At 41.2% G+C, this 144,179-nt stretch overlaps 2 protein-coding genes across 2 annotated transcripts; one reads left to right on the top strand and one right to left on the bottom strand.

Moving 5' to 3' along the window:
• Positions 1-65,442: 65,442 nt before the first annotated feature.
• LOC134288012 (uncharacterized) lies at positions 65,443-110,945 on the bottom strand (the record flags this gene model as incomplete). Its single annotated transcript, XM_062851551.1, has 4 exons — positions 65,443-65,606; positions 106,839-106,893; positions 108,397-108,477; positions 110,856-110,945. Coding segments are annotated over 4 exons (390 nt in total), but the record flags the coding sequence as incomplete, so codon positions are not given.
• Positions 110,946-119,332: 8,387 nt separating this feature from the next.
• Positions 119,333-124,272, top strand: LOC134288011 (putative uncharacterized protein DDB_G0271606). The gene is made up of 3 exons (XM_062851548.1): positions 119,333-119,341; positions 122,812-123,393; positions 123,879-124,272. The coding sequence occupies exons 1-3, from the start codon at positions 119,333-119,335 to the stop codon at positions 124,152-124,154; spliced, it is 867 nt and encodes a 288-aa protein (XP_062707532.1). The 3' UTR covers positions 124,155-124,272.
• Positions 124,273-144,179: the final 19,907 nt, after the last annotated feature.

The following is a 144,179-nucleotide window of genomic DNA, read 5'->3' as shown; positions in this document are numbered from 1 at the left end:
CTGGAGAAATCCCTGAAACAAATTTCTGGAGGAACCTTAGGAGAAACTCCTGGAGGAACTTCCGGACAAGTTCCAGGCGGAACCTCAGGAGGAATTTCTGGACAAATCTCTATAGGAAATCTTGGGGAATTTACATGGAACTATTCATGGAAGAATTCCACGAGGAATCCCTTAATCAATTCTTTGAGGAATCCTTCAATGAATTCCTGGAAGAATCTCTTGAGGAATTCTGGAAGGAATCCATGGAGAAATTTCTGAATAAATTCCTAAAGAAATTCCTAGAGAAATTCCTAGAGGAATTCTGAGAGGAATTTCCAATGGAGTCCCAGGAGAAATTTCCAGAGGAATTTATGGAGGAATAACAGGAGCAATTTCAGAAGGAATTTCTGGAAGAATTACTGGAGGAATCATCGGTGAAATTTCTGGAGGAATCCATGAAAAAAATCCTGGAGGAATGTGTAGAGGAAATCGTGGAGAAGAAATTCTTGGAATTATTCTTGGAGGAAACCCTGGAAGGTTTTCTGGAGAAATTCCTGGACGTATTCCTGAAGGAATCGCTGTACGAATTTCCGAAGAAATTGCTGGAGGAATTCCTGGATCCATTCCTGAATAAATTCCCGGAGGTATTCCTGAAGAAACACCTGGGCTAAGTTTTGGTGAAATTCGTGGTAGAACTCCTGGAGGAGTCCCTGGAGAAATGCCTGGATGAAATCCTGGAAGAATGCTAGGAGGAATAGCTGGAAAAATTCTTAAATAAATTCCGGAAAGAATTTCTGGGGAAAAAATCCCTTGAAAAATATTTGAAGGAATTCCTAGAGAAATCTCAGGAGGAATTCATTCAGGAATCCCAGAAAGAATTATTGGAATATTTCTTGGATAAACTCCGGGAGGAATTCTTGGGGTTATTTCTTAATGAATCCCTGGAGGATTTTCTAGTTAAATTCTTGGAGAAATTGTGGTAGTAATTTCTGAAGGAATCCTGGATGAATGCCTGGAGGAATCTCTATAGAAATCTCTGGAGGAACTTCTGGAGGAATGCCTGGAGGTATCCCTGGATAAATTCCTGGAGACATGCCTGTATCAATTCCTGGAGGAATCTCTCGAGAAATTCCTTAAGAAATCCCTGGAGAAATTCCTGGACTAATGCCTGGAGTAATCGCTAGACAAATTTCTAGATGAGTTCCTGGTGGAGTTTTTAAGAAGAATTCTGGGAGGGACCTTTAGAAGAACTTCCGGAGCAATCTCGAGATGAATTCCTGGAGAAATCCCAGGATGAGTCCACGGAGAAATTCCCAGGAGAAATTTCTGAAGAAACCTCTTGAAAAATTCCTAGAGGAATTCTTAGAGAAATTTCTAGAGAAATTCTTGGAAGAGTTCCTGGGAAAATTCTTGGAAAAATCCCTGGAGGAATCCCTGAATGAATTTCTGGAGAAACCTCAAGAGAAATGCCTGGAAAGATCTGGACAAATTTTGTGTAGCAAGTTCTGGACAAATTCCTAGCGAAATACCAGGAAGAATTCCTGGATTAAGTTTCTGAAGAATTCTCTGGGGAAATACTGAAGAAACCGCTGAAATTCCTGAGGAAATCCTGAAATCCTGGATTAATTCCAGCAGGAATCCCAACAAAAGTTCTTGCAAAAATGTTTAAAATAATCTCGGAATTCGTTTTTGAAAGAATAACAGAAGAAATTTGCGGTGAATCCCTGGAGGAACTCTTGAAGTAATTTCTGAAGAAACCCGATGAGGAATCCCGGAAGCAACCCCATGAGGAACTCTTTATGGAATCTCAGGCGAGCTTTCTTAGCGAATACCTGGAAGAATTTTTGCAGGAATATTCCTGGATAAAAAAAATTAAGAAATCAATGCCTTCAGTAATTGTTGAAGGAATACTAGGATCCCTTAAGGTTTTTTTGTACAACTTTTTCAAGCAAATCTTGGAGTATTTTTTAAGAATTTGTAAGTTAAATTTTCAAAAAGAATTTCTGGAATACATTCCTGCAGAAATACTTCGAATCATTCCAGATGTAATTATTGGAGCAATCTCTATTGGAATTCTGGAAGGCATATATGTAGAAATCTCTGAATTCCTGCAGAAATACCCTAAAGGATCTCTGGAGAAATTCCTGAAGGAAACTTCAAAAAAAAAATCACTGGAACAATTACTGGAGGAGCCTCTAAAGATATCCCAGGACAAATCCCCAAAAAAATGTCTAGTGGAATCCCTAGATGAATTCTTGATTGAATTTCTGGAAGAAGCCAAGATGGAATCACTAAAGCAAGCTATGGAAAAAAAATCTTGGAGGAATTGTTCGTACTCATATAGTTTACGAAACTACGAAACTATGAACAAATCTGAAACAGGCATTTTGATTACTCAAAACTACAATACCGATTTGCATATTCACATATCGGGCTCCCATCCCGCTTAAAATTCATCTCAAGTCAGGCCCCCCCTGGGCCCCCTCCAGGAAAAAATCCTAGTTACGCCAATGCGGACAGGAACACACCGTCATTGTTACTGCGTTGTTCATCCTGTAGTTTTGGGTCGGAAGGTCTGCGTGGGGATTATAAAACAGCGCGAGGGTCATCCGGATCAGAAAAACAAATCACATCCACGCTGGTGAATCCGGATGGAGCTATTGAAGTGCTAAATGGGGCGCGAAATTAATGCAGGATATTTGTTTATTGGAGTGACAACATAAAATTTGGTTTACACAACTTGTCTGAACCTGAAACCTGAGTGACCTTCCTTAGAAGCTCTGGCAGACTAATTTGATGATTTGATTCCAGAATGAAGAAACCAAACCACAATAATAGAAACCCTGATTATGCCGCAAATTGTACCAACCCACTGCATCAGCCATGAACTACGCGAAAAGCAGAAACAATACCCACTGATGAACAATTGGGAGCGCCTACTCCAAAGCTACCGACTTCCGTTTCCGCACAGTCAAAAAGCAATCCAAACCCAACAAAAGAATGTCCCGCGTTGGGAATTTTCCCTCTCGCTTAAAACTCAAAGAGCCAAATACTGGTGGGTGGCGGGCGTCGATTGAACGGCATTCAATTGTTTGCTGACACTGGGCCATGCGGTATGCGGATGATGATGGTTTAGGTAAATGTAGGTTCACTCGGAACAGAAACGACAAAAGGAACCCAACTAACAAACCAACCAGCCAGCCAGCCAGCGAACTGTAATTGTCGAGTCAAGTGTCGTTCCCTTTTCCATGTGTAATCGAAACAACAATCGAATCGAGTCGTCCTTGGAATAAAGGAACACAACAGAATAACCGACAAAAAAAAACTGTCAAAAGCAAGCTCAGCGCCATGGCATGGTGGAGGAGGTTGCACAGTTGGTCAAAAGTCACAACCAACAGTCAGTCGGTTCGGTAGACTACTGTATGCACAGCAGTCATTCTTTTGCCTCAGTCAGTCGCAGAGACGTATTGGTCCCTCGGGAGAGGGGCTCGCTCGCTCCGACCGGCTGATTCGGTGTAGCTCTTCCGTTGCGCGCGGGAGGGTTCTCGGTGTATTTGGGTAAACAGTCGTTCACAATACACACACGGAACGGAACCCCTTTTGAACGGTCGGTTCTTTTTGTCGCAGTAACCGTTTGTTATTGTTAGATATATGACTACTAGGATTGCGCTCCATCCATCTATGCGAGTAAGGTTTGTTTGCATACACACGCGAGGACAAGGATCGAAATCATGCTGTCAAAGGTAGCAGCAAGTGAGTGGCTGCTGCGCTGACGCTGGAGAAGGGATTAAAGAAACCCCGGAAGCTGTGAAGTGGAACGTGATCCATTATCAAGTGGTTTCGATGACAATTGAAAGACAGTAGCAGCAGCAGCGTCTTCCGACGAGGAGTGTTTGGGGTTTCAGACATGGTTTTGTATTTTCTTTCTTCTTGTACCTACGAGGGGGTGGCGTTGTCGATATTTGCACTGCTCTGGAAGAGACTGTCACGAGCTGTGATCAAAGCAATCACGAATACTGATAAGGACAAGGAGCGGTGGAGATATCAAGTTGTCGCGAGGTGACATTTGATGAGATGATAAAAGATCAGTCACGTGCCGGTGGATTCGGGGCGTTCGATTTCTTTGAAGGGAACTGTGGAGCTTGGAATTATTGTGGACAAGTGGGTGCCCCCAGGAAGCAACTTGTGTTTACACTTTTGCCGTTCGCGAAGTAGTGACACGACGACAGTCTGCGCGCCTACTAGATTGCTTGATGTGCATTTGGCAGACCATGTGCAATGGAAGTCTAGTCGAATAACAATGCAGATTCAGTGCCACACAAGAACCAAAGACGTAGCCAACTTTTCGGTAAGGGAGGGGGGGGGGTAGAAGTTGGGCGAGCAACAATCGTTAGAGGAATGAAATTCTGGAGCAATCCCTGGAAGAGTTCCTGGAGGAATCCCTGGAGGATTCTTTAGAGGAATTCTGGGAGAAATCTCTGGAAAAAAATCCCAGAACAATCCCTGGTGGAAATCCTGGAGAAACCCTTGGAGAAGTTCCTGGAATAATTCCAGAGGGAACTTCTGCTGGGAGAGAACCCTGGAGGAACCCTCAAAGAATTCCCGGAGATATTCCTGGAAGAATTTCTGAAACAATACCTAGAAAAATTCTGGATAGAATCCCAGTGGAGAGTTCTGGAGGAATCATTGAAGGAATTCCTGGAGGAACATTCGAAGGAATTGCTGGAGGACTCACTGAAGCAATTCATGGAAGAACCTTTGGAGGAATGCCTGGAGGAACTTCTAGAAAAAATCCTGGCGCAATCGTTGGAGGAATTTCTGGAAGAGCTCCTGGGGAAATCCTTGGAGCAATTTCTGGAGAAAACCTGGTGGGAATCCCTTAAGCAATTCATGGAAAAATCTGAGGAGGAATTCCTGGAAAAATGAATGAAGCATTTCTTGGAGGAATGCTGGAGGTATTCTTAGACGAATTTATGAGGAATCTCAGGGGAACCCCTAGAGGAGAAAGTCCTGAATAAGTTCCTTGAACAATCCTTTGCGGAATCCCTGGAAAAATGCCTGGAGAAACTCGTGAAGAAATTTATCGGAGAGTTTCTGACGGAATCCCCGAAGGATATCCTGGAGAAATTCCTGGAGGAATTACAGTAGGAATTTCAGAAGGAAGTCCTGGAGGAATTCCTGGATCAATTTCTGAGGTAATTCCTGATGGTATTCTTAGAGAAATTCTTGGAGGAGTCCCTGTAGAAATTCCCGGATGAAATGCTGGAAGAATGCTTGGAGAAATCTTTGGAGAAATCATTAGAGAAATCCTTTGAGGAATTTCTGAAGGAATCCTTGGAGGAATGCTTGGAGGAATTTCATGGGGAAAGCTTAGATAAATTCCTATAGGAATCCCAGGAGGATCCCTGCATGTATTCAAGTAGGAATTCCTCTGGAGGAATTCTTGGAAGAATCTCTGGAGGCAGAGTTCTCTGGCAGAGTTCAAAAATAAAATTCCAAAAGGAATTCCTGGAGGAATATCTGAAGGAATTCCTGGATGAATTCCTGGAGGACTTCCTGGTGAAATTTCTAGAGCAAATTTCTGAAAGAATTTGTGGAGGAATTTTTGGATCTATTCCTGGAGAAAATTCTGAAGGTATACCTGGGGCGATTCCTGGAGGAATTCTTGAATGAATTTCTGGAGGAGTTTCTGGATGAAATCCTGAAGGAATTCCGTAAGGGAATGCCTGGAGGAACGCCTAGTGGAATCCTTAGAGGAATCTCTATAGAAATGGAACTACTCCCGGAGGAACACTTCATGAAACCCCGGGGAGGAATGCTTGGAGGAATTCCTGGAGGTATGCCCGGAGCATGCCTTTAGGAATTCGTGGAGGATTCTTTAGAGAAATTCTATGCGGAAATCTTGGAGGAATTCTGGATGGCTGTCTTCAAGGATCACTGAAATACTTCATGGAGGAATTTCTGAAACAACCCCTGGAGAAATGTTTGGAGGAATAATCTCTGGAGCAATTCCTGCAGGAATCCGTGTAGGAGTTGGTGAAAGTATTTCTGAAATAATCTATGAAGGGAATCCAAGAGGAATTCTTGGAGGAATCCCTCCAGAAATTACCGGAGAAATCCTGGGATGATTTTTTAGAGCAAACCCCCGAAGAATTCCTGCATGAATCCATAGAATTGTTGAAAAAAAAACACTCAAAAAAACCCATGAGGAATCCGGGACGCAATCCCATGAGGGATTTTTTTGGGAAATTCCAGGAGAGCTTTCTTAACGAATTCATGTAAGAGTTTCTGTAGGAATCCATTTAAAAAAAAACCTGAAGGAATCCATGTCAGCAGTAATTTAAGAACGAATTATTGAAGGAATTCATGGATGGTCCCCTAAGTAATTTTTGTACAACATTTATAAGTAATTCCTGGATTAATTTTTCAATAATCTCTGGTTAAATTTCCTGAAAGAATTCCTGGAAGAAATTCCTGCAGAAATATTTCGAATAATTCCAGATAGAATTATTGGAATAATCTCTAGCGGAATTCTTAAAGAAATACATGGAGAAATTCCTGAAGAAACCTTTGAAATAATACCAGCAGAAATACCTAAAAGGAACTCTGATGAAATTCCTATGGGAGATAATCCTGAAGGAATGCAAGAAAAGAGCACTGGAACAATCAATGGGGGAATAGATACAACCTCTAAAGATATCCCAGAACCAATTCTCGGATGAATTTCTGGCGAAATCACTAGAGGAATTCTTGGTGAAATCTCTGGAGAAAGCTGTGGGGAAATTCCGCGAGCAATTCGTCGATGCATCCTTGCAGAAGTATCTGCAAAAAAAAATCTGAAGGAATCGTGGGAGAGTCCCAAGAGCAATTCTTGGGACAAGCTAAGAAACAATCACTTTCGGAACTCCGCAAGACTACCGTGGACGAATTCACGAAGGAGAAATCCCTAGAGATTCCTGAGAAGTTCCCGAAGAAATATCTGGAGATATTTCTGAAGGTGTCCCTGACGTAATTCATTAAGGGATCCCAGATTTTTGCTCTTAGTATAAAGTTTGTTTGAATTAAATACTCTTTTGCAGCATATGATTCTAGAAAGTCCTTCTCTTCTCCTACCAAGCTTGGTATTTGATAAAATTATATGAAAAGATTGAAGTGATGTACTTAGAGAAATATTTGACGAATTTTCTTGTAGTTTTTGATAGAAAAAAAAACCCTAATTAATCCACCTAGCGGTGATGGCGCCTTTCTCACGCCTTCGAGAACACATTTCAACACAACTCAAGTGACATGTTGATGAATATCGCACTTTCATACGTTTAACAGAAATCCATTTCATGGCATCAGAGATCATATCGTTTATCTGGTTTTTGATTTTTGAGCCTTAAACTATTAAAAAACAGCCGCAATCTTGAATTTTGAGCCGCCATCTAGGATTTAAGTCCATCAGCTTGAAAATTCTGGTCGCTATTTTTGGACTCCAGACTTCTTCCCCATACCAGATACACTCATATTGCATGTTTTAGAGCCTAAAACTTCATTAAACAGAAGTCATTTTGAGTTTTGAGTTGTCATCTTAGATTTTAGACCACCATCTTGGATACTGTCATTTTTGGAGTCCAGATTTTTTTTCCGCATATCAAATATACCCATATGAGTGTGATTTTGGCGGCCAAGTGAAGAGACCGCTTTTTTTCATTCGGGCCGGCCGCGTCGTCGTCGTCGCCGATTTGACTGTGCTTATCTTCGTACGGGACGGTTTAGTGTGATTTTGGCGGCAAAGTGAAGAGACCGCTTTTTTCATTCGGGCCGGCCGCGTCGTCGTCGTCGTCGTCAATTTGAATGTGCACATCGTCGTACCCGTGTATAGTTGTAGCGATTCAGTGTGATTTCGAAGAAGAGGCCAGTTAGTGGAAGATGCTGCAGCACATACGCACTGGACACTTCGAAGGATGTTTATTGGTGAGCTCGTTCCATTTTATCATAATAATTAATGCTAAAGAATTTATACAATTCTGCTCTGGTTTTTGTGTATTTATCTAACAAATATTGAAAAGTTCGTCACGTCATGTGTCGGCGCTAGTTTTCAATGCACATTCAGTTGATAATAAATATTTTTCATTCATTTTTTGCATTTACACAAAAATTTGAATGGTTCGTCATCTTCGGTGTCGACATCTATATATATATAAAAATGAGTTTGATGAACCTTTGAGGCAACAAAACTCACGAACGGGTGAACCGATCAGCATGATTCTTGCACTGTTCGATTCGTATTCATGGTGGCTGTGTTTATATGTATAAAAAGTTATGAAAATAAACTAGAAAAGTAAGAAAATTGATAAAAATCTGATTTTTTTATGAACTGGGAAGAAAATCATCACGATCGCAATAAAAACCGATCTAGAGTGCCGTGCTGCAGTGAATCCAACAGCTGTCAAACCACCACAGCTTGGCAAGACAAAGTTTGCCGGGACAGCTAGTTTGTAATATTTTAGTCAAAATGAATAAATGTTTTGACTCAAGTAAAAGTTGCATGACTTCTAGACTTCTTTCCCATATCAAATATACCCATAGTGCATGGTATCAGGTCCTTAAACTCCATTAAACATTCGCCTTCTTGAATTTGGAGGCATCATCTTGGATATTAGACCGCCATCTTGGATATTGTGGTCGCCATTTTTAAACTCCGGATATCTTCCTCATACCAAATATATCGATTTTGCATAGTTTTAGAGCCTGAGACTCCATTAAACAGCCGCCATCTTGAATATGGAGCTGCCATCTTGAATTTTGGACCGAAATCGTGAAGTTTCTGGTCTCCAGTGTTCAATCTGCATAAAATTCGTAAACCATGCTAAAGGTTACAAAAATCGCCGCAGTTTTATGTGTCGCATGATGCGTTGGTTCAGTTTTATATCCCTTTCGTGACAGCACAATTGTGCTGTTGAGCGGTAACAGGTTTGCAGCTGCGATAAGTTTGACTATTTTCAAGTTATAGCCAGTTTGAGGCAAGCAAAGTCAAAAATATGCAAAGTGCAATTACTACGTAACGGTTGAGATTGGATCATATGCCTACACATTTTTTTTCACCATTTATGATCCTCCAACTCTCCTTTAAAAGTTTGCATTCATCCGTTTGCGTTTGCGGGACATCCGGAACCGGTTGCGGAACACTACCGGTTCTGATATGGTCTGAGACTATTTTCCTGCTTACCGTTCATCAGGTTATCGGAAATGCCGCTGTTTGATGTGTCGCATGCATGGGTTTGGTTCTCTTTTATAATTGGCCACTTCCGACGGGACATCCGGAACCGGTTCCGGAACACTACTGGTTCAGATATGATCTGATATCATTTTCCTGCTAACCGTTCATCAGGTTACCGAAAATGCCGCTGTTTGATGTGTCGCATGCATGGTTTTAATTCTCTTTTATATTTGGAAACTTCCGGCGGGACATCCGGAACCGGTTCCGGAACACTACCGGTTCTGATATGGTCTGAGACTATTTTCCTGCTTACCGTTCATCAGATTATCGAAAATGCCGTGGTTTGATATGCCGCATGCATGGGTTTGTTGCATTTCCATGTCTTGCCCCTTCCAGGGGTACCGATCCGGAACACCTAAATGGTCGTAACTCCGGAACGGCTGGACCGATCCGAACCATTTTCAATAGGAAACAATGGGACTATATGCCGCGTCGAATGAACCGTCGGTCATTAAAATCGGTTGAGGTTTACTGCCAAAAAGTGATGTGAGTTTTTTGTACACACACATACACACATACACACACACGCACACACATACACACACACACACACATACACACACACAGACATCACCTCAATTCGTCGAGCTGAGTCGATAGGTATATGTGACTCGACCCTCCGGGCCTTCTATCAAAAAGTCATTTTTGGAGTGAACATATAGCCTTTCCAGTACACTTATTGTACGAGAAAGGCAAAAACATGATAATAATGAATATAGTCCTTAATTATTAAAAATCAAAGTATTCCAGATATTTTTTTCTGGAATTCTGCAATATTGATAAGTTTGAGTTGGTTCGATTTTAAAGAAATAATATGACAGCCAGGAGGGAGACGGTTCCACTTCCCCCTTCTGGCTACACCCATGAAGAGAATAGATTATTGTTTGTAATTCATTGTAAGCTTACGTCTTTTGCTTGTTGGCTGATAAAATTGCGCTTATAAATCCTACTCGCCATAAAGATGCTGAATTGATTTACGTCCACTTTTTTACATCCAAAACTTATATAAACGTCCATTTCAATCATTGCTGTAAACCTTTAAAAGTTTTCTTAATATACACATGTAATGTTCGAAAGGACAACGAAGGCCAACCAGTAATAGCTTCTGATGTCATTATTTCTTATGATAGATGGCAACACTGTTCAATTTGAATCATATATTGCTGAATACATATATACATATGAATGTATTCAATATGGAAGACTCTTCTGCATAACTTAAGTAGACGTCAAAAGCTGTTCATATTGCGTAGAAAAAAAAAACGAAGTTTTTTTAAGCTGGCAACGCTGCTGAACTGTAAATAAAAATGTGATTACAATATAATTCACTACAATTGGGATGGTGTTCATGTTCATTGTAGTTTGAAGTAACGTAAAACAATATCAGGTAGTCATCTAGATTAACCTTCAGCAAGCTCTATTGTCAATATTGCCATGCGTGCGGTACCGTTGACTGAAAACATTGTTGATGATACTATTTTGACGTTGTTTTTTTGACCATGTTTATCCAAGACGCACAGCATTCAAGTCGACTTGGTCGAAATTTCAATGCCAAAAAGTAGCTTCAAGAATATGATCAGTCAACGGTACCGCACGCATGGAAATATTGACAATGTTTCAGTACAATTAACAGAATTTTGCATTCGGTTGGAAATTGCTGGTGCAGTTCTTAACTTTGCCATGTTTTCGGTAGGAACTACAACAACATTTATTTCAGTGTATGCTATTGAGCTATATGTAAATCCACATGACGAGTGTTGTCAGCTACTATGAGCATGAGCATGAGCATGAGCATAGATGACCGTACTATTCGTAGTTGCTACTCCGTGATTGACCAGAACAATCGAAGTTGCACAAGGAACCAACAGACGGAGCTTGGGAGTAGCTTACCGTCCTCAATGTGCATCTTCGAGAATTCCAAACTTTATTAGGTCAATAACGGCGCCGGCCACGTCCTTACGGTCATCGAGGAAGGAAAGGAATGTTATTATGACGTGCGTTGCTTACTAAAGACCGAGATCACCTCTGCGTCTCCACGTCTGTCATGGGAAGGACTTTTTGTTAGTGGGGAGGGGAAAGGGCGCATGATATGAGTTCACTTTGGTAAGTGGAGTGATTCATGCAACCCTATTAATATCAAACCACTTATTTTCATTTGGACTAAAACAAAACACATGCCGACATCGAAGATGACGAACCATTCAGATAGTTTTCGAAGTGCGAAAATTAACGAAAGAGAAAATAAAGTGATTTGAACCAACGTGGCTTTGGCACTTGGGCCGACACTTGACGTGACGAACATTTCAATGTTTGTTGACTAAAATCGCAAAAAATGTTGTTTGTTGCATTTATCGTATCATAAATCGCCCCGTACGATGAGCAGTCAAATAGACGACGACGACGACCGAATGAAAACGCGGCCTGTACACTTTGCCACCAAAAACTCACTAAATCACCCCGTACGAAGATGAGCAGTCAAATAGACGACGACGACCGAATGAAAACGCGGCCTGTACACTTTGCCACCAAAAACTCACTAAATCACCCCGTACGAAGATGAGCAGTCAAATAGACGACGACGACCGAATGAAAACGCGGCCTGTACACTTTGCCACCAAAAACTCACTAAATCACCCCGTACGAAGATGAGCAGTCAAATAGACGACGACGACCGAATGAAAACGCGGCCTGTACACTTTGCCTCCAAAAACTCACTCTGACGAGTGTTGTCAGCTACTATGGCAAAAAAAATGTTATAGTGCACCTCAAGTGCAGTACATTGTTCCACGTTGGGACACAAAAAAATATATTGTTGCTGGCAACACTGGTCATATAAATTAAAATTTAGCTCAATATCTCTGATATGGTGTGAGGAAGGTGATTCGAATGCTCGACAATGTTATAGTGCACCTCAAGTGCAGTTCAATATTACACATTGCGACATAAAAAATATATTATTGATGGCAACACTGGCCATACCAATTCAAATTTAGCTCAATATCTCTGATATGGTGTAAGAAAGGTGATCCGAATGTTCGACAATGCACCCCATGAACAGTACATTGTTACACATTACTTTCTAGGTTTAATCACCGCATGACTTTATGATAATTGAATTTTATTGGCTTTTCTCGGTGAACGTAATACTACTCAAAGAAGGAGGGAGTAACGAAAGTAATGAAAGAAAAGGTGGATAGAATCGCAAGTGTGCGACGAGAGAAATTGAATAGAAGTTGAAAATTAACAGAGGGCCATTATTGAACAACACAATCACAACGACGACCCCTTTGCCTAACGTCCTGGGTTTGAACGGCTAGGTACTAGTAGTTCAAATATAGACCAGAATATTCTTGTCTTTCTGAACAAATTGTCGAAGACTACACATTTCTACCTGCTTTGGATCTCAAGATAGAGAAGTCTAGAACTTTACTTTATAACAAGCGCCACCTAGTGGCAAAAACACCAAATAATTGGCGAATCACCAGAATAGTCTTGTCTATCTGAACAAATTTGTCGAAGACGACACATTTCTATCTGCTTTCGATCCCGTGATAGAGAAGCTGAAACTTTACTTGTGAACTGGCAACACCCCCAGTTAATGGACGGTCTTATGTAGATCGATCGGTGTTGCCATCTGCGGTCATAATTCTAAATAGTGAATGGCCGCACGTGATAGCCCTTGGTAAGTACTCAAACTTTGCCAAACACATGGTGAAAATAAACTAGTATCTAGTATGTGCATTTCAATGGAAATTGGTAAGTGCTCTGATTTTTTTACGTCCAATTTGGTTTACGCCCCTCCCTCGATAGTGGACGTAAAATAAGGACGTATAATAACATTGTTTATTTAATTTCAACAGCAGTAACATCTCGCGGAATTTTTTTCATGTCAATAATCATAACAAAATTATATTATTTAAGTAATAAAATTATAACAAAGCTTGTTTTATGTATTCAAACAGATGTACAACAACATTTGTTATATTATGCATTATCATATAAATGCATCTTACATTTTTCTCGTAACGCGTTTATTGCCATCTTTGTTATATTTTTTGTAACAAAACTGTCAGTATTTCCAAGATTTTTTGTGTTGTCGCGAAAAAAGATTGATTATTTTCGTTTTTTTGGTCAGTCGAGCCAAGAGATTTATAACAAAACTTGTAATAAATTTTGATCTGAAATATATAGCAGAACTTGTTAAAATTTTGTTATGATTTCGCATGTTTAGTCTACCAAAATTTGATATAATCTTATTATGATTATATCTCAACTTGATATGTTTTTGTTTAAATTGGAACGAGTTTTGTTAGAATATTTGTTATTTTACTACTAACGGTACATGTTTTTTAACAGCCGTTGTTACAAAAATCATTGTAACAAAATAACACAACCTGTAATTATTTTGTTTTTCCCCATCTAGTCGGGTAGAAGATATTCGTATATGGTTTAAAACTTGGAACGGAAATGTGGCTTAGTGTCGAAAGAGAAATATAGAAATAGACGACATTATTGTTCGATTTGTTGTTATGAAGAGTTTAACAAAAAATATTTATAATGTTTATATTTTTAGCAGTAGGTTACACCGTAAACCAATGAGATTGATAAAAATAACAAAAAAGCATAAACATTAGATGTTTGAGGTGAAAGATGTCAAATTTGTATATAAGTATACTCACACTAAAAGACCGTTTAAGCTAACAGCTGTTCGGCTTCCTCGAATCGGCTTTTCCATCGATAAATCTATTAGAGCAATTAGACGAGGAAACAGTTCTTCAAATTAGAAGCTTATGGCAGCGTCAGTGCTTTCTTCCACTAGGTACCAAAGCAACCCAACCAGCTCGCAGAGCCAGCCAAGAAAATTTATACGTTGCCATGTGTCGTGTCGTGCGGTGCGGTGCGGTGCGGTGCAGAGATCTAGCGTATCGGAGGCAACTTTTCCCAAATGGCCTGCTTCGATGAGCGAGGAATCCCCATGGGGATGGGATGCGGGGCACAGATTTTATCGAAAGATTAATTACTCGAGAATAAATTTCCAGATAGAGACCACTCTCATTTACTGCTTAAGTTTTCGGTTAATTTATGGCAGTAGTTTGTATCGAGGATATTATAAGAGGATTATAGCTTCCAACTGTTCTCTGGGATAACCCAGAATCCCCGTTCCGTCGCCGCCGGTCGTGCACTCCTATTTGGAGGAAGTTGTCTACGATTGCAATTATTAAACATCATGCAGGCCAAAATGCTACGTACGCATAGCAGTAATTTGCTTCACGATCCAGTGGGGTACAATTACGAACCGACCGACACACACATGTCAGAGTCACGCTGCCAAATGCTAACTCGGAAGGAATGCGGAAATGCGGTCGCATCATGGGTAAAATTCAAAATTAAATTTCATATTCATGTGGGAGTGAACGAGTGAGTGAGTGAGTGAGCAGTGAGGTCATGCAGTTTGGAAATTGCTGCACGGTTTTGCCTATGGTGTGCAGCTAGATGCACGCAAGCTACCAGAAATGACCGTGTATTTCAAAATTAATGAACTTTACCATGGAGAACGTGCTTTTCTCTTGCATTTGCACAGAACGATGGCTCGTTCTGTGTGCACCGCCAGTGAGGGACCACTAATAGTGCAAAATTATGAATAACATAGAGGCATTTGCTTTATGTGATTTGGTCTTATTCCAAACAATGCAGTTGTGGCTTACGTATCAGTACATAAAAAGATAATTTAAGACTTTCATCTCGAACATTCAAGCGTTATTCGCAATGGCTGCAACAGCCAGGGATCATACGGGCAACGTTCTTTACGTAGCCTTTGATGTAGCCAGTAATGAAGCGATGTAGCAAAAATCAGGAATCCAAAGTGCTGAGAATGGTAGACAATTTAGAACCCATGTGTTTAAGCCACAGAAATGATGTCTCCATGCCAACCAACACAATGTTGTCATTGTCAGCCACTGAAGTCGCGTTTGTACGGATGAACACTGTCATCCGATAGCAACAGACACTGTTTTTATGCTGCACCATTTCACTGTCGTTTACGAAATGTACATTTACTCGTTAGGTTTTAACACTTTTATCCAAGTTATGCTAGCTATTGAAATATTGCATTGGTTACCATGGGGAGTTTTGCCCTGTTACTACATCGCCTATCCATCAATCTTATTCGTAAAATTGTTTAATTACAGATGGCATACTCATTACTTATCATTGGTGCTCATCATTATGAATCATGCACACATAAGCTTATTCACTAATTCACTCATTGACTCCCTCATTTACTCATACATTCACTCACTTTTTCACTTATGGGCTCGTTCACTTACCAGCTCACTCACTCTTTAGCTTGTTTACTCACTGCATCAATCACTAACTAACTCAAGAACTTAATAACTTACTTTATCACCCATTAAGTCATTCAATTACTCACTCATTTACTCACACATTCATTGACTAACATGGTCACTTACTCACTAATTCACTCTATCATTCGTTCACTCGCTCACTTACTCACTTGCTTATAAACTCACTCACCATTCAAAATATCAACCTACTACATCACTCACTCATTAACTCACCACATTACTTACTAACCAGCTCAATCACTCTCTTACTAACGCAGTGACCACATTACTCACTCATTAAATCATTTACTCGCTTCATCACATGGTAACTTTTGTAAATGATACCTTGTGAACCCACTTTCGCTTCTCTCATTATACATACATGAAATGGTTAACTTTTCCTTATAAATGCTTTCAAGCAAGTTGTTGCATGTTGTTTTCAGTATCTTTCTGCTGATTTCTGGCAGTGTTGCCAGAATTAGTTTGAGACGCTTCATTTTTATGAAATACTTAGATATTACAGTTCATACGAAGGGAAGTCTCCATTTGATCTTCTTGGCATATTTGAGTGTTCCTTCGCAAACTATGCGTATTCCGGAATCTCCGCTCAAACAGACTAGGAAATCTGCACTTATTTGGTTGAGCCTAGTTTTCATGTATAACACACTTCCATTAGTACTTCAAGAGGGTTTCGTTGTGGTTCTTCATTGTGGTATATCATGACTATGGCTTTAAAAGAATCTTGTTCTTTGTGGCATGTGAGGACCGCAAGAGGTATTCTTGAATGAATCTTTGATCTGGTGAAGTTCAAATTATATGTAATTCAGTGTTATTCCTTTCAATACGAAGCCCCGTTTCTCTGCTGCGTGCAAAGTACAGTACAGTGCTTCGCTTAAATTACTTGTGTTCATTGCCGAGCACCTGTTAATTTAACCACACCCCCACCAACCCCCCCCCCCCCCCCCCCAATTAGATGATGAATAGGCTCGTGTTCATAGTTTTTTTTTTATTATTCGTTTATTTGGAAGGCTCGGGTGCCACATGGGCATAACTAAGCCGAAATCATTTGTTTTTATATTGATTTTACATTTTTTAATTTATTACTGTCTTAATACTATGTTCGTTTGGGAAGCCGACGTACTCGCGGCTGTTTTGAGGTTAAGGATTAATAAAAAAAATAATAATAATAATTGTGCTCATAGTTATGGCAAACGTTTCCATAATGGAGGAAAACGTGCCTCTGGAGCCGACCTAATGATACCTCATACCTGATATGAGATCACTACGTCACTCATCAATTCACTAAATCATTCACGGTGTGTTTATAGAGGAACTTTAAAACAAAAAAAATAAGAAAGTCTGAAATTTTGCCCAATGATACTTTGGGCCATTCCCTTCAATTTGCGGGTTCGGTGGAAATCATCCATCGGGGGGTCTAGAACAAAAATTTTTTTTGAAGGTTTTTTATGCAAAAACTGTTAATAGCGCATATTGTAAATTTTTGCATCTCCTACAAATAGTCACAACTTTTTTGTCTTTGAAGATAGAACCATAAAAATTTCAGGCGTTTCGAAGTAGTATGCGTAGATGACTGTGTGAAAATTTCATTGAAATATGTTGAATGGTTTTCAAATAATACCAAAACTATTAAACGCATTCTAAAATACTAAGCTTATTAGCAAAAGTCCAACAAAATATCTATATATTTTTTATATAATAACTAGCTGTCCCGGCAAACTTTGTCTTGCCAAGCTGTGGTGGTTTGACAACTGTTGAGGTCATAACGTCACCGCACTCTAGATTGGTTTCATTTCAATCTTGTTGATTTCCTTCCCAGCTCACGAAAATCAGTACTTTATCAATTTTCCAACTTTTTGAGTTGATTTTCGTAACTTTTTATACATATAAACACAGCCACCATGAATACGAATCGAACCGTGCAAGAGCCATCCTGATCGGTTCAGCCGTTTGTGTGTTTTGTTGCCTCAAAGAAGCTAGAAACTCATTTTTATATATATAGATACAAGAAAAATATTTAATTCTAAGCACCTTGAGTCATTATGATGGCAGTATTGTGAAAACTTGTTTTTCGAATGATGAACAGATACATAGTCAAATACATGAAAGGAAAACACACACACTGCCATTATGTAGCTTTCCACTAAAGTATCAATTATTTATTTCAAGAACGTGGTTTTGCGTATACATGTTTATTTTTTCCAATTTTTAATGAATCAGGTCTTATCTAAATATCAAATTGCAAGCGAAAGGCTTTAGAGGAGAGTGGCCCAATAATTTGGATTTGAAAAAACAAATGTTTGTTATTTTTTCGAAACATATAGTTTTATGTAGAAAATATCCTACTAGTAAACAACGCCATAACAATGATCAATCACTCTTCCTCATGCTTGGAGGTTTTGAATTACACAGAAAATATTTTTTAAACATCATATACAAATCGATAAGAATATTTAAGTCATTGTTATCAAATTGTTTTTCCTAGGCTTTATGCTGAACAGCCAATTTTCATGCTTAATGTAGAAACATTTTCAATAAGTACTCCGTTCTTTCAACTATTCTTTCCGTGCTTATTATCAGTTATTTGTTAATAAATGGTGGTATAAGCAATAAACAACATATTGCTATTAAATTCAAAGACAAACTTAAGTTTAGGTCTAACAGCTATGTCAAATATCGTGGAATAATCCGGAAACTATGTTTAGTATCGTAAAGTTGCCCTTATTACCCAACTGAATTTTGTTTTGAATTCAGTTCTCTTTATTGTTTTCTTCAATCAAGAGAGTGTTTTAATATAGACTCATACCCACAACTTCAATGTTATTATGAGGTATTTAACAGAGTTAACTTGTTTTTATTGTTTGATTAAGGTGAAATACTATTTAATTTTAAGCTTGTAAACATTAGTTTCAAAATAATTTAGTTTCTGTACTTTTTCCTCAAAACAGATATGTTTCCCAATCCTCGAGCGCTTTTCTTGGCTTACCAATAAACATTTAAATATTTTTTCGGGGAAGGCCGACATGCTCAGCAATCATAATAATTGAGTTTATTATAGGATTCGTAATACAGGCATACTTGTACTTGTGAACATGTATACGCAAAACCACGTTCTTGAAATAAATAATTAATACTTATTGAAAAGCTTCATAATGGCAGTGTGTGTGTTTTCCTTTCATGTATTTGACTATGTATCTGTTCATCATTTGAAAAACAAGTTTTCACAGTACTGCCATCATAATGACTCAAGGTGCTTAGAATTAAATATTTTTCTTGTATTGTTATATAAAAAATATATAGATATTTCGTTGGACTTTTGCTACTAAGCTTAGTATTTTAGAATGCGTTTGATAGTTTTGGTATTATTTGAAAACCATTCAACATATTTCAATGAAATTTTCACACAGTCATCTACGCATACTACTTTGAAACGCCTGAAATTTTTATGGTTCTATCTTCAAAGACAAAAAAGTTGTGACTATTTGTAGGAAATGCAAAAATTTACAATATGCGCTTTTAACAGTTTTTGCATAAAAAACCTTCAAAAAAAATTGTTGTTCTAGACCCCCCGATGGATGATTTCCACCGACCCAGCAAATCGAAGGGAATGGCCCAAAGCATCATTGGGCAAAATTTCAGACTTACTTATTTTTTTATTATGATGTCGTTCTACACAACACACCGTGCATTCACAACTAACTATACTACTCACTAACTCACTCTATTCCTCACTTACTCTCTAACACTTATTTACTCACTAACAGGTTCACTTACTCTCATTTATAAATTTACTGACTTATTCACAAACTCTCTCATTTACTTCCCCAATAACTTACTTACTAACTCACTAATTCACTCACTAGTACACTTATACTTACGGAACAGATATATAACACCCCAAGTCACTTACTCACTGCCCCACACACTGACTCACTATCCCATTTACTCACTAATTCTTAAACACCTACTCACCACTTCACTAATTCTGTTACTAATACACTAAAATTCACGGGAAGCTCTCTGCCCTAAGCTTCAATTTTGATTGAGTTATCTGCTCTAAACTCTAAACTGACTCACGAACTCACTCAATCTTGGGATCAAGCATGGGAAAACTCATTCGCTCACCCGAATGCCGGCGATGTAAAATAGCAAAAAGAACGCCCACAACCCAATACTGAGTGAGAGCACGGCGCACTAAGAACGAACGCAACACGAACAGCTCGCAACCGACGCCACCGAAGCGAATCCGGAGAGAAAAAAAATAGAGTGCGAAACGAATCAGCTTGCATCGGTGTACAACGGAAAGAACGTTCGCTCTCTCAACTACCGAGTGGCATTCAGCTGATTGAATCAAAACGCGCTCACTGATTCAATTTCCAGTACTGAATGCTTCCACTGAACGCTAAATGAACGTTCCAACATGAATGCTGTCGCACCCGACTCAGAACGCAAACATTCGTTTAATCTTGGTTCGTTCGCCTTCGGCACTCAGATTCGGTAGTGATTCATTCGGCCGTCGTTGCTTGCGTCGCCCAGTGCTCGGCGATTAGAAAGAATGGGCAATGAAAGTGGAAAGATTTTGCTTGGCTGGGGGAGAAGCACACTCGCATCAGATTGTGCGTGGATGTGAGTGAGGGATACGCAATAAATCAATGATTTTTTCCCATCCTTGCTTGGGATAGCTCACACTCACCTACTCACCAATTCACTCATGTCGTTTCTACTCATCCGATTATGTGATAATGTGTTAAAATATGAATCCACTCTTATGTTGTCTTTCGGCCCCTTTTAGCCTCAAGATGTTTGAGTCTTATGCATGAAAATCTTACAATATTATGAGAGAGGCTAGGAAACGTATAAAGTCTATACACAGCTACAGTACGCTTTTTCACGGGGAATGTCATTGTCACAAGCCCCAAATATTTCAAAATACACATACTCTTCAACAACTTCAAACACAACTACTACTTCTGCTAGGTCTGCCAACAGTGCCAGTGGCGTCATAGTAGCGAATTTTTTGGCAGTCAAGTTCACAAATTATCTCTATTAGAACAATTACTGCCATGCTTACCGTGCTTAGGAATTAATGGTAAGAGCAACCTCCAGAGCAATTTCCCCTTACTGTGCTAACCGGAGCAATAGCGCAGTGTACCTTGTGTTTTTTCCGAGGCCATCAGCTGCTCTGCTTTAGTCTCAATCTTGAGGCTGAATAAGGGCGGGATTATACAGATGTCATTGAAATTTTCACCTATATGTTTCCGCATTAGCCGACTTACACAGTCTTAGAAACCTTGGGAACCCGGTGCTTGCTATTTTCAGCAAAAATGAAATTGCAAACTCGCGTGTCATGCCTCGAGCATATGTGCTAGCCAATAATGCCGTCGGTAGTACACTCATATCTGAACTAATCACTAATCAGATGTATGTGCTGGGTATTTTTTTTTATTATCGTACAAATTGGGCTGAAGGGTCTCAGATTTTGAAACTTTTTGAGAAGGTGATTTCATAAGCTTTGATCGCAGATTTTTTTGGAATACCCTTCTGTTTATTTCCTGAATTATGACCAAATTTGTGAAAAATGACCATTTACGCCTATATTATATGGTAATTTTTCACAAAATTGGCCATATCACAGGAACTAAAAAAAGTGCATTCCAAAAATTTCAGCAATCAAAGCTTCTTCTCAAAACTATTTTTTAGAAAGTTTTTCCGGATTTCTTTTTAAAAATTTTCTCAACGGTGTAGCATTTTGTGGAAAACTTTTTCCACTTCATATTTTTTTTTGTATTCCTGAGAAAATTTGCTTTCATTTTCATTTAACAACTTTGTTTCTACAAAAATTCGTTCTTGAGTTATGATTTTTAAAAAAAAAACCCAAATTAATCCACCTAGCGGTGATAGTGCCTTTCTCGTCATGCTCTCATGATCTTTCCGTCGATGTAAGCCAAAGTGTTCTGAATCCTGCTAAATATTTTATAAGAAAAGCAAGCATTTTATCAAAGCCATCCATGAATTGACTTAAAACTTATTGATGGCACATAGTCCAACGTTATGTTCAACGTATAAGCAGAGCTGAAAAATATCAGACTTCTCACTTGACTGTTTGAGCATCTTCACTAACACTGGAGGCCGATCAATATCAAGACGATTTTTACAAGCCAAGATATAGCTTTTTACACAATCACAGATCACTTTGCGATCGTCGCCAATGTTTTTCTGCACACTTTAGGCTATATTTTATTATCATATCATAGGTTACAAAATTCATGTAAAATTTGACAAAAAATGCAATTATGTGAAATTTTTCATGTAAATTTCAACCACTTACAGAGCGCGAGGGCGCAACCAGTCCATTAAAATTTTACCCAGTAATTTTATACGCAAAAGGGGATTAAAAAACCTTTGTTCGGGGTTGATACGATTAAATTCAAATTTTCCCATACGACGTTGACTCATCCTACTGTATATTACCGTCGCATCACCAAACCGAAGTCGCGACTCGCGTGACATGCGAAGTTGCAGATGCGAAATTAATTTGAACCGATTATTGGCATTGCGCATCATTGAGCTAATTAAGAGCTACAATATGCACTCATTCGAATCGAGTTGCGACACTTAAAAGTAAGTAAAAACTCAATTTCGCGAATTTCAACAAAAAGCATAATGTTTACACCTCAGAAATCTGAAATTGTGTGATTTGATGAGCACAGCACAGATAAACAGACATATCACTTGCAACAAATTGCGATCCGCTAGCTAGACGGCGGTAGTGAATAAACGTCAAACAGGAGCACAAACGATGCGTGCGCTGTAAGCGTTCAATTAGCGAACTGATAAATATTTGAATCAACCGTTGAAAACAACAACGATTTGTAGTGAGTATAATCTGTTTGTATGCGTGTTTAATTTGTCAAATTTTGTTTCTCTTACACATATTTATCGTTTGTATTGATTTTGCTCACCGGTAGTCTCTAATGTGGTGTGAGCCTATTTTATAGCTAATCGATCCTCAGGTTATTAAAAAAGCCGTGGTTTGATGTGTCGCACGGTACATTTGGTCAATTTCGGTGGGAAACCCGGAACTGGTTCCGGGGCACTACCGAGTCTCCCAAGTACCGTAATCCGGGGTCAAATTGATCAATTTAAAACAACTTTTGCAGATAACATCAGTGGCAATTCAAATATTGCCAAAAGAATTTCTGTAAAACCAGTACCTAGTGGATCTCCATGAAACCATGTTACAGAGTTTTGTTCAACAAATTTAAACTTTAGGTTAAACAACTCCAAAAATCAAATAGTTGGAAATTAGGCCTGTCCAGCTTTTCAAAAATGTTCTCTGATTCTCAAGTCCACCCCCATATTTTGATTGGCATCCTAAAAGAAGTGACTGGTCAAAATTTCAGCCAAATCCATTGAAATTAAGAGGTGCATCAAATCAATTTAGTGTTTTTCGACTATTTTTGAACTTCAAAAAATCATAACTACGCTAAAACATGTCAAAACTTAATTCTTTCGACAGAAATTGAAAGCTATACTTGTTTGCTACAACTTTTCCGAACAACGTGTGCCAATAAAATTGAAGGAAACATGTGTAATTATCACATTTCTGATCAGAAAAACCTTAAAAAGTTGATTTTTTGATAGATTTTGTTTTGGAACACCCTAATATACGTAATAAGTTTCTTATTTTAAAACGGGATCATATTCTCTCATGTTTTTTGGTTATTTGCTTCTTTGACACCAATGCTGTAGGAGTTGAGCAAAAAATATTAAAATTCGGGAAAGCCAAATGTGGCCTAAAAACTAGCTTTTTGGGGGCAATCACGCTGTGGCGCGAAATTGTACTGAACGTAGTAGCTTTGCTTCCTTGTAGTTTGCCTTGGCTACCCCCTACCACGGGTGGTAACAAACAAGCGTGATGACAGGTGTTGGCTATCATATCAGTGCTGACGCGATGCCACTTTTTGCGCGCCAAAGCGTGATTGCACCCGAAAAGCTAGTTTTTAGGCCACATTTGGCTTTCACGAATTTTAGTAATTTTTTCTCAACTCCTACTGCTTTGGTGTTAAAGAAGCAAATAACCAAAAAACATTGGAGAATTTGATGCCGTTTTCAAAAATCCAACTTATTACGTATATTAGGGTGTTCCAAAACAAAATCTATGAAAAAATCAACTTTTTAAGGTTTTTCTGATTACAAATGTAATAATTACACATGTTTCCTTCAATTTTATTGGCACACGTTGTTTGGAGAAGTTGTAGCAAACAAGTATAGCTTTCAATTTCTGCCAAAAGAATAAGGTTTTGACAAGTTTTAGCGTAGTTATGATTTTTTTGAAGTCAAAAAATAGTCGAAAAACACAAAATTGATTGATGCACCTCTTAATTTCAATGGATTTGGCTGAAATTTTGACCAGTTACTTCTTTTAGGATGCCAATCAAAATATGGGGGTGGACTTGAGAATCAGAGAACATTTTTGAAAAGCTGGACAGGCCTATTGGAAATGCTTCTTTGGGGCGAAGTTGATCTGTATACAATTAAGCATCGGTTGGAAAGGAAAATTTCCTTATCCGCTTAATTTTGCTCTTCTAAAACCGAATAACGCGTTCAAAATCTCACAACTAGCGAATTTAATACTTTAAATGCAAAATTAAATTTTGAAATTTGCCCTTAAACGCCTAAAGGTAGGCAATTTCATTTGTAATTAGTGATGCCTATCACAATAAATGACTATTTCACCATAAAATGAACTTTTTCCTAACTATTTCATGTTCTGATTAGCTACATAACTTCCCAACCTAGGCTCCACAAAAATGTTAAAACAGAGAATTTATGGGAAGTCCTATTAGCAATCGATTGTTTAGTAGCAATGATGTCAGCTAAATGAGAAATACATTGCAAATTCCTAAAAAAATAAGGCAAAACTAACTTTTTTCTAAAAAAATAAAGGCCTAGACATATACAAAACAGATGTTGTAAAAAGTTTAAAATCATTACAACGCTTAAGAGTTCCTACTATGGAATTACAATGTAGTACCCGAATGATCAATTTCACCCCACTGATCAATTTAACCCCGGTTTACGGTATAGTATAAGACCATTTCATTGGTAATGTTCATTAGATTTCTTAGGAAATCCCGATTTCATGTATCGCGTGCATGGAATGGATCACTGTTACGTTTGACCACTTCCAGTGGGACACCCAGAACCGGTTTCGGGACACTACCGGTTGTCTTAAATATGGTCTTATAAATCGATCATCGTGTTATCGAAAAAGCTGCTATTTGATGTACTGTCAAACCCCCCGTATTAATCACTTTTTAATACGACTCTTTTTAATTCGTACCTCGCTCATTCGACATTTGTCGAATTAAAAAATAATCAAATGTCACAGTGATATACAGCGGTCTTCGAAGAAATAGTTCACAAATTATGTTTATACAAGAAGCGTTGATCGATTAGAATTAAGAGCTCTGGGATTTTTTTGTCCGGAAGTGTAATTTTTCCTATTGTAAATCCTATGCAAACTTCGAATCGCTTGCGCTAAATTATAGTTTCACCGATTGCTCTGAAATTTTGTACAGTTCATATGGGACCAAAATAGAATCCAAAAAGTCGACTGGAGCGAGGATTTATTTTTTCCATACAAGCGTGTCCCATGCACGAATGATCCGATACTGTGCTGTTACTCATACCCGAAGCGGCTCCTCGTGTAGCTGATACTGATACCCACCGTCTCCGGATTAGCGATCCATAACTTTAACCACTAGGCTAACCGGAGACCCCAGTTGTGAATCAGTTTTCCTAAAAAGTCGCGAATTGTTGAACCGTATGCATGAGTGTGGTTCATTTTTTCATTTCGTCGGTTCCGGCGAGACACTCAAAACAAATACCGGAACACTACTGGTAGTCTTAAATGTGACCTATTTTCTTGCTGACCGTTCTTCGCGTTATTGAAGAAGCCGTTATTTAATGTGATGCGTGCATGCGTTTGGTTTCGTTCTACATTTGACCACTTCTGGCGGGCCACCTGGAACCGGTTTCGGCACACTAATGGTATTAAAAGTAATTTTATGTCTCGCATTTATGGGTTTGGTTCTCCTTTACATTTAACCACTTCCGGCGGAACACCCGTAATCAGTTGCGGAACAGTATCGGTTGTCCCAAATATTGTCGGTAACTTTTTTTGCTAAATCAAGACACCTAAAAAGCCAGGATTTGATGTGTCGCATGCATGGGTTTGGTTCACTTTAATATTTGGTTACTTTTGGCGGGGCACCCGGAATCGATTCCGGTACAGTACCAGTAGTTTCTGATGTTGCCTGAGCAAATTTTCTTGCTAACCGTTCATCATGTTATCAAAAAAGCCGCGATTTGATGTGTTGCATGCACGGGTTTGGTTCAGTTTCTTATTTGGCCATTTCCGGCGGGACACCCGGAACTGGTTTTGGATTCCTTCTGGTTCAGATATGTTCTGAGAATATTTTCCTGCTTACTGTTCACAAGGATATCGAAAAAGACGCGGTTTGATATGTCGCATGCATGGATTTAGTTCATTTTTATATTTGGCCACTTCCGGCGGAACACCTGGAACCGGTTCCGGATCACTACTGGTCCCGATATGTTTTGAGAATATTTTCCTGCTCACTGTTCATCTAGATATCAAAAAAAGACACTATTTGATATGTCGCATGCATAGGTTTGGTTAACTTTTATACTTGGCCACATCCGACGGGACACTGGAACCGGTTCCGAAACAGAACCGGTTCAGATATTGTCTGAGACTATTGTCTTGCTTACCGTTCATCTGGTTTTCAATAAAGCCGCGGTTCGATATGTCACATGCATGGGTATAGTTCGCTTTTATGTTTGGCCACTTCCAGCGGGACACCCGGAACCGGCTCCGGGACACTACCGGTTCAGATATGGTCTGAGACCATTTTCCTGCTTACCATTCATCAAGTTATCGAAAATGCCGTAGTTTGATGTGTCGCATGCATGGGTTTGGAGCGTTTTCATATCTGGCCCCTTCCTGGGGTACCAGTCCAGATCACCTAAATGGCCATAACTCCGGAACGGCTGGACCGATCCGAACCATTTTCAATAGGAAACAATGGGACCAGATTCCACGTCGAATGAACCGTCGGTAATTAAAATCGGTTGAGGTTTACTGCCAAAAAGTGATGTGAGTTTTTTTGTACACATACACACATACATACACACATACACTCACACATACACACACACAGACATCACCTCGATTCGTCGAACTGAGTTGATTGGTATATGTGACTCGAACCTCCGGGCCTCCTATCAAAAAGTCATTTTTGGAGTGAACATATAGCCTTTCCAGTACACTTGGTGTACGAGAAAGGCAAAAAGGCTTATATGGCACGTTTGGACATTTTTTAAACAAAATTGGCCAGAACTCAAAAACGAAAAAAAAGTGCATTCCAAAAATGTCAGCGAATAAAGCTTATGAAATAACCTTCTCACAAATATATTATTTTGAAAATTTTCCACGAGTTCGGGCATAGTTTTTCCGTTTTTGCCTTTCTCGTACAACCAAGGTGTACCGAAAGGCTATATGTTCACTCCAAAAATGACTTTTTGATAGAACCCCCGGAGGGCCAAGTCTTATATACCAATCGACTCAGCTCGACGAGTTGAGATGATGTCTGTGTGTATGTATGTGTGTGTATGTATGTGTGTGCGTGTGTATGTGTGTATGTGTACAAAAATGTCACCTCACTTTTGGATAGTAAATATCATCCGATTTCAACGCTTTTGTTTTCAATCGACGCGGAATATTGTCCCATTGTTTCCTATTGAATATGGTTTGAATCGGTCCAGCCGTTCCGGAGTTATGGCCATTTAGGTGTTCCGGACCGGTACCCCAGGAAGGGGCCAGATATGAAATTGCAACAAACCCATGCATGCGACCCATCTAACCACGGCATTTTCGATTATCTGACGTTACCGTTCGGAAAATAGTCGCAGATTATATCTGAACCGGTAGTGTTCCGGAACCGGTTCTGGGTGTCCTGCCGGAAGTGGCCAAATATAAAAGTAAACCAAATCCATGCATGCGACACATCAAATTGCAGCTTTTTGTATAACCTGATGAACGGTAGACAGGAAAATAGTCTCGGACCATATCTAAACCGGTAGAATACCGGAACCGGTTCCAGGTGTCCCACTGTAAGTGGCCAAATATAAAAGTGAAACAAACCCATGCATACGACACATCAAATCACCAATTTTTATGTAACCTGATGAATGGTTAACAGGAAAATAATCTCAGACCATATCTGATCCGGTAGTGTTCCGGAACCGGTTCCGGGTATCCCGCCGGAAGTGACCAAATATAAAAGTGAACCAAACCCATGCATGCGACACATAAAATCGCAGCTTTTTCTATAACCTGATGAACGATAAATAGGAAAATAGTCTCGGACCATATCTAAACCGGTAGAATACCGGAACCGGTTCCAGGTGTCCCACTGTAAGTGGCCAAATATAAAAGTGAAACAAACCCATGCATGCGACACATCAAAACACCGCTTTTTCTGTAACCTGATGAATGGTAAACAGGAAAATAGTCGCAGACCATATCTGATCCGGTAGTGTTCCGGAACCGGTTCCGGGTATCCCGCCGGAAGTGGCCAAATATAAAAGTGAACCAAACCCATGCATGCGACACATCAAATCGCCGCTTTTTCTATAACCTGAGGAACGGTAAGCAGGAAAATAGTCTCAGATCATATCTGAACTGGTAACATCCCGGAACCGGTTCCTGGTGTCCCGCCGGAAGTGGCCTAATTCATACATGCGACACATCAAATCATGGCCTTTTCGATAACTTGTACGATCACCAAGAAAATAAGCCATGCCCACATTTGAAACAACTGATAGTGTTCCGGAATCGATTTGAGGTATCTCGCTGAAAGTAGCCGAATGTAAAAGAGAACCAAAAAAATATTCGCGACACATCAAATGGCTTTTAAGGTATCCTGATGAACGGTTACCAAGAAAAACTATCTCAGATCATGCTTAAGAAAACTAGTAGTGTCCCGGAATCGGTTCCCGGTGTCCCTCTGGATGTGGTCAAATGTAGAAGGGAACCCAACTCCATGCATGCGCTTCATCAAACCGCGGTTTTTTTCGATGAGCTGGTTAAAGGTTTTCAAGAAAACCAGCTCAGATTACGTTGGAGACCATTGATAGTATTCCAAAACCGGTTTCAGGTGTTCCGCCGGAATTGGTCAAATGTAAAAATGAATCATGTAAATTTTCCGGAACCGGTTAAGGGTGTCCCACTGGAAGTGGACATACATAAAAGTGAATCAAACCCATGCTTGCGGTACATCAAATCGCTTTTTTGTCAGTAACCTGATGCATGGATGATAAGAAAATAGGCACAGTCCACATAAGTTACTACCGATAGTGTTTTTAGTTCCGGGTAACCTAACAGTTTTCATAAACTCAGATCACATTTGAATATACCGGTAGTGTTACGGAATCTTTTCCGGGGGTCTCGTAAGCAATACAAAATATACTCAGATTACATAAGAGGCTACCGGTGGTATTGCAGAAGCAGCGTTGGGTGCTTTAGCGAAATTACGAAAGTGAACTAAATAAATGCAAGCGATAGATATGTGTAAGAGAACCAAAAACCTAAAAAAACTAAAGCGATCTCATCAAATCACACCATCCTGAGACGTAAATTTACAGTAGGATGGATCAACGTTGTATGGAAAAAATAAAACCTAAGCGCATCAGCCCGGAACATTGTTTTAAATCTTTATTTGCATCTAAAATTACTACGCGAAATTTGCTCTGTAATGCGGATGATATTTGAATATGATATAGCATTGGCAATTCAAATTACTACATTACAAATTCTACATGAATTTTGCAACCAATGATAATAAAATATAGCATAAAATTAAGCATTAGCATTAGCATTAGCATTAGCATTAAGCGAGTCGCACAAATTCGTAGGTGGTACAGTCCTAGACCGCTGTTATGAGGGTTGCCTCCTTCCCGTCCGGACCAAAGCACAAAGATTTGGAACTAATCTCTGACTCTTAGACAAGACTGACGCAATCCTCCAATGGTCGAGCACTGTCCTGGCCACGTCCTTGCGACTGCTGTGGAATGGGAAAGGATGGTTAGTTTTGGACACCTATGAAAAATGTAGACAACTCTACGATCTCTCAGGCCTAGGTGTCACGGGAATTTGGGTGTTGTTAGTGGAAGGGTAAACTCCAAAGGAGACGCTTGGTTAACGTTCAGGCACACAATTGTTAGACTGCTTCGAATCAGTTGTCTGCCCAATTCATCCTGTGGTTTCCTGGTCATCTTGTTGGCATTTGGTTGAATTACTAGATTCTTCGGTTGATAATCTGAAATATAAAATAATATTAACATCGCACGTCAAATAAGCTACATATTAGTGATACGTTCGCCACAGTTACATATTTTTAAAATATTATTTATATCGTAAGATACATTTAATAAAATATAGCATAAAATGTGCAGATAAAACTTTGTCACAGTGTTCTGTGGAAAAAGTTTAATCCTGGCTAGTAATTATCATCTTGGTATGAATCAGCCTCCTGTGAAGGTGGTCAAGCAGTCAACTGAAAGGACTGATACTTACAGCTCTGCCCATACGTTGAATATAACGTCGGAATAAGTGCCCCAATTCGATGATGACCTTGATAAAATTCTTGATTTTCAGAAATTCAGAAATTCGTAGGTGGTACAGTCCCAGATCGCTGTTATGAGCATTTCCCCCTTCTCGTCCATTACCAAAGCACAGAGATTTGGGGCTGATCACTGACTCTAAGGCAAGATTGATTGCGTCGACGGAAAAATCATGAGTACATATTTGACGAGAAAGGCACTATCACCAATAGGTGGATAAATCTGTTTTTTTTATGATTTTTCTCTACTGTGGAAAATTTTGTGGAAAACTTTGTCTAGTTTGTATTTTTTTAGATTTCTGAGAAAGTTTGTTTTTATTTCTCAAAAAAAAACTTTGTCTCTACGATGCTTCGTTCTTAAGTTATGATTTTTTAAAGTAAGTAGTATCAGGGGGAAACAAAAAATTTCCACCTGAGTTTTCCGGGAAAATAGGCGACTCCGAACTTTTCTCAATTTGTTTTTGTTCATATATCCATGAGCCCTGCCTGTGGAAAATGTTTCATGAAAATCTGAGACCCTTCGGCCGAAACCCGTACGATAATAAAAAAAATCCCCTGCTATCACAATTTCAACGATACTTACCATCCATTGCCACTCCAAGTGCTGTTGATACTACTACAAACATCATGAAGCTTTCGAAGCGGTCTGTGAAGACCACAAGGAGAACCCCCTGGTTGTACTCTGATGTAACGAATCTCAGGAAACAATGAAGAAAGGGTTGTAACATATGTACGACGTTCGGCTGGATCAGAGGCTTTCAGGTCGGTTCGGAAGGCCAACCAGAAAGCTCTTCGGTCTGCTCTGCGAAATTTAAGGATATCCGAGTAGTTCATTCGTTACTTCGTTTGCCAAATGGGTATTTCACTTTCTCTGATGAGGAAGGTTTGGAATGTCTATTTAGTACGCACTTCTGTGGATGTGTGGATAAAGCTATGTTCATTTAGAATCCGGAATGACAAAATCACGTATATCTTAGGGATGGAATAACAAACATAAAAGATGAAGCCCTCAAAACAAAGGTTATTTATTGTACTTTCATAGAAAAATATCATTGAAATGAAAATATTTATTTTTATTTTTCACACATTTTCTCACTTTTTCAGTGTTGACCTCTCTAAAAATCTGCACAACGGTGGTAAATTTTAGCAACAACCCCTTCCGCACGTTTGTTCAACAATCAGGTCATCTATGCAGTGTCCTGAGTGCCTTGACTAGTCTGACTAGGATTCCGGAGAAAAATTGCCAAACTTTTTTTTTATTGCGAAATGAGGAGCAATTCAGTGAATTGAGAAAACGCGAAATTTGAGTGTTTTTTTCGTTGATAAACACTATCCATCTGTGACGATACCACTGAACGTCTCCGGCTGTCATGGCAGCTCATCAAAATAGGTAAAACCTCTACATATCCCTTGTGTGCGTTTTTGAAAAGCAGAACGCGATTCTTGAGGCTGTCATCCTTGCATGAATTGGGTCTCATCATCTTGTTGCGAAAAAACCATGCCCAGATTTCGAACTTCTTGCCAAATCTTCAAATTCAAAGCAGATTTATCAATGAACCCAAGCTTTTTTCTTCCGCGGACACTTCCAAATCTTCACCATTTAAAGAGGATTAGTGTATTATCAGAGTGCTGCAAAAGAATGATGATTATGTTCATTGAGAGCGCCACTAGGAAATGTGACATGATTCCGGATTCTAAGTGAACATAGTTTTATTACATCTTTGGATGAATCTAATGTCTATTATTATAGCTATGACTCTCTGGCTGGGATACATCATATTTAGCTTCAGAATGGATTTCATTATTTCAAACATGTTTTGAAAAAAAAAACTTGTTTGTGGTTTTGCTACAGAGTATTTTCCCAAATCTTGACGGGATATTACTGTGATACTTATTCCGGAAGTGGGTCGTGCGTCGTATGAAGAAGTAAAGAGTTTCAGACCTATCAACGCATTGTGGATCATCACATCCGTGTTGTTCATCTGGTCAATGTGCCTCTTCATGTGAACCAACATGAATACCAATCTGGAAAGCCCACTGTGACTCTTTTACACAAAGTTTTTTACGATATCTCTCTTCAACACCCACGGCAGCGCTTAAAATTCTCTTCGACTTTGCCCCACTACCTACACATTCATCTTAAACAAGAAGCACTTTCTTACATTTACCGTCTACGGGTACTCGGTTTACTAGAAGAAACTACGAAATTCCCATCTCTGGAAGAGTTGGCGTCTGGCTATCTGGAGAGGAGTATTTCAGACGGCATCGTATGTTACACTCAGTCTTACTCATTTGGTAGACACTGTACCGTTTTATAGTGCGAAATCTTTGCTCTTTTGTGCACTTCAGCAACACGTTATGATCAATGTCATATACTTCTGTTTCGATAGCCAGGCTGCTATTAAAGCACTTGCTTCGGCCAACTCTGGGTCAAAGATTGTTATCGCTTGTCGAGCTCAAATGAAGGAGCTAATTTTGCAAATGATGTTCATCTTGTATGGGTACCTGGCCATACTTCCATCGCTGGAAATGAATTGGCTGATGAGTTAACGCGCACTGGATCATCACATGACTTCATTGGCTCTGAGCCAGCTATTCCGATATCGAAGTGTTGGGTAAAGCTTCAGATTCACACCTGGGCTGCCACTCAACACAAACAATACTGGAATAGTTTGGAGTTATGTCGTCAAACCAAATTGTATTGTACTGAGCCATCTCCAAGGGTGGCGAAGTATCTAACAAATCTGCCAAAGCAGAATTGCAGCATTCTGGTCAAAGCATTGACTGGTCACTGGCGACTCAGCTATCACATGACGAATATTAAGCAAGCTGATTTATTTGTATGTGACAGCTGTGAATCCGATTATAAAACTTCGTATCATTTGATATGTAACTGTCCAGTTTTTGCGCTTCCGAGTGCTTGATAAACACTTGTTAAATTAATATGACTTCAGAAACCTGAATAATCAGGACGTACTTTTATTCTTGACCCGCTGTAGTGAAGAGCTACAGGCTCTCTTAACGCTTCATGCGTAATTACAGTACTCTTTTCAGGGCGCGCACTGTTTGAACCAAAAGTGGTGCGCTTATACGTTTCCCCCTCCTTCAGGTAAATGATGAATAGGCCCGTGTTCATAGCGAAGACACAAATTACACAAATGGAGGAGAATGTGCTCTGGAGTCGACTTACTGTTGCCTAGTATCGCCTACCTTTGAAAGATTCATAAACCCTCCACATATCGTTTAGATTCATGCTTTCTTTTACTTCTGCAACAATACTCTCTTTTCGTACTGCCGGTTCTTGCTGTGATGCATTCGATTCTTTTCTGCATTCGCGATCTTGTACCATTCTTCATTTATTCTGTAGATGAAACGTATAAAATATTTTTTTTGCTTAATAATAACACGTTTGATTTCCAGTCTGCGATTGAGTATTTATAATTAGTTTAGTTGTGAAACAAGTCAACCATTGCAATGGTTTACCTGAATTTATCATCTGAATAACTAGGCGAATTTTTCCTAATCGTCGCAAAAGTATCGAATTAACCGTTCAAATATTGCTACCATGTCTTTCCCACCGTGGGGCAATTCCCAAAACTCCGTTTCAACTTTATTTTCAAAGGCGACCAACCCATGCGCAAAGCCATGATAAAACTTCTCAATTTCGCACTCAAAGTGACAATCCCCAGCCAACTTTTGCTTGAAAAGATAATTCCTATTTTATCGCTTGCAAAGAAAAATTCTATACATACCATCACTGCCTGCCTGGTGTCTTGGAAACTTTGAAAAGTGAATTAATTCACACCAGACAACCAACCGTATGCCAATACAACAGGCACACACATACATAAAGAAGAAGAAAAAAACAAGTTGGTTTATTCATCTTCAGCGAAAAACTTTTCCACAACGAACGGGTTCGCCGCGCCACGCCGCCGTTTGGGATTCTTCTGCTGCAGGTTACACTGGAGACTGACAACGCTGGAAATGTTCCCGGGTCGGGGGTATTGTGCTTCTGGGGTCTTCGGTGTTAAATTTCGTCTGTGTCTGATTGAACCCCACACCACGCCACGCAGAGCGAAAACTTTCTGCGCGAAACTCTGGTGTTGATGGATTGGGGATTTTCTGGTCCCGCGCCAGAAACATGCATGTGTAGGTTGGACGTGGCGTGGGTGGGAAGGTACAAACCCTTTTCCACAATTTGCATCGCCGCGCTGCCGCGCCGTCGGATGGATGGATCAGCATAGCAGATCGGTTCCAGAGGAGACATCGCATCCGCACCCGCACGGACTGCGCGGAGGAGAAAAGTGCTTATGAATTATTTATGCATTCTTCATATCGTAAATCCGGGCAACCAACCGTCTTGCCGTGCATCCCAAGCTCCGTTTTTTTTGGTAGCATGGAATCGTGAGTGGGGGTAAAAGTTTCCACTCATCAAAGAGCAATAGCGCATCAGGGATCGTTGGTGTTCCAAAGTCTTTTGACATTGGGGAATTGGATTCATCCAAGCAGGCACCGATGCGGCCTTGTTGCCGTGATACTGCTGCTCATATCGTTAAGGGTTACTTGGATGGTTGATGCCTGCGGGGATGATAATTTGCTGAATTGTAAACATTTTTTATATTGTTTGGTTAGCATGAAGCGAGTCGCTCATTGGCTTGAATTCGTACATACTTTTCCGGTGCACAGTGGGAAAAATTGAACCCGAAACACGACTAAATTCATTTTCTCAGCTGGGTAACGGGTTCTGCCAACGGCAGAGACCATTTTCGCTTGGAAAAAGTGTGCTGAATCGATTGGTGGGGGTCTCATTGTCCGGAGGCCTCACCCTGGCCAGCTAGAGAGCCGGAATCAACCCAAGTTCCCTACGGAAAGCAAAATCATTGTCATCCAAGAATACTTTCGCACCCGCTATTAATTCTGAAGCCGCAAATCAGAAGTCAACCGCACTCCGGATAATATCAGTTGCATATTATGGTCCAATTGTGGTTCCGGAACAATCCGGGACAACCCGGAACATTAGGGTGGGGCTAATTTTTAAAAAATCTCTCTGGGATATGATTTCCCAAGTGGAAATTGATCTACTAGTGACTAGTCGAAGCAGTACAAAAATGAGCGATTTTGGTTGATCTTTAGGGGTGGCACAAAGGGTTTGTGATTTTTTTTTTAAGAGCAAACCTTTAAAAAACATTTGAAATTAAATTTTCAAACATAATTTTTCTAGGCTAAATCGGTGATTTTAGAACCCAATTGGGCCAAATTTGTCCTCAAAATTGCGATATCTCTACTGGTTTCAGAGATATTTGAAAAAAAATGTAGTATTTTGGTATTTTTTGGGTTAGATACCAAAATATGACATTTTTTTTCAAACATCTGGGAAAATAATATAACGCAATTTTGGCTGAACTGGGTTCTAGAATCACCGATTTACTCTAGAAAAATTATGATTGAATATTAAATTTGAAACGTTTTTTGTAGGTTTGCTCTAGCAAAAATTTACTTTACCTTCTGAGATGATTCCAGAATCCCTTCTGGGATGCTTGCAGAATTCTTTTGGAATGCTTCTTGATTTTTTATAGAATGCTTCCAGAATCCTTCGGGTGTGCTTTCAAAATCCAACATGGATGCTTTTAGATTCCTTTATAAATAAGCTGCTTCCAGAATCCATCAGGGATGCTTTCAGAATTCTGTGGAAATGCTTCAAGATTCATTTTTGAATGCTTTCCTAATTCTTCTGGGATGCTTCCAGAATAATTGTGGGATGCTCCAGAGTCCCTATGAAATCAGGTTGTCTACTACTTGGAAAACACCTGAAAACCGGGAATCTTCAGGTAATTATATTTAACAGGGAAAACCTGGAATACTTGGAGAACTTCTGGGTACATTTCGTAGCGAATAAAACAAATACTAGAAATCCGTTTTGAATTTTGAAATCAATTTTTATAATTTAATCAAACATTTTCAGTTTTTGAAAATAACCTGAATCTATCTCTGAAATACACTTTTCGGGGATGAAATTATAGGGAACCATTCTGAATAAATTTCTTAACAAATCCTTAGAGAAATCGGGAAAAAAAATGGATCGCAGGATGATTTGGATTATTAAGTTGCATTGATCAGGAAAATACTGAGTACATAAAGCGTTTCAATCGCATTTTCAAGCGCTTCTCAAAGTAATACTGGAAAAAAATATTATACCATTACCAAAAATATTTCTGGCCAATCTTGGAGAAAAATAATTGTTTTTTTTTAACCCTTCAGCGCGCGTAAAAAGTACAACACTACCAAAAAACCTCGCTCTTCGTATACAGCGCGAGCGCGGTGCAGTTTCGGTTGCTTGATGGCGCGCGTCCTGGAAGGTTAAAACAATTCGACTGAATTGTGGTACGCATCTTAAAGGTGTAACAGATGGAATTTGAGATCGTTTTGTAAAAAAATCTGATCTAAATCTGGAATGATTTGCTGCAGATTCGGCATTAGAATTTATTGACAATTCCTCAATATGTTCCTGATACAAATAAAAATTATTTTTTTTAAATTGATTTAAGAATATAGTAGCCTTGTGTTAGAAGTTCTTACACATTACACATTTTTAAAAACTTTTCAGTTAAAGTTCCTGTTGCAATTCATGTATCAGAAAAAATCTAGGAGCCATTCTGATGGAGTTCGTAATAGAATATTTAACGAATATACCAGTCATAATATAGTAATTTTGTTTATAAAAATTACTTATTGAATTTCTGAATAACTTTTATCTGATTTCTTCGAGGATTTAAATATTTTTCCTCTTTTTATGAAAAAAAAAAATGCCAAATGCTACATTTCAAATGTCTAGCCATTATTTTTAAAGGATTCTGAAAATCATATTCCCTTATCAACTTCTTTATGTTTGTTTACGAGCTTTCATACAAATCTCCCGTTTAATTTTATCCTAATTAATGAAAATTTGTTTGAATATTTCAAAAAAAGACGAATTTCTTACATTCATTGCTTCCAAGTGTTTACATTTCATAAAATATAAACTGATTTACAAATTGGAAATATTACAAAACTTAAGTTTAAGTAACCCTGTTAAAACCTGGAAAACTTACAGAATTTCATTTTGTCTTATGAGTATGAGTAGATACCCTGGAGATGGTTTCCCAATTCTCCTGGGTTACTTCCATAATCTTTCTGCGATGCTTTCAAATTCCTTATGGATTTCTTCCAGATTCGTTTTGGGATGCTTCCTGTTTCTTCCTGTGATGCTTTCAGATTTCTAAATGAATGCTTCCAGTATCCTTGAAATCTTGAAGGGGCCCTTTCAGATTCCTTTTAGGATGCTTCCAGAATTCTTTTGGGATGATTCAAGACGAATGGCAAGAATGTTTCTAGAATTCCAGAAAGATTTTGGAAGCATACTGGATGGAATCTCGAAGCAACCCAGACCGTTTCTGGAAACATCTCATAAGGAATTTGTAGGCATCCTTGAAGCAACTTGAAAGCATCCTAGAAGATTTCTGGAAGAATACTTGAATGATTTTTGAAGCATTGAAAACGAAATTTGAAGAAGGCATTTTAATGGATTTTGAAAAATCCCTGTCGAATTTTAGAAGCATCCCAGAAGGAATCTAGAAGTATACTAGGAAAAGTTCGGGTGCATCCCAGAAGAACTCTGGAAGCATCCCAGAATATGAAAGTATCACAAAAAAATCTGTAAGCAATTCTGAAGGCATCCCAGAATAGTTCTGGAAGCTTTCCATTAGGAATTCGAAAACATCCCAGAAAGATTCCGAAAGCAATCCAGAGGACCTCTTGAAGCATTCATAAAAGAGTCAGAAGAATCCTGGAAGCATGATTCTGGAAGTATCCCTGATATTATGTAATAGTAGGATTCTGGCACCTGAATGACTTTAGAAGCATCCGAGAAAGATTTTGGAAGCTTCCAATAAGGAGTTTGAAAGCAACCCAGAAAAATTTTGGAAGCAGCCAAGAACAATTCTGAAAGCACCTCATTAGAAATCTGGTGGAATCAAAGGAAGAATCTGCAAGAATCCCGTATAAGCATTCTGAAAGTACCCCAGAAGGATTCTGGAAGAATACCTAATGTATTCTGGAAGCATTCCAGAAAGATTTTGGAAGCATCTTAGGACGAATCTGCATACATCCTATAAGGAATCTAGAAGTATTCCAAAAGAAATCTGGAAGCATCCCAGAAGAATTTGGAAAGCATCCTAGAAGGAATCTGTAAAAATCGCAGAAAAACTCAGGAAGCATTCTTAAAAAAACTGGAAGCATCCCAGAAAGATTCTAGAAGATTCTGGAAGTATCCCAGAAGGATTCTGGAATCTGGAAGCATCCCAGAAGAAATATGAAATAATTCCAGAAAAATTTTGGAAACAACCCAGACAGAATCTGAGAGTATCTCTGAAGAACTTGGGAAGCATCTTTAAAAAAAAATCTGGAAGCATCGTAGAAGTTTTCTGGAAGTATCCCAGAAGGATGTTAGAAACATCCTTGATGGATTATTAAAGCATGCCAGAAGAAATCTAGCGTCCTAGAAGAATTTTGGAAGCATCCCAGAAAGACTCTGGTAACATTTTAGAAGAATTCGAGAACCATCTCGAAAGAAATCTGAAAGCATCCCTGAAAGATTCTGCGAGCAACCTCGAAGAATAAGAAAGCAACCCAGAAGGAATCTGGAAGCATTCCAGATTGTTTCAGGAAATATCCCTGAAGGATTATGTAAGTATCCCTGGTAGATTCTAGAACCATATCTGAAGAAATCTGCAAGCATCCCTGAAGGAAGCTGGTAACATCCAAGAAAAACTCGAGAAGTGTCTCAAAAGAAATCTTGAAGCATCCCATAGCGATTCTGGGAGCAACCTAGAAGAATTCTGAAAGCAACTCAGAAGAATTCTAGAAGCATCCCAGATAAAATCTGAAAGTGTCATGGAACAATTCTGGAAGTATCCCTGATGGATTCTGGAAGCATCTCAGAAGGATTCTTGTAATATTCCCGAAAATCTAGGAAATGTTTCAAAAGGAATCTGGAATCTTGGAAGTAACCCAGAAGGATTCTTGATCAAACCTAGAAGAATTCTGGAAGCATGCCTGAGGGATTCCGGATTGCCGTTCAGTGGCCACCAATATAGTTTTGTTCAACCTGAATTAATTGTGAATTCTGTATTATTTATTAAGCTGCAGTATTATTTATATATACATAGTATAGGTATTCAGAGGAACTCAGAATTATCAGTGGCCACATCTTACCTTCTAACTGGCTAGCATTATCCAGAGAGTAAAAAATTCGAAGATTCAAAATGAAAATTGACGTTCTTGTTTTTTCATTCGTACTTCGCCACATTCATTGTCAGCTGAATGCCTCTTTATTTTCATTCATTCATGGTTTCCGAGATATTAAAAAAAATTGTAATATTTTGGTATCAAATTTTTGGGTTACGACATTTTTTTCAAATATCTCTGAAACCAGTAGAGATATCGAAATTATGAGCACAAATTTGGCCCAATTGGGTTCTAAAATCACCGATTTAATCTAGAAAAAATATGTTTGAAAATTTAATTTGAAATGTTTTTTAAAGGTTTGCTCTAGAAAAAAAAAATTACAAACCCTTTGTGCCACCCCTAAAGATCAACCAAAATCGCTCATTTTTGTACTGCTTCGACTAGTCACTAGTAGATCAATTTCCACTTGGGAAATCATATCCCAGAGAGATTTTTTAAAAATTAGCCCCACCCTAATGTTCCGGGTTGTCCCGGATTGTTCCGGAACCACAATTGGACCATAATATGCAACTGATATTATCCGGAGTGCGGTTGACTTCTGATTTGCGGCTTCAGAATTAATATCGGGTGCGAAAGTATTCTTGGATGACAATGATTTTGCTTTCCCTAGGGAACTTGGGTTGATTCCGGCCCTCTAGCTGGCCAGGGTGAGGCCTCCGGCCAATGAGACCCCCACCAATCGATTCAGCACACTTTTTCCAAGCGAAAATGGTCTCTGCCATTGGCAGAACCCGTTACCCAGCTGAGAAAATGAATTTAGTCGTGTTTCGGGTTAAATTTTTCCCACTGTGCGGTGCTTCACTTTACAAAATTAATTTTATTTGAAAATTTTGCTACCAGACATGATTAATATGGAAATTTTATTGATTGATTTCAATTTTGTATGGATCAAGATACGTTCAAGTTTTTTTTTCAAACCTTGAACATCATCATAAATAAATTTTTGAAAATTTCTGTGAAGACCAGGATCCACTGGCGTAATGTACATTTAAATAACTCTCGGTGCTTCTCCTTCTTCTTCTTCTTAATGCAAAATCCTTACTATGAAAACGTATGCTCCTTAGATGCCCAAGAAATTGAAATATATTTCTATAACAAAATAAAGCGTGATCGTGAATAAAATCCATTATTATATCAGCATGGTCTTAGTGATTACCGGCGATCAAGTGGGTCTCAGGATCGCTTCAGGGTGCTTCAGGAAGGTACCTGGAGACGAGGAAGCCATACATACAGATTAATCTGTGGTCTACAGATTTTTAAGCATCCGTACAGATTTCGTTTTATATGAAAAACAGATTTTTGAACTATGAGGATTTTTTTTTGTATGGGACACAAAATTTTCACCCAAATTTTATATGGGATTCAGATTTTTGAAAAGAATGAAACAGATTTTTCAAAAAATCATCTGGCATCCCTGCCTGAAGGTCTTATGAGCGTTTTAGAGGGTTACAAAGGAAAAAGAAACGAAATTGTGAAAAGGAGGCGTTTATGGAGTGGCTTTCTTTTCCGCAAAATTTTAACTTGTTCGGTTATGCGCCGGTCAAGCGAATCGTGGGTTTGAACCCCACCAGCATGCGATATTTTCCACAAATTAGTTTCCCAATTTGTCAATTGGGTTCTTTAGGGGTATCCGGATTATTTCAGATTCGGATTCTCCGCCCAAAAATTAGTCGAAATTCAAAATTTCATAATTTTTTGAGTCCGGGAGCTATTTTTAAAATAAATTTAAAGTTTGTATGGGGAAAATTTTTTGTTCGGGTCGAACTGTCATTTTATCAATTGAACTGTCATTCTATCCACGGAAATTAAAACTGTTTTGTTAATTTAACCATCAACACAAAAGTATTTGAATCCAATACAACCACGTTATACTCAGAAAAATTAGCGCTTTCGATCAGGCTACAGAAAATAGCAATATTTTATTAACTAAACAACCCAATTGAAAACATTCTGCACCATGTTCAATGCCTTCTAATTAAAAGTTTTGAGAATGTTTTAGAGATATCAGCACCTTTTGCAATGTTTTGCCTTTCTCGTACACTAAGTGTACTGGAAAGGCTATATGTTCACTCCAAAAATGACTTTTTGATAGAAGGCCCGAAGGGTCGAGTCACATATACTAATCGACTCAGCTCGACGAATCAAGGTGATGTCTGTGTGTGTATGTGTGAGTGTGTACAAAAAAACTCACATCACTTTTTGGCAGTAAACCTCAACCGATTTTAATGACCGACGGTTCATTCGACGGGTAATCTGGTCCCATTGTTTCCTATTGAAAATGGATCGGATCGGTCCAGCCGTTCCGGAGTTATGGCCATTTAGGTGTTCCGGACCGGTGCCCCTGGAAGGGGCCAGACATGAAAATGCAACAAACCCATGCATGCGACCCATCAAACCACGGCATTTACGATTATCTGATGAACGAAAGCAAGAAAATAGTCTCAGACCATTTCTGAACCGATAGTGTTCCGGAACCGGTTCCGGATGTTCCGCCGGAAGTGGCCAAATATAAAAGAGTACCAAACCCATGCATGCGACATATCAAACAGCGGCATTTTCGATAACCTGATGAAGGGTTAGCAAGAAAACTGTATCAGAAACCTTATCGCAGCCCTCATTGGAAAGATTATTATATTTTCTAGCAAAAAAGATCTTGGGATCTATTGGTTTAGTTAGATAGCTTAGTTTTCCAACTCACATCACTTTTTGGCAATTAACCTCAACCAATTTTAATGACCGACGGTTCATGATCAAAAAAGCTATAATTTCACTCAAAAAACGATTTTTCGATAAAAAAGGCTCGGAGGATCAAGTCGCATATACCAATCGACAAATTGAGATGAAGCCTGTATGTATGTGTGTACGTATGTATGTCTGTGCGCAAAGTAAGTTCACTCACTTTTAAGGCGCTTCCCATTGGTCGATGTTTCGGATTATAGCTTGAATCGAACCAGAATTGTTTGCTATTTAAAATGGTCCGGATCGGCCAAAGCGTTCCGGAGTTATGACCATTTCAGTGATCCGGACCAGCACCGGTAGAACTAACCGTATATAAAACTGAATCTAGCCCCATCATGCGATACATCTAAAATTTAGAATGGCGGCTCCAATTTCTAGATGGCAACTTTTTAATTGAGTTTTAGGCTCTAAAACCATGCAATATTGATATATTTGGTATGGGGAAGATGTCCAGAGTTCAAAATGGTGATCAGGATATCCAAGATGGTGATCTAAAATTTAATATGGCGGCTCAAAATTCAAGATCGCGGCTGTTAAATGGAGTTTTAGGGCCTTAAACAATGTATTGTTGATATATTTGGTATGAGGAAGATGTCTGAAATCCAAAAATGGCGACTATAATATTCAAGATGGCGGCTCTAAATTCAAAATGGTGGCTGTTTAATGAAGTTTGAGGCTCTAAAACCATTTAGTATGAGTATATTTTTCGTAGGGAAAATGCATGGACTCCAAAAATGGCGACCAGAACATCCAAGATCGCAATCTTAAATCCTAAATGGCGGCTTCAAATTCAAGATAGCGGCTTTTTCTTAAGAGCTTGAGGCTCAAACATTAAAAGTGGAGCCTCGTAGCCGTGCGGTTAGTGTCACCAAGCTTCTAATCGCACCATGCTGTGGGGTGAGGGTTCGATTCCCGCTCCGGGCGATGAAACTTTTCGTGAGAATAGTTTCTTCTCCGTATCCACTGGTGTGTGCTCCGTGTATCCTTTGTCTAGTGTTAAGTTTCATATTCAGTCTGTGCAGCCTGAAGGCGTCTTTTTTTTTCAAACATTAAAATCCAGATAAACGATATGATTTCTGGTACTTATCATGAAATGGATTTCTGTTAATAGTATGCAAGTGCGATGTTCATCAACATTTCACATAAATTTTATTGTAATTGGGTTTCGAAGGCACGAGAAAGGCGCCATCACTGCTAAGTGGATAAATTAGGTTTTTTTTTTACTAATGAAAGTATGTACACAAAAACCACTGTTACCGTTGAGAAATGCAAACTTTGTTTATTAGTTCTTAAGAATATATTTGTTAGTAGAATTTAGATAAAAATGTTAGAAAATTGTTTAATTGTTAATGGTATTTTGTTATTTGTTATAAGTTAGTAAATTGTTAGAGATAATTAAAAAAAAATCAGAACAAAATTTGTTAACACACATGCATCTAACACTGAACAGATCTAAGACAACATATACACAAAATGAGCCAAAAAGGGGAGAAGTGGATGCCATGACACACCCACGTCAGAAAGGGAAAGAAAAAGGGAAATTGGGAAAAGGCAAAGGGGACAGGCTACTGGGTCGAAGATAGTCAAGAGCAAAGTCTTTCGATTCTGACCTCTCGAGGCAACTAGTGCGTTATCGAAGAAGTTAAAGTTAGAAACGAAAGTTAGTTTGTGAATCGTGAATTATAGAATCAGGTATGGTTCTTCAGACAAAAAATCACTTTTTACGCAAATTGTTTTTATGCATATACAATTGTTATTTATGTAACGAGTTGCAAGTTGATTTTTTCAGCACGAGTCGTACATTTATCCAACGAAGCTTGCCGAGTTGGATAAATACGAAGAGTGTTGAAAAAATTGAGTTTTGCAACGAGTTCCATACAAAATTTTATGCAATGATTTTTTCATAATGCAACTCATTTGAGGTGCATAATGTTCATAATGCAACTCAAATGAGTTGCATTATGAACATTATTCAACTATTTTTTATTATGCAACTCATTTCAGTTGCATAATGAACCAATTCGGAAAAATTGGCCATTATGATACTAAAATGAGTTAGATAAAATATAAATTATGATACTGAATGGCATAAAGGATTTTTATGCATTTGTGTATAAGAAAATGAAATAATAACGGTAACTACGGCAACGACGGCCAGAGGGCATTTGGAGGGGAGAGAAAAAGTAGGTAGCATGGGCGTTTCAGGGGGTTCCTAGGAATTTCAACGGGGTACAGGAGATTTAGGGGACATTTCAAGGCAGTTTTAAGGTATACTCAGTGGCGGTTTCAGAGGAGCAGGAGGTCCCAGGGGCGTTTAAGGGGACCTCAATGGTGTGTCCGGAAGTCTCCAGGGGCTTCAGCTGGTCTTAGTGACGCTTCAAGTGGTCTCGAGGGATCTCAGGGGCGTTTCAGAAAATCCAAAGGGGTTTCAGGGGGGTACCTTGAGGTCTCAGAAGCATTATGGGGGGAGTTCCAGGGATTCTCTTTGACGCTATAGGTCTCAAGGGCATTCCAGGGGATCTCTGGGGCGTTTCAGGGGGTTTTGCGGGCGCTTAAGGAGATCTCAAGGGGTCACAGGTGCGACGGGTGGTTGATTTCCGAAGGTCTCAGGTGCGTTACATGGGATACGGGTTTCAAAAACGTTTCATGGTGCGATGCAGGGGAGGAGGAGGGAACTCAAGAGTATTTAAAGGCCATTTCAAGACATTCCAGAAGCATTTTAGAGACTTTCAGTGGGAATGGTTAACCCTCTCGCAGTCGCATCTTCGGCCACCTTCAGTGACACCATGCTCACTAGCGTGGTTCAAAAAATCGTTTTTGCTCCACACCGCTTTTTCGATTCGTAACCAGATTCTAAGCATTCTCCCAAAAATTAAGCTGATTTGGTCGAAAATTGAGAGTGCACAAGCCCTTTAAAGTTTGTATGGGAATTACTATGGGAAAAGGACGTTTTTCAATCAATTGACCGTAGCATTTCTCCAAGTGCCATAGAGTGTTAGTTGACCCTTGGTACTCCTAGGCTACTTTATCAGCTACAACTTTGCCGATGCTTACATTCAAATCGGACGCCTCATTAATTTTTTATCGATTTTTATCCAGAATGAAAATCTTTAATCATGATGATTTACACTACATATTCATCACTGCAATTTGCCTTGAAACATAGTAGCCATGATTTATGCGTGCTATCTTTGGCGCCATGTGCAGCAATGTTGCCTGCTGGGAAGTTGAACGATCACTGTTAATGTTTCGCCAGTTGGATGAAAATCGATAATTAATTAATGAGACGTCCGATTTGAATGTGGTCTTCGGCAAAGTTGTAGGTGATAGAGTAGCCTAGGAGTCCCAAGGGTCAACTAACACTCTAAGGCACCTGGGGAAATGCTACAGTCAATTAAATGAAAAACATCCTTTTCCCATAGTAATTCCCATACAAACTTTGAAAGGCTTGTGCACTCCTGATTTTCAACCAAATTAGCTCAATTTTTGGGAGAAGGCTTAGATTCTGGTTACGAATCGAAAAAGCGGTGTGGAGCAAAAACGATTTTTTGAACCACGCTAATGCTCACGCTGTGTACCACTAGCTCTCTCTCTGGGTTTTGGTGGTAGTTTATAGGCTTGGGGGTTTTGAAATTTAAATAGAGGCTTCCAGTTCCCTTGAAACCCCTTGGGAACCCCTGAAACGTCTGTGGTGCATGCCCTTCACTGAATACGTCAGGGTCAAAACACGACATGTCACCCGATGGTGCAGTTACTGTTTATGCTATGCAAGCATTGGCAAACTGTACCATCGATGGACTTGAACTGTTTACTGACTTAGCGTTCTAGTGAATGGCTCACACCGAATGCGAGGCTAGCTGTAAGAATAAAAATGGAATAAAGTGGGTTCAACTTCATACCGTGGTCGCGTACAGTCCTCTCAAACTTAGGAAAAAACACCGACTTCGGTAATATTTCACCGAAATCTCAACCGTTAAGTTTTTTTTACCGGAGACGACAAAAAACGAAAACATTTTACCGAAATTTAGTAATTTTTACAGGATTGCGGTAAAAAAAAACATTAGAGAGAGAGAGAGAGAGAGAGAGAGAGAGAGAGAGAGAGAGAGAGAGAGAGAGAGAGAGAGAGAGAGAGAGAGAGAGAGAGAGAGAGAGAGAGATGAACCAACTCTCCACAGTATCACTGATCATCGACGAGGAGGATTAAACGTCGCGATTACCAAAGCAATCTTTGATTATTTCATTCGCAAAATCAAGAAACATTTCAAATAAGCAGAAAATCATGGCTTACGCAGCAATTAAGGTTGAAGGATTCGTCATTGATACAATCGTCATCATTGAAAATTAAAAAGCAGTTTTCTCGTTCAAAACTGATAGTTTCGCTTTGAAAATGTATTCACTGTACTCCATACTCCACCGAAAATACAGTGAATACATTTTCAAAGCGAAATTTTCAGTTTTGAATGAGACAACTGCTTTTGAATTTTCAATGATGACGATTATATCAATGACGACATCTTCAACCTTAAATCTGTTAAGTGAGTACTCCTAATATTTTAATGATATGATCTTAGCTTTTCTCCTCTCATCAGTATGGATTGGGTGTAATCTTATGCAAGCCATATCAACTTTTCTTCTTTGCTTCATAATCTATTCAATGCTTTTTAAAATATTTTAAGTGATGTTGTTTGAAAAGTAACCATGAAATTTATGTTCTGTGGCAGAGGTCTTGAAGCAGTTCAACCAAATCGAAACTATTCCAATTGCCAAGCAGACGAAAAATCCGGAAACGGGATTATCACCCAATTGTGAGAATTTCCACCACTTCAACCCGAAGGGAACCGTTAAAATCAATCGCAATCGGTAAAAAGTGGCACCGATTTCAATAAACCGGAAATCAACCCTCTGTGCGCGAGAGAAAGATACAACAGAGCTGAGCTGAACAGTGTTGATCTGAACGGGGAGTGCCGTTGGCTGGCTGGCTGGCTGGTTGTGCAGACATACATTTCGCGTTGTGTTGGGTCAGGCAAATAAATCTTCCGGCGTGCGTGCGTGAGTGTGCTGCTACTGTTGTTGTTGCTGTTGGGTCTCGGGCTGATTACGGGCGGCGGGGTGAGTGTGAGGAACAACATGGAAAAAAATGCGGAAGCTGGGGCGTAAATATGTCGGACCATTTGCCAATGGCCATAAATTGTTTCGGGTCGAGTTGGGTTGGGCCGCCGTGTGTGTGCGAGCTATCATACGGACGAGTAAATATTAAGCTGAAATGTTTGTCTGATTTTTTTGCTACGTATGGAAGATTTCATATATGGTTTCAAAACTGAAATAAAAAGTGGATTGAAGCTTGGGATAATGTGCAATTAAAGCTGATTGATGCAGTTGATCGAAGTGGTGTTAGCTGTGGGTTAAATTTTCCATGTATTGATTTTCAATTGCCCTTTCTTTAGATTTTCTCAATTCTCTTTTAGCTATCTCTTTTATCTCATCTCTGTCATCTTGTACATCAATCTTTAATTATCTTTCATTTCATTTGTCTTAGTATCTCTGTTATGTCTTATATACATACTTTCTACCTTTTTACCTTTTCGTCTTTCTGTACTTCCTCATTACCTTTATAATTTCTTCCACCTGTTCTTTATTTTCTTTATCTCTCTCTTTAATCATGTTTCAATTCCATCTATCGTTTTATATTCTTCAATATTTTTTTTTTCTTTTAAACCTTTTTCCATCCATTTTATAACTCATATAATTTTTTCTTCTTCTTTCTCATATCTTGCCGTCTTCTCAATAGAAAGAAATAATTAGTTAACCCTCTAATACCCAAATTTTTGATTTTGATCTAAATATCATTTTCCGTCATCTAAAATCTATTTAAACATGTTTTGGAAGATGATTCTTCTTAATTCTCGCTTTCGTGAATTTCAGTTTTCGATTTTTCTAATTTTTATTTTTGAACATCCCCACAGTTTTATATTTTTCCTGGAAGCCTATTTGGGGTAAAAAATTTTTATTTTTATTTTTTTTCTTAGAAAATTTTATTTTCCTTGTAATTTTAAGGAAAATAATTTTAGAGTGTATTCGATTCCCTTAAACTATAAAACTAAGATAGAATGATTTGGGAAAAATCAAAAATTTGTTATTTGTAGCGATTCAATACAAAATAAACAATGACTTCTAGAAGGTGACTAAAACATCAATTTTTCAATGATTTTCAAAAAATTGTAAATACGCTTTAAAATACACCAAAAACTATTTTGAGATATACAAAACAGTCCTAAATATCAGCCAAAAATATAAAAATTTTGGATTTCCACGAAACAAAAATTACAAAAATGCTCAAACTATACCCCGTCTAAAGGCGGGGTTGGGTATTAGAGGGTGCTTTTCCCATGAAATCCTTTGCTTTGGTTTTTTTATTGTGGTTCGCCGACCACCGTTAAAAGTTTAAAAGTAACCGAGAAATACCTGGAGTTACGGCCATCTGATCTACAAGCGTAATCAGTGATCTATTGGAGCATTATAAATGAAATTTAAGCTTAAACAGCTTCATGTTGCTATGTGTTGTCAAGTGGTGAGTTCGTTGTCAGTTCGAGGATCTCCAAAAACTTCCTTGCGTCTAGGTCATCGAATCTAAAATAGATTCTTTAAAATTCTACAAGAATTCCCTTGAGTATAGGTCATCGAATCTTCGAGGGCTATTAGTTGTATCTAAGAGCACTAAGAATGAGTTTCATACTCACCCAGCTCCAGGCATCTATGTTCTATCAAGTGGTGGGGTCTATGATTGTATAGCATATCCGAGAATTCCCTAGAGAGTTAAGGCCATCAGCTGATCTACAAGCGTAATCAGTGATCAATTGGAGTATTATGAATGAAACTTATGCTTACATAGCCTCATGCAACTATGTGCTGTCAAGTGGTCAGTTCGTTGTCAGTTTGAGGATCTCCAAGAACTTCCTTAAGTATAGGTCATCGGATCTACTAACGTATTTGGTTGTCTCTAAGAGATTTACACAATAGAGAAAAAGTCAAATGGGATCTTATATTCCCCTGAAACCGCTCTGAAGATCATTGAGATGCCTTAAAACGCTTTGAAACCCCCTAGAACCCCCATGAAATCTTCATGAAATTCACCTGCGGTCCTATGAAGCCCTCATAAGCCTCCCTGAAGCGCCCTGAAACGCATTAAAACGCCCTGAAATGCCTTGAAACGTTTTGGAACCTTCGTCACATTCACCGGCGACCCTCTGGGTGCCCCTTCAACCTCCTGAAACCTCCTGAAAGGTCATGAAATGCCCTGAAACACATTGAAACACCTTGAAACGCTTTGCAACGCCTCTAAAACCCCCATGAAACATCCATGAAACTCATCTGAGAGTTTCTGAAACCACATAAAACCTCTCTGAAACCTCCTGAAACGCCTTGGAACACCTCTGAAACACATATGAAACGCACCTGAAAGCTTCTGAAGCCCCCTAAAATCTGAAACCTCCTGAAACGCCCTGAAACGCCTTGAAACGCTTTGGAACGCCTCTGAAACGCCCGTGAAGTTCACCTGAGAACATATGAAGCCCCCTAAAAGCCTTCTGAATCCTCCTGAAACGCCCTAAAACGGCTGGAAACGCCTCTGACTCCCCCCTCCATGAACCTTCCTTAAAACTTCTCTGACCATTTACATCTGAAAGCCTTGATCTCCTCCTCTTTGCATCTGGTTGCCACTTGCCCATCTCAAACTTCTTTGCAACCTTGAAAACCATTTAGGTAAAAAATCTATTTAGGCAGTCCTGACTCGTTACCTAAATGGAGGTCCGAGTGTACAGGATCGACTGATGGACCTCGTCATCCTGGCATTGGACTTCGTTATCCAGGTGGATAACAGGGCACAATCAATGTTAAATGTTGCATGTTGTGTTTTGTGCATTTGTAATGTTCCATTTTAGTTTTTGTATCCAAGTGGCCAAACTTGGAGCCCGATACGGAAACTAAAAATGAACATTTGTAAGGTTCTGCTAATAGTTCCCCGTATGTGTCGCCCAACGTGCGATACGATGCATTTGTAGCGCTCTGCAAAACTTTTTTTTGTTACATTTGTATGAGGAAAAGTGCCGTACTTCGTCCAAAACCGGAAACTAGAAAATCCTAGACGGTATGCTAAATTCAATACAGCGACTGTTTTAAGATACAAGATGTCTCAACGTTCAAGATGGCGATTGTTTTCTAGAGCTTTTGCTCTGAAACCATGCAATATGGAACTCTTTAGTAGTTGGGGAAAATATCCAAAAATGATGACCTGAAAATCCTAAATGACTTGAGTGTTCTTTTTTCTCTTCTAGAGCTTCAATGTCTTCAACGTCTTTTATGTATAATATATTCTTGCTCTTATATTTGTTACCTCCTATCTCTTGCATCACTTCTATAATCCACTAAATAATTAGTTCGGGACATTGCCATATCATCTATCTCTTCTATACCGTTTTAATGTCTTATGTTTGGTATATCTTTTTAACACTCCGAATACCGGGATAAAAAAAAACTTTACGCGGAATACCGTGATCAGAAAAAAGTTTGAACATTTACTTTGAGGAGTTCTTTCTCAACCGCCTGTGAACTGATTTTCAATATTCTTTCAGGGATCTTCTACCCAACTTTTCTACTTTTATTTTATACAAAAATTCATGTGTATAGGGATGCTCATTTTTCCTCCAGAATAGCGTAAGGAACGTTTTTTTTTAAAATATGACATATTTTTGTTTCCATGCCAAATTTAAGTCGTGACAACTTAAAATAACTTCAAAACGTGTTTTCTGCTAAAAAGGCATAGAGCAGAGGTAATTCAAAATGTTCGCAACTATCTTGAACATCCCTAAGTACGATAAATTGCAGCTCTCGATGAACAAGCGCTCCAATGCTCTTGCCAAGCATAAAAAGGGTTAGGATCTTCGGAAAAGTTGTCAAGAATGATTGGTGCTACACTTTTGTATCTTCGATTTTGATCTAGATCTGCTGAAACTGATCTAAATAAGTTTTATCTTTCATTATAACGCTTTATCTTACAATTTGTTCTCGATATGCATCCTAGAGGGTTGAAGTCTTCGGTAAAATGTTTCGAATTGACTGGCACTACATTTTAACGTCTTCGGTTTTGATCTAGAGTTGCTTAAACTGATCTAGTTAAGTTTTGTCTTCCAATACTATGCTCTAGTTTTCTCGATATGTATCCTAGAGGGTTGGAGTCTTCGGCAAAGCGTTACGAATTGACTGGTACTACATTTTTACGTCTTCGGTTTTGATCTAGATTTGGTAAAACTGATCTAGATAAATTTTATCTTTTGATACGACGCTTTAGTGTTCTTGGTGTGCACCCTAGAGGGTTGGAGTCTTCAGAAAAGTGCTTTGGATCGGTTGGTACTACATTCTTACGTCCTCGCTTTTGATCTAGATTTGCTAAAACTGATTTAGATAAGTTTTATCTCTCAGTACGACGCTCTAGTGTTCTTGGTATGTACCCTAGAGGGTTGAAGTTTTCGACAAAGTATTTGGAATTGATTGGTACTACATTTTAATGTATTTGGTTTTGATCTAGATCTGCTAGAACTAGTCTAGGTAAGTTTTTTTTCTTTTAATACGATGCTCTAGCGTTCTCGATATGCATCAAAGAGTATTAGATTGCATAGCACTACATTCTGACGAACTCGGTTTTGATCTAGATCTGCTGAAACTGATCTAGATAAGTTTTGTCTTGCAATATAACGCTTCATCTTACGATATGTTCTCGATATGCATCCTAGACAGTTGAAGTCTTCGGCATAGTGTTTCGAATTGATTGAAACTACATTTTCACGCCGTCGGTTTTGATCTAGATTTTCTAAAACTGATCTAGATAAATTTCGTCTTTTAATACGATGCTCTAATGTTCTCGATATGCATCTTAGAGGGTTGGAGTCTTCAGTAAAGTGTTTTTGGATTGATTGGGACTACATGCTTACGTCTTCGGTTTTACTCTAGATCTACTTAAACTGATCTAGATCAGTTGCATCTTTTGATATGAAAATTTAGTGTTCTAGATGTGCATCGTGAAGGGTTGGAGTTTTTGATGGCGTGTCTTGGATTTATTGATAAAATGAAAAAATGAGCATCCCTAAAAGCATGAATTGTGTAAAAAAAAGAAGTCGAAAAGTTGGATAAAAGATCCCTGAATGAAAACTGAAAATTGGTTCACAGGCGGCTGAGAACGAGCTGCTCTAACTTTTATTTCCCACTATATCCCTACCATGGTATTCTAAGTGTTAATATTTTCTATCTCATCTCATTTTGTTGTCTGTTTAAAATTATTTTGAAAATATCTTCTATCTCTTCATCCTCTTATCTGTTTTTGATCTCCTTTATGTCTTTTATCTCATTTGTTTATTATATCTTCATTATTTTTTATATTTTTCTTAGAATCTACCATCTTCAATAATTTTTTAATCGCCAAGTTTAAAAAAATAACGAGTTAAAGCGTTGTGTTGTGCTTTTCCCATGAAATCCTTTGCCGCACGCCTGTTTGTATATTTTTCTTGGTTTTATTGCGGTTCACCGACCACCGACCAGAAAACAACAACAAAAAAAGCCAAGCTTCATAAAAATAATCCGCCTGGCAATCTGTTGGACACCAAGCAGCCAAACTTTTGATTTATGGCTTAATTCGAAACGGTGTACACGTGCCACGCCCCTGCTGGTCCCCAACCATTGCTGCAGCTACACCTCGTAGGTACGTACAGATTTACTTTTTGTCCCACCCATCCATTATGAGGCGGAAGGGGGGCTGGGCTACGTGTTTATTTTTTCCCACCGTGATGCCTTTTTTCTCGCTAGAATAATCAACTTTTCCCAACCATGATCCCCGCAAGTTGGTACACCACAGAGGGCGCATGGTATGTGGTGGAGGGAGGATCGAATCATAAGCGTAATAATTTTATCGCAGCAACCCGGGGTAATCTCCTCGCCGGCAAAGCCACAGCCTGCCTAGATCGGAATCCACTTGTGGAGTGACGATGACGCCGCCGCCACCGCCACCGGTGAAAGCGTGTCGAAAAGAGAACCGAACCATGCGTTCAGAACTCGTCGAGACAAATTGTGACGCTGGGTTTGTGCTTTTCTTCCTAGGCTGCGTTGCTGGATTACGTGTGGACCAACCGGCAGAGAGCCTTGATTAATATCAGCTTGTCAAGCTTTCACTCCCCCTGCATGGGCTCAGGTTTTCAGACAATTCCCTCCGGGCCTCCGGGTGTGGAAGAGAATCGGTGCGTTTGGCTGTTCCACCTCCATCAATCACCACCGACGTGGAAGAACGGATTTTCGGGGTGGATTTGCGGGGAGCGATTTACCTAAGTAGAAGCGATATGATCATTACCAGCACATTATGGGTAACTAATTTAAATTTCATCCGCATAATGGTTTCGACATAATTAACTTTCGGGACTTTGTGGAGATCCCTTGAGGGGTTGGTGGATCAAATTGATTGAATAAAGTTTTGAAGGATTGGAGGGAGGTTGGGTCGAACTTCGATAAGTTCGAGCCATGGACACGCAGCAATCACTATCGGTAGTTGAAGGGTTGTTCCATACAAAACCGTTAGATAAACTTGCTTGGATACGTATTGCACTTCTTCGGCGACAGACAGACAGACAGACAGACAGACAGACAGACAGACAGACAGACAGACAGACAGACAGACAGACAGACAGACAGACAGACAGACAGACAGACAGACAGACAGACAGACAGACAGACAGACAGACAGACAGACAGACAGACAGACAGACAGACAGACAGACAGACAGACAGACAGACAGACAGACAGACAGACAGACAGACAGACAGACAGACAGACAGACAGACAGACAGACAGACAGACAGACAGACAGACAGACAGACAGACAGACAGACAGACAGACAGACAGACAGACAGACAGACAGACAGACAGACAGACAGACAGACAGACAGACAGACAGACAGACAGACAGACAGACAGACAGACAGACAGACAGACAGACAGACAGACAGACAGACAGACAGACAGACAGACAGACAGACAGACAGACAGACAGACAGACAGACAGACAGACAGACAGACAGACAGACAGACAGACAGACAGACAGACAGACAGACAGACAGACAGACAGACAGACAGACAGACAGACAGACAGACAGACAGACAGACAGACAGACAGACAGACAGACAGACAGACAGACAGACAGACAGACAGACAGACAGACAGACAGACAGACAGACAGACAGACAGACAGACAGACAGACAGACAGACAGACAGACAGACAGACAGACAGACAGACAGACAGACAGACAGACAGACAGACAGACAGACAGACAGACAGACAGACAGACAGACAGACAGACAGACAGACAGACAGACAGACAGACAGACAGACAGACAGACAGACAGACAGACAGACAGACAGACAGACAGACAGACAGACAGACAGACAGACAGACAGACAGACAGACAGACAGACAGACAGACAGACAGACAGACAGACAGACAGACAGACAGACAGACAGACAGACAGACAGACAGACAGACAGACAGACAGACAGACAGACAGACAGACAGACAGACAGACAGACAGACAGACAGACAGACAGACAGACAGACAGACAGACAGACAGACAGACAGACAGACAGACAGACAGACAGACAGACAGACAGACAGACAGACAGACAGACAGACAGACAGACAGACAGACAGACAGACAGACAGACAGACAGACAGACAGACAGACAGACAGACAGACAGACAGACAGACAGACAGACAGACAGACAGACAGACAGACAGACAGACAGACAGACAGACAGACAGACAGACAGACAGACAGACAGACAGACAGACAGACAGACAGACAGACAGACAGACAGACAGACAGACAGACAGACAGACAGACAGACAGACAGACAGACAGACAGACAGAAATTCATTGTAATAAATGTAGATTCGATAAAGATCGGGTTTTCCGTGACTTTCTTGCAGAACTGGTCTAGCCGGACAAGTTTTTTTATACCATATTCTCAGGTGGAGCTACTAAAAGGCATGGTACACAAATTACGTAACGCTAAAATCAGCGATTTCAGACTCCAACCCCTCCCTCCCCCTTGTAACGCTTTTTGTATGAAAACCAAAAATATTTTGTATGGCTCGTAACGCTAAGCTAGACTCCCCCCCTCCCCCTATAGCGTTACGTAATTTGTGTACGATGCCAAATTAGCTGGATGTTGTTGAATTTAGATATATTGAAATGACATTTCCAGCACTGCTCCGGACATATTCTCCATACTACTTATACTCATATCGCACGATTTGTGACACAATGACACAAAATGTGAAAATGACGGTAACTTTGGCAACGTGGGTCAGTATGGGTTGATAGGGAAGATCAAAGGGAAGTTGCAAAAGCTTTTCAGGTGGTGTCACTGAGTTTCAAGGGGTACCAATACTCAGTAAGTCACAGTGGCGTTGAATGTGGCCTCGAAGATTTTCAGAGGGCCTCAGTTGTAATTCAAGGAGTTTCAAGGGGCACCAGAAGATTTCAGGGACGTTTCAAGGTAATCTCATTGGCGTTTCAGGGTTTCTCAGGGGCGCTTCAGAGGGCCTTAGAGTGGGAGCTCTAGGTGTTTCCAGGAAGTCTAGGAGGCTTTAATATATTTGTGACCAAGCAAGTTAATGGTCACGTTCAGAACGTTACGTCTGATGAGGGCGCAAGAATAGTATACCGAAACGCGTAACACGTTTTGTTTATTCATGTACCCGGAAAAAGCCAACCCACTAAAACTAGACTTCAGGAAGATTCGGAGGGTTCCAGGTGAGTTCCACAGGGTCTCAGAAGTGTTTTGTGGAGATTAGGGGGTTTCAATGGTGCTCTAGGGGGACTCAGGAACGTCTCATGGCGTTTCAAAAGGATTCAGGGGTTTTCCAGGAAGGTTTCGGGTATCGCCCGGATGTTCCATGAATACAGCCTAACAATGGGTTTCAGGGGCGTTTCAAGGCATTACAAGGGCAATTCACGGAGTTTCAGGAGGTTTCAAAAAACGGTAAAAAGTTATTGCAACCATAGCAAATTGAATTTAAATTAGACTGCCTTTCAAAAACCTCTTTAAAAGGCGTTTCGAGAGATTTTAGTGGCGTTTAGAAGCATTTCAGGGTCGTTTCAAGGGGTTTTCAGGTTGTTTCAGGGGTTCAGAACCTTTAAAGGCGTTCCAAGGGATTTCAGGAGCATTTTAAATTTATTACGGGGATTTCAGGGGCGTTTCAATGGGATCCTGAAGGTTTCAGGGACGTTTTTAGGCATTTCAGATACGCTTCAAGAGTTTTCTTTGTTTTCTGAAGCATCTCAGGAGTTTAAGAACTATCAGGGGGTTTTCAAAGCTCCCGAAGTACTCGTACAGGAGCTTTTTATAGTAGGAAGAGTCCCAGAGACCCATTGAAACCCCTTTGAAACCTTGTGAGACTCCTTGAAATTACCTGATACCTCCTGAAACACACCTAAGGCCTCCAGGTATCCCTATAGACCCTCTGAATCGTTCCTAAGTCTTCTGGATACCTCCTGAAACCCCTTGGGCCCTTGGAAACGCCTCTTAGACCACCTGGAACATCCCTTCGAACTGCTGGGATCCCCCAGAGATCCCTGGGACCCTCAGCAATCCCTGAAACGCTTCTTAGACCTCCAGATACCCCTTCAGACCCACTGAAGCATTCATGAGACTTCCAGGTGTCCCCTGAAATCTCCTAGGACACCCGTTAGAGCTCCTGAGACCCCATGGAATCCCCCAAAAATCTTTTGGGACCTTCCTGTAATGCCTCTTAAACCTTCTGAAGCGCCCCCGGGGACTTTCTAGAGATCCTCTGGGATCCCCTAAAATGCCCCTGAAATCCCAGATGCTCCTCTCCCAAGTATGGCTTTTAAGTCTTGTAGTTGGTTCTTTCAAATTGGTTTAGTAACACAGCGTAACAAAAATTAACTTGGTCTGTCTCAAGAGCAAGCTTATGTGTCTCTGACAGATTTTGGGTCGCTGAATCCGAATCCGGGCTCAGATTTGCTCCAGCACGTCACAATTTTGAGCTATATCTCAATTTATAGGGCAACATGTTCGATTTTGGGCTTTTTTGACTGCAAGCCATTAAGCATGGAAGTATGTTTTAAGCAATCAAAATGTAAATTGGGCAATTACATCAAAATCAACAACATTTTATGTCATTATTTAAACTTGCATGCAACTTTCGGAGGGTCACTTGTATGGGAAATATCGTACCTAACATAAATCGCTTAAAACTATCAAATACGATTTGGTAAAACGAAATATTTTACATGAGTCGATAATTTGGATGTTAATTGACCAATTAATCTTTTGATTGCTTAAAAAAATACTTCCATGCTTAATGGCTTGCAGTCAAAAATCCCAAAATCGAATATTTTGCCCTATAAATTGAGGTATAGCACAAAATTGTGGCGTGGTGGAACAAATCTGAGCCCGGATTCGTATTCCGCGGGCCAAAATGTGTCAGAGACACATAAGTTTGCTCTTGAGACAAAAAAATGTTGTTCTGTGTAATGGTTCTAAGAACCTTTTCTAGTCTATTTGACTAAAAAAATATTTAGCTGAAACCCGCTGGAACCCTCTTGTACCACCTATTACTCTTGGCCTCCAGGTATCCCACTGAAACCTCTGGTAACTCCTGAAATATTCCGGAGATGCCCCTGAGACCCCTTGGAACGCCCCTGAAACTGTGCAGAGACCTGCAGGTAGCGAAACACCTCTGAGGCCCCCTGCTACGTCTTGGAAACCCCCTGAAGTGCCCCTGAGATCCCCGGGAACTCCCAGAAACCCTCTAAACCGCCCACAAGCCCCCTTGAAATGCTCCTGGGACTCCTGGATTTCCCCTGAGACTCCCTGAGGCCTCTTTAAGCGCCTCTTAAGCGCCTCTTAAGATCCTCTGGAGCCGCTTTGAACCTCCTGAAACCTCCGGAGGCGCCTCTGGAGACCATTCTCGAGACCATCTGGAACGATCCTGAAAGTCTCCCCATTGGAACTCTATTTCGCACATTAGAGCGCTATATATTTAAGGCCGATATTGCTAATACAGTAAGGTCCCGATTTTGTCAGCCCCTTTTTTCGACAAACTTTCTGCTCCCATCTTACGGTCAAATTTTAACCAATTTATTATGATTTATCATCAAACTGCAGCTGAAGATGCAGAGCATAGACGGATAAAATGTTTGAAAAACTGTTTGAGTTTCTTAAGAGAACCAAAAATGTGTTCCGAAAAGGGGCTGACAAAATCGGGTCACTTATGTAGAACATTAAAAACTGAGGAGAAGGTTTATCCCAGTTAGGGCGTTACTCCAAAAAGAAGAGTAAGAGAGAGAGATGAGAGGAAGCATTGGACGAAATGACCCGGAACAAAAAAAAATGCTGTTTTGTAGAAGAAAATCAGGGAAATCTGTATAAAAAAAAACAATCGAAATCACTCAATTTAACAATTCTATTAAGGTGATACGGGACGCCGTGTTAATTTTCCTATCTTCCCTCTCTTTCCAACAATTTACCTCACAATTTTGAAGATGATTATCTCGATTTCTGTCGCACAGAAGAGTCTGAAAATCAATCGACATATGCATTGCAAGTGAGCATACGCAATGATAAGTTTTTGTTCCATAATATGAAGAATATGAGCTTACCATCTTGGTAGCAACAGAGCAATGGTGGATATTTCCTCAACTGTCCCGTTTGCCCTTAACAACATCATCTAAAAGCTTTCAATGACGTACATGAATATGCTTTATTTTTCAGACCAGCATGAGGTTCGTTCCTGGATGACGAGATGAATCATGTTTTATTCAAATGACAATATCCTAAGTTGGCAGTCAGTTGTTCCACCAAAACAAAACTAAAGTCCTAAAAGGAACCAACACGCCAACTCAATCAACCAACACCGTCGCCATCGTCACGATTCGCCCGTGGTTCATGTTTAAATAATTGACGTTCGCCGAATTGATCCCTTGGTGCCAAGAGAATATGGAGGTGGCCGAAAGGAAGAAAAAACCACCATCATCAACACGTTCCCTTATATTGGAAAAGTTGTTCGGCGCTAAATTAGTGATACATTTTGCCGTCGGTGGAAATATTCAATAAATCGTGACGATGGAAAATTAACTTTGTGGCGGAGTTTTGATTGTATGCTCGCGAGTTTCTCGTTGGATGATGGGTGTTAGTAAATTAACTGGTTTATTTTTGAATAGCTTTGTTGGAAGTTGTTTGGCTTGTTTTTTATGAATTGATCATGTTGCGGGATTGTTGTTTAATGCCTAGTGAGATTATTGATCACTTTTTGCCTTTCTAGAACACCAAAGTGCACTGAAAGCCTATTTGTTCACTCAAAAAACCAATTTTCGACAGATAGCTCGGAGGATCGAGTCACATATACTAATAAACTCCGTTCAACGCATTGAGATGAGGTCTGTATGTGTGTATGTATGTGTGTATGTATGTATGTCTGTGCGCAAAATAAGTTCACTCAATTTCGATTCGAACCGGAATTTTACCGCATTGTTTGCTATTAAAAATGGTCCGGATCGAATAAGGCGTTCCGGAGTAATGGTCATTTCAGTGATCCGGACCAGCACCGGTAGAATTGGCCGTATATAAAACTGAACCAAGCCCCATCATGGCACACATCAAACTGCGGAGATTTTTGTATTCTTGAGCATGGTTGACAAATTTTGTTTGGAAATCAACACTGGAGAACTAAAATGCCTCGATGTCGGCCCAAAATTCAAGATGGCAGCCTAATACTCAAATTTAAAATGGCGGCTGTTTAACGGTGTTAAAGGCTCCAAAACCATGCAATATGTGTATATTTGGTATAGATATAGATGTCCGGAGTCCAAAAACGGCGACCAGAATATCCAAGATGGCAATCTAAAATCCAAGATGACTGCTCCAACTTCAAGATGGCAGCTGTTTATTGGTGTGTTTGGCCCTAAAATCATGTAATATGGGTATATTTGGCATGAGAAAGATGTCTGGAGTTCAAAAACGGCGAGCAGAAAATCCAATATGGTCTTAAATTCAATATGGCTACTCAAAATTGAAGACGGTGGCTGTTTCATGAAGTTTTAGGTGTGTGCGTGGAGTTCAAAAGACCTCAAGTCGACAGAAACATGTTTGTTTACAAATTATTGATGCGGCCTTTTCAATTGTTGGTCTTGAAATATCAGTATCGGATAGACGGAACAACTGCTGCCAGAGGAAGGAAATGAAGGAGTAAAATAAGGAAAAGTGACAAGTGACAATTGGCGAGTATTTGACGCTGCAACTACTGTTCCAAGAGATTTCTCCAAGTTCCTATACTCAGCACATTTTGTTCTACCGGATACTATTGCACGTTCCGTCGTTGCTCATTAAAAGGAACAAGAGAGATTTAAAAGTGAAACATTTCAATTCCAGCTCAATGAACACCATCTGTTCAATAAAAATTCACTTACTATTGCGATGTTCCTTCAACCGAAGAAAAGCGACCCGGTAATTAAAAGTGCTATAAGCTGATTGATGATATCTAAGATAGATCTTCTGGTCCGCTCCTTCAAAGCAAGAAGCCCGCATTTTCCCTACTTGAAGAGGATGGTACAAAATGAGCGGTACACATTGTTTTCCGTTTTGTTATACTATGATTCAAAAGCCGGCACATCCGTACAACGTTAACTTCTCAACTCAAAGCTTCAAGACTAATCAAATTTTAACATTGTTCTCGATGGATGCTTTCATTCCATGTTCTTCACAATGATATCCTGCTGGGAAGTTTTTGTTCCCCATTATCGTCTCAATCTAGAATCATTCATCTGTTATGCAACCATCATCGCCGGTGCTTTCATACTGGTGCAGAACAAAGCGCTGCTGGTGGTGGTGCCGCTGCTCCATTCCATTCCGCACCATTCGATGAGTCGATATCCATCATCAATTGGCTTTGTTTGCTCAATCGCAAAAGCGAGAATCTTGGGTGGCAGCAATTGAATGTGGGGGAGGCAAGGATCGTGCAACTGCCACACGGTCATGAATCATAAGAAGCGAACGCCATCAATGGGAAATTCTTCAACTCCCCTCCGGGGAGAGGAAGCAAAATCATCTCTTTGTGCTAATTATCCGGATGTATGCTTCTCCATTGTGCTTCGTGCATCGTGCACCACTTGTGCCAATCTGTGGGGTTTATGTTACAGTTTTGGGTTCTTGAAATCGGGAGCGCTTTTGTTTTTGGCAGTGGAGTTTTTAGCTGCGGGACATACCACGTCAAATCCACGAAGCTGTGTGAAGAAAATGAGTCCACCTTTTTTCCTAAACTTTCTTTCATGTCTTTTTTTCATCTGTTCAATTTATTTCGGAAGGAGAAAACAAAACTCTGAAGTCAGACTACCGCGCATTGAAAAAATGTATATTTTGAAGAATATTGAAAAGTGACACATGTAATTTTCTATTGAATAAGAGAGTCAACGAGCGATAGTTCAGATAATTTGAATTCAGTTGTTAGATGGCAACACTGTTTAAGAAAGATTAGATATTGTACAGTTTGATGAAATGACCACAATAAAGCTTATAGGAATAAAAATTTATTAAAAACTCGATACTCCAATCAACTGAGCAGAAGAATATTACGTAGGATATAGGAATATCACCCAGACAATTAGGAACCGCATAAGAATGTACGCATAACATGGTATGAAATGCTGTTTTATATTACTATCGCATATATGAACGGCGGAAGGACACTTTTCATCGCATATGAAAAACAATATTTAAAACTTTTGCGGTTTATCTGGTAATCCCGTATAATCTAATCTAATCTAATCTAATACAAACGCAGCCAGTACTAGAAAGCATCCTGGAAAGTAATCAGGTTAGATTAGGCCCAATTACTTTTTTTGTCTATATTGAGGCTTGTAGCATGTCAGGGATATGATGCAAGCGTCAAAGCGGCCAGGCCTACTGCGTTGTATTTGACGCAAAGATGATTCTTGGAATTGTCTCGAGTTTAAAACGATAGTTTTCCGTCGAAACAATTCCAGAATCTACAGGGGAGGAAGGATGCGTGGACATACCGTACCAAACGCTCCACTGGGGTGAATATGGTTAAATGAATATATAAATGTGTAAATAATGTAACAGATATGTTGATATGATGAATATTGGAAAGCTCTCACCCATCTGGTTTGTGCGGTCCGAAAGTAATAATCCAATCTTGAAACCAAGCTCCAGGCGAGACCGGGAGCCAGGACACTAATTTTCGTCAAAGTATGCTCGTTCAGTCAGCGTTTTTCTTGAACGCGAGACAACGACGAGCTCCGGTACTACCAACTTTCAGTAATCTAACGCGAACCATTTTCCGGATACTTTTCAAAAAGCGTATTCTTTCGGCTCCAACTAATTTTACGACGCGAAACTGTCGCACTTTCTGGATGGCGTAGTACGAGCGGAATCACAAAATGCACACAATTTTGCAGAATCCTCCACAGTACACTGGAAAATGGTGCAACATCTTTTTTCAATAAATATGTATCTTTAATTGCCACTTTTCACTTTAAAACATTCACTCGAAGTTGAAAATTTGTAAACGGAAGTATCGGAACGTAAAAAACGTGACAAGCAGAGAAAAAACGTCCGATCGCGGTGAAGCCTACTTCGATTGTTTATCTGGTAATCCCGTATAAGAATACAAACAAACTTTTATAAGGTATGACTACATAGGCGCCAACTTAGGTGGGAGGAGTGGGTCAAGCATGGTTTTGCCTCCCCCCAAAATTTAACAAATTTTTAATTTTCCCATACTTAAATTCAGATAAAGCGGGTTTTGACACCCCCCCCCCCCCGTCGCCAAAAATTAAACCAAGTTGGCGTCTCTTATGACTACATCGTAATAAACAATATTCTTATGTTTTAAAGCGATGAACTTACCATAAGCATGCGACCGACCTCGTCAAGTGTCATATGAATACGCATAGTTGCGTATTACAATGATTATTACGACTTTATTCGGTACTTTTTATGGCACGAATTTTCCAAATGGAGGAAAACGTGTGTCTGGAGCCGACCTACTGCTACCTGATACTAACTCGCACAAGCTACACTCGTTTATGTTGTCATCAGGCTTGTAAACATTCGACACTTTTCACAACCTTCATTTCGCTGCCGCGGTCGGGTGTCAGCTTGTTGTGTTACACTCGTGCGCTACCGTTACCTCTTACATACAACACGAGCGGTAGAACGGAGATAAATAAACAAAAACAAGGGTCAAATCGATGTCGTCTGACACGATTACATTTGTCTAATTCTGGCTTATCGCATAGATTTCAACCAATTCCGATTATGAAAGTTAATATTAGTTTATTCTTGTTTGCTAGATTGAATCCAATACACATATGGCCAAATGGCAGACAATGCTGTAAAATATCATAAACATGTCACTTGGTCGATCAAATGTTAATCAACAATATCGTTATTTTACCATAACTTACCAGCGATATTAACCTTCACATACCCGACCCCCAACATCTCATTTTCAAAATGCTGGCATTTCGTCAATTTTCATCCAATTTTTTTGAAGATGTCCTCAATCGATCATAAATTGGTGCAAGTTTATTACATCCAAGTGGCAATGCAATATCCGGAACCATTTCGGAGATATTCCGAATTGTACTGGGGTCAGGGAGGCTGCCGAAGTGGCTAAAAATGATTATTTCGTGTGTTATTGTGTTTGAAACATCGATTTTCAGTCGAATTTTCATTGCGAACAATAAAACACAACTTCGATAATCAGTTTTGAATAAGATGACCCATCCGGATCACCGTGACAGGTTTGCGGGGGCCTCATTGGAGACACATCTGGTTTACATCCAAAACATGTCGTGCGACATATCAAACTTCATGATTTCGAATGACTGAGTCAAAAACGATACCCTGAAGTCTGTATCAACTAATATGGCCACTCCGGAACATCTAGCATAGGTTCCACGGAGGTGACATTGGGGACATTTCTGGTTTGGAACCAAAACATGCCATGCGACGTATCAAACTTCATGATTTCAAGAGATTCGGGCAGAAAAAAAATTACTGAAGTATGTAGCAACCGCTCCGGAACACCTGAAACTGGTTTCGCGGGAGCCTTTCAAACACAATAACACACGAAATAATCACCTTCAGCCATTTGGCAAAACAAAACCCCTGCCCCACTCCCTGACCCCAGTACAATCCGTAATATCTCCGGAATGGTTCCGGATAATACATGACCACTTGAGTGTAATAAACTTGCACCCATTTATGATCGATTAAGGGCAACTTCAAAAAAATCGGATATAAATTGCCGAAATGCCAGCATTTTCATAATGAGTTGTCGAGGGGCGGGTATGTGAAGGTTAAAGGTTTACGTTCACGGACGGAAATTTGCACTGGATATGGTGGAACTAGTGAATGTCATGACATTTTTTTTTCATGACATTTCCGTGACATTTTACTACCCTGGTGGCAGACGATAGGAAAAACAAAAGTCAAACCGTCTACTTAGGACGATGTTGTGGTAAAGCGCATTCGTTTGACAATTTTGTTCCGTACAGTAATTTGATTGCGAATATCGACAAAAAGGTGTCATTGACCGTGATCTCTAACAAGACTGATTGCCATAATGCAATCAGACATGTGATAACAATGAAAAAGGTATTGTTGGACTGCGGAAAAGCTACAAGAAAGTGATCAGCCTTCATTACGATAAAAAAGTCATCTTTTTTGTTCTGTGGCCCTGATAATCAACAATGGGCGGTACCAGCCAGAAAAAGGAAGGTGAAAATTGTGCGCGACATCACGCTTCGTCGGTTTTAACTTCAGATAGTCTGCTAAACACGCTCAGCGCAGGTGAACGAAGTGCATAAACACTGAGGTGAGATACAATGTCATTTTTTACTATTTCTTTATTTGACAGGCCCAGACGCCCGAAGGCTTTACGGGGCCAATAGAACCTTTTTTTATTTTGAATTGGATAAACTAACAGAATCACAGTCACTCTATGACTGTTTCAGGGGAGGATGGGGTCGATTGACTGCTGCATCGGCATCGGAGAAAATTTGTTCGTTTGATTGAGGGGAAGCTGCCGCTGTTGTTGCTGCTGCTGTTGTTCTTGTTTCGGGTACGGTCTCTTCCAAGCACCTCTGCTTGGGATGAACCGGCCTGGAGCACTGCCTACAAGTTCGAATTTGGTTCAAGTGCTTACCTTACCTTACCGGTCAGGCTAAGGCCTGGGTGGCCTCTGCTGTACATAGTAGCCGCCTCCATTCCACTCGGTCCATGGCTGTTTGCCTCCCGTTCCGCACTCTGCGTAGGGTCCGCAGATCGTCCTCCACTTGGTCGACCCACCTAGCTCGCTGCGCTCCACGTCTTCTTGTACCGGTCGGATGACTCTCGAGAACCATTTTAGTCGGGTTGCTATCCGACATCCTGATGACGTGACCCGCCCACCGTAGCCTTCCGATTTTCGCGGTATGGACGATGGTTGGTTCTCCCAGCAGCTGATGCAGCTCGTGGTTCATTCGCCTTCTCCAAGTCCCGTCTTCCATCTGCACTCCGCCGTAGATGGTACGCAACACCTTCCGTTCGAAAACTCCAAGGGCGCGTTGGTCCTCTGCACGTAGGGTCCATGTTTCGTGCCCATAGAGGACGACCGGTCTAATCAGCGTTTTGTAGATAGTTAACTACGTGTTACGGCGAACTTTATTCGATCGTAGAGTTCTGCGGAGTCCAAAGTAAGAACGATTTCCTACCACAATGCGCCTCTGAATTTCTCTGCTGGTGTCGTTGTCGGCGGTCACCAGTGAGCCCAAGTACACGAATTCTTCAACCGCCTCGATTTCATCACCGTCGATATAAATTCAGGGTGGCGGGCGCGGTGATTCCTCTCTGGAGCCCTTTTCCATCATGTACTTTGTCTTCGACACATTAATGACTAATCCGATTCGCTTGGCTTCACTCTTTAGTCGGATGTACGTTTCCGCCATCGTCTCAAATTTACGAGCAATAATATCAATATCATCAGCGAAACCAAGCAGCTGAACGGACTTCGTGAAAATCGTACCACTCGTGTTAATCCCCGCTCTCCTTATTAGGGGCTGTCCATAAACCACGTGGTCATTTTTTTGGGACTTTCCAAATCCCCCCCCCCCCCCCCCGCGTGGTCATTAGTCCATACAAAAATTTTTATTTGTCCATACAAAATGGTCATTGGCCGAATCCCCCCCCTCATGACCACGTGGTTTATGGACAGCCCCTTACACCCTCTAACGCAATGTTGAACAGCAAGCACAAAAGACCATCACCTTGCCGTAACCCTCTGCGAGATTCGAAGGGACTCGAGAGTGTCCCTGATACTCGAACTACGCACATCACTCGATCCATCGTCGCCTTGATCAATCGTATCAGTTTATCCGGGAATCCGTATTCGTGCATAATCTGCCATGGCTGTTCTCGATCGATTGTATCGTACGCCGATTTGAAATCGATGAACAAGTGATGTGTGGGCACGTTGTATTCACGGCATTTCTGCAACACCTGGCGGATGGCGAGCATCTGGTCCGATGTAGCGCGTTCACCCATGAATCCAGCCTGATATTGCCCCACGAACTCTCTTGCAACTCTGCTGCAATCCCAATATTGATGAAATTGAATGCACATAAACCACAGAACATAGAATCATTCCTAAAATATTACTTTGTAATTATCGCTTCCTTCTTGCGTATAACATTTCATACCATTCAGGAAACTTCCCTGTGCCATTGGATTCGATAAGGATTGAAAAAATAATAAAAACAAATGGGCATCATCGAGGGTGGAAAATTTTTCGACATAGTTTTAAAACAGTTTTATTGGTACTCTTAATACGGTCTGAAAAAACTTTTCGAGAGCGGTCCATTAAGCCTAGAGATGTTCTCAAAGAGGTGATCAAGAGGTTTTGATGTATGATTCATTTTTTTTTAAAGTTAGTTTACGAGAATCTCTTATAGAGCATAATAAAACTTTAAATGTTACTTGGCCATATTGGCAGCTAGAATGTTATCCGGAGTTGCACTCCATTCATTTGATCATAATTCGGTCAAACGGCATTCAGCCAAACGATCTCTTCGGCCAGACGGCATGCGGCCAAATGGCGGGACACCGTCCGACGGGGTTTCAAGGGCATATCTGGGGGTTCCAGGGGATTCCACGTGGCCTCTGAGGTGCATCAAGGGCTACACGAGAGAAGACATAATACGCATTGTTCATAAAACCGTCAATATAAAATTGAAAAATAACTTTACGTCGACCTGTTCCGGGCGTGATCTAGCCCTTCTATAGGACATTGTCCGAGTGACTGCGATGTTAAGAGAGGGTTACTCTATCGCCAGGTCTGCTAGGTTGGACATTGTCCCGTAGATGGGCTAGATCATGCCCGAAGCCGGTCGACGTAAAGGTAATTTTTAATCTTTTCTTGGAACGATTAGTGTTATGTCTGGTCTCGCGTCGCGTGTTGTGTTTGTCTTGTAGTTCTTACGTTAGTGCAACTGTAAGAAGTAAATTGTGCTTCAAGGAGTACCAGGGGTTTCCAGTGGAGTTCCATAGGATCTCAGGGGATTTTGTGGGGCATTTCTGGAGGTAGTTGGAGATGGCAGGGGTGTTTCAAGGGGGTCCCAGGAGTTTTTAGTGGCACAGAGAGGTCTCAGGGGCATTTAAAGTGGTCTATGAGTCATGTTAGAGGGTTTCAGGAAGTTCCAGGGGAGCACTTCAGAGCGTTTCACAGGGGTACCTTGGGACTTAAAGGGCCTCAAGGGGTCACTTCGGGGTGTTTCAAGGGGGCCTAGTTATGAGTGGATAACTGACACTGAGGATGATTACAAGTGGTAGTCGAAATACGCATATCTGTCAAAGGATAAGCCAAAGAGGGTGGATTTAAATGGTACAATAACCGATTACATTCATCCGAAGAAGGGATTCTGCTGAGAGGGTTCGAAAAGTCGGTTCAAGATGATTCCATGATGTTTAAGATAAGCATAAGAAGGCTCAATGAGTTACAGGTGGTTTCAGATGCGTTTCAGGAGGTTTTAGGGCGCTTCTGGGAGTTTAAGTATGTTTCAGGAGAGCTTTAAAGTTACTGAACGTTTAAGGGTGGTTCAGAGAGATTTCAGAAGGTTTCATGGATGCCCGGTAATTTCAGATGGGTTTTTGGGGGCGTTTCAAGGCGAAATCTTCTGAAAATCGTCCCGAACTCCCTGACATCTCGTCGGACCCCATACGTGAGACCCTCCGGAACCCCTGAAACGTCTCTGTAACACTTTTGGAACACGCCAGAAATCATCTGAAACTTTGAAATGCCTCCGAACTTTCCCTAGTCCCACTCGAAGACGCACCTGAAACCCTAAAAAAATCCCAGGAACGCCTCATTAACGTCTGTGAAACCCATCAAAAATCCTCTGAAATTTTCTGAAATGCCTCAGAAATCCCCCTAAAACTCCCCGGACCCCATGCAACACACCTGAATTCCTTCGGAACCCCCGAAAACACTCATTTAACGCTTCTATAATACCTCTGAGACCCGCCGAAATTCCTCTGAAATTTTACGAATGTCTCCTTAGACTCCATGTTACGTCCCTGAAACTCTATGAAACCCCCAAAAACGCCCTTGAAACCTGCTCCAAAAATCAATGTTATCCGTTGTCTCTTTCGCAGTTTTCGGATTCACTGGTAGTCCCGGTCTAAGGTGCATAAAACCTCTGCATATCGTTACGATCCATGATTATTCTTTAAAAAAAGATTCGAAATCCGCTGAGCTTTCTATTCAATTTATTGGTATAAGTATCATGTTTTTTTCGCGTTACACTTTCCCTGTGTGGAAAGAAAATCGAGTGTACCAAAAAAGCGTCGAGAAGGTCGAAAAGATTTTAATTATGCGAAATAAATGAAAGAAGCCCGTGTTGTCGGTCTGTGTTCAATTGAAAAGCATGGAAGGGGAAAAAAGTTCTCCGTTCACACCACATCCAAAAAAAAACTCCGTTCGTTCTCTAGCAACTGAAAGAAGGAGCTCCTCGTGAGAAGAAAGCGACCCTCCACTCCAATAGCAGTCGCAGCAGCAGCAGTCGGAAGTAGCAACATAATCCTCCGAAATGTAATTAAAAAGTTGAGCTCTCGAGCCGTGGCGGAGGCGAACGAAAAAAAAGTCCTCTTTCAAAACTGATGAATGAGTAGCAGTGCCTGTCAGCGAGTGAATGAAAACAAAAACCTGACCGGGCTCTTACGGGTGCTTGGGAGACCAGAGCCGAATTTGAGTTTTTTGTGTGCTGCAAGAAGTTCTGAGCTTCCAGAGTCTAGATTGAGCATTCCCTTCTATCATAATCAATTCCATCAAAAACAGGCAAGAAAATCATCGTAATCAGCCAAATTGCTCCCAAATCCGGACCTGTTATCCTCAAGAAACGTCTTTCACCGTCCATAGAATCGCAACGAAGAAATCATGACGGCGACTGATTTTTATTTGATGACTTACAAAGTACCCAGGTCCTAGGCCATGGAACGTCCGCGTCGTTAAGCTCAGTTGCAACTGCTGGAGTTGGAGTTTGGAGTAGGAGCAACCGTCAAATGAATGGCAATAATTTAGACAAGCTCTGCTATCGCAACTATTTCTTTCACCTGAAGTGGCCGGCTTGGAGCTAGGCGACACCGAGTTTAACGAGTGTTACAAATTCTTACCGGTCGGTCCAACCGAGGAAAATGTGAACTTTTCTGAGGGAAGAAAAAATCGGTTGCCTGAAGGCCTGGAGGATTCGGTAACGATCCTAGGGGAAACTTTTCCATAGTTCTTGTGAAACGGCGCCACGAACGAACACGGCAGATAGTTTGAGAAGCGGGTGGAATAAAACTTGTGTCCTAGATGCCCAGAAGCCATTCACTAGAGGCGATGGACGGACGAATCGCTTAAAAGTTAATCCTAAAGTTCTGAGAAGAGAAGGAGAAAAAACTTTAAGGCAAATATGCGCGAGTTCTATTATGCATTCAGCAAATGCTGGGTGGGGTTGGGAATCAAATGCTAGCACCAGGCAAGGGATTGGAATGAATCTTTGAAACCAAGCTGACCGCATAGTTTTAGAAGGGAAGAGAAATAAAAGTTCGGAGGGTGGTAGTAGTGGTAGTTTGGTAGTTGCTCTGAGGGGAATATGGTGTTCTAAAGAAAAAAACCCTAATTAATCCACCTAGCGGTGATGGCACCTTTCTCGTGCCTTCGAAAACACATTTCAACAAAACTCAAGTGACATGTTGATGAAAATCGCACTTTCATACTTTAAACAAAAATTCATTACATGGCACCAGAAATCATATTATTTAGCATTGATGTTTGAGCCTGAAACTCTTAAGAAAAAGCCACTATCTTGAATTTTGAGCCGCAATTTTTGATTTAAGTCCGCCATCTTGAACAATCTGGTCTTCATGTTTGGACTCCACACTTCTTTCTCATACCAGATATACCCATATTGCATGGTTTCAAAGCCCAGAACTCCATTGAACAGCTACCATCTTGAATTTGGAGCCGCCATCTTGGATTTTTAATCGCTCCCTTGGATATTCCGGTCACCATATTTTGGAGCCCAGAATTCGACCCTTTATCAAATAAACCCATATGACATAGATTTATAGCTTAAAACGCCATTAAACAGCCACCATCTTGAATTTGGAACCGCCACCTTGGTATTTGGGCCACCATTTTGCATATTGCGGTCGCCATTTTTGGACTCCAGACATCTTCCCTATACCAAATATACCCATATTACATGCATTTAGGATCTAAAACTGATTCGAACAACCTCTATCTTGAATTCACAGCTGCCATATTGAATTTTAGACCGCCATATTGGATATTCAGATCGTCATTTTTGGACTACAGACATGTTCCCCATACAAACTATACCCTTATTGCATTGTTTTAGGGCCATAAACTCCACTAAACAACCGTCATCTTGATTTTGGAGCTATAATTTTGGATCTTAGACCGCCATCTTGGATATTCTGGTCTCCATTTTTGGACTCCAGACATCTTCCTCATACCAAATGTTCCCATATTGTATGGTTTTCGAGCCTAAAACTCCTTTAAACAGCCTCCATCTTGAATTTGGAGCATCCATCTTGAATTTTAGAACACCATCTTGAATGTTCAGGTCGCCATTTTTGGACTCCGGTCATCTTCCCCATACAAATATACCCTTGCATGGTTTAGGGCCTAAAACTCCGTTATACAGCCGCCATATTAAACTTGGAGCCGCCATTTTGGATTTTAGACCGCCATCTTGGATATTCAGATCGCCATTTTTGGACTCCAGACATCTTCCATATACAAAATATACCCTTATTGCATAGTTTTAGGGCCTAAAACTTCGTTACACATCCGCCATTTTGAATTTGGAATCGCCATCTCGGATTTTAGACCGCCATATTGGATATTCAGGTCGCCATTTTTGGACTCCGGACATCTTTCCCATACAAAATATACCCATATTACATGGTTTTTGTGTCTAAAACTCCATTAAACAGCCGACATCTTGAAATTGGAGGCGCCATCTTGAATTTGTAGCCACTATTTTGAATTTCATACCACCATCTTGGATATTTTGATCGCCATTTATGGACTCCAGGCATCTTCCCCATACTAAATATACCCATATTGCATGGTTTTAGGGCATAAAACTCCATTAAACAGCCGCCATCTTGAATTTGGAGCCGCCATTTTGTATTTTAGACCGCCATCTTAAATTTTGGACCGACATCGTAGAAATTTCAGTCTCCTGTGTTGATATCCGCACAAAATTTGTCAATCATGATGAAGGTTACAAAAATCACCGCAGTTTGGTGTGTCGCATGATGGGGCTTGGTTCAGTTTTATATGTGGCCAGTTCTTTAATAGCAAACAATGCGGTATAATTCCAATTCGATTCGATAATCCGAAAAAATCAGCCAATGGGAAGTGCCTTAAAAGTGAGTGGCCTTTTTGTACACAGACATACATACACACACATACATACACACATACAGACATCACGTCAATTAGTCGAACTGAGTTGATTTGTATATGTGACTTGACCCTCCGAGCCTTCTATCGAAAATTCGGTTTTTGAGTGAATATATAGCCTTTCAGTACTGTTTGGTGTACGAGAAAGGCAAAAACCTAAAAAGTTTATTGCGAAAAAAACTAAACCGAGCTCAACTCAAAAGAAATACTAAAGCATTTTTTTTTTCAAATCAGTTATGGTGTACCTCTCCATTTAAAAGAATTGGAACATATAAATAAGAACTTCTGAAACAACTATCAACTTAGTAAATAAAAAAAATACCAAAGAACGTTGGCATTTCCTTAAAATGTTTTGAGGAATACATAAATGTAGATCTTTCTAACATTCATATGTAAGTTTTGACGCAGGACTACGTCTTCAAATTGATTACGGGGTATTAACGGTAACCATAGGGGACGTTTACAGGGGAGAGCAAAGGGTTTCAGGGGGTGTCCCGGGAGATCTCAGTAGTGTTTCAATGAAGTTCCAGAGGATATCAGGGGCGTTTCCGGGGGTTTTAGGAGGTACCAGGAAGCCTCAAGGTAATCTCAGCGGGTTTAAGGGGTTTTCAGAGGCCTCTTAAGATATCTTAAGGAGTTTCAAGGGCGATTTTCCATGTCTCAGGGGGTACCAAGGGGCATCAGGGACGCTTCAATGGGCCTCAGGTGTTTCCGTAGATGTTCCAGAGGTTTCAGGGGCATTTCAGGGGGTCTCAGGTGATGCTATGATTCCTGAGGCGTTTAAAGAGGTCTCAGGGTCGACTTATGGGGTTTGAGTCAGTTCCAGAATGCTTCAGGTGGTCTCAGGTGCTTCATGGGGCCTCAGGGTCTCTCAAGGAATCTCAGAAAGTTGCTATGAGTGCTCAGGGACCTTTCAGTTTCAGAGGGTTCCATGCAAGTTACAGAAGATCTCAGGGGCGTTCTGGGGATTTCCGGGGCTACCAGGAGGTCTCAAGGGCATTTCAAAGGGTTCAGGGTTCCCAGGAGGTTTCAAGGGATATTCATGGTGATTCATGCATTCTTTGTCCAGTAGTAAATCGTTATTAAAATTAAACTGAATCAATAAATCCTCGCCACAACACTTGGTTCGTGGCTACAGTCCTCCATCCACGGCCGCGTCCCACATTTGCCAGATCGTTTTGCACCTGGCCCGCTCATCTTGCACGCTGCCCTCCAGGACTTCTTGTACCATTCTGATCTCTTGCTAACACCAGCTTTGTAGGGTTGTTGTCTGGAATAATCACGACATGAACTGCCCATCGCATTCTACCAGCTTTCGCGACCTTCCGGATACGAAGAGTGCAGTGAACTCCTTCTTCATTCTTCGATGGGATCTCCGGTTGCTTTAGGGAGTCTCAGGTGTATTTCAGGGTATATCAGGTGATGTCAAGAGCGTTTCGAGGGGTCCCATATGGGGTTTCAGTGAGTACCATGTGGTCTCGAATGAGTCTAAAGGGGCTCCAGGGTCGTCTCATGGGGTTTTAGGGGGTCCCAGGGAGCTCTAGGGGGTTTCAGGGGCTTGAGGGGATCTCATGTGGTCTAGGATACCTGAATCGAAGGACAGCTTGGTGGAACTCGATGGGCTGGATCAACACTGGGGCTCTTCGACGGTAATTGAAAACGCGCGGCATTTCATTTAAACACGCAATTTAATTGGAAACACGATTCTAACACTCTACATTTATTGACACTTAACACTAACAAAACATCTTAAACTAGCAAATTGGTCACGCAGGACCGTCTTCGACCGACTTCTATACTTAACTAACTAAAATTATTCCTACTCTCAACAAACAACCGTATTCTGATCCCAATAGCCCTGTGGTGAAATTAATCAGCTATCTGCAGTTCGGGTGATCCAGTTCTCCCGCTCAGTTTCTCCAAATCGCCTCTCTTATCAACATCGATGACGTCACCGCTAGCGTGGTCGAAAGCGAAAGTGATATCCACTTGACCTGGCCTGTAGCCAGCAGTAGAGCGATCGGCAGAACAATGGGATACGCAGATAGCAGTACTGCTGCTGACCAAATGATACGATGAGTAGTTTAGGGTGGTCCTCACAGACAGGGGATATCAGGGAGTTGCGTTTCAAAGAGTCTCAGGGGGTTCCATGGAAGTTCCAGAGGTTCTCAGAGGCGAGTAGATCCTCCCGCCTCTTACATCTTCTGGCATGGCCCTTATACCCCTTGGGTCCCCTGTAACGCCCGTAAGACTACCTGGTATCTCCGGAAACTCCCTGAAACATCCCTAAGATTCTCTGAAACACACATGAGAAGACCCTGAGACCCTCTTGAATGCCCCTGAACCTCCCTGAACACCCCTGTTTCTGTCTGGAACGCCTCTGAAATCTCTTAGTATACCCTGAAACAAGGGCCCATATAGCCGAGGCGGTAAACGCACGGGTATTCAGCATGACCATGCTGAGGGTGACGGGTTCGATTCCCGGTCGGTCCAGGATATTTTCGTAAAGGAAATTTCCTTGACTTCCTTGGGCATAGAGTATCTTCGTGCCTGCCACACGATATACGCATGCAAAATGGTCATTGGCAGAGGAAGCTCTCAGTTAATAACTGTGGAAGTGCTCATAGAACACTAAGCTGAGAAGCAGGCTTTGTCCCAATGAGGACGTTACGCCAAGAAGAGAGAGAGAGAGAGAGACCCTGAAACTTCCCAGGCCCCCTTGAAACCCCATGAAGCGCTCCTCGAGGCCCCTGAAGTCCCAGGAACCCTTTGAATTTGAAAGTGTTCCTGAGGCCCTTTAAATCCCCCTAGATCGTGGTGCACGATCTTAAATCCCCTACTTTAGGAGCTTTCAATTGGACCGTGCAAGAAAAAATGTCTGTTTCAAATTATGGACATATTCATTTACTTCATTTTAAGAAAATCGGTTTTTCCCCTCCTTATTTTTTTCACAATTGATTCCTAAAACAGCGTAAGTTGCCTATGTGATTATGCGTAATCATGCATTGATTGCTTCAGAAATTCGACTTAGAAATTTTTTTTGGTTATCCAATAGACATTATTTCAGAAGTTCTTTCGGAGGTTTTTCGAAATTCCTTTTGTTCCGAATTGTTTAGACAATCCTAGGTTTAATAGGATGGCTTTGCTTTAGACATTCATCCAGGAGTTTCTTCTGGAGTTTTCCCGCTAGACTACAAGATCCAGGAAACATACCACTGGAGATTCTGTCTAAAGTCTTTTTCAATGCAAAGATTTCTTCAAAAAAAAACGTGGAATTTTTTTATGTTTCATATGGGATTCTCCAGAAGTTTCATCAAGATATTTTTTGCAATAATGCATGCATTACTTCAGCATTTTTTCACGAATTGTTTAAATGAATTTTTGAGAATTTTATGCGTGAATTATTTTAGAAATTTCTCTAAATGTTTATTTAGAAATTTAGCTAGGAATTCTTTAAGAAAATGCTTCGGAAATTGTTGCGGTGTTTTCTTATCTTCCAAATTATTCTATAAAATTTTAAACAAGGATTTTCCAGATTTATTTCCAGAAAACCCTCCACGAGTTCTTTTAATATATGTTGCAGGGATATTGAGATTTCTATTTCCATGAATACTTTTAGAAATTCCTCAAGTGTTTCCTTCAGAAATTATACAAGATGTGTTTCCAGAAATTTACAAAACAAAATCGTTTAGAAATTTGGATGGAAAATGAAAACGTTCTTCGTATTTTTGTGAAAATTCCTCAATGGATTGCTTCAGAATTCATCTAGTGATTTTTCAATATTTTTCTAAAGGTTTTCATCAGAAAATCTTACAAGGTTTCTTGAAAAAAAAAATCCAGATCGTTCTTATTTTTTTTTTTGAGATTGATTCGGACATTTCTATCCAAAGATTCAGGGGTTTCTTCAGAAGTTTTTTGAATGTTTCTTTTAGAAAACTTCCATGGGTAGCTACTCATATAATTTTTGACATTCTTAAGAAATTCTTTCAAAAAATCTTTTAAAAGTTCGTTTGGAATTTCTTCCAGGGAATCCTTGCAACTTTAGAATGTCCGCCATAAATTTCTACTAGAGCTCCGTTTTGTCAACTTGCTGTCTTCCATAGGTTGCTACTGGAATTCAATCATAGAAACTTTCAAAAAAATCCACCGAAAAAAAAAACAAAAAATCTTCCACGTGGTCCTTTAAAACATGTCTCCATGGATTGTTCAAGTAAACTTTGCATAGATTACTCCATAAATTCCTGAATGAATTTCTTCAACAATTTCTGAGGTCCCTTCTGAAATTCTTCTGGAGATTCCTAAACAAACTTGACCATGAATTTCTCTAGACAACTTTAATTGCGACTGCCGGAAGGTTAACTCAATTTTACTCAAAATGTAGATGGGACTGACTTGCGATTCACGGCAATACATTTTTTTTAAATATTTTTAATATTAAAAATCTTCATTTTTCTTTTTCTAATTCTCAAAGGAATGTTTCTAAAATTTCCTATAATTCGAATATTCTAAAATCTTCTTTTCTTCGTGACATTTCATTGCTTGGAGAAAGTTCTGGAATACCTACTGTTGAATTGTTGTGCGAACACTCCTCATGTCTTCGAAGTATGTCCTAGAATGCCTTTTTAATTTTTCGTCAACTTCGGAAGAATTGCAAGAAAACGATAAGAACTAGAAGTTTGGTGTCAAAGAACGAATTGTAGAGTGTAATAGGGGCCACAATTTTTCCAAAGAAAGAATTTTAATTTGTTACGCATGTTTCAAAGATAATAGACAAAAACCAATAAAAACACACTACTTTTGAGCTATTTGCTCTAGAAAACTTAGTTGTTCAACTTAACCAATCGATTCAAAGATGCCATTTGATAGGAAATTCAATAATCTTTCGAATAAGGGTCAAAAAATTGCGATAAGTTTGACCATTTTAAGTTATAGCCAGTTAAGGCAATAAGAGTCCAAAAGATGGGAAGTTCAATAACTACGTAACGGTTGAGATTTGACCATATGTGTAGAACAATTTTTTCAACATTTACGGTCCTCTATCACCCTTTAAAAAGTTTGCACTCAGGAACCTTACACCCTGTATTTAGAATTAACACACATTTTTCTGCGTGTGTCAATCTACCAAGGCACTTCGTTCAAATGATATTCTATTTTCCAAATGAGAGAACCTTAAGTGGTCCATCTGATAAACCCACTAGAAAAAGCAGCAGCAGCAGCGAGTCCTTCAGTAGTGTAGCCAGCCAGTCATAAAAATGTCATCAAGCACGAACGATAGAGCTGCCAGTATCTACACACTAACTACACACAGTTGACGAAGAATGTGGGTTGGTACCTAGTAGTACTGATGTATACGGTTCGTTAAGATGGGCGCAAATGCACTCCCAGATGCAGTCGTATGCGACACACTCTCCGGCGGAGCATAAATACCAACAGAGATTCATCATCCTTCTGATAGTGGAACAGAGGTTAGGGAAGATTGGGGTTAAATAGGTTCATAAGCAAATGCTTGATTTCTTAATGTGGTACGGTAAAACCTCCATGAGTCGATATTGAAGGGACCATCGACTCATAGAAATATCGAGTAGTAGAACAGAAATCCTTTTGGAGGCATTTCGGAGGGACCATCATACACAGATAAAAATAATGAGATTTACACGTCATGTAAACTTCATTTTACTCATGTAAACTTAATGTTATGATGGTTTACATGATATATAATGTAAATTTGTGTTATATGTCATGCAACCTCTCAGAGTCATGCTGAATTACATGACATATAATGGAAGTTTACATGATATTTCATGAACTTTACATGATATGTCATGTAAACTTCTATGATATCCCACGCTCTAATTATGTGCATCATATGTCACAGAATTTTACACTCTTTTTTCGATCTGTGTAGTAATTCAGAAATTTTTTTTCAGTATGGAAAAATTTACCTCCTTGAGTCGATATCGAGTCAAGGAACATCGACTCATGGAGGATCGACTGTATCTCATTTTCAAGTCAATTATTGTTTATTCTCACAATTGGCATTTTGAATTACAATTTTTCAACGTGTTGTACAAAACACCACTGCGCGTCTATTGAAAGGTTAGGGGTTTATTAAATTCATACATAAATTATGCCAGATTGCTTTAGTTCGGAAGCTTATCAAACACCAATTCCCCAAACAGCACAGCTGACGACTTTGTATGTTGTTGATGATGACGAGTTTCAAGTGGGGAAAAAATCCTCTTCCAACCATATCGCCATAAGTGATGACCCCATATGCGAGCACCTCTTTGCATCATACATATCTCTGGCGCACAGGCAAAAGAATCATAAACTGCATACATATTTCACAACCCGTGGAATTCACTTCAGGCAGGACGACGCAGCCAGAGAAGCTTGTTGCTGTTGTAGGTACTATCATTTCACGTCTTTTTTACACAGGCTGCACCTCTAGTACTGCACTGAATAGCAACATCTGTAATTTGGGTCATGGACGCTACAAACTGTTTGATACTACAAATGTGGCGCCTACTTGGTTGAAAGGGCAGTCCTTTGGCAGTGAATGTGAAAAGTTCGCTACTAGGAGAAGTCAAGGTCAAACTAGCGACACGTGCAACTGTTTGGTGTGAGTTGGCGATTGGCGTTACAGATGTTAGTTATTAATCGTCATTTTTTTTTAGTAAAGCACATATCATTAAAAAGCTCACTCCCCCAGCGTAGACGAACATTCAAATTTTCCATGCCCAAATTCATTGTACTATCTACAGATCAGTACTGCGCAATGTTGTTATGGTTAAATCAGGGTTGGTTACTAAAGGTTCCCAAATTCAAGCGCCTTTATGATGGTACTTCTCCATGAAAATAAGTAAAATATTGCCCCTTAGAAAATTATTTGGATGTTTTTTTTTCTTTTCTGCACAATAATGTGTTAGTTCTAAACAGATAAAAATAATGAGATTTACACGTCATGTAAACTTAATGTTATGATAGTTTACATGATATATCATGTAAATTTGTGTTATATGTCATGTATACTCTCAGAGTCATGCTGAATTACATGACATATAATGGAAGTTTACATGATATTTCATGAACTTTACATGATATGTCATGTAAACTTCTGTGATATCCCACGCTCCAATTATGTGCATCATATGTCAAAGAATTTTACACTCTTTTTTTGATCTGTGTAGGTATACTGAAAGAATCTATAAAGATATTTCCGAAAGAATCTTTTGATCAATTTCAGTAGGAATCACAACGGTGAAATTTCTATCAATTAATAAAATAATTATAAACAAATATAAAAGGATATCTAGATTTTCTAAATAAATTCCCGATGAAATCTTTGTAAAAAGGATTGAAAGAATTCTTGGTGGAGTCTCTGAAGAAATACAAGAAAAATTCCAAACGAAATCAAAGGAGGATTTTATGAAGAAATTCCAGAAAGAATACACACAGAAACTCCTTGTGAAAGCCCTGGTGGAACGCCTAATAGAATCTCTTGAGGCATTATTAGACGAATTCGTGAAGAAATTTCTAGAGGGTCATTAGGGGAAATCCTGGAAGAATTTTGGAGAAAATACACAGAGGAATACCTGAAGAAATCACTGCTTGATTTTCAGAAAAAAATATGATGGTGCAATTCCCAAAACAATCTTTGGAAGAATCTCTGAGGGAATCCCTGGAGAGTTTTTTTTTTGGGAATCTTTATAGCAATTTCGGGAGGAGAAAGTTTTTCAAGAATTATCTTATCATTTTCTTTAAGAATCCTTCGAAGAAATTTTGAAGAAACCGCTAGAGAAATTTCTGAATTTTGGAAATGAAGAAAATCCCAGAGTAATTCACAAAGGAATTCAAGGAAGATTTTCTAACAGAATCCCTCGAGGAGTTCAAGTGTCCATGCATTAATTTATGGCGAAACTGGAAGCATTTCTTCATTTTTTGGTTTTTAATTTTTTATTAAATAACGAAGCTATGTTTTCAAAACTGGTTTTCGTACACATGTAGAGTATGGATCAAGGTATCTCCTGTTTTTTTCCTGGTGGAAAATGTTTTTCGTTTTTGCAGAAACCATTTTTAAACAAAATTTCACACAAAACTTTTACAAAAAAAATTTGATTGTATGAATTTTTTGAGAAAAACCCAAATTAATCCACCTAGCGGTGATGTTGCCTTTCTCGTGGATAAATTTTACAGTAGCATAACATCCAATATTCAGAAAATATTAGACAACGATCTAAAATTCAAACCAAACAAGTGTCATGAAGCTGCAAAATTTTGAACCGTCATTTCAGATTTTCAGGTCATCCTTTTTTGGATCCGGATACATACCCTAACGAAACTAACCGACATCTTGAGCATTTAAGCACCATCTTGGATGATCTGGTACTCATTTTTGGACTCTGCACCTAAAATTAATTAAAATAGTCACCGTATTGAATTTTGACACATGTCGTTTAGGATATTCTAATTACCAGTTTTGGACCAAGACCGGCATTCTTCCCCATTTAAATTATAGTCATAAAGCCTGCGCACTTTAGAATCGGTACACTTTCAACCGGCTGCCGCTCAAAAAAGATGTCACTTGGAAAAAAGTGTGGTTAGAAGCAATTGAAGCTTATCTATTGTAGTTTGTAGGAAAAATATAAAATTTGCTGTTTTTATATTTTTAGATGAATTATTGATCTGAATTCGTAAATAGTGCCAGTTTTTTCTGCACACATTGAGCAAAAACCAATCATTGTCAGATTCAAGATTTGAGTAGGAATATAGAATTACCAAACCCACCAATTACGCAGTATTGAATAGTTGTTGGTATTATGATTGTTGATTAAGGGAGGTTAAATATACCATGAGTGTTTTAAAATTTCCAATATAGCTATGGTAAGCCTTTGAAGGGTTTTATGGAAAATCAAAGGCTTGCATAGGTATTTAAGGTAAAAAAAGTTGTTTTCGCTTAAACTTTAGTTCGGCAAATACGCATACGGGAAGGATACCATACGAATAGTATTTTTTTTTTTACTTATTCGTTTATTTGGAAGGCTCGGGCGCCACTTGGGCATAACAGAGCCGAAATCATCTTTACATTTTTTTTTATGTTGATTTTACATGTTGTTTTTTAAATTTATACTGACTTAATACTAGGTTAGTTTTGGGAGCCGAAGTACTCGCGGCTGTTTCGAGGTTAGGGATAACAAATATATAAAGTTGGAAAGGAGGGAATTAAGGGACTTATACTAAATTACTTGCTATCTTATACTAAAAACCTTGATGGGACCGACTGTCCTGATCTGTAACGGGACTAAACAGAAAGGGCTTTATCGGAAGACAACGACAAGAAGAGGACAAACGGAAAGGGGGGCAACGAAAGACAGGGAGCGAACAACAAAACCAAATTTCGGGCAACGAAAACAAGGAACGTACGAGATCAAATTCTGACATCAACACGTTTCAAAAACTGGTAAATAAGATCCATGTACTCCAAATCAAGGCCTGCCAACACTTCTCTAACGGGTTTCTGTTGTTTTCCTCGGACCCGGAGAGTTTCATACAGCTCAGATCTGACTTCACGATGCTCATCGCATCCCCACACGACATGTTCGATATCCTGGTAAGCCACGCCGCAGACACAGAGATTGCTTTCCGAGAGCCCAATACGGAAGGTATGTGCGTTTAACAAATAGTGGTTGGACATCAGCCGACACATTACACGAATGAAATCGCGGCCTAAATCCAACCCTTTGAACCATGGCTTCTTCGATACCTGCGGAATGATGGAGTGCAACCATCTACCCATCTCTCCATCTCTCCATTTGTGTTGCCAGCTGATCAAGGTCTCCTGACGGGCTAATGCAAAAAATTCGTCGAAGGCAATTTGACGCTCGTAAATATCGCCTTCGCTAGCGCCCACCTTAGCCAGAGAGTCCGCTTTCTCATTACCCGGAATTGAGCAATGTGAAGGGACCCAAGCTATGGTGATGGTGTATGAGCGTTTGGACAAAGCACTCAAGACTTGGCGAATTCCATTCAGGAAGTACGTTGAGTGCTTCATCAGTTTCATTGACCGAACAGCCTCCAGAGAACTTAGACTGTCGGTAAAAATGAAGTAGTGCTCAGGTGGGAGAGTGCGAATGTACTCTAAGGTGTAGTATATAGCCGCTAGCTCAGCAATGTATACCGAGCATGGCTTTTGAAGCATGAAGGTGGCGCTATGAAATTCGTTGTAGACACCGAAACCAGTCGAATCATCGGTTTTCGAACCATCTGTGAAGAACTGTCTGTCCCCGCTAACATGCCCGAACTTACTTGCAAAAATTTGTGGAATACACACGGAACGAAAAGATTCTGGTATTCCGGTGATCTCATCCTTCATGGACAGATCAAAATCCACAGAGGAACTGTCGAAGTCTGAGAAGTTATCACGATTGGTGTTAACCGGAGATGGGCTTACCTCCAACGTCATGTACCAGTAGTACACACTCATAAAACGAGTTTGAGGGTTCTGTGCAAGCAGCTTTTCGAAGTTTTCAATGACCAATGGATTCACAACCTCGCATCGGATGAGGAACCGGAACGATAACTCCGCAAAGCGGTCTGTCAGAGGCTGTACACCAGCAAGTACCTCTAAGCTCATAGTGTGAGTTGAGTTCATGCAACCTAACGCGATCCGAAGGCAACGGTACTGAACCCGTTGAATCTTCAGTAAGTGTGTTTTCGCCGCGGATTGAAAACAGAAGCTACCGTATTCTAAAACCGACAGAATGGTTGTTTGGTACAGCCTGATCAGATCTTCCGGGTGTGCTCCCCACCATGTTCCGGTAATAGTTCGCATAAAATTGATTCGCTTTTGGCATTTTTGTATCAGATACACAATGTGCTTCCCCCAGGTGCATTTAGAGTCAAACCAGAGACCAAGATATTGAGAAGACATGCTATGAGTGATTGTCTTACCCATCAGAACGAGCGGAAACTTAGCCGGTTTGTGTTTTTTAGAAAAGACAACCATCTCAGTTTTCTCCGGAGAGAGCTCGATACCCAGCTTGAGAGCCCAAGTGGACAAATTGTCCAAAGTATCCTGTAATGGTCCTTGCAGATCAACTGCTATTGATCCCGTCACAGAAACAACACAGTCATCCGCAAGCTGTCTTAACGTGCAATTTTCCATGAGACAATCATCTATGTCTCTGACATAAAAATTGTAAAGAAGGGGGCTTAGACATGAACCCTGGGGGAGACCCATGTAACTAATTCGTGAAACTGTCAAGTCACCATGAGCAAATCTCATCTGCTTCTCAAACAGCAAATTATACAAAAAGTTGTTTAAAATTGGTGAAAGGCCACTTTCGTGGAGTTTGTCGGAAAGAACATCGACACAAACTGAATCAAAAGCCCCCTTAATATCCAAAAACACTGAGCCCATTTGCTGTTTTTGAGCAAAGGCAAGCTGAATTTCTGTAGAAAGTAACGCAAGACAGTCGTTCGTTCCTTTGCCTCTGCGGAAACCAAATTGTGTATCTGACAACATGCCCTTCGATTCAACCCATTTGTCCAGTCGAAAGAGAATCATCTTCTCCAACAACTTCCGTAGGCAAGACAACATCGCGATTGGACGGTACGAGTTATGATCCGACGCGGGCTTCCCTGGTTTTTGAATAGCTATCACTCTCACTTGCCTCCAATCATCCGGAACGATGTTGTTATCCAGGAACTGATTGAACAAGTTCAACAAGCGCCTCTTAGCGACGTCGGGGAGGTTTTTAAGCAAGTTGAACTTGATGCGATCCATCCCTGGAGCAGAATTGTTACATGAAAGGAGAGCAAGTGAGAATTCCACCATCGAAAACGGTCTATCCATGTCATCCCTATCTTCGGAAACGTTACGAATTATTCGCTCCACGGGTACGGAATCTGGACAAACTTTTTTTGCGAACTTGAGAATCCACCGGGGAGAGCTTTCCCTATCCTCGTTAACCGACGACGCGTTACGCATTCTTCTCCCGACGTTCCAAAGAGTTTTCATCGAAGTCTCGCGCGACAAGCCCTCGACGAAGCGACGCCAATAACCGCTTTTCTTCGCCTTGATCAAGTTCTTAAACTTGCGTTCAAGGGAAGCGTACCGCTCAAAGTTTTCGACCGTACCGCGTTTACGAAACTCTTTAAACGCCGCGGATTTCTCGCGATAGATTTCTGTACACTCACTGTCCCACCATGGATTGGGGGGTTTCCTACGAACCGACGGACCTGGTACTGGCCGACGTTGTGCCTGAAGCGCGCTACCGATGATCAGTTCTGAGAGAAACTGATACTCTTCCCGCGGTGGAAGGACTTCTACAGATTGCACACCGTCGATGATTGCTTCCGCGTACTTCCCCCAGTCAATGTGTTTCGTGAGGTCATAGGTGATGTCAATAGATGGAGGCTGCTGTGGGCCATTGGAAATAGAAACAACGATCGGCAGATGATCACTACCATGGGGATCCTGGATAACCCTCCATGTGCACTCCAGCGATAGTGAGCTCGAACAGATTGAGAGGTCTAATCGGCTGTCTCTAGGACTGCCATCTTTAGCTGGAGGTGCCACTCGCGTAACTTCTCCAGTGTTCAAAATTGTCATGTTGAAGTCGTCGCAGAGGTCATATATCAAAGATGAACGGCTATCATCGTACAGTTCCCCCCAGCCTGTACCATGGGAGTTAAAATCTCCCATCAGCAGCCGTGGCTCAGGCATAACCGAGCAGATGTGAGCGAGATCTCTGCGAGATAGCGCAGTTCTCGGTGGAAGATAAATGGAGGCGAAACTTAGGCTTCTCCCCCGGATAGTCACTGCACATGCGACGGCTTCAATGCCTGTCATCGGCTGTAAATCGACTCTATAAAATGAGTGCTGCTTTTTGATCCCTAAAAGCACCCCTCCATACGAGTCGGATCGATCAAGGCGGATGATATTGAAATCGGTAAAAGGTAGGGTCACATCAGGTGTCAGCCATGTTTCGGAGAGTGCAAAAACATCGCATTGTAAATTGCTAAGTAAAAATTTAAAAACGTCTAATTTCGGTACTATACTACGACAGTTCCAGTGTAGCACAGAAATCATATCTTCGACCTCGGGGGTTAAATTAGCCATCGAAAGATACGATTGTCGCAAGAAGAGGCATTTTAGAAGCCAGCTGCTTCAAAAGAGGGGACACACAAGGAAGAAGTCCTTTAATAATGTTCTTCACTGAGTCGGGAGCATTGAAGAAGTTCAGAATGATGTCTACGATGCCAGACAGCGTAAACATCGGAGCACCAAGGGGTTGTTCCTGGTTCTCTGAATGCTGTCCCTCTGGCTGAGAAGTCGAAAAAATTGGAACATCTGGGATTTTTGATGTTCCTGGGAGCGAAGGAAAGTCCCGTTCATCTTGGATTTTGAATCCAGGAGGTGAACGTTTGGTGCCTTTCTTAACACTCCTAGAATTTGTCACGGTGGGTTGGGGGTCACTGCTAGGCAGATTCCGAGGTTTTTTGGTTGGTCTCTGGAGCCTCATCCGTTTCCTCGTTTCACCTTTGAAAACAAAGGGAACCCCGTCTCCAACCTCAGAGTCAGAGCCCTGATCATCGAGAGACAAAGACGAGTAGATGTTGCGTGATTCAACGACCGGAGCAGCTTTCTTCAGCATCTCGGCGTAGCTTCGCCTTGAACGCTGCTGCAACGACCGTTTTTGATGTTGTTTTTGCTGTATGTACTTCGGGCAGACATTGAGATCATGTGGACGGTCACTGCCACAATAAACACACTTGGGCGGCGTTTTACACGCACCGTCCGCATGTCTCTCCCCGCATGTTGCACAGCGAGGTTTGTTGCCGCAGTACTGGGCAGTGTGGCCCAGCTGCTTGCAATTGGTGCAGTTCATAACCTTTGGTACATACAGCCGCACAGGTAGCCGAAGTTTGCCAATCACCAGCAGGTCTGGTAATGCTGATCCGGAGAAGGTCACACAAAACTCATCCGATGGTGTGTAAACCTTTTTCTCGCCCTCCTGGCAGACCGAATGCAGTTGCCGGCAGTCCAGTATCTGGACAGGAGGAAGAGAAGGGTTCTTGAAGCGACCACAGCCTTGCATGATCGTTTCGCAGGTCAAAGATCCTTCGGCGACCTTCCCCGAGATCTCGACCTGATGGCTTGGAATGTAAACGAAATATTCAAGTGTGAAGAGCTCATAGGCCACAATCTCATTAGCCTGCTTTCGGTCACCAACCGAAACCCGAAGCTTTCCTGTACCAACCATGTCAATGGCGATAACAGAAGAAAACCGCTTTGTCAAGTCCTTGCTAATCTGAACGGTGTTCAAACGTTTGCCTTTGGGTCGGAAGAAAACAACATATGGCCCGCCAAAGTCGGGAGGGTAGGCCTTGAGGCGGGGGGACGTCGAAACAGATTTACTGTTGGTGTCCATTGCAGAAGCGTCAGGGTGAAGGGAGACAAAGGGATTAGCATTTACATCGCCATGTTGGCTCGAGCAATCCGATGCCAATAATGTAGCTTCGTTAATGCGGTACGACGTACCCCCGCCATCTTCATCATCGCTAACTACCACCACGGGGCACTCAAAAATTAACACTATCACGGGGACGAGGAATAATCGAAAAACAAGGGACCAAAATAACGCTACAGGAAAAGTGAGAAAAAAATGCTTATATACCAAATTAAATCTAATCAAAGAGTCAGTGGAGAGGGGGAACAACGAAGGGTAACTTTATGTACTTATCTTTGTGCACTCTGTATAGCCACAGGCTCGACGACGACAGCGATCGGATCGCCTGCACTGGGAAGAGGCGAGCTGCTGCTGAGCGCCCGTCACGCTCTCTGCTCTTCTCTCGGTGGGCTGCTGCTGTCGACGACGATGAGCTTGGGTACTCACTGGAAGAACCCGATCACGGCCGCGCGAGCGGCGTGGTATGCGGGGGGTGCTGCACTGCTGTGCTCGATAATCGGTCAATCCGCCACGTGATACAATAAAAACGTGAAATTTTCTCAAACTAACTGAACTTTTGCGGCAAAAATAGTGGCCTAGCCAACCGCACTCGTCCCACTAGGGATAACCACTTAAACACTTGATCACTCGGAAAACTAGCGCTTTGGAAATTAGCTACCGAACTGGGAATATCTGGAGACAAACCGGACGAACGAAAAGTTGCGACTGTCTCACACGAACGCTCGCCAAAGAGTGACCCGTACGAATAGTATTGGCATACCAGAAACCAATGATTTGATGCAGAACAATATAAATAATCGTGGCTCGAAAGCTGTATGGACTTTTGCTGACGAAATTCATTTGATGGCGTGAAATCTCCAACATTTTTTTTTTTAATAAAACTGAATCTACTCAAAAGCTTTTTATTTGTGATCATAGAGTCACATCTATAGTTTCATAATCTAAAAGGTTTTCAGTGTTTTATCCATGAAAACTATCTTATTTTAGGCTTATTATGAGGAGTTAGTCTTATGACTACTGTGAGGGAAAACTGCTAATAATTTCAAAAATAAGCCATGTTTCGATATGAATTAAGTTGGGCCACTTGAATTGGGGAATTGTAGTTCCAAAAAACGATCCCAGGAAATATTTTATAGCATATCTTTGATGAATATAATTTTGTTTCTTATGGAAATATCAGCCCGTAAGCTGTAAAATTTGCAAATCTTGACGATCATTGGTTTGTGCAGAATAAAATGGCATGAATTTCACAATCAGGTCAAAATTTTATCATGAATAAACAGAAACTGATTTTTTCATATTTTTCCTACAAAATACAATAAATAAGCTTCATTTGCCTCTTACAACATTTTTTTTTCTAGGTTAAACCGTCTATGATCTGCAGCCGGTTGAAAGTGTACCGATTCTAAAGTGCGCAGGCTTTATTGCAGACCTTGTGAAACAGCGCACAGCTTGGGTTTTCTGATTACAAATTTTGAATTCTGGACATGTTTCCGTTCTAAATATGCCCATAATGCAAGAATTGAAAATCCTATAAAATAGGTGCTAACTTGAATACTGGGCCATTATCTTGGATTTTGGACCGCTATCTTGGATACTCTGGTGGACTCTGAACATATTTCCCATACCAAATACACTTATTTTACACAGTTTTAGAGCTCAAAATTCCATAAAACAGCCTCCATCTTCTGTTCAGGGTTGACGAGATCAAATTCTCATTTTTCCATTCAACGTTGACCCATCCTGCTATAAATTTACACCTCAGGAATCTAAAATGAGGAAATGGTACGATTTGATGAGGTCGCTTTAGTTTTGTCCATATTTTGTTCTCTTTCATATATGAGAACTTAGACCCATTCGTTACTGTTGTTCATACCTAACGTTTATCAGGCCATTGAACAAAGCCACGATTTGATTTTCACTTGAACAACAAGTCAACAACAGCTAGTCTCTAATTTGCTCTATATATAAGGCTGTTTTCTTACTAACCGTTCATTAGGTTATCAAAAAATCTACGATCTGATGTGTCGTATGTATGCACAGTTAAAATTGTTACATCATATCACCTGTAACTAAAGGACCCCGTCATATCTCACACATTTTTCCATCAGTTTTTAAATTTACAGCTTTGTCTCAGTATGAAGCTTGCGTGCAACATTCCATACAAGCAATTGTTTAATGTAAAATTTAGCGATATTTAATAGAATATGTTAAATTTGTTTAAGGCAGGTATGATTTTCAGAAATGTTTGCTGTGTGGGTTAGATTCATTTTTATATTTGTTAACTTTTACATTTTACTACCAGGATCTGATACCGGGTAACTACTGGCTGAACCAAATATGGTCTGACACTATTTTCTTGTTAACTGTTCATCGGTTAACCAAAAACGCTGTAAATTGAAGGTGTCACATGCAGGGTTTGATAATTTCGACGGGACTCACGGAACCGATTTCGGAACACTACCAGTTGTCTCTAGTGTGATCTAAGGCTATTTTCTTGCAAACTGTTCATCAGGTTATCGAAAAAGCCACGATTTGATGTGTCACATGCCTGGATTTGGTTCACTTTTACATTTGGCCTCTTCCGGCCACTCAAAACTGATTCCGAAACACTAGCCGACCGTTCATTAGAAAAAGCCGCTATTTGATGTGACGCATGTACGGGTTTGTGTCTCTTTCAGATTTGACCACTTCGGTGGGATACCCGGAACCGGTTCCCGAACACTACCGGTTCAGACATGGTCTGAGATTATTTTCCTGCTCATTGTCCATCAGGTCATCGAAAATGCCATGGTTTGCTGTGTCGCATGCATGGGGTTGGTTCAATTGTATATTTGGCCACATCCAGCGGGACCCCTAGAACCGGTTCCGGAACACTACCGGTACAGATATGGTCTGAGACTATTTTCCTGCTTACCGCTCATCAGGTTATCAAAAATTTCGTGGTTTGATGTGTCGCAAGCATGGGTTTGGTTCACTTGTATATTTGGCCACTTCCAGCGGGACGCCTAGAACCGGTTCCGGAACACTACCGATTCAGATAAGGCCAGAGACTATTTTCCTGCTTACCGCTCATCAGGTTATCTAAAATTCCGTGGTTTGATGTGTCGCATGCATGGGTTTGGTTCACTTTGATATCTGGCCACTTCCGGCGGAACACCCGGAACCGGTTCTAGAACACTACCGGTTCAGATATGGTCTGAGACTATTTTGCTGCTTGTCGCTCATCAGATTATCAAAATTGCCGTGGTTTGATGTGTCGCATGCATATGCTTGTTGCATTTTCATATCTGGCCCCTTCCTGGGATACCGTTCCGGAACACCTAAATGGCCATATCTCCGGAACGGCTGGACCAATCCGACCCATTTTCAATAGGAAACAATGGGACCAGATTCCGCGTCGAATGAACCGTCGGTCATTGAAATCGGTTGAGGTTTACTGCCAAAAAGTGATGTGAGTTTTTTTGTCCACACACATACACACATACACACATACACAATCCAGGAATATTTTTTTGAAATCTCCATTGAAGTTTTTCAAGAGAAAAATATGTTTCTGAGAAATTTTCGAAGAAGTTCATCCAGTTATTTCTGAAGCAATCTATGCAAGGTTTCAAGAGTCCATCGGTAATTTTTTTGATGGATTCCGCCAATGATTTTTGGAATATTATTTCTAGAAGGTTTTTGCCTTTCTCGTACACCAAGGTGTACCGAAAGGCTATATGTTCACTCCAAAAACGAAAATTCGATAGAGCCTCCGGAGGGGTCAAGTGTTATATACCAATCGACTCAGCTCGACGAGTTGAGATGATGTCTGTGTGTGTGTATGTGTGTGTGTGTATGTATGTGTGTGCGTATGTGTGTGTGTGTGTACAAAAAAGGTCACCTAACTTTTAGATAGTAAACATCAACCGATTTTAACGACCGACGGTTCATTCGACGCGGAATCTGGTCCCATTGTTTCCTATTGAAAATGGTTCGGATCGGTCCAGCCGTTCCGGAGTTATGGCCATTTAGGTGTTCCGGATCGGTACCCCAGGAAGGGGCCAGATATGAAAATGCAACAAACCCATGCAAGCGACCCATCAAACCACGGCATTTTCGATAATCTGATGAACGGGAAGTAGGTAAATAGTCTAAGACTATATCTGAACCGGTAGTGTTCCGGAACCGGTTCCGGGTGTCCTGCCGGAAGTGGCCAAATATAAAAGTGAACATAACCCATGCATGTGATACATCAAAGAGCGGCTTTTACGATAACCAGTTGAATGGTAAGCAGGAAAATAGTTTCATACCGTATCTGAACCGGTTGTGTTCCGAAACCGGTTCCGGGTGTCTCGCCGGAAGTGGCCAATTAATAAAAAGATCCAAACCCATGCATGCGACGCATCAAAGAGCGGCTTTTCCGATAACCAGATGAACGGTAAGCAGGAAAATACCTTATCTGAACCGGTTGTGTTCCGGAACCGGTTCCAGGTGTCCCGCCGGAAGTGGCCAATTAAAAAAGTGAACCAAACCCATGCATGCGACACATCAAAGAGCGGCTTTTTCGATAACCAGATGAACGGTTAGCAGGAAAATAGTTTCATACCGTATTTGAGCCGGTTGTGTTCCGGAACCGGTTCCAGGTATCCCGTCGGAAGTGACCAATTAAAAAACTGAACCAAACCTATGCATGTGACACACCAAATGGCGGCTTTATCGATAACCAGATGAACGATAAGCAGGAAAATAGTTTCAGACCACATCGGAACCGCTTATATATTAAACTGACGAAGTTGAAGGGGTGAATCCAACCGAATGCGTCTGACGATGACCGAAGAATAGTAGGTCGAAACGCGTAACGCTTAACAAGCTGTTTCCGATATTTGTCATTGATAATTATCAATCAATCCACAAAAAAACATACCTGAACCGGTTGTGTTCCGATACCGGTTCCAGGTGTCCCGCCGGAAGTGGCCAGTTAAAAAAGTGAACCAAACCCATGCATATGAAACATCAAATCATCAAAAATGTTGGATAACCAGATAAACGGGTAGCAAGAAAATAGTCTCTGACCAGTGATCACACCTAAGATTACCAGCAGTGTTGCAGAATCAGAATTGGATACATCGCTGAAATTACGAACGTGAACAAAATCAATGAAAGCGATAAATATGCGTAAAAGAACAAAAATCTTAATAAAAATTAAAGCGATCTTGTCAAATCACACCATTCTAGATTCCTGAGACGTAAATATACAGTAGAATGAATCAACGTTGTATGAGGTAATTTTAATTTTAGAACATCAATCCCCTTTTGCGGTTGAAATAACTACACACAATTTTGATGCAACTGGTTGAGCCCTCGCGCCCCGTAACACGGTTGAAATTTTAATGGGTTTTATTATGAGAAGTTTTACTAGCTTGCACTTTTTTTTGCCAAATTTTATATAAATCTTATAACTAATGATAATAAAATAAAGGCTAAAGTGTGTAGAAAAAAAAGCCGAAATATCTTGATAATGATCGGCATCCAGTGCTAGTGAAAGGTGGTCAAGCAGTCAACTGAGAGATTTGATATTTTTCAGCTCTGCTTATACGTTTAACATAACACATAACTTCGGAATATGAGCCATCAATAAGTTTCCAAATCCGATTATGGCTTTGATTTAATTGTTGCTTTTCTGAATATGGCTGATACAAATTTCGATTTTCTCTTAAGTCAAGAGGGGTCCCTCTTGAAAATTTTATTCGGAATTCATCATTTTGAGGAAGGGCACAAATAAATAGGGGAGATCGGGGCATAATGCACACCCCTATTTTTGTCGAAACCGTTTTCTTTTATGCTAAACTTTTAATGCATAAGTGTAAAGGAACAGGTCATCGTTCTATTTTTTCAAAAGTACCATTCATACGCCTCCAATGTAACCTAGATATCATTGAAATTTAGATATGTTTGTGAATATGTGAAATGCTTATAACTTCAACGCAGCAGCATATAAGGTGTTACGAGTGTTTGAGTGTGTCCACCATAAAAACAAGTGAATTGCTACCTTATCTGCATGTATACGTACTACGTAGATTTAGCAATGGATAAAGTATTTTATTTGTGATTGAAATTTACTCAAAATAGAAATTACAATGTTGTAGTCGATTTGGGGTGAAATGAACTCTGGCAATGGATCATTTCCGCTACTCATTGCATCAAAACTAAAGCGTCACCGTATATGGACGATAACACAGTGACAGCAGTCGAGTTACGTCAAACACACAAGGCTACGGTGGCGCTATCTGTTCATTTCATAGCGGCCGTTTTTTGTTATTTTAGTGATCCATTACGAATGGATGTACGCGCATTGCAAACTCTTAGGCGTTGAAGAGTGTTTGGAAAAAAAACAATTGGATTCCTTTTGCCTAAAGTTTATTTAATTAACTTTGATGTAATGATGTAATGTAAACTCGTCTGAAATGGAGTATTTTATATGTGGTATCGATCTCAGTGGGCAAATTACTTAACTGATCGATCTAATCAAAGAATCAGCATACAATATGCAGGGGTGTCCATTTCGCCCCGTACCTTCTCTGCCAGCCCTAAAAAAACACGATTTACAATTCATTATTTCTTCACAATAAATACCTGCTGTAAATGATTGAAATACGTAGGAAACAAACTAAAGTTGTAAGCCAACTGATAATATGTTAAGTTATTCACTGTTATACAGGCCTAACGTACTTATTTGATGAGGGTGTCCATTATGCCCCTAATCCCACTTGACCAATAAATTTTTAAATTTTAAAGTGAAATTAGAGTCTTCCAGAAAATTTCTTACCCAATCCGATGAGTTAAGCGGATTTGCCAAGGGATTTGCTCAATTGTTTGGGTATTTTTTCATTAAATACATTAATTATTTATCAACTCTACTCCCCCATTGATAAGTCAACGAGCACTGTGACAAAAGAAGAAAATGAGATTTGTTCTTGAGTACATATTCGACGAGAAAGGCACTATCACCACTAGGTGGATTAATCTGGGTTTTTTAAAATACTCTATGCTCCAATTCCGGAAACAATCCAAGGACCACAGTGAATTGACAGAATGGAATTCTAGAAGAAATTCATGAAGATACTTCTGGAGTCGGATGGAACCTCTGGAAGAAGTACTAAATGAACATTCAGAATTAGTGTAGAACTAGCGTAAGTTAAGATACACAGTTAAAAAAATTAAAAAAAAATCAGAATTTCTTGAAAAAATCTTTGGAAGAATTTCTTAAGACTATTTCAAGCCTCGGGGCCTTGCAGTTAGCATCACGAAGAGTAAAGCCATACCATGCCTTGGGGTGTGGGTTCGATTCTCGCTCCCAGTAATGAAACATTTCTCAAGAAAGGTTTCCTCCTCGTATCCACTGGTACTCGTAATGTATGTAGTGTTTGTTGTCTAGTCTTAAGTTTCGTGCAGTCTACACAGCCTCTGGCTGAAGTAACTGTCCATGTCTTTGTTATTTTTTAAGAATAAAAAATCAAAGACTGTCACAAGTTCTAAGAGTAACAACCCATGGGAGATATGCTCAATAAAATCCCTTGAATTATTTCTGAAGAAACCCTTAGAGAAATTTCTGAAGGAATTCCATTTTGAACGACTTGTCACGCCCAGATCTGTGATCGAAAACATTTTGTACTTCGTATGCGTTGAATTCAGCATATAGGCTGAATTTGTATGAAAATCGGCGTTTGTCTGATCAATTATGAACTACAGTGTATGTATGTATGTATGTATGTATGTATGTATGCATGAATTACTGTTTCCTTTTTCAGATGAAAGTCAGCCTTGATTATTATCTTTTTATGGTGTTAAGTTGTCGAGTAGAGATATTTTCGTTACAGACCACAATCAGTTAAGTTTCCGCAATTTGCAATCAGTAGCGATTTGAATGGCTCTCCTTTCAGCCGCATCAATGTTTTAATTTCCATTTGTAATTGAGCATTACCTCATCCACCAAAAAGCTGTAAGCATTCCGGGTTTCAACAGCGAGTTTCAGAAATGTCAAAGTGGAAAGTATTCTCAAGAAACGCTTCCATCACTGCAAACGTCAAACGAAAATCTGAAGAACGAACGCCGGCTGGCGGAGGCCAGTACATAGTAGGTATGCGCGCCTTTGATGAACATGAACGCTCATTAAAATTCTCCGCCTGCTTGGTTTTGATTGCAGGATGTCGGTCGGGTTGCTGGCGGCAGGCGACTTTTCATTTCTTTTGACAAGTCATGGGAATTATGGCGTTTATTTTCCGAAAGTTCTTAGTCAATCGTTAATTTTTAAAGAACGGTTTGTAAAGCTGAATGACCACCGATTGTGAACGAAGTTCTCGCTGGCTCTCGAAGAACGAAACGTTCAGCTTTATAAAAAAATATACCCCGATTTTCATCATTTTCGTTGGAAGCAACCATTATGAACAAACAAAGGCGGGGTAGGTACTTTCGGTCCGGTTCCGCAATATTGTCATAATCTATATCCCGCGGCACCACGTGCCAATATTTAATATATGTTTATTTTGTTGGTTCCCCGCGCGCGTCACACGGCGACCGTTTGAAAATAATTTATTACCTTTGAATACAATTGCAACTTGGTTCGAGCCAATCAAAAATTTATCCAACCAGTGGAAACATATTTACAATTCCGACCCAAACAATGTCCATTAATTTCGATTCGATTCAATTGTTGCTTCTGCGCTCCCATACATAAAGGGTGATACGGTCAAAATTTGGTCACACAATTTGTTTCATAACTTGAGACTGCGTTCACCAATACAGCTGATTTTTGGACCAGTAATGGTACATTATATGTAGCTTATACCATGATATATTCATCAAAATCGGTTTAGTATTTGCTGAGATATTGTGAATCCTGAAAACTGCAATTTTAAAATTTTGTACAAAGAGGATTAAAAAATAAGAAAACATTTTTACTCTTCTATTTATAGAGCCAGAAATACTAAACCAATTTCAATGAAAATTTTTCTGTATGTAAAGTATACATATCAAAATGTTGTGTAAAAATTTCATTCAATTTGATCTAGCCGTTACAAAGTTATATTTGTTTAGGTGGCCAAATTTTGTCAAATTTTGTCAAGTCAAATTTTGGTCACACAATTTTTTTCATAACTTTAGATTGCGTACACCAAAACAGCTGATTTTTGGATCAATAATGGTACATTATATGTAGCTTGTACCATAAAATTTTCATCAAAATCGGTCTAGTATTTGCGGAGATATTGTTGAACCCTCAGATCTGCAATTTTAAAATTTTGTACAAAGAGGATTCACACATTTTTACTGTTTTATTTATAGAGCCAGAGATACTTAACCGATTTAAATGAAAATTTTTCTGTATGTGAAGTATGCATATCAAAATGTTGTGTAAAAATTTCATTCAATTTGATCCAGCCGTTACAAAGTTATATTTGCTTAAGTGGCACCCGGTCAGTTTTTTTCATATTCAAACTGCTACAACTTTGAAAGTATTCATACAAAATGGCTCAAAATTATACTAAGAACATATTTTCATAATAGTACTATACTGTAAAATTTTGATAAAAATCGGAGCAGTAATTAATAGTTCTATAATCAAAATTGTGCTTTACTGACCATAAATTTCCGAAAATTTACTATGGAGTGCCATTGTACAAAATTTTAAAAAGGTAGGTCGATGGTTTTATCTATACATCAACCAACACTCAATCGATTTTGAAGAAAATTTTATGGTATAAGCTACATATAATGTAGCATTACTGGTCCAAAAATCAGCTGTTTTGGTGTACGCAGTCTAAAGTAATGAAAAAAATTGTATGACTAAATTTTGACCGTATCACCCTTTATGCGCGCGTACATTTTTGAGTTCCCACGAATTTTGTACGGCGTGAATCCCCATCGGAAACGCGCTTATTATCAAATTTTTGAATGGCTCGTCGGATATTATATTTTTGTCCCGTTCCAAAAAGCTGCGTGTAATTAAAACCGGTGCAGTCAGGGTCACCTCTCCGATGTGACATCCCTACACCGCCCGTGGGTTCCCATCCCATCCATATCCCACATCCCAGCAACCCGATGATGTATGAACACGTGGCGTGGCGTTCTCGCCGCCTGCGAAAAAGATTGTTTGAAACTCCAGGGCGCGTAACATAGCAACATCTACCGCTCGCCCCTCAGGGAAATGTCAAAGTGTCAGGCGACATGAACCAAAGGCAAAAGTTTTCTGGGACCAAGAACAACAAGGAAACTCAATTAAACACCAAATGGTGACTTTTATTACAGACGCTTGGCTACTCCTCTGTTTGTGTGGGATTAGTTGGGTTTCTTGAGGGAGAGAGAGAATTCCTAGCTTAGCATTTTTTCATGGCATGCTTTGAGAATTTTTAAATTAAATGAACTTCGATAATTTTCACACTTCAAAACAATTGATCATGCTTTGCAACCCATCTTGTGAGTTATAAACTCAGTATAAATTGCAAGAATTTCAAAAACTTTAAATAATTGACTTCTAACAAACAAACCATTCGAGTGAAAGGAAGTCTTTCAAGTACGAATACTAAACATATGTTGACCGTACCTAACTATATCGTGAAAACTAAATCAACCATCTGTTGAACGAAGCTCAACCAGTTCAAATAGTTGCTCATGTATAATAGCCCACTGGAATCATAATCACAGAGTAGCAAACGTGCCAATAAACGATGTTGAAAATGTTTATATTTGCATTTCCGAATGATAAATATTTTAGTGAGCACCAATTTGATATTAACAGCATATCAAACAACAAAATAATTACAGTTTGCAAATATGTATGCTCAATGTTCATGATGGCGAGCCGTTTCGATTATGGAGAACATAATTTGTTGGCAACAAATCATCCATTAGCAGGGATGCTATTTCATGGAATTCCAATCGAAATGATTCCCAATAAAATACCAAAATATGACTGTTTCAAAAGTGTACTTACCGCCCTCCAGCTCCTGGTCGAATGTGTCTCCGTCGCCATTGCAACAAACATGGGTAAAGCTCGTCCTTCCTAATCATTTGTTCCCGTACATGAGCGGGGACCCAACGTCCTATCCTGGTTCCATTCCGCTTCGGGGGTACTCAAGGGAATGACGCAGCACTGAATTTCGCTTTTCACCGCTTTCTGATACGAATCAGCACTTTACCTGCTACTACCAGTATGGAGAACGCATAGTAGGCGCTGACATAGAGATTTGGTTGGATGTTGCATTATCATTGTAGCTAGCCCGAAACCATAGGTATCGAATCGCGCGATACTACCATTGAGATGAAGTGCAGTTGGGTACACAACTGATAAAATGACTTTATCTAATAGAGCATGTTAATACTGCTGTACTGCTATCATCTATCCTCTTCCATACATTTTTCATATTCTTTCTTAAAAACCTTATAGTATTCTCTCTACATATTCTTTAATTTATTTCGAATTCAAGTATCACGTTGTACTTATGCTCCCTATTGGCATCGATATCAGACATTTCCAACGCATGACACATAGACAAATGTGTGCCACAGCAGGACTACGTCAATCCAAGATTGCCATGATTCACTTTGTATTGAGTAAACGCTCAGACTGTTTGGCCAAACCTTCATCATCCGATGAATTTCCTCAAAAAATACGTAACGAACGTGTTTCAAAGGCTTTTCACCGGAATTATCAATTCCAGTTCACCGAATTGCAAAAAAAAAAGATTGCAAACTCCAGATTCAGAGCATACAACTCGCAGTTCGGTTCTGTAGCAATCGACAACGACCCGGAAGGGATGCGAGGATAATTTTATTCACTTCACCGCTTTGCTCACCGACTGGTTGAGGTAAAATTGTCGCTGTTCGCTGTGTTGGCTGCAACTGTTTCATTCGGTAAATTTTGACATTAAAAAAAGAAAAATGAAAAAAAAGGTCATGGTGGTGATGAAGTCAGTCATGACGATGGGAAAAACCGCTTATTATTGTGGAAAATTTCTGTCACTGATCATTTTCGTGAAGAACAACCGTGAAAGTTTTGAATTTCAATGAATTTCGCAATACTTGCAACGTAAACGGTCAAGCGAGGCCTACTGAGGGGCGACCGCACAGAAACCACAACTGAACGCATCTAAACATGTTAACAACGGTTTTAGCCGATCGGTTCACGCAAATGGCGGTCGCTTTTATCGATTTATACCGCGGAAGATAAATCAATCCGTTTGGCAGAGCATAGAAAGGATTTTAATGCCGTTTTTCTTTTTGATCCAGTTCAGACCTGGAACCTGCTTTTGCTCTGCTTTTGCTCTGCTTTTGTTCCTGCTTTTGCTCCTGCTTTTGCTCTGCTTTTGCTCTGCTTTTGCTCTGCTTTTGCTCTGCTTTTGCTCTGCTTTTGCTCTGCTTTTGCTCTGCTTTTGCTCTGCTTTTGCTCTGCTTTTGCTCTGCTTTTGCTCTGCTTTTGCTCTGCTTTTGCTCTGCTTTTGCTCTGCTTTTGCTCTGCTTTTGCTCTGCTTTTGCTCTGCTTTTGCTCTGCTTTTGCTCTGCTTTTGCTCTGCTTTTGCTCTGCTTTTGCTCTGCTTTTGCTCTGCTTTTGCTCTGCTTTTGCTCTGCTTTTGCTCTGCTTTTGCTCTGCTTTTGCTCTGCTTTTGCTCTGCTTTTGCTCTGCTTTTGCTCTGCTTTTGCTCTGCTTTTGCTCTGCTTTTGCTCTGCTTTTGCTCTGCTTTTGCTCTGCTTTTGCTCTGCTTTTGCTCTGCTTTTGCTCTGCTTTTGCTCTGCTTTTGCTCTGCTTTTGCTCTGCTTTTGCTCTGCTTTTGCTCTGCTTTTGCTCTGCTTTTGCTCTGCTTTTGCTCTGCTTTTGCTCTGCTTTTGCTCTGCTTTTGCTCTGCTTTTGCTCTGCTTTTGCTCTACTTTTGCTCTGCTTTTGCTCTGCTTTTGCTCTGCTTTTGCTCTGCTTTTGCTCTGCTTTTGCTCTGCTTTTGCTCTGCTTTTGCTCTGCTTTTGCTCTGCTTTTGCTCTGCTTTTGCTCTGCTTTTGCTCTGCTTTTGCTCTGCTTTTGCTCTGCTTTTGCTCTGCTTTTGCTCTGCTTTTGCTCTGCTTTTGCTCTGCTTTTGCTCTGCTTTTGCTTTGCTTTTGCTCTGCTTTTGCTCTGCTTTTGCTCTGCTTTTGCTCTGCTTTTGCTCTGCTTTTGCTCTGCTTTTGCTCTGCTTTTGCTCTGCTTTTGCTCTGCTTTTCCTCTGCTTTTGCTCTGCTTCTGCTCTGCTTTTGCTCTGCTTTTGCTCTGCTTTTGCTCTGCTTTTGCTCTGCTTTTGCTCTGCTTTTGCTCTGCTTTTGCTCTGCTTTTGCTCTGCTTTTGCTCTGCTTTTGCTCTGCTTTTGCTTTGCTTTTGCTCTGCTTTTGCTCTGCTTTTGCTCTGCTTTTGCTCTGCTTTTGCTCTGCTTTTGCTCTGCTTTTGCTCTGCTTTTGCTCTGCTTTTCCTCTGCTTTTGCTCTGCTTCTGCTCTGCTTTTGCTCTGCTTTTGCTCTGCTTTTGCTCTGCTTTTGCTCTGCTTTTGCTCTGCTTTTGCTCTGCTTTTGCTCTGCTTTTGCTCTGCTTTTCCTCTGCTTTTCCTCTGCTTTTGCTCTGCTTCTGCTCTGCTTTTGCTCTGCTTTTGCTCTGCTTTTGCTCTGCTTTTGCTCTGCTTTTGCTCTGCTTTTGCTCTGCTTTTGCTCTGCTTTTGCTCTGCTTTTGCTCTGCTTTTGCTCCTGCTTTTGCTCCTGCTTTTGCTCCTGCTTTTGCTCCTGCTTTTGCTCCTGCTTTTGCTCCTGCTTTTGCTCCTGCTTTTGCTCCTGCTTTTGCTCTGCTTTTGCTCTGCTTTTGCTCTGCTTTTGCTCTGCTTTTGCTCTGCTTTTGCTCTGCTTTTGCTCTGCTTTTGCTCTGCTTTTGCTCTGCTTTTGCTCTGCTTTTGCTCTGCTTTTGCTCTGATTTTGCTCTGCTTTTGCTCTGATTTTGCTCTGCTTTTGCTCTGCTTTTGCTCTGCTTTTGCTCTGCTTTTGCTCTGCTTTTGCTCTGCTTTTGCTCTGCTTTTGCTCTGCTTTTGCTCTGCTTTTGCTCTGCTTTTGCTCTGCTTTTGCTCTGCTTTTGCTCTGCTTTTGCTCTGCTTTTGCTCTGCTTTTGCTCTGCTTTTGCTCTGCTTTTGCTCTGCTTTTGCTCTGCTTTTGCTCTGCTTTTGCTCTGCTTTTGCTCTGCTTTTGCTCTGCTTTTGCTCTGCTTTTGCTCTGCTTTTGCTCTGCTTTTGCTCTGCTTTTGCTCTGCTTTTGCTCTGCTTTTGCTCTGCTTTTGCTCTGCTTTTGCTCTGCTTTTGCTCTGCTTTTGCTCTGCTTTTGCTCTGCTTTTGCTCTGCTTTTGCTCTGCTTTTGCTCTGCTTTTGCTCTGCTTTTGCTCTGCTTTTGCTCTGCTTTTGCTCTGCTTTTGCTTTGCTCTGCTTTTGCTCTGCTTTTGCTCTGCTTTTGCTCTGCTTTTGCTCTGCTTTTGCTCTGCTTTTGCTCTGCTTTTGCTCTGCTTTTGCTCTGCTTTTGCTCTGCTTTTGCTCTGCTTTTGCTCTGCTTTTGCTCTGCTTTTGCTCTGCTTTTGCTCTGCTTTTGCTCTGCTTTTGCTCTGCTTTTGCTCTGCTTTTGCTCTGCTTTTGCTCTGCTTTTGCTCTGCTTTTGCTCTGCTTTTGCTCTGCTTTTGCTCTGCTTTTGCTCTGCTTTTGCTCTGCTTTTGCTCTGCTTTTGCTCTGCTTTTGCTCTGCTTTTGCTCTGCTTTTGCTCTGCTTTTGCTCTGCTTTTGCTCTGCTTTTGCTCTGCTTTTGCTCTGCTTTTGCTCTGCTTTTGCTCTGCTTTTGCTCTGCTTTTGCTCTGCTTTTGCTCTGCTTTTGCTCTGCTTTTGCTCTGCTTTTGCTCTGCTTTTGCTCTGCGTTTGCTCTGCTTTTGCTCTGCTTTAGCTCTGCTTTTGTTCTGCTTTTACTCTGCTTTTGCTCTGCTTTTGCTCTGCTTTCGCTCTGCTTTTGCTCTGCTTTTGCTCTGCTTTTGCTCTGCTTTTGCTCTGCTTTTGCTCTGCTTTTGCTCTGCTTTTGCTCTGCTTTTGCTCTGCTTTTGCTCTGCTTTTGCTCTGCTTTTGCTCTGCTTTTGCTCTGCTTTTGCTCCTGCTTTTGCTCTGCTTTTGCTCTGCTTTTGCTCTGCTTTTGCTCTGCTTTTGCTCTGCTTTTGCTCTGCTTTTGCTCTGCTTTTGCTCTGCTTTTGCTCTGCTTTTGCTCTGCTTTTGCTCTGCTTTTGCTCTGCTTTTGCTCTGCTTTTGCTCTGCTTTTGCTCTGCTTTTGCTCTGCTTTTGCTCTGCTTTTGCTCTGCTTTTGCTCTGCTTTTGCTCTGCTTTTGCTCTGCTTTTGCTCTGCTTTTGCTCTGCTTTTGCTCTGCTTTTGCTCTGCTTTTGCTCTGCTTTTGCTCTGCTTTTGCTCTGCTTTTGCTCTGCTTTTGCTCTGCTTTTGCTCTGCTTTTGCTCTGCTTTTGCTCTGCTTTTGCTCTGCTTTTGCTCTGCTTTTGCTCTGCTTTTGCTCTGCTTTTGCTCTGCTTTTGCTCTGCTTTTGCTCTGCTTTTGCTCTGCTTTTGCTCTGCTTTTGCTCTGCTTTTGCTCTGCTTTTGCTCTGCTTTTGCTCTGCTTTTGCTCTGCTTTTGCTCTGCTTTTGCTCTGCTTTTGCTCTGCTTTTGCTCTGCTTTTGCTCTGCTTTTGCTCTGCTTTTGCTCTGCTTTTGCTCTGCTTTTGCTCTGCTTTTGCTCTGCTTTTGCTCTGCTTTTGCTCTGCTTTTGCTCTGCTTTTGCTCTGCTTTTGCTCTGCTTTTGCTCTGCTTTTGCTCTGCTTTTGCTCTGCTTTTGCTCTGCTTTTGCTCTGCATTTTTTTTGCTTTTGCTCTGCTTTTTGCTCTGCCTTTTTATCTGCCTTTTGATCTGCCTTTTGCTCTGCCTTTTGCTCTGCCTTTTGCTCTGCCTTTGGCTCTGCATTTGGCTCTGCCTTTTGATGTGCTTTTTGCTCGCCTTTTGCTATGCTTTTGCTTTGCCTTTTGCTCTGCCTTTTGCTCTGCCTTTTGCTCTGCCTTTTGCTCTGCATTTTGCTCTGCTTTCGCTCTGCTTTTGCACTGCATTTTGCTTTGCTTTTGCTCTGCCTTTTACTCTGCCTATTGATCTGCCTTTTGATCTGCCTTTTGCTCTGCCTTTTGCTCTGCCTTTTGCTCTGCCTCTTGATCTGCCTTTTGCTCCTGCTTTTTGCTCTGCTTTTTGCTCTGCCTTTTGCTCTGCCTTTTGCTCTGCTTTTGGCTCTGCCTTTTGCTCTTCTTTTGCTCTGCTGTTGCTCCTGCTTTTGCTCCTGCTTTCGCTCCTGCCTTTGTTCTGCTTTTGCTCTGTTTTGCTCTACTTTTGCTCTGTTTTTGCTCTGCTTTTGCTTTGCTTTTGCTCTGCTTTTGCTCCTGCTTTTTTTCTGTTATTTTTCTGCTTTTGCTCTGCTTTTGCTCCTGCCTTTGCTCTTGTTTTTGTTCTGCTTTTGGCTCTGCTTTTGCTCCTGCTTTTGTTCTTCTTTTGTTCTCCTTTTGCTCTGCTTTGCTCTGCTTCTGTTCTCTTTTTGCTCTGTTTTTGCTCTGCTTTTGCTCTACTTTTGCTCTGCTTCTGCTATGCTTTTGCTCCAGCTTTTGCTCCTGCTTTTGCTAATGCTTTTGCTCCTGTTTTTGCTCCTGCTTTTGCTCCTGCTTTCCCTCCTGCTTTCCCTCCTGCTTTTGCTCCTGCTTTTGCTCCTGCTTTTGCTCTGCTTTTGCACTGCTTTTGCTCCTGCTTTTGCTCTGCTTTTGCTCCTGCTCTTGCTCCTGCTTTTGCTCCTGTTGTTGCTCCTGCTTTTGCTCTTGCGTTTGCTCTGCGTTTGCTCTGCTTTTGCTCTGCTTTTTCTCTGCTTTTGCTCCAACTATTGCTACTGCTTTTGCTCCTGCTTTTGCTCCTGCTTTTGCTCTGCTTTTGCACTGCTTTTGCTCCTGCTTTTGCCCTGCTTTTGCTCCTGCTTCTGCTCTGCTTTTGCTCTGCTTTTGCTCCTGCTTTTGCTCCTGCTTTTGCTCCTGCTTTTCCTCCTGCTTTTGCTCCTGCTTTTGCTCCTGCTTTTGCTCCTGCTTTTGCTCCTGCTTTTGCTCCTGCTTTTGCTCCTGCTTTTGCTCCTGCTTTGGCTCCTGCTTTTGCTCCTGCTTTTACTCCTGCTTTTGCTCCTGCTTTTGCTCCTGCTTTTGCTCCTGCTTTTGCTCCTGCTTTTGCTCCTGCTTTTGCTCCTGCTTTTGCTCCTGCTTTTGCTCCTGCTTTTGCTCCTGCTTTTGCTCCTGCTTTTGCTCCTGCTTTTGCTCCTGCTTTTGCTCCTGCTTTTGCTCCTGCTTTTGCTCCTGCTTTTGCTCCTGCTTTTGCTCCTGCTTTTGCTCCTGCTTTTGCTCCTGCTTTTGCTCCTGCTTTTGCTCCTGCTTTTGCTCCTGCTTTTGCTCCTGCTTTTGCTCCTGCTTTTGCTCCTGCTTTTGCTCCTGCTTTTGCTGCTGCTTTTGCTCCTGCTTTTGCTCCTGCTTTTGCTCCTGCTTTTGCTCCTGCTTTTGCTCCTGCTTTTGCTCCTGCTTTTGCTCCTGCTTTTGCTCCTGCTTTTGCTCCTGCTTTTGCTCCTGCTTTTGCTCCTGCTTTTGCTCCTGCTTTTGCTCCTGCTTTTGCTCCTGCTTTTGCTCCTGCTTTTGCTCCTGCTTTTGCTCCTAATTTTGCTCTGCTTATGCTCTGCTTTTGCTCTGCTTTTGCTCTGCTTTTGCTGTGCTTTTGCTCTGCCTTTGCTCTGCTTTTGCTCTGCTTTTGCTCTGCTTTCGCTCTGCTTTCGCTCTGCTTTTGCTCTGCTTTTGCTCTGCTTTTGCTCCTGCTTTTGCTCCTGCTTTTGCTCCTGCTTTTGCTCTGCTTTTGCTCTGCTTTTGCTCTGCTTTTGCTCCTGCTTTTGCTCCTGCTTTTGCTCCTGCTTTTGCTCCTGCTTTTGCTCCTGCTTTTGCTCCTGCTTTTGCTCCTGCTTTTGCTCCTGCTCTTGCTCCTGCTTTTGCTCTGCTTATGCTCTGCTTTTGCTCTGCCTTTGCTCCTGCTTTTGCTCTGCTTTTGCTCTGCTTTTGCTGTGCTTTTGCTCTGCCTTTGCTCTGCTTTTGCTCTGCTTTTGCTCTGCTTTTGCTCTGCTTTTGCTCCTGCTTTTGCTCCTGCTTTTGCTCCTGCTTTTGCTCCTGCTTTTGCTCCTGCTTTTGCTCTGCTTTTGCTCTGCTTTTGCTCTGCTTATGCTCCTGCTTTTGCTCCTGCTTTTGCTCCTGCTTTTGCTCCTGCTTTTGCTCCTGCTTTTGCTCCTGCTTTTGCTCCTAATTTTGCTCTGCTTATGCTCTGCTTTTGCTCTGCTTTTGCTCTGCTTTTGCTGTGCTTTTGCTCTGCCTTTGCTCTGCTTTTGCTCTGCTTTTGCTCTGCTTTTGCTCTGCTTTCGCTCTGCTTTCGCTCTGCTTTTGCTCTGCTTTTGCTCTGCTTTTGCTCCTGCTTTTGCTCCTGCTTTTGCTCCTGCTTTTGCTCTGCTTTTGCTCTGCTTTTGCTCTGCTTTTGCTCCTGCTTTTGCTCCTGCTTTTGCTCCTGCTTTTGCTCCTGCTTTTGCTCCTGCTTTTGCTCCTGCTTTTGCTCCTGCTTTTGCTCTGCTTTTGCTCTGCTTTTGCTCTGCTTTTGCTCTGCTTTAGCTCCTGCTTTTGCTCCTGCTTTTGCTCCTGCTTTTGCTCTGCTTTTGCTCTGCTTTTGCTCTGCTTTTGCTCTGCCTTTGCTCTGCCTTTGCTCTGCTTTTGCTCTGCTTTCGCTCTGCTTTTGCTCTGCTTTTCTCTGCTTTTCTCTGCTTTTGCTCTGCTTTTGCTCTGCTTTTGCTCTGCTTTTGCTCTGCTTTTGCTCTGCTTTTGCTCTGCTTTTGCTCTGCTTTTGCTCTGCTTTTGCTCTGCTTTTGCTCTGCTTTTGCTCTGCTTTTGCTCTGCTTTTGCTCTGCTTTTGCTCTGCTTTTGCTCTGCTTTTGCTCTGCTTTTGCTCTGCTTTTGCTCTGCATTTTTTTTGCTTTTGCTCTGCTTTTTGCTCTGCCTTTTTATCTGCCTTTTGATCTGCCTTTTGCTCTGCCTTTTGCTCTGCCTTTTGCTCTGCCTTTGGCTCTGCATTTGGCTCTGCCTTTTGATGTGCTTTTTGCTCGCCTTTTGCTATGCTTTTGCTTTGCCTTTTGCTCTGCCTTTTGCTCTGCCTTTTGCTCTGCATTTTGCTCTGCTTTCGCTCTGCTTTTGCACTGCATTTTGCTTTGCTTTTGCTCTGCCTTTTACTCTGCCTATTGATCTGCCTTTTGATCTGCCTTTTGCTCTGCCTTTTGCTCTGCCTTTTGCTCTGCCTCTTGATCTGCCTTTTGCTCCTGCTTTTTGCTCTGCTTTTTGCTCTGCCTTTTGCTCTGCCTTTTGCTCTGCTTTTGGCTCTGCCTTTTGCTCTTCTTTTGCTCTGCTGTTGCTCCTGCTTTTGCTCCTGCTTTCGCTCCTGCCTTTGTTCTGCTTTTGCTCTGTTTTGCTCTACTTTTGCTCTGTTTTTGCTCTGCTTTTGCTTTGCTTTTGCTCTGCTTTTGCTCCTGCTTTTTTTCTGTTATTTTTCTGCTTTTGCTCTGCTTTTGCTCCTGCCTTTGCTCTTGTTTTTGTTCTGCTTTTGGCTCTGCTTTTGCTCCTGCTTTTGTTCTTCTTTTGTTCTCCTTTTGCTCTGCTTTGCTCTGCTTCTGTTCTCTTTTTGCTCTGTTTTTGCTCTGCTTTTGCTCTACTTTTGCTCTGCTTCTGCTATGCTTTTGCTCCAGCTTTTGCTCCTGCTTTTGCTAATGCTTTTGCTCCTGTTTTTGCTCCTGCTTTTGCTCCTGCTTTCCCTCCTGCTTTCCCTCCTGCTTTTGCTCCTGCTTTTGCTCCTGCTTTTGCTCTGCTTTTGCACTGCTTTTGCTCCTGCTTTTGCTCTGCTTTTGCTCCTGCTCTTGCTCCTGCTTTTGCTCCTGTTGTTGCTCCTGCTTTTGCTCTTGCGTTTGCTCTGCGTTTGCTCTGCTTTTGCTCTGCTTTTTCTCTGCTTTTGCTCCAACTATTGCTACTGCTTTTGCTCCTGCTTTTGCTCCTGCTTTTGCTCTGCTTTTGCACTGCTTTTGCTCCTGCTTTTGCCCTGCTTTTGCTCCTGCTTCTGCTCTGCTTTTGCTCTGCTTTTGCTCCTGCTTTTGCTCCTGCTTTTGCTCCTGCTTTTCCTCCTGCTTTTGCTCCTGCTTTTGCTCCTGCTTTTGCTCCTGCTTTTGCTCCTGCTTTTGCTCCTGCTTTTGCTCCTGCTTTTGCTCCTGCTTTGGCTCCTGCTTTTGCTCCTGCTTTTACTCCTGCTTTTGCTCCTGCTTTTGCTCCTGCTTTTGCTCCTGCTTTTGCTCCTGCTTTTGCTCCTGCTTTTGCTCCTGCTTTTGCTCCTGCTTTTGCTCCTGCTTTTGCTCCTGCTTTTGCTCCTGCTTTTGCTCCTGCTTTTGCTCCTGCTTTTGCTCCTGCTTTTGCTCCTGCTTTTGCTCCTGCTTTTGCTCCTGCTTTTGCTCCTGCTTTTGCTCCTGCTTTTGCTCCTGCTTTTGCTCCTGCTTTTGCTCCTGCTTTTGCTCCTGCTTTTGCTCCTGCTTTTGCTCCTGCTTTTGCTCCTGCTTTTGCTCCTGCTTTTGCTGCTGCTTTTGCTCCTGCTTTTGCTCCTGCTTTTGCTCCTGCTTTTGCTCCTGCTTTTGCTCCTGCTTTTGCTCCTGCTTTTGCTCCTGCTTTTGCTCCTGCTTTTGCTCCTGCTTTTGCTCCTGCTTTTGCTCCTGCTTTTGCTCCTGCTTTTGCTCCTGCTTTTGCTCCTGCTTTTGCTCCTAATTTTGCTCTGCTTATGCTCTGCTTTTGCTCTGCTTTTGCTCTGCTTTTGCTGTGCTTTTGCTCTGCCTTTGCTCTGCTTTTGCTCTGCTTTTGCTCTGCTTTCGCTCTGCTTTCGCTCTGCTTTTGCTCTGCTTTTGCTCTGCTTTTGCTCCTGCTTTTGCTCCTGCTTTTGCTCCTGCTTTTGCTCTGCTTTTGCTCTGCTTTTGCTCTGCTTTTGCTCCTGCTCTTGCTCCTGCTTTTGCTCTGCTTATGCTCTGCTTTTGCTCTGCCTTTGCTCCTGCTTTTGCTCTGCTTTTGCTCTGCTTTTGCTGTGCTTTTGCTCTGCCTTTGCTCTGCTTTTGCTCTGCTTTTGCTCTGCTTTTGCTCTGCTTTTGCTCCTGCTTTTGCTCCTGCTTTTGCTCCTGCTTTTGCTCCTGCTTTTGCTCCTGCTTTTGCTCTGCTTTTGCTCTGCTTTTGCTCTGCTTATGCTCCTGCTTTTGCTCCTGCTTTTGCTCCTGCTTTTGCTCCTGCTTTTGCTCCTGCTTTTGCTCCTGCTTTTGCTCCTAATTTTGCTCTGCTTATGCTCTGCTTTTGCTCTGCTTTTGCTCTGCTTTTGCTGTGCTTTTGCTCTGCCTTTGCTCTGCTTTTGCTCTGCTTTTGCTCTGCTTTTGCTCTGCTTTCGCTCTGCTTTCGCTCTGCTTTTGCTCTGCTTTTGCTCTGCTTTTGCTCCTGCTTTTGCTCCTGCTTTTGCTCCTGCTTTTGCTCTGCTTTTGCTCTGCTTTTGCTCTGCTTTTGCTCCTGCTTTTGCTCCTGCTTTTGCTCCTGCTTTTGCTCCTGCTTTTGCTCCTGCTTTTGCTCCTGCTTTTGCTCCTGCTTTTGCTCCTGCTTTTGCTCTGCTTTTGCTCTGCTTTTGCTCTGCTTTTGCTCTGCTTTAGCTCCTGCTTTTGCTCCTGCTTTTGCTCCTGCTTTTGCTCCTGCTTTTGCTCCTGCTTTTGCTCTGCTTTTGCTCCTGCTTTTACTCTGCTTTTGCTCTGCTTTTGCTCTGCTTTTGCTCCTGCTTTTGCTCCTGCTTTTGCTCCTGCTTTTGCTCCTGCTTTTGCTCCTGCTTTTGCTCCTGCTTTGGCTCCTGCTTTTGCTCCTGCTTTTGCTCCTGCTTTTGCTCTGCTTTTGCTCTGCTTTTGCTCTGCTTTTGCTCTGCCTTTGCTCTGCCTTTGCTCTGCTTTTGCTCTGCTTTCGCTCTGCTTTTGCTCTGCTTTTCTCTGCTTTTCTCTGCTTTTGCTCCTGCTTTTGCTCTGCTTTTGCTCTTGCTTTTGCTCCTGCTTTTGCTCCTGCTTTTGCTCTGCTTTTGCTCTGCTTTTGCTCTGCTTTTGCTCCTGCTTTTGCTCCTGCTTTTGCTCCTGCTTTTGCTCCTGCTTTTGCTCCTGCTTTTGCTCCTGCTTTTGCTCCTGCTTTTGCTCCTGCTTTTGCTCTGCTTTTGCTCTGCTTTTGCTCTGCTTTTGCTCCTGCTTTTGCTCCTGCTTTTGCTCCTGCTTTTGCTCCTGCTTTTGCTGCTGCTTTTGCTCCTGCTTTTGCTCCTGCTTTTGCTCCTGCTTTTGCTCCTGCTTTTGCTCCTGCTTTTGCTCCTGCTTTTGCTCCTGCTTTTGCTCCTGCTTTTGCTCCTGCTTTTGCTCCTGCTTTTGCTCCTGCTTTTGCTCCTGCTTTTGCTCCTGCTTTTGCTCCTGCTTTTGCTCCTGCTTTTGCTCCTGCTTTTGCTCCTGCTTTTGCTCCTGCTTTTGCTCCTGCTTTTGCTCCTGCTTTTGCTCCTGCTTTTGCTCCTGCTTTTGCTCCTGCTTTTGCTCCTGCTTTTGCTCCTGCTTTTGCTCCTGCTTTTGCTCCTGCTTTTGCTCCTGCTTTTGCTCCTGCTTTTGCTCCTGCTTTTGCTCCTGCTTTTGCTCCTGCTTTTGCTCCTGCTTTTGCTCCTGCTTTTGCTCTGCTTTTGCTCTGCTTTTGCTCTGCTTTTGCTCCTGCTTTTGCTCCTGCTTTTGCTCCTGCTTTTGCTCCTGCTTTTGCTCCTGCTTTTGCTGCTGCTTTTGCTCCTGCTTTTGCTCCTGCTTTTGCTCCTGCTTTTGCTCCTGCTTTTGCTCCTGCTTTTGCTCCTGCTTTTGCTCCTGCTTTTGCTCCTGCTTTTGCTCCTGCTTTTGCTCCTGCTTTTGCTCCTGCTTTTGCTCCTGCTTTTGCTCCTGCTTTTGCTCCTGCTTTTGCTCCTGCTTTTGCTCCTGCTTTTGCTCCTGCTTTTGCTCCTGCTTTTGCTCCTGCTTTTGCTCCTGCTTTTGCTCCTGCTTTTGCTCCTAATTTTGCTCTGCTTATGCTCTGCTTTTGCTCTGCTTTTGCTCTGCTTTTGCTGTGCTTTTGCTCTGCCTTTGCTCTGCTTTTGCTCTGCTTTTGCTCTGCTTTCGCTCTGCTTTCGCTCTGCTTTTGCTCTGCTTTTGCTCTGCTTTTGCTCCTGCTTTTGCTCCTGCTTTTGCTCCTGCTTTTGCTCTGCTTTTGCTCCTGCTTTTGCTCCTGCTTTTGCTCCTGCTTTTGCTCCTGCTTTTGCTCCTGCTTTTGCTCCTGCTTTTGCTCCTGCTTTTGCTCTGCTTTTGCTCTGCTTTTGCTCTGCTTTTGCTCCTGCTTTTGCTCCTGCTTTTGCTCCTGCTTTTGCTCCTGCTTTTGCTCCTGCTCTTGCTCCTGCTTTTGCTCTGCTTATGCTCTGCTTTTGCTCTGCCTTTGCTCCTGCTTTTGCTCTGCTTTTGCTCTGCTTTTGCTGTGCTTTTGCTCTGCCTTTGCTCTGCTTTTGCTCTGCTTTTGCTCTGCTTTTGCTCTGCTTTTGCTCCTGCTTTTGCTCCTGCTTTTGCTCCTGCTTTTGCTCCTGCTTTTGCTCCTGCTTTTGCTCTGCTTTTGCTCTGCTTTTGCTCTGCTTATGCTCCTGCTTTTGCTCCTGCTTTTGCTCCTGCTTTTGCTCCTGCTTTTGCTCCTGCTTTTGCTCCTGCTTTTGCTCCTGCTTTTCTCTGCTTTTCTCTGTTTTTGCTCTGCTTTTGCTCCTGCTTTTGCTCTGCTTTTGCTCTGCTTTTGCTGTGCTTTTGCTCTGCCTTTGCTCTGCTTTTGCTCTGCTTTTGCTCTGCTTTCGCTCTGCTTTCGCTCTGCTTTTGCTCTGCTTTTGCTCTGCTTTTGCTCCTGCTTTTGCTCCTGCTTTTGCTCCTGCTTTTGCTCCTGCTTTTGCTCTGCTTTTGCTCCTGCTTTTGCTCCTGCTTTTGCTCCTGCTTTTGCTCCTGCTTTTGCTCCTGCTTTTGCTCTGCTTTTGCTCTGCTTTTGCTCTGCTTTTGCTCCTGCTTTTGCTCCTGCTTTTGCTCCTGCTTTTGCTCCTGCTTATGCTCCTGCTTTTGCTCCTGCTTTTGCTCTGCTTTTGCTCTGCTTTTGCTCTGCTTTTGCTCTGCTTTAGCTCCTGCTTTTGCTCCTGCTTTTGCTCCTGCTTTTGCTCCTGCTTTTGCTCTGCTTTTGCTCCTGCTTTTACTCTGCTTTTGCTCTGCTTTTGGTCTGCTTTTGGTTTGCTTTTGCTCTGTTTTTGTTCTGCTTTTGCTCTGCTTTTGCTCTGCTTTTGCTCCTGCTTTTGCTCCTGCTTTTGCTCCTGCTTTTGCTCCTGCTTTTGCTCTGCTTTTGCTCTGCTTTTGCTCTGCTTTTGCTCCTGCTTTTGCTCCTGCTTTTGCTCCTGCTTTTGCTCTGCTTTTGCTCCTGCTTTTACTCTGCTTTTGCTCTGTTTTTGTTCTGCTTTTGCTCTGCTTTTGCTCTGCTTTTAATCTGCTTTTATTCTCAAAAGTTTTGCAGAAGCGAAATCATACAGTTTCAATGTTTTTCGTATCACCACCATTCTCATCCATTGTAAACATGCCGCCGTTTCAAGACGAATAAATCAGTTCCAGCAAAAACACATTGATATGCAAATACGCCATTTCGCACACTCCAGAAGCAGGAAGCCGCTCTCGCCGATGTTAAACAGATAAATTTCGCTCTTTGAATCGCAGTAGCCCGACTGTTGCCCGCCGCCTTCTACGATATGGGAACTAATCGCATAGATTCGCCCGAGAACAAGTGCTGCTCCACCGCCCAGCAGTGCCACCTCCTTCACGCCAAAGTTCGGGAAAGCCATTTTAGTTGCTCTTCCGAGAAGACTATAAATTTCCGCGCCCCGGTTCGTGACCACACGGGTGAGTGGAAGATTTCCTAGAGAAAAAGTGGAAAATTATGTAAATTAGAAAATGATTAAATTTATCCTTTTTTTCTTCTTTTCTGCTTTTCATTGACGGAGGACTTTTGGAGCGAGTTTCTTCGGGGCGGTGCCAGGAGATGATGGTCCGAGCGAAGGAAATAATTTTTCAATTTTCACACTCTTCGGAGCAAGTTGGCGGGGGAAATGGGAAACATAAGGCAAATCACGGACCCGTGGAGCAGGAATTTCATTTCTGTTTCGCAGTTTTCTTGCATTTCATTTGGCTTGCAGGCGCAAACGGTAGAAAGTCGTTTAAATTTCAAAGTGGAAACGAGATTCGCGTAATTGAATTTGGAATAAATCTATTTACGCCGCCTACTGCTTTGTCGGGGTGAAAATGAGATTTTCCAAATGTCGAATGCTCCGATTCATTCGGCAGTAGATCAAAGCAAGCCCGGCCCGGTGACTTTTCAGGTGTCAAATTCGTATAATACAGCGATTATTTTAATTTTTCCGCTTTGACAGTCTCTGTCTGGAGAGAGAGCGCAATTTCGTTTCGGTACAAAAGATGAAATATATTCCATCATTACACACCGTGAAATTGACTCACACCTGGCAGACATCGATCATAAAAGCGGAGCTCTCTTCCGGTTGAGTTGGGCTTGAGGTGCTTCATGAGCTTGCAAACGAGCGTACATCTGTCATATGCATCATACCTTCCTTCTCATTCATACATTCACAAACCCTCCTCAATATGTGAAGGAAACCGGAATCCATTACAGCGACACGTACTCCAGAAGTTGAAATACCCGCTAGGTGGCATCGAGAGGTGGAACCAGAGACAAGACATTTACCATCGTGATTCGATATCATCACCTGTGCACCTGTGAGCAGGGTTGCCAGTGTTTCATAAAAATGCGCATTTTTTATTTCATTACGCGTCAGGGATGCCAGATGTGAAGACATGTCTTCAATTTGAAGACATTTGATGTTCTGTGAAGACAATTATTTTTGTGAAGACAAATGGAAGACCCTTCATTTTTTGTGAAGACTTTTGAAAGCTGAAAAATAATATTAATTTATGTTGTAAATCTAAACCCAAGTCTAAACCAATAATTCATATCTTTGAATAATTTAAGATGAAATGCGTTTCAATTTTTGTAGATAATATTTTAAACTTTTAAAACCTGATGGTATCAGGCAATACCCAAGCAAAAACGGGAGCAATCCAGAGAAATTCTGAGCAACTCTATGAAGGAAAATGCACTCTCCAGCACAGTGTCTTGCCCCAAGGTTTTTAGTTAAAATACGAATCAACTTAGAAGACCACCATTTCATGGAAATTTTAGGAAGTATGCTCAACTATTGAATTAATTTTTCATCGGCAATTGTTTATAGAAAATAGAATTTTCATCATCCTCTGGGAATTCAACTGAGTATTCTCTAAATTTTCAAAAATCTTCAAAATCAGAGATAACTTCTAGAATATTACCAAGGTTTTTTTTTTCGGAATTTCTCCCCAGAACTTCGTTTGAATTTTAAACAGAGCTACATCCAGAATATCCGAAGATTTGTCCAAGCCTGTTAAGATTTCTGAAGTAGTCCCTCGAGAATCTCTCTAGAAGGTCCACGGAAATTTCTTCAGGATTTCATCAGGAATACCTTCAAAAGTTTCTCAGGAACTCTTCCGGGTGTTTCTCGAATATTCCACCTGGAGTACCTCAGGAACTCTTTCAGTTCCTCTGGAATTCCTCCAGAAGTTTGCTGATTTTTTTTTATCAGGAGAGCCTCGGAAATTCCTACAGGAGTTTCTCGGGAATTCATGCTGGAGTCCTTCGGGAGTTAGCTGTTCTTCGATAATTCCTTTAGGAGTTCCTCGGTAATTCCTCGAGAATTCTTCCATGAGATCCTCAAGAAATCCTTTCACGGAAATTCCTCCAGGAGCTCCTCGAGAACTCATCCTGGAGATGCAAGGGAATTCCTCCAGGAGTTCCTCGGGAATTCATTCAGAAGTTTCTCGAGAATTCCTTTAGGTGTTTCTCGAGAATTATTTTAGGAGTTCCTAGGGAATTCCTCCAGGAGTTCCTCGGTAATTACTCCACCAGTTCCTCGAAAATTCTTCCAGGAGTTCATCAAGAATTCCTTCAGAAGTTCCCAGAGAATACCTTCAAGAATTCCACGAGAAATACTTCGGAAATTCTTCGAGGGAATTCTTCGGAATTCCTCTGGAACACCTTGGGAATTCCTCTACAAGTTCCTCGGGAACTCCTTTAAGGGTTCCTCATTTAATCCTCCAAGAGTTCCTCGGAAATTCTCCCAGAAGTTTCTCACGTATTCCACTAGGAGTTTTTCGGGGATTCCTCTAGGAGTTCCTCGGGAATTTCTCCTCGAGTTCCTCGGAAATTCTACAAGAGATTCTCGGGTATACCTCTAGGAAAATACCTATAGGAGTTTCGGAAATTCCTCCAGGAGTTTCTCAAAGGAGTGTTTTTGGGAAGAAGTTCATCGTGAATCCCTATTGCATTTTCTCGGGAATTCTTCAAGAAGATTCTCGGGAAATGTTTCAGGAGTTTATAAGATATTCACCTGGATATACCTATGAATACCTCCAGGCAATTCCTAGGGAACTCCTGGAGTAGGTTTTCTGGGGACCAAGAGGAATTCCCGAGGATCTGCTGGAAAATAACCTCGAAAAACTATAAAGATTTGCTCGTGGAATTCTTGGAGGGATTTCCAAGAAACATATAACTTCATGGAAAATTCCCGAGGAATTCCTGGAGGTTTTCCCGAGAAACTTTTCAAGGAATTCTCGATGAACTTCTGGAGGAATTCCCGAAGAACTCCTGGGAGAAATTTACCGAGGATCTCCTGTAGAAATTCTGGAGGGTCTCTTGATGGAATTCCTGAGCATTCTTGGATGAATTGTAAAGGAACTCCTGGAGGAATTGTTGAGGACCTTTTGGAGAAATTCTCGTCGATTTCCTGAAGGATCTCCTGAGGGAATTTCCGAGAAACTCCTGAAGGATTTTTAGATGATCATCTGAAGGAGTCCTCGAGAATATCGTGTAGGAATTCTCTTGGAACTTCTCGAAGAATACCCGAGGAGCTCCGGGAGGAATTTCCGAGAAACTCCTGGAGTAATTCACGAGCAACTCATGTAGGAATTTACGAGAATCTTTGGAGGAACTCCCGATGTTCTCCTAGAAATTCCCGAAACACCTGGAAGAATTTCCGGAGAACTCCTGAAGGAATTCCTGTCGATCTCCTAGAGGAATCACCGATGAAGTGCTAATGGAATTCCGGAGAACTTCCGAGGAACTCCTGGAAGAATTGCCAAGGAATTCCTGGAGGAATTTCCGGGGAACATCTGGAAAAATGCCAAGGAGCTCCTGAAGGTTTTTTTTGCCAAACTTTTAGAGGAAATCCCGAGGAACTCTTGGAGGAATTCACAAGGATCTTCAGAAGGAATTCTGTAGGAATTCCCGAAGATTGCCTGGAGGAATTCCCGAGGATCAACAGGAGGATTTCCCGACAAACTTTTCAAGGAATTTCTGAAAGGAATCCCGATGAGATTCTGGAGGAATTCCTGATAAACTTCCTGAAAAAATCCCGGGGAACTCCGGCAAGAATGCTCAAGGAACTTCTGTAAGAATTGCCGAGGGCTTCTTGAAGTATCTCCAAGGATGAATTCTCGAGAAATTCCTGAAGGATTTTTCGAGGATCTTCTGGAGGAGTTTCCGAGGATCTCCTGGTGGAATTCCTAAAGATCTACTAGAGGAATCCCCGATGAACTCCTAGAGAAGTTCCCGAAGAACTCATGGAGGAATTTTCTAAGAGCTCCTTGAAGAATTCCCGAGGAAGTCCTGGAGGAATTTCCGAAGAACTCCTGTAGAATTTTCTGAAGAACTCCTGAAGGAACTTTGTCGGGAAACTCAACTCCTGAAGAAATTCTCGGGAAACTTATGAAAGAATTCCGGAGGAACCCCTAGAGGAGTTCTTGAGGAACTTCCGGAGGAATTCCTGAGAATCTCCTGGAAGATTTCCTGAGGATCTTTTGGGGGAACTCCCGAGGATTTGCCGAGAATCTTCTGCAGGAATTCTCAAGGACCACTTGGGGGAATTGCCGAGGATGATCTGAAGGAATTCCCGAGAAACTCCACGATGAATTCCCAGGGATCTTCTGAAGGTATTCTTGAGGACTTCCTGGGGGAATTTGCGAAGGAATTGCTGGATAAATTCCCTGATTTTTTTGTGGAACTTGTGGAAATAAATTCGATAAACTTGTTTAGGAATTTTCGGGAAAACCCCTTAAAATTGCCATGGAAATTCTGGAGAGAACTATGCATTATTGCTGGAAGACCTCATGGTATACTCCTTCATATAAGACTAAGTGAGAACATAGCATAAATTTTGACTGTTAACATTAATTTTATACTAATGCCACAATATAGGCTGTGAAGACATGTGAAGAAATTTTAGAGTGCTTTGTGAAGACATTTGAAAATTTCACCTGGCATCCCTGTTACGCGTTTCAAAAATTAGAACAATTTGATAGATCTGTTAGCAAAACAAATATAGTCATACTGGTTGTTCTTGCCTAACTTTTGCATTATCTGTCAGATTGTCAAAACTTTATGTCTTTGTAGCGATAATCGTTTCCTGGCAACCCTGCCTACTCGGCTGCCAGGGTTCCCGGGTATTTTGACTTTATCATTCCCAGCATCTCAGAAAGCGTGTGTCCTGATGAGAGTGTGTGTCACTCCACTGCTGGCAAAAACACACGCCTTCTGTGATTCCCGACGGGGGACACAACGCAACGGTGGCGCACAGCACATCGAACATACCTACGACGTGCGTGTAGGTGGCACAAGCCAGGCTGAGTTTGTGTGTGACATTCAGACGACGACGACGAATGTCATCCACGACTCACGAGAGCCAGCGGGTAGTATGTCGTGACGATGAACAGTATTTTACGTCACATTGGAGGATTCTCCTTGACAAGACCGCACCACGGCGCGGCATGGTGTTGCTCGACCAACTGAAACAAGGAAATCACTGTTTTTGGCTCTGTACGAACGGATTTCCTGGATAGGTGATTTCTGGGGAAGTGGAGGTGCAAAGGGGGCGGGGCACAGAAGTCCGATAGCACTATCGCGTGGCTATTCGACTCGTTAAACAAATTTACACATAAGTTGGATGTTCATTTCAGATTTCATTGGCGATGCAACATAGCTAGTCGTGTTCAGTAATAATTCGGCTATGTACGAACCACCCAGGTAACGATTTGATGCTGAATAATCGTATTTCCAACCATTTGAAAACAGCCTTCATTTGAACAAAAGCTGAGCACAAGACGTACAATCCTTTATCCATCCCCTAAACATCTAACTTTGGTGACTTTATCCAACCTTAAGCTGGTTTGACGTTCATTGAAAGGCTGATTTAAGGCCTAATATGCGCTTAGTCAGCAATCAATTAAATTAATTGAATTTGGTTAAAAATTAAAAAAAAACATTTTTAAACCTAGTATTGTTGTACCTGAATAATCAAGAACATGAGTTGAACTAAAGCTGTATTGAGGCTGAAGAAGCTATGTGGACTCTGAGAATACACTGCTTGGGACAGCTGTCAAAAATTATTTGAATAAAGGTTGCACAACAGATGATGGATTCTGCATAATAGTAGAGTAAAGTGGGGCAAAAGTTCGAGTGGGGTAAAAGTTTCTTTTGAAGTTTTTGAGCTCAATTCAATTTATTTCTTTCGGGTGTCAAGGTTGTTCGAACCCTTTTTGAAAAAGAGTCTTTCACTCCAAAAATTATGAAAATTGATCAATATTTCGAGAAGTTATGACAAAATGTTGGTTTTTGATCAAGAAATTGTAACATGCGATGGCCCTTCCAACGCATGGAATGAAATTTTAATGAAATCGAAATCGATATTTTATTTTAGGGCGTAACTAGGTATATTTTGAAGATGCTCTAGCATGTATAACTTTTTGCAAAAAAGATTTGGAAATCGTATTTTACACATAGTGGGGCAAAAGTTCGAATTGTGGGGCAAAAGTTCGAATTTTGGGGCAAAAGTTCGAGTCATATGGCAACTTTAGGTATAAACCTAAAATTCTGCAAAATGTACATATTATCTCTAAGAGTGATGAAATTAGTGAGAAAATTCGATTAAAGTTGAAAAAAAAAGTTGTTTTATCTGAATTTGGCGGAAAACTACTAATTTTTGGTGTAGTAAATTTAACCCTGATTTGGGTAAAATCCAAAACGAATTTTAAAGTGTATTCCAGTTCTAACATCAAATATTAAGTGGTTTCAGGTATTCTCATTACCAAAGTGTCAAAATAGTGTGCTACGGTTAGCGAAATTCCACAAACACTAGATTCGAACTTTTGCCCCAGTGGTGGGGCAAGAGTTCGAATAAAATACACACATACAAAAAGTGTTGTAACTCAAAATTGAAAAGACATTTGGCGTAACTTTGTTCAGCAATATTTTAGCTCATGAATGGTAGAATCACCGCACGCTATTTATTTATTTTTATCTGCTTCGATTTTTTGAACTAGGTTGAATTTTCAACTAAGGTCGAACTTTTGCCCCACCTCACTCTACACGTTTCAAAGGTGGTTACAGGGAGGAATAATATTCTATTCAATTTGATATTCAGCTATCTATGTATTGCTGATTAAATAGATTGAAGAAGCCATACTTCAGACCAATATTCAGCTGTCATTGTGCTCAGCCACTGCTACCATTTACCAGCCAATGTTCAGCTAATACCCTCACTGTTCAGCATTCATTGTTACTTGGACTATGAGCATTTGGTAATATTTTTCAACAACATCCTGTGTTTATTAACCGAATTGCTCGTGTATGGATGATTTTTCCAAAATCTTAGAAGCACGTGCACCTATATGGCACCATAGGGTTCCTCTATGTAGCCACCATCATGATAGACAGGTTCATCGCTCTCAGATGTCTGGTAGAGCTAGCTTTACCGAGGGTCTCTGGAATACTACTTTTCTACACGTCCGCAATTCCACAGATGACGTACCGTTCCATTAATCACAAGCAACAGATCATCAACTTTCAGATCCCGTGTTTTCGCAAGCCAATGGTCAGTCGATTGAAGACTGGTGCGACTCCTTTACTCCCCTACGCCAGAACTCGTCGCTCTCCGTAGGAGGCCTGGAATTAATGATAAACTTGGCTTCCACCAGAATTATTTCCAGGGTTTCATCGTCCAGTTTTCGGGGAGCATCCGCAACCGCTCTTACACAATGCTGAAAGTAAGTCATTGTGACTTTTCTGCAACAAAAACTTATGCTGCCGTGACTTTTGTGTTGCTTGAAGAATGCATTTTCCTACTTTCTCCATTAACACGACGAAAGCATTGATGCAATACGAACTCCCACTACGCTCTTTCTTTGTAAATCTCGTGAACATCGCAACGCACGACACCAGTCGCTCCAATGCAGAATTATGTCACTCACAGCTATCCCAGAATGGGCTCGAATGAAGGTCAATCGCTAAAGTTGTACAACATGGCGCAACAAATACACATAGCAGGCCGAATAATGGAAATGTGAGGCGTATACAAATAAGAAAATGAGCCATTTTACGAGACGTTTCGGATCAGCTGATCGCTCATTTCATAAATGAAAATTTGACAGGAGGTTGCGCCCAAGCCCGTGAGTGTTAATATCAATATCAACACTGTTGTCGTTTCGTAAAATAGACTATAAGCAGTCAGGGCTTTGTTTTTCTCCGTAAGTGTCGCTATTCTTGGATGTTATGACAATTGTCTTGATCGAGTATTATTTTTTGCGTGTTTCGATTCTGTTTTGATGGATGGGGATTGTTATTTGGAGTAAGGGTAAGAGTGAGTGTCGTTAGGCATTGTTGAATCACAGCAATCAATGAATTTACACGTCAACAGAATAATACCCTAAACACGAATTGATCATCGTAGCAGCCTTTGCTCCACTATATAAGCAGAGGAATCTGCACTGGTTGATTCATTCTAAGTTAGGCTTCCAATAAAGCAACTACTACTCAAGAACTACAAGACAAGCATTTCCATTGCGGAAGTTACCGGACACATCAGACATGAACCATCCTGAATTCTTTATTACACCAACGAACCTAACCTCAAAATGACTGACAATTCTCAGGTCATTTTGACAGATGTAACATGTGCATGAAAAGAATGGCAACAAGATCGATAAAGTAGAATAAGTTATCCGTCTTTTTCCAGAATGTGTGTGGTCTGTCAAAATGCCCTGAGAAGTGTCAAACATTCTCATGGCTAGCTTTGTTGGTGTAATGAAGAATCTGTTGCTGCAGTCAACAAAGAATGTCCACAGCTCAATGGAACATAGCAAGTGATGAGTCTAATGGTTGTTTGAAAATCTCCAAGAACTCCCTTTAGCAAAAGTCATCGGATCTACAAACCTTATTCATCTGCATCGTCTTGAAGCCCCCATGAAACCGCCTGAAACGTTGGGAAAGGCCTCTGAACCTTCTGAAACGCCTTTAAAGACCTCGAAATCACCCCTGAAATACCGTCGAAGATCTCCTGAAAGCCTATGAATAGCCTTTAAAGCCTTTGAAACCTCACTTAAACCGCTTGTAGCTCTTCTGAAAGCCTGAAACCCCCCTGAACCCCATATTTATGGAACTTACCACTATTCCACTGAAACACCCAACTACGCCTTGAAACGCCTTCCCTGTTAAGCCTACCTAAGAGACCGTATAGACCCTGTCTCCTTGGAAACTTCTTGAAATGCCCTGAGACATCCTGATCCGCCTTTAAATGTTTTGAAACGCCTCGAACACCCCTTTTAAACCCCCGGGAAACTTACTTAATAGACAATGAAGCCCTATTAAACCTCCTGAAACGCCTTGGATTGCACCTAAAACCCCTTTGAAACCATCGTGAAGCACAATTGAGCGACTGCAAAAAACACAAAAAACCTTTTGAAATCTCACGAAACGCATTAAAACTCCTAAAACACTTTAAAAGAACTTGAAACCTCCATGATACCCCCTGACACTCTCGTGAAACTCAACGCAGAGCCTACGAAGCTTATTGAAATCACTCTCAAACCTCCTGAAACGCCCTAACATAAAAATTTCATCTCTACGGAAGTTCAAAGTGCATACAAAAAGTTTGCATAGGGGGTCTAATCAGAGCCTAAGCAGAAACAATCATAATAAATAAACAGAGCAAGAGCAGAGAAAAATCGGAGTGAAGGCGAAACACAAAAAAATCGAAGCAAAGTCTGATAAAAACAGATACAAAGAAAAGCAAAACAGAACAAAAGCAGAGCAAAAATAAAGCAAAACCAGAAGAAAACTGAGTAAAATAAGATCAAAAAGTGAACAAGAGCGAGGCAAAAGTGAATAGTACATGAGAATAAAAGGAGAACAAAAGTGGGACAAAAGCAGCGCAAAAACAGAGAAAGCAAAGGAAGGGAAACCGATCAAGCGCAGAACAAAAGCAGAGCAAAAGCATATCATAAGCATATCAAGAGCAGAGCAAAAGCAGAGCAAAAGCAGAGCAAAAGCAGAGCAAAAGCAGGAGCAAAAGCAGGAGCAAAAGCAGGAGCAAAAGCAGGAGCAAAAGCAGGAGCAAAAGCAGGAGCAAAAGCAGGAGCAAAAGCAGGAGCAAAAGCAGGAGCAAAAGCAGGAGCAAAAGCAGGAGCAAAAGCAGGAGCAAAAGCAGGAGCAAAAGCAGGAGCAAAAGCAGGAGCAAAAGCAGGAGCAAAAGCAGGAGCAAAAGCAGGAGCAAAAGCAGGAGCAAAAGCAGGAGCAAAAGCAGGAGCAAAAGCAGGAGCAAAAGCAGGAGCAAAAGCAGGAGCAAAAGCAGGAGCAAAAGCAGGAGCAAAAGCAGGAGCAAAAGCAGGAGCAAAAGCAGGAGCAAAAGCAGGAGCAAAAGCAGGAGCAAAAGCAGGAGCAAAAGCAGGAGCAAAAGCAGGAGCAAAAGCAGGAGCAAAAGCAGGAGCAAAAGCAGGAGCAAAAGCAGGAGCAAAAGCAGGAGCAAAAGCAGGAGCAAAAGCAGGAGCAAAAGCAGGAGCAAAAGCAGGAGCAAAAGCAGGAGCAAAAGCAGGAGCAAAAGCAGGAGCAAAAGCAGGAGCAAAAGCAGGAGCAAAAGCAGGAGCAAAAGCAGGAGCAAAAGCAGAGCAAAAGCAGGAGCAAAAGCAGGAGCAAAAGCAGGAGCAAAAGCAGGAGCAAAAGCAGGAGCAAAAGCAGGAGCAAAAGCAGAAGCAAAAGCAGGAGCAAAAGCAGGAGCAAAAGCAGGAGCAAAAGCAGGAGCAAAAGCAGGAGCAAAAGCAGGAGCAAAAGCAGGAGCAAAAGCAGAACAAAAGCAGAACAAAAGCAAATCAAAAGCAGAGCAAAAGCAGAGCAAAAGCAGAGCAAAATCAGAGCAAAAGTAGAGCAAAAGCAGAAGCAAAAGCAGGAGCAAAATCAGGAGCAAAAGCAGGAGCAAAAGCAGAGCCCAAAGTAGATCCAAAAGCAGGATCAAAAGCAGGAGCAAAAGCAGGAGCAAAAGCAGGAGCAAAAGCAGAACAAAAGCAAATCAAAAGCAGAGCAAAAGCAGAGCAAAAGCAGAGCAAAAGCAGAGCAAAAGCAGAGCAAAAGCAGAGCAAAAGCAGAGCAAAAGCAGAGCAAAAGCAGAGCAAAAGCAGAGCAAAAGCAGAGCAAAAGCAGGAGCAAAAGCAGGAGCAAAAGCAGAGCAAAATCAGAGCAAAAGCAGAGCAATAGTAGAGCAAAAGCAAGGCGAAAGCAGGAGCAAAAGCAGGAGCAAAAGCAGGAGCAAAAGCAGGAGCAAAAGCAGGAGCAAAAGCAGGAGCAAAAGCAGGAGCAAAAGCAGGAGCAAAAGCAGAAGCAAAAGCAGGAGCAAAAGCAGGAGCAAAAGCAGGAGCAAAAGCAGGAGCAAAAGCAGGAGAAAAAGCAGGAGCAAAAGCAGGAGCAAAAGCAAGAGCAAACGCAGGAGCAAAAGCAGGAGCAAAAGCAGGAGCAAAAGCAGGAGCAAAAGCAGGAGCAAAAGCAGGAGCAAAAGCAAGAGCAAACGCAGGAGCAAAAGCAGGAGCAAAAGCAGGAGCAAAAGCAAGAGCAAACGCAGGAGCAAAAGCAGGAGCAAAAGCAGGAGCAAAAGCAAGAGCAAAAGCAGGAGCAAAAGCAGGAGCAAAAGCAGGAGCAAAAACAGGAGCAAAATCAGGAGCAAAAGCAGGAGCAAAAGCAGGAGCAAAAGCAGGAGCAAAAGCAGGAGCAAAAGCAGGAGCAAAAGCAGGAGCAAAAGCAGGAGCAAAAGCAGGAGCAAAAGCAGGAGCAAAAGCAGGAGCAAAAGCAGGAGCAAAAGCAGGAGCAAAAGCAGGAGCAAAAGCAGGAGCAAAAGCAGGAGCAAAAGCAGGAGCAAAAGCAGGAGCAAAAGCAGGAGCAAAAGCAGGAGCAAAAGCAGGAGCAAAAGCAGGAGCAAAAGCAGGAGCAAAAGCAGGAGCAAAAGCAGGAGCAAAAGCAGGAGCAAAAGCAGGAGCAAAAGCAGGAGCAAAAGCAGGATCAAAAGCAGAGCAAAAGCAGAGCAAAAGCAGAGTAAAAGCAGAGCAAAAGCAGGAGCAAAAGCAGGAGCAAAAGCAGGAGCAAAAGCAGGAGCAAAAGCAGGAGCAAAAGCAGGAGCAAAAGCAGGAGCAAAAGCAGGAGCAAAAGCAGGAGCAAAAGCAGGAGCAAAAGCAGGAGCAAAAGCAGGAGCAAAAGCAGGAGCAAAAGCAGGAGCAAAAGCAGGAGCAAAAGCAGGAGCAAAAGCAGGAGCAAAAGCAGGAGCAAAAGCAGGAGCAAAAGCAGGAGCAAAAGCAGGAGCAAAAGCAGGAGCAAAAGCAGGAGCAAAAGCAGGAGCAAAAGCAGGAGCAAAAGCAGGAGCAAAAGCAGGAGCAAAAGCAGGAGCAAAAGCAGGAGCAAAAGCAGAGCAAAAGCAGAGCAAAAGCAGAGCAAAAGCAGAGCAAAAGCAGAGCAAAAGCAGAGCAAAAGCAGGAGCAAAAGCAGAGCAAAAGCAGAGCAAAAGCAGAGCAAAAGCAGAGCAAAAGCAGAGCAAAAGCAGAGTAAAAGCAGAGCAAAAGCAGAGCAAAAGCAGAGCAAAAGCAGAGCAAAAGCAGAGCAAAAGCAGAGCAAAAGCAGAGCAAAAGCAGAGCAAAAGCAGAGCAAAAGCAGAGCCAAAGCAGAGCAAAAGGCAGAGCAAAGGCAGAGCAAAAGGCAGAGCAAAAGGCAGAGCAAAAGGCAGAGCAAAAGGCAGAGCAAAAGGCAGAGCAAAAGGCAGAGCAAAAGGCAGAGCAAAAGGCAGAGCAAAAGACAGAGCAAAAGGCAGAGCAAAAGGCAGAGCAAAAGGCAGAGCAAAAGGCAGAGCAAAAGGCAGAGCAAAAGACAGAGCAAAAGACAGAGCAAAAGCAGGAGCAAAAGCAGGAGCAAAAGCAGGAGCAAAAGCAGGAGCAAAAGCAGGAGCAAAAGCAGGAGCAAAAGCAGGAGCAAAGCAGGAGCAAAAGCAGGAGCAAAAGCAGGAGCAAAAGCAGGAGCAAAAGCAGGAGCAAAAGCAGGAGCAAAAGCAGGAGCAAAAGCAGGAGCAAAAGCAGGAGCAAAAGCAGGAGCAAAAGCAGGAGCAAAAGCAGGAGCAAAAGCAGGAGCAAAAGCAGGAGCAAAAGCAGGAGCAAAAGCAGGAGCAAAAGCAGGAGCAAAAGCAGGAGCAAAAACAGGAGCAAAAACAGGAGCAAAAGCAGGAGCAAAAGCAGGAGCAAAAGCAGGAGCAAAAGCAGGAGCAAAAGCAGGAGCAAAAGCAGGAGCAAAAGCAGGAGCAAAAGCAGGAGCAAAAGCAGGAGCAAAAGCAGGAGCAAAAGCAGGAGCAAAAGCAGGAGCAAAAGCAGGAGCAAAAGCAGGAGCAAAAGCAGGAGCAAAAGCAGGAGCAAAAGCAGGAGCAAAAGCAGGAGCAAAAGCAGGAGCAAAAGCAGGAGCAAAAGCAGGAGCAAAAGCAGGAGCAAAAGCAGGAGCAAAAGCAGGAGCAAAAGCAGGAGCAAAAGCAGGAGCAAAAGCAGGAGCAAAAGCAGGAGCAAAAGCAGGAGCAAAAGCAGGAGCAAAAGCAGGAGCAAAAGCAGGAGCAAAAGCAGGAGCAAAAGCAGGAGCAAAAGCAGGAGCAAAAGCAGGAGCAAAAGCAGGAGCAAAAGCAGGAGCAAAAGCAGGAGCAAAAGCAGGAGCAAAAGCAGGAGCAAAAGCAGGAGCAAAAGCAGGAGCAAAAGCAGGAGCAAAAGCAGGAGCAAAAGCAGGAGCAAAATCAGGAGCAAAAGCAGGAGCAAAAGCAGGAGCAAAAGCAGGAGCAAAAGCAGGAGCAAAAGCAGGAGCAAAATCAGAGCAAAAGCAGGAGCAAAACAGAACAAAAGCAGAGCTAAAGCAGATTCAACAGAACTTTAAACTCTTCATGGCGAAGAGAACAAAACAACCGGAAATACGTAAGTTCCCGTATATTAATTTCAAAGTTGAGGAAAATAACGAATACTGTTTATATTTTCGCGTCTATCCTACAAAAAACAAGGCCTATAGAGAAGTTTTCGTATACAAAACAACTAATCGTGCTTGGAAACAAATATGTATCATCATTGATCGATACAAGCTCATACATCTGGATAATACAGATACACGAGCAAACTTGCCTACGGGCACCAACCAACCTACAACAGCTCAGAAGATTCGCCAGTAGAACAATAACTTTAAAGCAGCCAATCCCTCTAGTCTCTAGAGATAGAGCAAAAATGTTGCAAGAGAAGCAAAACAGCCGATAATCTCCATTCAGCTGGAAGTGTTTGCTCATGAATATTAATGGGCAAATTTTGAGGGGGATCAGAATGCATGTTTGGCTGAAAATGTGTGCTCGGCACATGGGTGTGGCGGGCGATATCGCAATCACATGAAATCGAACGTTTCGATTAGGGTGCGGAGTCGGGAGGCGAGGGTGTCGATGCTCATGTAGTCTCCGATTATGTATTTAGGAGCGGATCAATGGAATCGAGTGCCTGAGGGTGGAACTGCAGGACGGATGGTAATGTGTGATAGTGTATTAGAATAAGTATCCAATAATATGTAATACATGTAATGAAGGGGATGAAGTTGCATTTGGAGTTTAAGACTTTGCGTCAGTTTTACCAGAAATACATGATGATAATCATACGTGTTTGTTAAGATTCCTTAACATTCTCTATTGTGTACATTTTTTCCTTAAATTGATTGTATTTTTCAACTATTATCTTTTTTTTGCTTTCTATCTTTTCTTTTTTATCTTCTTCTAAAAATCTTTTTTTATCTGTTTTTGTTTTATCTTTACAATTCTCTTTTATATTCTTCTATAATTGACAAATCTTCCATGTTAGCTTAGTGTATCATCACACTAATAAGATGAATCTGCTTCTTAATCTTCTTCAAAAACTATATCTTCAAAGAAGTTCATGCATTCTTGCCAACAATTTCGAGAAAACTTTACCGCAACTTGCACAGAATTATCCCGCAATCCATTCTTCATCAAACAGCAAACTTGCAGAAGAAGAAAGCTAGCATCGACATTGGAATTAGCATAAGTTTCTGACCGGTATTTCGGAAAAGCAGCAACATCATCGGAGGATAACTCTGCCAGTTGACGGCGACGGGACAATGAGCATTGAGCTGTAGCATAGTAGTACTACTGGTTTGTCGAAAAGTCAAACACAAAGTTGTCGTCATCGTCTCTTTAGCTGACATCATCAGTACTGAGGACTCGTTCTCCGTCACCAGTCTAGACGGATTGCCCTCATTTTGTTCGTATCCAGCTGTGATTCTGGCAGTACCTACCCCGCAGAGATGCTTGAAAATTGGATTGAATTTATAACAAAAAGTTCAAAGCACTTTATGACTGCATGTGGTTTGCTAATTTCGAAGCATGTCACTCCCAAAAGGGATGTTGATGTTTGAATCAAAGGAGCTGGTCGAGTTGACGTACTTACACATAGCACAGTCTGTTTCGACAAGATTATAATATTTAAACATGAATTAGCTGAAGTGTAGAATTAGCATTTAAGTTAAAATACACGTTAATACAAACAAACAAAAGTTTAAGCTTGTTCATCAGTTAAATTCAAACCATTCTCTCTAGAATAGAATGGAAGCAAGTTGTGTTATAAGTGTATCAACATTTTTAACCATATCGGACACTATCAAAATAGAACTCCGATTGCACTATTCAAATTTAGATAATGGCGGCGACGTTGATGGCCTACTATGATGCCTCTGCCAACTGCGTGAATCGCATCTATCAGCATAGTTGGCTGGGATTATCGTTGCCACGGCAACGACGGCGGCGATGGTTTGTCATCCACCGTTCAACTGGCTCAACGCTTGTTGATAAATATGATAAACGCGATGATGAGATGAGCCCGTGTACGATGGTATTTCCGAGCGATGAGTGTCCAAAGCGCTCCTGGTGGTCCAACCAACAGAGCCAGCAGCGGTGGTATGTTGTTAGTCCAGTAGCTGAGCGGAGTGCATTCAGAAAATTGTTTGCTGGATAAAGTTTTATGATGGTGATTATCTTTTAGATGGCACTTTTCTCGCGTTTCAGTGGTTTTGCATTCTGTTGAAGCTTGATAGTGGTGTGGTTAAAACGGGAATAAGCGGAACATTTATGAGCTACGAATGTTTGTTTGCATGAGCAACACGTTTGTAAAGGTTTTTTTCAGAGGAGAATTAGTGATATGTTTTGCTCTGCTTTTGCTCTGCTTTTGCCCAACTTTTGCTTTGCATTTGCTCTTTGGATGTTCTGCTTTTGCTCTGCATTTGCTCTTCTTTTGCTCTGCTTTTGGCTCTGCTTTAGCTACTGCTTTTGCTCCTGCTTTTGTTCTTGCTTTTGCTCCAGCCTTTGCTCCTGCTTTTGGCTCTGCTTTTGATCTGCTTTTGCTCATCATTTACTCTGCTTTTGCTATGCTTTTGCTCTGCTTTTGCTCCTGCTTTTGGCTCTGCTTTTGATCTGCTTTTGCTCATCATTTACTCTGCTTTTGCTCTGTTTTTGCTCCTGCTTTTGCTCCTGCGTTTACTCCTGCTTTTTCTCCTGCTTTTGCTCTTGCTTTTGCTCCTGCTTTTGCTCCTGCTTTTGCTCCTGCTTTTGCTCCTGCTTTTGCTCTGCTTTTGCTCTGCTTTTGGCTCTGCTTTTGGCACTGCTTTTGCTCTGCTCTACTCAGTTTCTACTTACTGTTGATTCAGTTCTGCCTCATCAATGCTCACTCTAGTCTGTACTCATAATCGTCTTACTTTCAACCAGTAATTTATCTTGTTTGCTTGACACACCACAATCAAAGACAACGACATGAGTAATGATCTATTGGAAACAATTCGTGCGAAAACAAACACATACCAAACAAACAATTTTGCGCACGGTTCGCACGATTGTCAAACAGTTATTTACAAACATCCCTGAAGAAATATAATTTCATTAACTGAAACAATTCCGCCTCCAATCCACCTCTGGACAACAATAGCCCCCAGAGAGAAAGCATAATCGTTTAGCCAACCAGAAAGACAACGTGATAATGAGCGTCATTATGTCACCACACACACTCATCGCAGTAGCCCGGTGGTGAGTCCTTGCCCACCCCTACGACGTCACCATGGCTTGCCCTGGCAGACAGATCACTAAGCAAGCAAGGGGATGGCAAACGTAGGTAATAGCAAAAGGAAAGACAACGTTTACGTGATTGTCGTTATTTTGAACCACTCTCTCAGCTCAGTTCCCCGGAGTCACAGCCAGTGCCAGTGGTTTTAATGCACCTTGCGCCCCCCGAAGGTCGTCCCGACTTACCCAACTGTCTCGTTGGCAAGCAACATTTGCGGAAAGATTTTAAAGTTATTTTTATCGTTTGCCATTCCGTAAATGTGCATTCACAGACCGCTCACTTATTACACCATGCCTTCTGGCCTTCTCCTTCTCTCGATGCACTGTATTTACTTGCTCTGGTGACTTCTTGGTGGATGATGGTATCTTGAATATCACTAGGAGGTTGGAACCAAAGCTGTGAATTGCATCACTCTGCTGCCTGCCAAGGTGGGTTGGGAAGATGCAAGAAAATCACCACCACAAAGTGGTTTGGCAATGCAGTTATACGTTGTAATGCTGGGTTACTATGGCAAGGTCTCAAGTTGCATTTTCACGAAGACCACCTCATCAGCAGGAAGACTAGCAACACTGCTAGGAATTGAGAGTCAATGTTTGCAGCGCACCACACGGATGAAGCTGAAACTATTCTTGATTAGTGCGATTAAAGCTTTATGCTCGGCACAGCACACTCTTTACACCTTTATTGACAGCTGAAAGATACCTCATCTCAGCACGCGGCGATACCGTCGGAGAAAAAAAAAGTTTCTAGTCTTCTAGACCAGTTGGTCTTCGAATTTAACCAATTCCAAGAAATTCATGTTATTACGTCTACTTTTGAAAGAGAATCAGCAACAACGACCCCAAAAACAAGAAGTACACATGTGTAATCTTTGAGATAAAAATGTCACAATGCGTTATTCATACGTCAATTAAAAACTGGAATGACAGCGCAGAAGAAAAACTTTCCTCCCCACCCTCATTCATTTTAACTGGGATTTTGCGGTGTTGAAATTTTAATCACACACCTTCCCGGCACGGTTGTCATTACTATGGCCCGAATGAAATATTTACGCCAGTAATTGCCATCCGTAATTAAAAAGCATTTATCCCCATTCCGGGATTAACTGTGGGATTGACATTGGAAGTAAATGTCACAGCACCCCTTCTTGTCGGTGATGGAGAATATGTTTGGTAGGTACGTCCCATTATGAGAGGCGGAATTTCCGTCGTCGAAAAAGCGCGCGCCTACTGGGATTTGTTGGTATTTTCCGATTGCTTCGATCAAAATTCAATTAACTTCCCGCTGTTTTGCGATGTTCACGCGTCATAGTGGAACGGAGCTCTGTGGAAAGTGGTTGAAATATTTTGACTACAATGACAGATTTTCAACCTCATATACAAAGCACAGAGTGCAAAGAAATATTTTTAAAATAAGATGCAGATTTTCCAAAAGCTGAAAAAGTTTGAAATTTCTAGTAACTTTTTAAGCGCTGTTTGCAGATCAGAAGGAATGTCTCAGCCTGTCTTGATGCATGGGAAATTCCTTACCTGAATCGCTCAAGAAACCGGTTTTTCTTCGCTACTGCGCAGTAGCGAAGAAATGACAGTTCAAATGGCAGTCACCGAAGAAAGTTTCTGCCAGGAATCACTCAAGAAGCGATTCCTTTCGAACTCGAAACTGCGCTTTACGATGGAAAAGTGAAGCACGGAGAAAAAAATCAGGGAATTCTCTCGGGAATTTTCATAGAAAATCTTAAATTTTTGGACTTTGGCTTGGAAGCTGCTTAAGATGCTACTCGGAACTACATTTGAACTTACAAGCTCTTGGAAGTTCATTTCAGTAACTTGATGTGCCAAGTATTTTTTTGTCATTTGTTCAATTTGAATTTATCAAAACAATTAATTGAAGCGCAGATGAAAATTGAAATGATACCCACCAAATTCGAACCGATATCGATGCATAAGAGCCTATTCTCTGCCACTACACCACAGTTTCAATGAAGTACTCTGCGGGTGAATCTGGTGAATCTGAAAAGAACATTTTTTTACATTAATTTAAAGAAAGTTCCATAAGAAGCTGCAAAGAAGGCTATACAGCTTCCTTATGTAAACTTTCAAGTTCCGTTATTACTCAAAGATTAAGCTACTCAGAAGGCTTAAAAGAAAGCTCTAACAAGATGTTTAGTTAATAAAGTAACCACATATCTAAACTTTTGATTAGATACTTGGATCACTCAAATCTTCCCCCAGAAATCACTGTTGCAATTCTAACCCTTGTTGGCCACGTGCTCCTTCGAAACCTTTAGACTTTCTTTGACATTCTCATTCCCTGACATCTCCTTCGACCCCTTATAAGCTGCCTTCAAAATACAAACCTACTTCTCATTTCCAATTACACCCAGAACAAATCATCGGGTCTCATTTGAAGCAGGTGGAGTTTTAAAGAGGTTTCAAGGGGACTTCGAATGTTTTTAGATGGGTTTCAAGGGAGGGTTTAGGGACATTTCATGGGATTTCATAAGGATTGCAGCAAGTTTTTTTTTTGTGAGTTTGTGGGATTTTTTTGGGGATATCAAAAGGGCTTCAAGGATCTTCGGATGGTTTTATGAGGGTTTGAGGCACATTAAAGAAAGATTTCAGGTGATTTCAGGGGACGTCTCGGTGGAGCGTTTTAGAGAGTTTCAGGTATTTTGGTGGATTTCAGGGAGATTTTGACGCGTTTCTGGAGGTTTTGGAGGGTTTCGAAGGGTTTCAGGAGCATTTCTGGTGGCTTCAGAGCTGTTCCATGGTTTTAAAAGAGTATTTTGTGGGCATTTTTTTTCCAAGTTTCAATGATATTCAGGGAGTTTAAAATGGGGTTTCAGAGGGTTACTGGTAACCCTATTTCAAAAAGTGAAGGAGTTCTCCAGGGTGTTTCAGAGATGTTTGAAGTGATTTAATAACTGTTTCATGAAGCAGTTGTGGAGTCGTGGTACCCTCGACTCTAGAACTCCCTTAGCTAGAAAAAAAAAAAAAATACGAACGCTCATGTTCAATAAGCCACCCCTAATGGTTCCCTGACTGATCTTGCAAGTTTTGTGTGAAGAACTAGCATAAGTTAAAGTTCACGAAAATAAGAAGAATTAAAAACAATTTTGATGCTTTAAGCTACGAGACTACGTAGCACAGGAATCTCCTAACACGTCTCTCAAACACCAATAAACCCTCTTCATATGTAACCTCCTAGGGATGCCCATAATTGCTCATGAAACACCTTTCAGACCCACCCGGATTGGAGCAAACCTGGTGTGGTAGTTAAAACACAAAACTATCACGCCAAGGACCTGAGATTGAATCCCACTCCCGACAAATATACTCATACACATGAACGTGGGTTCTTCCTTCGGTAGGAAAGTAAAGCCGTGGGTTGCAGATGAACTAGCCTTGTTTGAATAAAGACAAACAAATAATTGTTGAATGGTACATTTCTACGTATACCCTAAGAACCAGATAGTCGAAAACTCTAAGAAAACATCATCAAGTCAATTTGTTCCATGTTTAATTTTGTCAGCATAAGCTATCTGGTGTTCATTATATTCCCAAAAGCAGCTCATTTGCTTAATTTATACACATAAAATGCTGTCCCACAAATAACGAGGAATGAGGAGTGAGAAGTGATCTATTAGGAGTAAGGAATGAGCAACAAAGAGTGATGAGTATGCGCAGTGTAGACTATAGATAGAGGAAATGTGAGAAGTTTGTGGCGCAAAGAGGAGTGAAAAGTGAATAGCGTGGACGGATAACTGAGGAGTTTGGCGTGAGTAGTGAGGAGTGAACTGTAATAAGTGAGCAGTGGATATTGAATATTGAGACGCGAGAAGTGCGAAGCAATGAGACGTGAGGAATGATCAGTGAGGATTGGATGTGAATAGCAGTAGTGTGAGAAGTGATCAACTAAAAACGAGGAGTCAGAAGTAAGTAGTGAGGAATAAGCAATGAAAAATAAGAAGTGAAAAGTTAGAAGTGTTTAAACAAAATAATATATTACAGTAAAATTTTAACGTAAGCTCAACAGATGAACGTACGGTATGCAGTAAACGTATTCTCAGGAATTCATCTGTCAAAACTACCGGAGCGTTCTTTACTTTTCACAAATATACTGTAAAAATCGCAGAAAATTCGGTATATTTTAACGACTGTAAGTATGGACGTAGCCAGAGAGTGGCAGTTGGCTCTTGCGTCCTCCCCTGGCCACCTTATTTTTTTTTTTAATTTGAGCCAACTCAAAATTATCAATAATTCAGAATTCCTGAAAAATTCTCTGAAGTTGTACTGCCTACTGTGTTTTTGACACACAGCCTCATAGAAAATTGCCCTGCAAAACCATTTGTGCGGGATGATCTTCTCACATTATGCTAAGAACCTTCACCGGCTCTAAGTGTAGAATTAGAAAAAAAACTTAAAAAGAACTTCCCCGGTCCCGTACCCCCTGCATACAAATTTTCATGCCGATCGGTTCAATAGTTTCCGAATGCATAAGGGTCAGACAGACAGACAGACAGGCACACAAAAAAACAGACACTCTTTATATTATATAGATAGATAGATAGATAGATTATATTTTTTTCCAATTAATAAGCTTGGATCAATGGCGAAATTTTGTGATTTTTATTCATGGAATACAAAAACAATATTTCAAATGTTTTGGATATGCTGGAACCGGTTTCGGTAGGGAAAGAGAAGGACTTTCCAGCATTATATGCTGCTGTGGATTGAAGAAGCTCAAAATTAATGGATTTCCGCTAGTATTCCATGCTAAGAGATAAAAAAACCTGGAATTCTTTATGAACTCTTCCAGGGACATCTTCCGAAATTCCTTTAGGAACTTGTCCAGGACTTCTTTCACGAATTACTCAAGGGAACTGTCCAGGAATTTCTCCATCGTGAACGTCTCTTCCATGGAAGTCTTGTGGGGTTCCGATAGTGATTGTTTCAGGGCTTACTTCAAGAAATGCTCCGGAATTTCTCCTCTATTTTTCAGAAATTTTCACAGACACATCTGCAAAGGGGCCGTACACAAATTACGTCACGCTTTCAAGGGGGTGCTTGGCAGAGCGTAACGACCATTACAAAAATATTGAAGTCCCATACAAAAAGTGTGACATAGGGGGAAGGGGGGGTTCAAAAAGGTCGATTTTTGCGAGACATAATTTGTGTATCACCCCAAAGATGGATCAAGGAATTTTTCTAGGAATTTTCTCAAAGTTCCTGCAGTAGCTTCATCATGGATTCCTTCAGCAATTCCATCACCGTACATTCCTCCAGGAATTTGGCCTGGACTATCTTTAGAGGTTCTTTCAGTACTGTACGCGCCCAACGCGTGCAAACAACTGTGATACGGGTGCCGTGCTGCTACCCGTATAAATACCATCTGGACGACGACAGAGAGACGCTTTCCAGCAGCTGTGCCCTCCAAATGGGCGGAGCTAACAGCCTTGCGCAGCAGGCGTCGACTGCCAAATGTTAAGATATTTAAGCGGACCCATTGACGACATTTCATTCAGTTTCTATTAAACCACCGTCGTATATACATCGAAAAAAGTTGTTTTTCTTTGCGAGAGCCGAAAAGTGTAGTGGTGGCTAGCCAGATCAACGTGTGATCGGTTGGTTTTTTCTCCCCTTTGTTTCCACTGGTGGTGAGCTGCGGCGGCGGCAGCAGTGAGTCGTACGTTCGTACGAGGTTGGCGTGCAAGCGAGTGACGTGTTGAAACCTGTTTGGCGTCGTCTATGCGGTCGGCACTTTCGCGATCGGAACGACTGGTGGACATCGATTTTACTGCGACGAGGTGGAGCTGCGGTGGCGGTGCTGTTGGTAGTCGTGTTCACTGCATATTACGATACCCAGGAGTGTGCCAGGGAGTTATTCAGGAATTATTTTCCATTGTTAAATCGGCTGCACTCCTGGGGTATCAACGTCGGCGAATGAGCGGTGACGATACGACTGACCGACAGCGAATTCTGAGTTCGGCCTTTCCGGCCGTGGTCCTTCGACGAAGAATATATCGCTTGTGGCTGTGAGGTGCACGGCTAGAGGCGGTTCGAGCGTGATTCCTGGCAGTGGTGGTCGATAACCGTGGTGTGCACGGTCGTCGGCATCGAGTGTCCGGTGGCTGCAACGAGTGCAGCCGTCGGCATCCCCCATCGTCGGTCGTCGGCATCGATTGGTTGGCGGCTGCAAGGAGCGTAGCTGTCATCATCGAGCGGTCGGTGGCTTTGAGAGTCGCTGGTAGCTAGACGTGCGTGACTGGCGGTGGCTCGAGCTTAAGGTAAGTGCAACGAACCTCCCCTTGAGTGATTGTGTACCCAACAAGTACTTTTACTTTTTTTTTATTCTTTCAGGATTTTCTCCAGGAATTCCCAAAGGAATTTCACCACAAACTCTTTTAGGTATTTCTGCAGGTATTCCTCCAAAGATATTATTCGATGATTTCTTAATTAATTTCTTCGAGAATTCCACTAGAATTTTGTGATTTCATCTTAAATAATTCGAAGTTTTTCTGGAAAACATTTCTTCGTTAAACTTTCAGAAAATTTATAATGGATTATTCAAAACTTTATCCAGAAATTCATCCAAAATGTTGAACAAAAATAACCTTTAGGAGTCCATCCAGGGATTGATTCAATAATTCGTCCATAAGTTACTGTAGACATGCAATCCTTCACATTTTTTCCAGGAATTCCTACAGATATTCTTTCAGGAATTCCTTTCAAACGCTCTTCTGGGATTTCCCAAGAATTTCCACCAACACTTTTTCCGGTGCGGTTCCCTCACGAATTTGTCCAAAAATTTTCACAGAATTGCCTCAAGGGATTCGATTGGAGAAATTTTCTGGGATTGTTTCTGGTACAACTCCAGGAATTATTTTTTTAAATCTCTACAAGGATTCTTCCAGGAACTCTTCTTGGGATTCCTGCAGGAATTCCTCCTGAAATTCTTTCAGAAATTCCTCCAGCAATTCCTACAGAAGTTGTAAAGATGCTGGAATTCCTCTTGAGATTGCTTCCGTGATTCGTCGTCAACGATCTCTTCTTAGGATTCCTTTAGGATTTTTCCAAGAATGCTGCCTGGGATTTCTTTGGAAATGCTCTTGGGATTCCTTCAGTAATTCCTTCTGGGTTTCCTCCTAGGATTCCTCCATAGATTCCTAGGGGAATTCCTGTAGGGATTCCCTTTAGGAATTCTGAAAATTCCTAAGGAAGTTCTTGCAGGGGTTCCTCCAGGAATTGCTCTAGGAATTCTTCTCAACAAACTACCAGGAAATCCTCTAAAGATTCATGCAGAAGTTCCATTAGGGATTCCTCCAGGAATTACTCCAGAACTTTATTCAGGAACGCTTCCAGAGACCCCCCCCCCCCCCCGAAAATTCCTCCATGAATTGCTCCAGAAACCCCTTCAGGATTATTTCAAAATTTCCTTCTTTGATTAAATTAGTACTTCCTCCGGGAATGTCTTCAAACAATTCAGGCATTCCTGCAGAATTTCTCCTAGATTTTCTCTAGGGATTCCTCCAGGCATTCCTCAAGGAATTCGTTATTGAATTCCTTTAGAAATTTCTACAGTAAATCCTCAAGGAATTTCACAAGGAATTTCCATGGAGGAATTCGAGGAAGCCTTCAAAAATCATTCCAGGAATTCCTTCAGATTTTTTTCCTGGTATTCTTACAGAAATGCCTCAAAGAATTCCTCCAGAAATTCATCCAGGAATTCCTGTAGATTCTTCCAGTAATTGCTTCAAGGATTCCTCCAGTAATTCTTACAGAGTTTCGACCTGCGATTTTTTTCTGGAATGGCTCCGGAAATTCCTGCAGGAATTCCTTCAGGCATTCTTCTAGACATCTCTTCAGGAATTCCTACAGGCGTTCCTCCGGTACTTTCTCCAGGGGTTTCTGCAATAATTCTTCCAAAGATTCTTCCAGGAATTGCTACAGGGATTTCGCCAAGAATTTCTACAGTAATTGTTCCAGCAATTCCTCTAACAATTTATCCAGGAATACCTTAGGGGTTTCTCCCAGCATTAATCTGGAATTCAATCAGAGATTCCTCCAGGAGCTCTTTCAGTGATTGATCCAGGAATTCATCCAGTTATTCTCCAGCGATTCCTCCAGTAATTCCTCCAGGAAAATGCAGGAAATCCTCAAGATATTCCTTCAGAAATTCCTCCAGGAATTCCTTCAATAAACTCTCAAGAAATTCCTCCGAGAGTTTCTCATGGATTTTCTCCAAAACTTCCTCCAGGGAATGCTCCAAGGATTTGTGAGGATTCCTCTCGACATTCCTCCAGGAATTCTTCTATTTATTCCTCCAAGAACTCCTCCAGGTATTTTTTCCAGGAGTCCCTCCAGAGATTGCTGCAGGAATGTCTCTATTGTTTCTTTCAGATATTCTTGTCGTGATCTCTTCAAAAATATATTCAGGGATTCGTTCAGGAATTTCAGGAATCCTTCAATCATCTTCTCCAGGGATGCACCCAAGAATTTCTCCAGGGATGCCTCCTGGAATACTTACCTGAAGACTTTTTTAAATTACTTCTGAATTTCTAGAGGAATTTCTCCTGCAATTTGTATTGGAATTCTTTGAAATAATTTATGAGAGATGTATCCAGGCGCCAGGAAATTCTCCAAGAAGTCGTACAGGAATTCTTTTACAATTTTCTCCCAGAAATCCTTTAGGAGGTCCTCCACGGATTCGTTCAGGAATCCATCCATGAATTCCTTGTAGGAATGCATTTGGAATATAATTTTAATCTATTAAACTTTATCGTGTTGCGTTTAGTTATAAAAGCTAGTAGTTATAAACTTGATAAGGGTGCTCGCCCCCTTGACCGAAAAGCTGGCTACGCCCTTGACTTGTAAGTATCACTGATCGTATGGTAAATTTTACAAATGCACCATGAATATTATCGAAAGCACAGTAGTTTTTCATAAGTTTACGGGGTGATTTTAGAGGAACACAAAAAGTTTCTGTGTTCACAAAAATTTCGACTATGGGATTGAACTCAAAACCTTGTAATCAGAAAACACACTTACTTCTTTACCAAAGAAGTGATGCTCAAAGCTACCTGCTTGACTGTCAAACGCATTTTACAGTAGAACGGTATTTTGATCTGTTCGGTAGAATTTTCACATTATTTGGTGATTTCTTAGTTTTCTCCGATTTTCACCTAGGTATGATTTTATCGATTTCGCCATAATACTTGTTTGTTTACAGTTTCGGTGAAAATAATTACTGTAATTATTTTTAAGTGTGTAAGAAGTGAGCAGTGAGGAATGGACAATAAGGAAGATGAAGCAGTGAGAAGTGAGTGGTGAGCAGCGAAGATTGAGAAATTAGTAGTAAACAGTGACTCGGAACCCAGTCCCAAGCATCGTGCATTACTCTTTGGGTCGTTAATAGAAAAGGTACACAGAAAGAAATCATGAAAATTAAACAGCACGTAAGTTAAGCATCGACTGAAAATTATAGCAGAAGCTACAAAATTACTGCCATTTACCGAGAGATGATACAGTCCGCTCAGTAGTCAGCCAATCATGCGTACTGTTTACATTATTTGAGATATATTCGCTTGAAATTTACATGCAGTAACGTAAACGAGGACAGTTATGCTCAGTCGTCTGCCTCGCTGCAGAGACTGCTCTTTCGCTCTCTGTGGCCGAAGCGGTACAACAGTTTGTTCCTTTATGGTGAAACTTGTTTATCTTTGATTGCCTTCTCTTCAGCTTGGTGAGACAGCCTAGAGCAGTGTTTCCCAAACTTTTAGGAGGTATCGCCCCCTTGGAGCTTGAGAAAAACTTTTTCGCCCCCCTAAATGTGATTTATTTTTTCTATGAAAAAAGGCTGAAACTTTGTTTAGCTGAAGCCTTCAAAAACCCACTATTTGACACTACTGTGGCTAAACTGATATTTAATGTATCTAAATTAGTATCTCTCTTATTAAAAAAAAACGCATTATTGCATGTATAACTATACATTTTGAAATCATGTTTGTGCTATACATATTCATGAACAAAAACGAGCAAGCAGAACGAACTACAGTCAGGTTTTTTTACGCGGAGGATACGTACCGCGTAAAAAAAAAAACTCAGTTCAAAATTAAAAAAAAAACGCGTAAAAAAAGTCTCACCATTTCTCGACGAATCATGCAAAATAAGACGATGATTTTTTTTGTATGGAGTTTTCATTTACGCGGCCGCGTAAATGAAAACCGCGTAAATAAAGACCTGACTGTATAAACATTTACGAAAACTCGTTATCTTACACCAGATATTTTACTAGTGTTTTTGAAAAAGGTTCTCCTACTGGGTTCTCCTACAAATCAGAAATATATCTGTGTATTTTCAAATGTAGTCAGCTTTTCAAAGTAAATGCAAATAATGAAAAGCCAGTATAAATTGGAGAAACTTCTATTATCAAATAAGTAAATATGCAACAGAAATCATCGCTGAATTTGTGGAAAAAAATCAAAATAGCTACTAGTAGTAAGTTTGAAATTTCTCCGGGAAGCTTCTCTGAAAAATTTTCAAACAATGTGTGATAGCTCCCATCCAAAACGTGTTCTGAAATTCGTCTGAAACATCATGATTTTGATTGAAAATTCCATGAAAAAAACGCCAATGAATTAAAAACAAAACTTCATCATCAAGTAAAAAACGGTTACTATCATAATCTCTTATAAAAGTTTCTTCATAGTCTCTTAATATGTATAATATTAGATCTCTATAATTTCTAGGAATAATTTTGGAAATTCATATTGCAGTTTTATTTGTGTTTTTTTTCTTGGGATTTTTATGAAAAGTCCTCATAAACATAAAAAAAACTATCTGTAAAATAAAGTCGATCTCAAAACAGACCTTTTTCAATAATCCTTGAAACAGCAAAATTTGAAATGTTAGGGATTTTTAATGATTCAGTTGACATTCTGGACTAGTATTTCAATACTTTTGATTTTTTTAATTATTCAAAAAATCGCCCCCTTGTTTAGTATTTTCGCCCCCCAATTTTGGTTTTTCACATTTTCGCCCCCTTTGGCCTGATTTTCGCCCCCTGGGGGGCGATTTCGCCCACTTTGGGAATCTCCGGCCTAGAGGGATTAGGCTTGAACTCTCACTCGGAAGATCTGAGTTCGATTCTCGTATGAAGATTTTTTAAGTTTCTCTGAAAAGTCGGTGCTTAATTAAAACTTTTCTTTCAGCAATCAGCAGTGTAATTTTAAGATCACACATAAATATATATCGAACACGATGGAGGTCAATTTGTTACATTCAGTTCGTCATAAATTTACAGATTTTGTTCGTACTGTGTAGTACTGCAATTTGCCTCTATATCTCGTCAGAGTTTCAGAAGCTTTCAAATGCGTTTTATGGTAATTCCATTGGGTTTCAATGTGCTTTCAGAGCATTCTAGGGGCTTCAATCAGTGTTCACGCAGTAGTGTTAGAGGGTATCTAGAATGTTGAAAGGAGTTAATAGTTGGGGGGAGGGAGATGTTTAAGGAGTTTTCATTCGCCTCATTAAAGCCCCCTTCGCAGAAGCATCTTCAAAATATCATTGAACTCTTTTAAAGTGAATTAAACTCCTCAAACCCTTATAATACTCTCTGAAATGCCCAAAAATACCTTTGAATGAACCAAAAACCTTACTGGCAACATACTGAGAGTCCCTTGAAATCACACGTTACCCAAGTAACACACATGTTATATAAAAGTTACGAGAGCGCAAATTTTGGTTGTATAGAAGTTTATTTTACGTTATTCCAACACAATGTTAGAATTACGTAAAATAAACTTCTATACAACCAAAACTTGCGCTGTCGTAACTCTATTATAACATGTGTGTTGCTTGGGTACTACCTGAAACTCCACTGAAAAACTTCTGACTTCTGAAATCCAGTAAAACCAAGTGAAAATACCATTGGTACCTTCACCGTTACTCCATAATGCCTTCCTGAAACTTACACTTAAAGACTCTGAAACTCCGTTAAGCCATTAAGAAATCTTCCTGAAGCCAATTTTAAACAAATAATCCGTTTTTAGAAAACCATTCGGCCTTCCTTTAATCTCTTGATGCGCCCCATATCTCCCTTAATCCAATGAAATCCGCTTTTGTCTCCCCTTCGAAACTCTCAGAGATTCTCGTACTTACGATGAATGAAATGAAAAGAAATGAATCTCCTTAAGGTTCCTTACCGGATAAGGACGGGAACTAGGACGGGAATCTCTTGATGGTCGGCAAGACATGATTTTTTTTTTGTAAAATTTCGACATGATTTAAAGGTGGAAGCAGTACTTTGATGAGCACCTGCACGATGTGAATGACAGTGAAGAAAATGACAAAGTATACGCAGCAGAAAATGTGAATGAACCAATTCCTACCTTGAGGAATATCAAGTTATGATACCTTTCATGATAACTTTTGAATTAACGTGTGATATTGGACCTGTTTCTTCAAGCTTCATCCCTCTGTGCACGAGGGCTCGCTTCCCCGCACGTGCCTTCACGCGAATCGGACTGAAATCGATTTATGACGACAAATCTTCCCGGAAAATGTGCGTCCCCCATCATCCCTCGTCTCTCGTATGTGCTTGCGTGTAGAAAACTGAATACGCCATTTATGCAAATTTTGAAGGTCGTCGTCGATAGGCGAAATCGTCGCGTGGATTACGAGGAGGCTCTGGCAGGTAGGTAGTAGCTAAATTGATTGAACAACCCGAAGCGAGAGCGCTTATGCTGAATGGAATCATCCCGCGCGCAAATTTCACACACTTGAAATTCAAATTAGAGTATCAGTAATCCGCGGCATCGACAAGCGGCTTTGCTGCGCGCTCCGATAATCGAGGACTGCTGGGTGGGTAAAAGTTCCCTGAAACGTGGCATACGTCACCTCCGTAGAGGTTATCAACTTCAGAGAAAAGTTCCGGCACTGTTGTCGTCGTCGTCGCCGTCACCGTCGGTGGAAGTTTGTCCCGTGGGATAACAGTTTACGACGATACTCCGCTCGCTCGCTTTTCCGTACACAAATATTAACACACATTTTCACGCCATTAAAATTCATTGGCTGCTTGTGGTTTTCCACTTTGAACGGCTGAAGCTGTAGCAGAAGCAGCAGCAGCAGCAGAACCACCTCCACACTCAGCGAGGAAAACTTTATCGATTGAAGCACTGTGGAACCGGTGAAAATTGCCTTTCTGGAAATTTCGGTTTTCGTTAGCTTCTTGCTGCACAGCGTTACTTGACGACGAGAAGGTGCTTTTTCGGAATAATATTAAGCCTTGATTCGTTTTTAAATGTATCGCAGATTGTTTCGGAGAAAACAGCAAAGATCTTGACCTGTTTTATCTTTCTCAATTCATTAGAGTTGATTACTTTGAACGAGAATGTTGGAAAGCTGAAACAGCAACGTGTTTGTTTATTTCATTAGAAAAGTTGAAAGTTAGATATCTCAAGAGGCCTCAGTCTGCTGAAGAGGACACGTGACAGTATCTTATACAATAAATTTAAAAGGGTAATCCCTCTGTGATTGGCACACTCTAGTCTGTCAATTTCTTGATTTGGCTTTGATTGACCAATCCATGTGGAAATTACACTGTTGAAAATGCTTTGGCATCCATGTGCACAACAGAAACATGTGCTCGATGAACAAATTGAGATTTGAATTATGAAAAAAAAAAATCCACGTACCGTGGTGAGGCTCGAACTCACGACTCCCAATTCGCTAGACGGGTGCTTCTATTCTTTCAAGCTACGGAGTCACTCGACTATCTCCGTCGCCAGTAGGCCTAGAATTGAACTTCGATTCCACAGTCGCACATACTTACCTTACCGGTCAGGCTAAGGCCGGGGTGGCCTCTGCTGTACATAGTAGCCGCCTCCATTCCACTCGGTTCATGGCTGTTTGTCTCCAGTCCCGCACTCTGCGTAGGGTCCGCAGATCGTCCTCCACTTGGTCGACCCACCTAGCTCGCTGCGCTCCACGTCTTCTTGTACCGGTCGGATGACTCTCGAGAACCATTTTAGTCGGGTTGCTATCCGACATCCTGATGACGTGAGGTGAATGAACGGTTATGTTTAAAGCCTCTCTAATAAAATAAATAATAATAATAAATCCTGATGACGTGACCCGCCCACCGTAGCCTCCCGATTTTCGCGGTATGGACGATGGTTGGTTCTCTTAGCAGCTGATGCAGCTCGTGGTTCATTCGCCTTCTCCAAGTCCCGTCTTCCATCTGCACTCCGCCGTAGATGGTACGCAACACCTTCCGTTCGAAAACTCCAAGGGCGCGTTGGTCCTCGGCACGTAGGGTCCATGTTTCGTGCCCATAGAGGACGACCGGTCTAATCAGCGTTTTGTAGATGGTTAACTTCGTGTTACGGCGAACTTTGTTCGATCGTAGAGTTCTGCGGAGTCCAAAGTAAGCACGATTTCCTGCCACAATGCGCCTCTGAATTTCTCTGCTGGTGTCGTTGTCGTCGGTCACCAGTGAGCCCAAGTACACGAATTCTTCAACCGCCTCGATTTCATCACCGTCGATATGAATTCGGGGGGGCGGGCGCGGTGATTCCTCCCTGGAGCCCTTTGCCATCATGTACTTTGCCTTCGACACATTAATCACTAATCCGATTCGCCTGGCTTCACTCTTTAGTCGGATGTACGTTTCCGCCATCGTCTCAAATTTACGAGCAATAATATCAATATCATAAACACGAGTGGGACGATTTTCACGAAATCCGTTCAGCTGCTTGGTTTCGCCACAGTCGCACATGGTTACCTTCTTTTCACAATCCAAATCTCCTTCGGATAGAAATAGATGAACATCTAACACATACATCTCCCCAGTCACTGCACATGGCGGGCACTGGCGCAGTCTTGTGCCGCACGCCATTGAAAATTGCATAAAATCTCCACATATTGTTCTTGTTCATACATTCCTGCGCTTCGGAAGGTCTCAGAAGTATTAGAAGGTCTCAGAGGCGTTTCAAGGTGTCATGTGGTACCCGACACTTTAGTCTCAAGTGGATTTCAGGAGCGTTTCAGGAGACCACAGAGGATTCCAGGGGTTTCATGGGTGTACCATGGGGTCTTAAGAGCGTTTTGGGGGGTCCTGGGGGTACGTGAAGGTCTCAGGGGGTTTCAGCGGTTTTTTAGGATTGTTCCAGGAGCCAATGGGGCACTTCATATTACTGAAATGCTCCTGGAATTCCCGTCTTCTTCTTCGTTATGGCTCGACGTTCACATTGGAACTTGGCCTGCCTCTCTTCAACTTCGTGTTCTTAGACCATAGTTATTATTTGAAGGATTTTTTTTTGCCTGCCATTGCATGAATTTGTACATTGTGTGAAAAGTACAATGATACACTATGCCCAGGGAGTCGAGAAAATTTTCCCGACTGGAACGGGAATCGAACCCGCCGTCTCCGTATTGGCGATCCATAGCCTTAACCA

The sequence above is a fragment of the Aedes albopictus genome, chromosome 1 (assembly GCF_035046485.1).
Source record: "Aedes albopictus strain Foshan chromosome 1, AalbF5, whole genome shotgun sequence".
Taxonomy (NCBI): domain Eukaryota; kingdom Metazoa; phylum Arthropoda; class Insecta; order Diptera; family Culicidae; genus Aedes; species Aedes albopictus.
Note: the sequence above shows the minus strand (reverse complement) of the source record. Positions and strands in the feature narration are given on the sequence as shown.

What these genes read in the sequence shown, in the direction of transcription:
- LOC134288011 (XM_062851548.1), top strand. An exon ending in AGCAAAAGCAGGAGCAAAAG is followed by an intron (nt 123,394 to 123,878) that starts CAGGAGCAAAAG and finishes AAGCAGGAGCAA; the next exon opens with AAGCAGGAGCAAAAGCAGGA.